Source organism: Electrophorus electricus, chromosome 7 (assembly GCF_013358815.1).
Source record: "Electrophorus electricus isolate fEleEle1 chromosome 7, fEleEle1.pri, whole genome shotgun sequence".
NCBI lineage: Eukaryota > Metazoa > Chordata > Actinopteri > Gymnotiformes > Gymnotidae > Electrophorus > Electrophorus electricus.
The window spans coordinates 24,365,470-24,509,648 of NC_049541.1; the positions used below are offsets into that span (position 1 = coordinate 24,365,470).

Here is a 144,179-nt window from a genome sequence, read left to right on the forward strand (position 1 = left end):
TTGAACCTGTAAAGTAGACTATGCGTAGTGCGTATTTGAATGCAAAAGAGTTCGGTAGTTCACGTTTCCAAATTCATAAGTTTTGGCCTTCTGACACACACATCGAAATAGACACACGCCACCTAATTCCGACATATTTGGGCGGCGCGGGTTTTCGTCTGCATTGTAGCACGCGCGCGACTTCAGAAAAGTTCATCCTCTTTTATACTGAGCAAGATAAACACTTGTTCTGTTTGCTTGAGGAGTCATTAAGCGAGCACTCGAACAACAAGGACGAATAAATATACCAGCGTAAGGACTACAGGGCACTCGTCGCGGCGCGTATGGTTTTGTTGCACAGGGGGGCTGGTAGGCGCATAAAAGCAGTATGGTACACAGTGGACGCCAAAGAGGGCGTTTGTCAGGCACCTCGCAACAAATTACGCTGGTACCTGAGATGCTGACTGGTTGGAGTCTATAAACAATACTTACTCACTCCTATTCAAACAGGGATGGAGGGGGTCATTTTGTTAGAGGAGAGGAGGAGGGGAGGGAGGCCTGGTAAGTGTACGGTTGTTGCGCCCCGCTGCAAGATGCAGCGTGAGGGACAATCCGTGGGAATCGCACCACTTGCGCGCTCTGCTGTCAAAGAGACCCACCGCCGTTAGTGAATAAACAGGACTATTCCGCAGCTTGTGTGCTAGACACGCTTCTGAAATACGCCGTAAAAAGATGTAGATAAATGGGGTTTTTTAATTTAATTTTTTTAAATGTAATTTTAAATTTATTTATTTATTTATTTATTTATTTTTACAATTTTTGATTGAATTTGTTACGATGAACTATAGAACTATAGTGGGTAATATTTTTATATTAGGCCCGAGGGGGGAAAAATCATTAATCTATTTAAAACTAGCAAAATCTAGTTATCCCCGCTGCGTCACGTTGTTAAGACAAAAATATTAAGCTAAATATTTTGAAACTCATTTTAAAGTTAGTTAGATCTGGTCAGAGTAGTCGTATTCGCTCACTCAGGTGCGCAAACACAGCTGCGCGGAGTGTCGCTGGTGGCACCTGAGCGTCGGCCGGTCATTTAGTAGGGCGAGTCATTCACCAATTACACGCAGACAGCACCGTGACCGTCACCTTTGCACAATCAATTAAGCAGTGTCACGCATCTCAGCGGCAGTGACCGCTGCAGCTCGGGGGCCGGCATGGGAATAGCACCACTTGCATTTTTTGAACACACGGTACAATGGTGAATATTATAAATGAGATGTCTGGCTGCGTGGGCCATGACGCATTACAGTCCGTAGTGGCTGGAGCCGGAGGAGGCGATAAAGGCAACAAAAACGTAGTTAGCTTTGAAAATGTTTTATTTGCATTGATAAAGATGTTATAAAATATGTGATGAAAAAGTAAAATGCATTCCCCAAGGGGTTAATCCATCGCCGCGGAGGAACCACTAATCCACGTAATCTCTAGTGTCAAACAGGATTAAGGCGAAGATTAGATTCATCGACAGATTAAGGCTAGGGCGGGGGGGGGGGGGGGGGGGGTCGTTTACTGACAGTAGCCTAATTGAGCAATCTAACAAATAGGGCTTTTAAGTAGGCTAATCTGCGCCGAGGTGTGCGAAGCCTCTTTCGTTCATAATATGGGATGCTGCTGCTGCCAAGACAAACTGTAAAACGACCAAGAAGTTTTGGAGACTGGAAAAAGATCGCACTTGCCGAAGCATTCCCTTGATGATGTAAAACTGAATCATCTTTATCGGACTTTTATTGTTTCGGTCAATGTAAGAGGCACAAAAGGCCCCACGCTTTGGCGTTGTGCCACTTAAGTGGCTTTTTTTTTTGACGCTTCGCGTTTAGTGACCAGGTACCTGAAAAGCTGACGGGTGGAGTCCCATTGACAGCGGGAACCGTGCGAATCCGCGGCTTTCTTGTAGGGGCCAGGATGTCAGCGACGGCTGGAAGCGCAGGCTGCACAACACTAGGGATGCCTGGGAATCCCGCCACATGTGCTACGTCCTCACACAAGCAGCGCGGAGAGCTCGCTCTGCAGATTGCCAAACAAATTAGAAGTGCGGTCATGGGGCGTGGAGAGACACCCTGCATAGACCGGCGAACAAACGAAGTGCTCTTTCTACTATGTCGCATCGGCACTTCTTTTACTTGGACATTGTGTACTAATTTTCCGGTGAGGTAGTGTCCCTATTCCCCAGTACGCTACAGCTGACGCTATTGGAGTGTCTCCAAATGGTCTCCATTAAGGTAGTCTGGTCTACGAGATGGAAAATGTACATTTATATAATAATAATAATAATAATAATAATAATACAAAAGTGGATCTTATTGCATAGCACAAATTAGTATGTCATTTACAGTCAGCACATAAGATTATGTAATTAACATTCTTCAGATTTGTTTGGAGTGAAAACTGTTTCATTATTGTTATCTGTAAACGGGAATGGTGTCAATAACCGGAGATGGATCTGTAATACAAATGTACTCCATCCTCTGGACAGATTATCAGACATAGCCAAATCCTTCTTAAAACTGGAAAACCTTTCCTTTAAAGAGGTGTTTGGGCTATTAATAGGTCTGTTTTCTCAGCGGTTAAAAAGATTAGTGTTTCATCATAACGTAGACTAATTGATTTTCCTCTTAATCTTAGGAATCTGTGGTTGCCCCAGGGTGTTTCGCCGAGAGGGAGATTAGCAACAATTTTCCCTTCGTGGCGTCTATCGCGCAAACTCTAAACAACGCTGCGTCCGCAGATTAGTCGTCATGACGGCACTGGATATTCTGAGCGCAAATCGACACTTTCAGTCTGGAGCGCAATAAGGCTTTTCATGCATTTTCTTATTATTAATAAACTTATAAAGTGCAAAAATCTATAAAAAGATGAAGGGCAGGTCTCTCAGTGACTGTGTGGGGGATAAACTATGAACTAGACCCATCTTGCAACGCAGTACAAGGTTGCACGTTTGTAGTTCTAGATAAACATGGTTTAAGTAAACATGGTTTAACTAAAAGATTTATTTATGAAATTTATGGGCAATAAAATATAATAAAAGTATTACGCTTAGGAGAAACGATTCTTTTAGACTCAGTATATATATATATTTAAACAATTAATTTTTGTTATACTGTTTATGATTAAGACTGCGATTATCCGGTGTCCCCCTTGCGGAAAATAAAATGATTGTCGGTCCGTTGCGATTCACGCATTTTTCCACGCAATTGCGATGTAGTTACAGACATGGACGCCAGCGGGCACATCATAAAATTGGTACGAGATAGTAATGGCTCAGTTATAATGAGCAACTGGGGACATGTTGCCTAACACTTAACAATGTGCAGCGAGCAATACAGTAGACACTGTATTAATATCGTCTACACAGGAAGTTGATCAATTTTTCATAGTTCAGTGTAGATACAACAAACCTAAACAAGAATAATAAACCAGAGACTTACCTGTTTTCGCACCGATTGCCTGGGTTACAGCAGCGTCAGTGGAGTTTCGTCTACCTTATCTGTTTTTCCGTAGGTCACCCACCATTGGATGAAAAATACATGCTGTCAAATGTAAAGTTTAGTTGCTCACAGAAAATACCCCCCCCACCCCCCCAAAAGAACCACTTAAAATACATTGTATTCATATCTGTAGGTTGCGATTATGATCTGAAATATTTACCCATTCAAAACGTTTCGTGATATGCTTCGTTTTGTTTTTTTGCGCACCACCACTTGGGATTTTAAATGACAATATGACGGCAGAACAAGGTAAAGTAAAAAAATATATACCCAAACACATCAGAGAATCCATTTTTAAATTACAGCAAAGTATATATAAAAAATATTAGGACAGAAGTACTGATATTCTGTAAGAATGTTATTTTTGTTGTACACATAATAATGCTTTTGAAAGTGCACCAACCACTTCAGTGATAATTGCATTCAGAACAGCATGTAGTGACATCAGTATGTAAAGAAGTATGTAAATATTCTTTCATATATAGTGCAGATGTTGAAACCAGAAAAAGACTGAAGAATTTATTGTGTTAATCGTATGTATGCACACTTAATGTCTATACATACAATACAACATATTCACAATATGAGGGTAAATCACTGAACAAAATCAAAACCGTACAAAATAAATGAGCAATAAATAAATAGGTAGGTAAATAAATAAACAAATGAATTAAAGTACAAATAAGATATTTTATATTACTGTGTCTGCATGCTTGTCATTGTAGAGTTTCTGTACAAACACTACTGACTAAAATAAAAGGGGGTTGATAATGTGCACAGAAGTTAATGAGGCTACTTCACATAATTCCAACAAAAAGTTCAAAGATTGTGTCAACCAAGCAAGTTAGGAAGCACTTTTAGAGACTTTCACTCACACACACTCTCTGACTCTCTCACACACACACACACAGTTTCACAATAAAAACATATTTCTGTACACACACACACACACACACACACACACACACACACACACACACACACACACACACACACACACACACACACACACAAAAACACAAAAACACCATCATTGGGAGACCCTGATTTTGCTGCGCCCACTGTATCCCCCTATCGTCCTGAGAGTTTAATGCTAAGACCAGCCCAACTGGGAGGATTGGACACACTGAGTCACAGGATCCTCTCAGAGAGCCACTCCCCCATGGGCAAAAATACAGCATACAAAAAAGCCTCTCCCTGTTTCCAAGCATGGCATTATAAGAACAACAAAATTTAAGTCACTGAACTTGCTACTGGAAAGACATTAATTAGTCAACTACAATGAAAAACCTGCATTTTCAGCAGTTTTCATCTCTTGTTTTAGGTTCATGTTTCTTGTTTTTTGGGAGGGATGGCAGGCAGGGGTCACCTGAGTAGCCCCTTACCCTAGATATTGGCAGACCATCCACCCTCTACATCCAAAAGGAAGTTAATTTGTATATTACACAGTAAAGAATGTGATGGAGCTAAACATCTCACATGACTGGAGGGTTTACCATGGAGAACAACCTGGTCAAGAGGGATATCACTTAAAAGCGTTTACAATAGCAAGCATCAGTACAGGAAACAGAAGTGGCTACAGAATACTGAAGGCATCTTCTTCCATTAGCAGTAATCCAACTTTCACAAATAAAAGACCTCCATATCATAGTATTACAGTGTATCGCTGATTGTTCGAATTCAGAACGAATATTGCTTTTATCATAACGTACCCTGTTCTGCTGCCATTTCCTACCCATACGTTACGGTAAAAGAGAGAGACACAGTGAGAGACACACAGAGAGAGAGAGAGAGAGAGAGAGAGAGAGAGAGAGAGAGAGAGAGAGAGAGAGAGAGAGAGAGAGAGAGAGAGAGAGAGAGAGAGAGGGAGCAAGGCCGAGGGAGGCTGATAACTAAAAGTAAAGTGATGTTGCATGGCTGTGTGGCAGACAGAGGTGGTCCGGAAGGCTCAGCAAGGCAGGAAGAGAGGAGGAAGTCGTCCACGCGGTGCCAGACCCACTGGGCTTCACCCACAAGTGCACTGTTGCTGCCAACCAATGGAGCAGTCTGTCTCTGCTGAGGCAGGAGGGGGCGTAGCAACGGGGTAGGCAGGGGCGGGGTCAACGTTGCCAAAGGGTCACTACATCACACTGGTGGACAAGGTGGCACTTTCGAGGGGAGGTCTAGGGCCTAACTTTACATATGGAGTAGAAGGGCTGTAAATATGATCACGGAAGCAGTAGAGAGACCGGAACAATTGTGGAGATTAAAAAAAGAAAAAGAAAAAACAAAAAAAAAAAAACAAGCAAAAAAACCCCAATTAACATCAAAAACCTCCTGTGGATTCCTTGTAGCAGTGAGAATTAACTGTAGATCACAAATATACAAACACCCTGCCAATTTGTTCAGTGCCAGTATATATGCATGTTAGTGTGTGCGTGTTAGCGTTAACTACTTAAGCATGTGTATGATAAAATGTGTGTTCACTTGGTGCAACATAACAAACTAAGAGGTCTGAGCATGAACAATGGGCCTCATTAATCAAAAAAAACCGCATTCAAAATAAATAAATAAATAAAAGCAGCATCGGTCCCGGAGCTAAAGGCAAGATGGGTGTCTACTTCTGTCCACAGGACACGCATCACTGAAGCTCACGCGTTCCACTGCACCACGTGACCATGCATTCATTTGATTGGCTGGCGGGTCACATTGCCCAGCCTCCATAACTGAATCCTGATCTTGCGCGGCCTGCGTTTTTGTGTTAAAAAAAGACCCTCATACTTTTGATTACATTTGATAAATGAGGCGCAGTGTTTCAAAGGCATTTGATGGAATGTTGTATAAATATGACACTCAGCTCACACACATAGATTAGCTGAGACAAAGTGTCTGAACCCTGCCTCGGTATGTATTAAGATGTATGTCAGCAATTGCTTAACCTTGAACTGTGAATATAGAAATACTTAAGTGTTGTTCCCAGCTAGGTTCACAATGTGTGTGTATGTGTGTATCAGTGCACAGTTCTGGCCACCCTTTCATGAAAACAGACCGGCGAGGTGTATCTGTGTGTTTCACCGCCCAGAGAGCGTCCGCATCCCCGCCTGCATGTGAGCACGTGCGTTGTTGTGTGCGCATGTGCACGTGTGCACGTGTGAGCTCTCAGAGTCTGGTCTGGGCTTCGGGGATGTAGATCTCAATGCTATCCGCGCTCTCTGTCGCCGAGTTCTGGCGCACCGACGCCGCCCTCTTGGCCGCCATCAGGCGTCTGCGTGCCTCCTGCCTCTGCTTCTCTGTGCTCTCGAGGGAGCGGTCACGGGTCAGCGGGGGGTGAGCTTTGGGGGGCTTCTTCGGCACGGGTGGGGGGAGCCTCCTCTCCTGCACACAGCACACACAGCCCTTCAGTCTCCACTAGGGGACTCCGCTAAGGGGGGAGAGAGGGCGCTGCCAAACACGACGTCTTAGCAAGTGAGAAACATCCTGAATAGAGGAAATATTATATGTCTACTACTTGTCTGCTTCCCCAAATTAATAACAAAGATTATTCAAACTCTTTTAGAAAATAATTTTAAGTGATCTGACTGCAATTACAGATATCTTTATTTCAAGAAAGAAATGCTTGATGGAAGTAATACTTACCTGACAATGCATATGATAATTTAACTTGGTAAGTCATTTGGTAAGACACTTTAAACTAGTAGCAAAGCAATACTAGAAATAGACTGAATTGATTTTTTTTTTTAGAATGATAACATATTTAGAAATAGTAGAAATATTTACATTCAGGATGTTTTCACTTGTTAAGATTTTTTTCAGTGCAGAGAAAGAGTAAGCAAGACAGATAGTGAGTGAGAGAGAGAGAGAGAGAGCGAGAGAGAGGGAGAGAGAGCGAGAGAGCGAGAGAGAGAAAGAGGGAGAGAGAGAGAGAGAGAGCCGCGAAGATGAAGCACACCTGCGCACACATGGCATGCCACGGCTAGCGCTAGCCCAAGGCCGAGTGTGCGGGAGGGGAGGGTGTGGCCCAGCCCAGCAGGGGTAGGGACGAGGTTGGGGGGGTGGGCGGCACCGCCCACTCCCCCACCCCCCATTGCTGACAGCGAGTACCTGGATGGAATGACGTCTGAAAACTGCTTCACTGTCAATACAAACAAAACACGGAGAGGATGTCAGCAAATCAAGAGTGAGTGAGAAAATGAAGACGAATGAAAAAAACACACACACACACACACACACACACACACACACACACAAACCACAAAAGCCAATTGTAGCCATGAGAACCAGTATGGGCAACAAGACTTTACCAACATCGACAGAACAGATGGGGCACATGGAGTCAACAGCTCAGTCCGGGTCCCGCACGCACGGTTTCACCGCCAGCGTAAGATAGGCCAAGACATGCTAGGTCCTGGAACAGCCACTGCATCAAAGCATGTTAAGAACGTATACACTAGTACATCATATGCAAGTTTAAATGCCCTTGACATTGTAGCAACGGCACTAAAGCATGCTGATGACTAAAGTCATGTGATTTCCCTGAGCATGGCTTTTTCTGGGCCAAGCCCTTACTCACGAGCCCCACGACGCCCCCTGCTGGGGCAAGGCCCCCTCTACCTTTCTCTCGGGGGGCTCGAGGGGTCTCCAGCTGTTGGCCTTGAGCTGGTGCAGCTCATCAAACTTCAGGCTGATGTTCTCGATGGACAGCTGCAGCATATCCCAGAAACCGGCCAGGTCCTGCGCTGCGGGCCGTGCGTGGGCGTTCGGGTTCTAGCGGGTCGGGAGCGGGACACACAGGGAGAGATGGTTAAGCCCAACCCAGAAGATGCAGATCCTGTAGAGCGCGTCAGAGGCCGCGGTGCTGTCCGAGGTCCTGAGGGAGAGCGCTGCGCTCACCAGGTTCTCCTCACAGAGCTCCCGGAACTGCTGGAATTTCTGAGACATCAGCAGCTGCGCACTGCCGACCGCACTCCGGATCTTCCCCAGGACTTCACACACACACGCACACACACACACACACACACACACACACAGGCACGCACGCACATTTTAGCACATTACCCTGGTTTTACGTGCCTTCTTTAAACTCATCTGCAGTGATAGGGAGTATTTGAATTAAACGTATTTGAAATATCTATTTGATTACATATTTCAGCTTTTTTGCAATTGCTGGAGCAGCAGAAAATCAGGACTCGCCAACCCTTTCAGGCGTCAGGGGATGGGACTCACTGCCCCAGGGGGCGGGACTCACTGCCCCAGGGGGCGGGACTCACTGTCGTCGGGCAGCTCGTTCTCCTGCTCGTCCTGCTCCATCTGCCGGCACCAGCCCTCCATGCGCTCGGCCTCGGCCTGCAGCAGCTTGAGGAACCAGCGTCCATCGCGCTGGCACACCGAGTGGCCCACCACCTCCAGCGGGTCCTCGGTCACGCTGTCGATCCAGGGGTCCGGTGGCGGCAGGATGGAGGGGTCAAAGCCCACGTCCTCGTAGTCATCGGACGCACAGGCATGGTAGTGGTTGCCCGAGCCCTGGATGCTGACGGTGGAGGCGGAAGCGTCGCGGGAGTACTGCCGCTGCAGGCAGCCCAGCGGCGGCAGGCTCACGTCCAGGGGCTCGGCCATGGGGTAGTCTGGGCCGTCCAGGTCGGCCTGCACCGCCGTGGTCACGCTGTTGGAGCGCGTGAAGCGCCGGTGGCTGGGGCGACAGGAAAGAGGCAGGAGGTAGGCGGGAGAAAGAGAGAGGAGGAGAGAGAGAGACGCTTGTGGTAGGGCTGCACGGCAAAGCCCTTTCATCCGGCCTGCTCGGCTCTGACAGCAGAACCACGGCTGTTGTCGCGGGTGGTAACGAGCGTGCGAAGCCGGCGCCATGCAAGCGTTAATGCAGCGACAGGAGCGCAGCGGCGCTTCCGTCCCGAACGAGCCTAACGTTGGATACCATCCAACCCCCCAGACGAGCTGGAGAAGAGCGTTATTAAAGAAAATTACAGGGCATTTTTACAGGGCAGGCAGGCATGATGCTCAGTAAGCACACAGACAGGGTGACGAAGTCTCGGTGTATCAGATACTGGAGATACTGGACCACAGAGTGGCAGACTCTGAACTAAATGTAATTAGTGCCTCTTCTGCTGAGGGAGGCCGATCGCTGCACACACCACCTGTGAGTCAGTGCTATGATTCATCACTGGGACATGCATTTAGTGGGGTCACGAATCCAGCACAGACGTGCCCCCCCCCCCCCCCCCCCCCCCCACACACACACACACACACACACACAATACTCTGAAGTCTTTACGGGGAAATGACACAGTCACACAATGAAACACGTAAAACACTGCAGGCTGCTCCTGTGGGTGCCTGGGGCTTACACAGCAGCTGGTCATCAATGATCTAGCTGCTTTATATAGCAAAGACAGGACAGGTACACACACACACAGTGAGCTACCATATAGCAGAACCTGTAAGTACTAATGCATTTTCACTCACTCACACACACACACACACACACACACACACACACACACACACACACACACCTTCTCTCCTCTTCAACTTGGACCCCTACAGACTGGAACTTTGACTGGTCCTCTTCCTGCTGATCCTCCGGGCCGTCCACCTGTACAAACGCATCACACACACAGGTCATCAGTCACACCCACACCCACACACACAAACAGGATAATGCTAGCTCTGAAATTATGCACCGTATCCAGATAGCATCACAGCGAGTAAAACTCCAGGTGTAAGCTGAGGCTTGGTCTATATTTCACCCCGATTCCATCTGTCTAAATTCCGCAAAACCGTCCGGATCTGTCACAGCTTATAACACTGCAAGGCAAGGCACTGATGTTCTGTCACCACTGGAGGTTCGGCATTTGCGTGCTCAGTAAAAGAATAACAAAACATGCACACACACACACACTAACCTGGATGCCAATGGACAGGCACCTGCCCTTCCGCAGTGCCTCCCGGTGTCCATCGTCGAGCGTGGGCATGGGAACAGGCACGGGCAGAGGTAGGGGCAGCATGGGCACCGGCACAGGTATGGGCAGAGGTGTGTGTGTGGGCCCCATGATGCCGGCGCTGCTGTTCACATGCTGGCTGGCGGGGCCGTGCACCTGCGCGTTGGCTGCCTCGATGGCCGCCGTCAGCGCCTTCATGCTGTCGATGCTCTCCGTGGAGTTACTGAGGGCCGAGTGGAGCCCGCTCTCGGCCCGGTGGCCCGGCCCGTCCATGTAGGCGTCCTGCGCCGACTCCGTGCTGCTCTGCGCCGTGATGCTGATGAACGGCTTGGTGGAGGTGCGCGGCGGCACGGGTGGGGGTGTCTTCTTGTACGTGGTGATGCACGACGACACTGGAGCGGGGTCACAGGCAAGAATGGGGGGCGGTAAGTCATGCCACAGGTGCCCCACGGGCTGAAACTGTTCACAATGTTTCGCAGGGTAAATGCTGTGTGGAGTTGGCAAAGGACTCAGATCCAGCAACATTCCACTACAAAGGGAGAGAAGGACCCAGTATCCAATACTAAACATGAGATAATCCACAAGTCTTTACAGTACAAGAGGACTTTGGCATGTGCATGTTTCATTTCATTTCTTGTCCCTATTTGAACATCCACAAGAGGGCAGGAGAGAGCAAACCAGAAAATGGCAACACACTCCCCCCCCTCTCTCTCTCCGTTCACACATGCCTAAATGCCACCATTCCCTCTTGCTGTGCCATGCTGTTGGAACTGGGCCACTACATAAAAGTAGCACCAGGAAGAAAATCACACTCCCGAATCCCAGTGCGAGACAGACTGGCCTAGACCTTCCTTATAGCTCGCAGACACACCAGGGCAAACTAGCCTGTACGCCCTCCCACCCGTGTTCCCATGTCAGAGCGACTTCTTCTTAAACAGCACAGCGAGGCTCGCTCACTTTTCAACTGACAGGGAACAGACCGGGAGACACCTCCTGTCTCCTTTGACAGCTGGCTGTGTGCAGAAAGTTTCAGCCAGCATCTCAGCGAACATCTTCTGCCCTCGGGGTACACTATAATATAAAATACAACCATGTTCATATGCGCACAAGAGCACAGATACATGCATGTGTGCGCAGACGCATGCACACGCGCATACATGCGCAGAGACGCACACATAAAACTGAGCTGTTTGACCGTTGAAATAAGGTCTCGATGTGAGTGTAATGAGGTGAAGGGTGATAAGGGAGGCCCTCTCTCACAGTTCCTGCCCCGTTGCCCCGGAGAGCAGCGGGCTGGTTAACTGATGGAGCTCACTCCTCACTCCAACTCAGCGTGTTCCGGCATGCGCTGCCGAGATAAGGCACTGCCGCAAGCACACTATCAGCCAGAGAGATTTCCGTCGCACAACCTCTCCTGTTCCTCACTCACCCTTCCGTTCCCTTCTCTCTCTCTCTATGCTCATCTCGCCCCCCTCCCTGCAGTCCACTCTTTCTCCCCCCCCCCCCCCCTCCTCTGCTTATCCTCTCCCCCTCTTTAATCAACTCCATTCGCGGTGTACCTGCATCTGCGGCGACGTCACCCATGACGCCGCAATCGGGCGCAGCCCTGGGATCGCTCCCAGACAGCCCGCCGCCGATTGGCCCTTTGTCTTGGCCGGCCGCGGCTGTATCCAGGAAACGGAGAGCCGCGCGAGAGCTCCAGCTTTGTTCGCCTCCTGCTCCCCCGCCAGCTGACGCCCCCGCACCCGCCGGAGAAGAGAGATAATGACAGCCTCGGCCGAGCTGCGGTGACACAGCGAGAAAGCTCGCGTCGGTAAGACCCCGAAAGCGGAGCAGCAGGACACCGGAAGCGGTAGGTGCGGAGGTGTTACGGGGTTGTCGAGTCAGCTCTGTAATGGCGGTGCAGTTCTGAACGCGCCACACTATGATGTAACGAGGCGGCGGCGGCCCAGTGTGGCCAGCGGCTTGCAGGTGCCTTTTTACAAACCCACCCCCTCTTCCTTTTAGAGGGAGAGACAAAGAACCCCCCCCCACCCCACAAAAACACAGCATGAAACCGCAGAAGACTTGGCTTTGGCTAAAAGGTTGAAGTGTAGACATAACGCCGTGCGGTTATCCTACCCATGTGCTGAGTAAACACACCCACGCACCGTGCCGTGACGTGGTTCGACCTGGTCTGCTGCAGTACCACTTGTGCCCACCAGGGGCACCTCGCACTTCTACAGCACAAAGCGCATGACTTAAAATGTCTTGTTCCACAGAGGGGAAGTAATGCGTAATACAGGAAGACATGCTGGCCCCTTCAGAGTTGTAAGTGAAAACATATGCCAAAAGGCTTAGGAATTCTAAGCAAATATGCCAGCGTGATATTAATTAAAGATGAATGACTATTATATGATCCAGAGGAAGTGTGCTAAGTCCAGCATTTGAAGCGTTGCTCAGTTCACTGATTCAACTGCACTGCCACATTTGATTCAGGTTTTTAGCCTGCCACCAGCCAGATGCAGCATACAAGGACTTTATCAATGTTTATCTCTGTCACAAGTTCAAAGGTGAAGAGTCCACTACTGTCCAGAGAGTATTCTTTTGTATTAGCCCATATATGCTTGTCCAGTGGCATGAAGGTTAGCATCAGGTAGGCCCATAAACAGCAGCCGTTCGTGGGGTTCTTAAGTCCTCATCTGGTTCAGCAAATCGACCCCCCCCCCCCATCTGCTAAGCCAGGTCCACACGCAAATGTGCGCGCGCACACACACACACACGCACTCTGACACCATGTCCATCACACCATCCTTTGCCATAAGGGGACAGGCACAGGCTGGCAATGACCTGCGGCGTTTTGGAACAAGCAGAGCGTCACGTATGTGCTCCCGTGATAGCACTGCGCGCTACAGGTCAAAGCTCTCCTTCCAGTGGTCAAGGCCGCACCTGCGTAGGCCACAGTCACAAAGCTCTTTTGTCAGCACGCCCTCTAGCGTCCACGCACGGCAGACGGTTAGACGACTACATAACATGGTAATAAATCCAGGCTGTGTCTGCTATCTGAACAAATACAAACGATTGAATCCAAGTGAAGGCAATCAAAATGCATAAATGAATAAATAAATAAATAAATAAAGAATACCCACGACGGCTCACAAAGATGGTCTAAAAATACCCTCGTTTTGTTGGAAAAGGCTATTTGCGGCATGTCTGTGGAACACCTACATAGCTCTGTGCCTAAGGATATGACTCACTGCGTGTTGGGAGGAGACGAGAGTGATGGCATTATTGCCGTCCGGGCATGAGTCTAATATACTCTTACATAATCTGATCTGTTTTGCCAGTGAGAGGGAGAGGACTTAGTGGGAGTTGATGTAGTTAGCAGTCTGCGTAAAAAAAACCCCCAGACATTCTTTCAAAGTCACTTCAGCTCGAGGAACGGAGACTCTGTTCCACTTTTAGTGCTGTTTGTAGCATGTGTGTCTGTAGAACCTCATTCTCCTTCTACGGCATCAAATCAATGCTAAATGTGACAAACAGCGTTAAAGTGGTGTTAAATCAATGTTAAACCTTAACATCAACGTTAAAACAATGTTAAAGAAAAATCACTCAGGCACGTGACGAAAGTGATTTTTTGAACAACCATGTTCTGGTTTTCAAAAAGAAGCCTTGCCTAGGGGACAAATAACAGGCCTAATAACGAAGATGTGTGAGGGTGAGGAAGAAGAGGACATATGGCCACGCTATAAACCACTCTCGCACGATGAAAACCAGCCTTGCACATAACAAATGTCACACTCGTCTGCTCTTTCTTCTCGCTGTTAAGCATTTGTTCGTGAAACAGATTCAATTAATTATAGTTTTACAATTGTGGGCAAAGCTCATGCGTAAGCAACCGTAACCCGATCTAGGATTGGTTACTCCTGTTTTCTGGAACTCAGTTGTGATTGGCTGTGTCAGTGGTCATCACAGTCCTTGTTCTTGCTGCTTCGCGGCGATACAACATTTAGCCTAGAAATGGGTATCAAGTCATCCTATATGTGGACTATTCAAGTTGTGTACAGCTTCCTTGTCTGCCAAGGAGGGCCTCCACAGCAATAATAATGTCATGTATTTTATTATTATTTATAGCAGGCAGACCATTCTAACCCTTCAGAGATGCGTTGCAGTATATATGCACCTTCTGGTGATATGTCAAAGGGTTCTGGAATGTAACGGTGTGTCCCAATTGCGCACTTAAAACTATTTATTTATTTATTTTTTGAAGTATGTAGTAAAGTCAAAAGTCATAAACTTGAGTATACTCAAAAATATACAATGTATATTTGGAACTGGCCGATTTTGTTTAGTATGGTACCGATGGACACTACTGTCGATGAACACCGGTGTCCCACAATCTAAACAGATACTAAACAGAAAGGAAGGAGCTATGCACATCTGTAAATTATTGGAAAAAATCGTGGGCAGAGGCTCCAGTAGGGCAACAGAGGCATCATTGCTGGTGTATACATGTGAGTGTGCCCGAAATGTCTGGAAAACTAAAGGCAACACCTTGTGACACTTTTAGTAAGATAATTGTCTGAAACATTTGCTGGATGTAAGTAAGCTAGCCACCTAGGCAACCATCATAAGCTAACTATAGCAAGATAACTTTCAGCAGCTAATGTTACTGAATGTTAACATGTGCATAGTAGAATTCAGTGAGAACAATTTTACATTTCAGTTTAAGTCTGAGCCATCGAGGTTATCTCATGGTGTTCCCCAGGTCTCAGTTCTTTGTCCACTAACTTTTATTATTTACATGATTAAACCCAGGCCTGGCTGGAAAAAAATGGATGACTTTAGTTTTTATTAAATAGTGATAAATAAAAGGTCATACTAATTGCCTCTCCAAACACCCTTAATGAAACTGAATAGCACAAACTAAATATCCCAGACTTTACTACTTATTTCTTGGTTCTTGGTACTACTTATTGCTTGGGTTTAGAGTCTTGAAATTATTTTAGATCCCACATTATTATTTATTTGCTACATTAAAAATTCTGTTAAGGCTCCTTTCATTCAGTTTGTGGATTGCATGCCTATCTTTCTCATCCATGTCTTAATTAATTGAATTAGCTGAAATGCCATACTCTACAGCCTCCTTACCTCTGGCTTTGAGTTGCAGAACTCATGTGCGATGTTTCTTTCCCCTATCAGAAAATGGCAAGATATTACTCCCACGCGCATACACTTACGTTGGCTACCTGTTCAGTCTTGCATGCAATATAAGGCCCTGCATGGTTTGGCTGTTCCTTACTTCTTTACCTTCCCTCATCAGTATTCTCTTTGGTGTATTCTCTGTTCTTCTAACACTGCTTTACTCTCTGTTCCTTCTTCTAAGCTCCACACCGCTGGTGATAAGGCTGTTAGAGTAGCTGGTCCTACACTCTGGAGCAGCATTCCTGCTCCTATGTGCTTGTACTTCTCTACTTTCTTTGTCTTTTAGCCTGCCTGCAGCTTAGCAATAGCATATATTGTATCTTGAACAGTGCTTCTAAGTGAAATTGTATTATTATTATTATTATTATAATACTTTTTCCCCTCAAAAAATTGTCCAATTGTTAACAGTTCATCAGCATCTTGACAATGACAATGCTTTCAACTGATTGCATTGATGGTCATTAGTGACAATACATTTGACTGATTTGTGTGCATTTTGAAGCTCTAGCTATTTTTTTTTTTTTTTTTTTTTTTTTTTTAAATTTTAAACATTTAATTAATTTATTATTAATATTATTATTAGTAATAAACTTCATTTCAGAAAATGTGTTTTAGAGGTTGCAAACAAGGCTGAGAAAACTGCCTTGGCCCTGCTATCTCGATAGCTTATCTGCTGCACGGTGTGTGAAAATATTAGTTCACTCTGTACTTTGCAATTATTAGGTATACCCATAGCTAAGACATTACTTCTGTACAAGACGTCCTTTTGATCTCTTGTTTATGCAGATTTCAGCAATCGAGAGGTAGTCACACAACCCCAAGACGTTGATATGTCATTCTTGTTAAGATGTTAATCTTGAGAAAATAAGGCAGTTAACCCTAAAAATACAAGGTTTTTACATGAAGTTGAGTACAGTGTCTAAGAAACCATTATCCTCTTTTACACTGCAAGGCTGAACAGTTATGAGTAAGGCATTTCCACATGAACATGCTTTGGCACAGAATGCTTCCAATCCAAGCTCAGCCCAGTTTTCTCAGCTTGGTTAGATAACTATGCTCAGCACTGCAGAACCATTTGGGTGGCATGGCTTAATGAGAAATGGAAGTAAACCACGTCTCGTTGCCGTTTCTCTATCAGCAACATTTGCCGTTGGTACATGTCCTGTGCTTTTCTGCATGTGTACAAAGTAACAGTCCAGAAATCCCCAAAACTCCATCTGTTCAGACAACCCAGTGGCACACTTATGTGAACAGGCCTCTGCCACATGTATGGCTTCACCCTAATATAAAGCACGGCCCTTGTGGAACAAGAAAACGCCAACCGGTCTGAGGAGTCTGGAATGCTGCGGAATGGCCTTACAAGGTCTTTGTAACTGTTTGGCTCCACAGTGGAAAAGAGGCTATTTAATAATGTCAAAATGTTTACTGATGTACTTCCATGTTACATAATTAGCTGTTGGCTTGCTAATAGCAACTTGTTTTCAAGCCCTGGGGAGCAAAAATACTAGACTAAAAATTCTAGTTTTTTTACACTAGACAAAATGGAACACATTAGATTAATAATAATTTAAGTAATCCTCATTACTTTAACCATTGTCACTAATATTCTACATTACAAGCAGAAAGTCATCTTAAATGTTAACTTAAACTATCTCCAACACAGCCACTAGTTGATGTTAGCGAAAGTAATCATTCTTGGATGTACTCCAAATGTATAGCTAGCTACTTACTTAATTACATGATTAATGAGATAAGAATGACCACTTCTCAGACAACAGTGTGTGTATTGCTGTCTTCAGTACTATTCACTTGTGTGCCCCACTATCTTAGCTGGCTAGCCAGACACAAGCAAGGCTGGACACGTGGCACTAGGGAGTACTCGTGGGGGTACACAGGGAGTACACAGGTGTGGGTCTTAAGTCGGCATGCTCAGAATCTGTAGCTGAATAATACTAACATGGAACAACACAATTTCAGCTGTCCTACCCAAAGCAACCCACAGCCTAGTTCACCAATCAATGCAGAAAATGCATGTGCATCACCAAATCTCCCTGGTGAAACTGAAATGTAGCGAGTTTCCTTGTGCATGCTAGTTTTACAATAGGAGTTGGTAGGGATTTCATTCGTGAGCAAAATTCACATTGAAGAGGTTTTTTTTTTTTAAATGGTAGTTACATCCTGTAACTCAAGTGCATACAGTGAAAAGAAAAAGTGTATTTATATCAGAGATTAGATTTAGATCCACATCTTTCAAATCGTGAAACAATTCCTAAAGCGCTCGTTTTTGGTTAGCTCTGCTGTAAATGGAATCGAGGTTAAACCAAGAGTTAATGCAGACGTCCGAAAAGAATAACCTACTCTATATCCAATAGCTTTGACTCAAATACTTATACAAATACTTTGACTCATCTAATTATGCAGAGATGTTTGACTCAAAGTCATTTGTGCAGATAGGGGATGAGAATGAGATTTTCTTGACTGTCTAAGGATGAGGCCAACACAAAATCGAGTCTCTTGCTGCATGAACACACCAGGGCCGTTGCATCAAAAGTGGCGTAGAGACTGCTAAACTGCTCTGAGGTATATTTTTATTTACATCTTATGACTCAGTGATTTAATGAATAAATGAATGGGTGAATCAGTCATATTTAAATCCTTAGAGGTCCATGACATGAAGAAATACATTTTTGAAGTAGGAGCAACAAATATATATACAAATACACATACCAACAAATACATTTTAGGCTATTATAATGATATTATTTTGTTATATAGCAATAATTGAACATATAGATAACAAACAATTGTAGGTCATATTGTTAATATTAGCAAGCTGGAAAAAACTCTGCCAAAAAATGAAGGGCTATTTAAGAGCTGAAAGGGCTCATGTTGGTATGCTGAGCTAATTGGTATGACTCACTAAAAAGAGTTGAAATGGCCATAGTGTCAGTCAGTGACTCAGGGAACAAAATTGCCTCTTTGAAGCAAAAACTGTAACATGGCCGTGTTAAAATGAGAGTTTTGTATTTCTCTGCTGCCTTTGGCATTTCAGAATCACTGTTTTGCTGTGAAACCATAAGCTTGTGATTTTCTTCACTAAGACTGTATTAACAAAACACCCTGGAAAAAAATTTAATTTAGGTTTTTCCCACCGTGTCATAAAACAAATCAGTTTAATTATGGAAAGTCTGAAAAAAAGCATTAAGAGATGTGCTAAATTTTGGCAAATTTTTTAAAGAAAAATTTTATACAAGCTTATACAAGCTTATAAGGAAGCGTATACAAGAAAATGAAAGTGCATTAGAAAAAAATCGCAGCACTGCTAGACCACTGACAGAGAGAGACCACCGATCACAACCGACGTCCAGAAAACATTTAAAGAAAACTTAACAGCTACCAGCCCAAAAAATGTCAAGAGCAATCCACAGTGTGTGTGGCTGGTGTGTGCCTCACATACCGGAATGTTCTACCAATAGTCCCACCATCCAACTGTCCGGTGCTTTGTTTCCTGCGCAATTCTCTCTACCTCTGAAACAGAAATGTCAGTAATGACATTCCACATGCTGCAATGTCAACTCCGGCTATGCCGTTGAAGCGCAGGTGATGCTGGAGAGCTGCAAAGCTCCACTATCGCTGTGATTAAGCACTCGGAGTAGAAGGGCACGGCAGCAGTGGTTAAATGGGTAAACACATCACAACAAAGTACTCTGGAGAACCTGTCACCGCACACAAACCCATTACACAGGTTCACAGAACATCATGCTGCATTAACCACTTAGTACTTGCAGGTGTCATATAAGACTGTGGTGCATGATTGCATGTGTGTGTGTTTGTGTCTGTGTGTGTGTGTGTGTGTGTGTGTGTATAATTACTGGCTAGCTATATCACGGTGACATTAGTGTTAATGTCCATCTTATGGTCACTTAACCTAAATCAGAATCTTTCTGCATTTGAGAAACCACTTCCTAGCCTAAAGCGAAGAGGTGTAGGGGTGTGTGTGTGTGTGTGTGTGTGTGTGTGTGTGTGTTTGTGAGAGTGAGAGTGAGTGAAAAAGAGAAACCTCAGCCCTCAGTAAATATAGAAGTAGAACAATAGTGCTTTGCAGCCAGGATTTAGGGTGTGTGTGTGTGTGTGTGTTTACAAACTGAACACTCATATTAAAGTATCAGAGGCCAGAACTGTCAGTGTATTCTACTGTGTACGTCCTCACTCATGCACTAAGGAAAAAAAGATTAGTGATATTACTGACATACACAGGGTGGGTGGAGAGGCAGCTGGAAGGGCCTCATGCTGCTGGGCCAGAAGGACGGGGACTAAATCTGCCATACAGCGGGAGAAGCAAAGGGCCACACACACACACACACACACACACACACACACACACACACACACACACACACACACACACACACACACACACACACACACACCTTGCCAATAAGTGCCTTGCCAATAAGTTCCTCTCAGCAACATATACAAGTTTATGTGTGAACATACATGATTTACTGCATAACCATTCTGAATAATTTTCTGTGTATAACTTAAAAAGGCTCACAAGTAATGAAGGAAATGAAGAGATATAACACAACTCGTTCAGGAAAGACAGATAAGAAGCAGGAACAAAGTTGATAAAAATACTTTTCATTCATTTCAGCTAGTACAACTCAAATTGAACTCTCACCTCCCACTGCTCGTGTTTGTATGTGTTCTGTATGCGTGTGTGAGAGCATGTGTGTGACTCAGTCCCAGACAATAGCCCACACTAGCTAAGATGGCTTCTTCGCTCCACCAGCTGTAGCAACATTATTCTTTTTTCTCACATCAGCCGTACTGCCGCCAACCCTACAGTCATTAATTTTCCTCAGGCCTACAACCTTTACTGCCCCTCTGCCCTTCAGACTGCACAGCCTACCAGCTGTAGAAACTGCACCAAGCCCTACAGCCTGCAACCCCTACCAGCCATAGAGGCTGTACTACCCCCAAGCCCTACAGTCGGCAACCCCTGCCAACCAGCCTGAAACTCCCCTCATGCCTGTGGATGGCACTGCAACCCCCCCCCCCCCCCACCCGCTGCTCTCTAAGGGGTGTGGAGTGTGTTTTGGGAACAGAGGAAGCGCCTGCTTCCATCTCCTCAGCCCTGCCTCCTCTCTCCAATGATCAGTCAAGAAGGAGCTGAGAAGATGCAGGACCTCTGCCAGTCTAAGCTCAAACCACACTCCGGCCTCGCGTGAGCAATTTGTGCAGCCAGACATGAAAATAAAATTTGAAAAAATAAATAACTGCGAAGAGCAAAACAAGCGGCACAGTCGTTTGCCTTCTACGCTCACTGCTCCTCTCCTCTCCTCTCTCCTCCCCTCAACAAGTGAGCTACTCCCGCCCTGCTCCTACCCGAGGGACTCCCTTTCATCTCAAAGAACACAGCGTCTCTTGACAAACCGGGCAAAGCCACGCCACTACTGAGTGCCACTCTGCTGGGCCAAGCAGCTGGGTTGTGCGTAGCCACACTCCGGTGCCAACACCAATACACCCCACGCTGTGCCTTCCTCGAAAACTGTACCGCTGAGTGGAGGAATCCTTCATTAAGTTCATTCATAACTCCCCGATTTTGCATCGAGGAGCTCCGAACGGCCTGATGAATATGGATGAGTTTGCTTACAAGGGGTGGAGTCACACCGCCGCTGACCTGATGATTGCACGCCTGTGGCAGAGCGGCAGCACACAAGGCCGCTTACAGGGTGCACTGAAGATAAGCCGCAAACTGGCATGGCGCCACAGACGGCAATCGAGTGCTACCAGCAAACCTCCCGAGTCCAACGCGAAAGGGAAAGCATGTCATTCCTGTCACATCAGCAAGAAAAGGCTGTTTCCACTTTGACCCTCTTCAAAGATCTTCTGCTCCAGTCTGCATGCGGAGCCGCATGCAGGACGCGTGAGCCTGTCAGCAGCACTGGAGGCAGATGGTGCGCCTCTGCCAGTTTGGATACACCGCAGCGTTCTGGAGGAGGAGAGGACGAGGTTTTTCAATGTCAGACGTGACAGCTTCCTCCATCAGTCCCGCTATAATTCATCGGGGTGGGCGGGGGGTTGACATGGTGGGTGGAGAGGCAGCTGGAAGGGCCACACGCTGCCGGCCCAGAAGGACGGGGACTAAATCTGCCACGCAACGGGAGAGGCAAAGGGCCACACACACATAAGACCATACACATGCATATACACACACATGAACAGACAAACAACCATGTACACACAGACGAGCACACATGCACAAACACACAAAACCATGCATGCATGCATGCACGCACACACGCGCACACACACACACACACACACACACAGACAGACATGTACTTACGCATCACTGTCGAGGCACAAGGCACTGCATACACAATGCAGTGACATACACTGTCAAGGTGCAGATCGACCACACACACAAACACACACACACACAAATCTATTATACATATTCCCTCTCATACATTCTCTCTATACAATGTCAATATGATGCCTACAATGTCTCTATAACAGAAAGGCACACACCTGAAATAACTGTCTTCAAAACAATAACAACAGGCAGGGTGGCAGTCTCGTTACTCTCAAAAACCACTCTATCTGCGACATCGCCAAGACTGTATTTTAACCAAAAGAAAACAAGCCCCTATTCACTTCCACTATTTTATCCTGCAAACCTATTAATGTAAAACTTCTGTTATTGAATGTAACGCTAAACCATAACACTACAGCTACAGCTGTAGTAAAGTGTAATGTAATGCTACAGCTACAGCTGTAATGTAACGCTACAGCTACAGCTGTAGTAAAGAACATTACATAAACTGATCAAAATACATTTTTGTAGTTGGTTTCTAAATAAAGGAAACCAGCACACCCCCACATGCCGGACTGTCCCAAATGTAGGTGTCTTGGGAAAGAGAGGGAGAACTTCCTTTTTTCCGAGCTGGACTGGAGCCAGCGGAAAGAGACTGTGTAATCCCACGGTGTCTGGCTCCAGTCCTATTCCTCAGTCTGCACACAGAAGCCAACATGCATGACGGCAGCCTGTAGCTCTGCTCAGCGCACCCGTGTCCCGATGTTCCGATCTGACGAAACTTTTGGGTGATCAGAAGATGCATGAAAGCAGAGGGCATCTCGGAGATCACACGCGAAACCCCAATGCCCTCAAAGGCTGCCGCAGGAACGAGAAGCTTTAGCCAGATTCAGACGTGTCGGTGCTGAAATGCGGGCATTTTATTTGCGAGTTATAATAATAAGCAGAACCCTTTGACCGCTATTGTCCATATAGCATAGGGAATTCATGGTGTCCACATCTTTAGACACGAGTGGCCTCCATTATGGTTTTGAAGGGCTGTGCCACAATGCTCTCTATTTCGAAGGCCTCATCTCGAGAAAGGCCTGCAATTTGAGCAGAAAAAATTCTGTATCTATTATGGAATCTAGCGTCATGCTAATGACATGTTAACGACTACAGCATTCTCAGAGCCTCAGTTGGAACGGCGTGTTCCCGCGTGGGTCTGGAAGGCTGAGAGCGAGATGGAGAACTTGTGTATTCCCAGCAGAACCCGCGAGCGTCTTAAGATTCACGCAGCCTCTACACGCTTCTTCACTCACGCGTTTGTCTTTGCTAGTAAAAGCACCGCTTAGCAGCGCAGATGGGATCTTGCCTGATGGCTTTCTGCGTGTGACCACGGCTGTCATGTCACCGTCGTGTTCACACCGACAGCAGACGCTAACCTACAGTCCCACCCAGCACAACATTTGCACAGCATAAGGGTATTTACCGCACACGGCGCTACCTCACACAGCACGAGGGTATTTACCTCATACGGCACTCAGCACTACCTCACAAAGCATGAGGGCATTTACCCCACACAGCACCTCAGCACAGTGTTCAGAACCTCCTCAGCACACCGTTCAGCACTCGCTCCAGCGCCATTTCAGACTTTTATCGACCCTAACACACTGTTATGACAAATACCACCCTGAGGCAGTATCCGGACCCCTAATACCCCTGGAGCACCGCCCTGACTGCAGCATGTACAGCCATGTTAAAGAACAGGAGCTTCGGATTCCCAAAAGCCGTGCTGAGAGACTCGGAAAACCAATGCAAATTAACTGTGGGCTCTCAGAACCGCCCAGTTAGATGTCTCCTCGACTGCGTTGTTTTTTAAAAACTCTTTCGAAACAAACAAAACTGCAGGATTTGCGTTAGAAGCCAACGGTGGGAAAACCGTGCAAAAACTGCGCCGACTTTTGGTGTGCTTGCGCTGGGGAGAGCTGTGAAGTGCGTGGGCATACATACTGACGTGTGTGTGTGGACCAAGGTCCAAGCTGACCTGTGCTGCTCTGGATGGTCCTGACCGTGGTGGTGGTGCGAGGCGGTGAGGCGGGGAGCAGCGGCCCGTCGTCGTCCTGCGAGCAGCCCTGGTCGATGGCACGCACGTAGCTGTGGCTGCGCATGCGGAAGCAGCCCGGCACGGGCAGGTCCAGGGCATCTACGGCCTGCGACTCCAGCTCGCTGAACACGCTCTCGCACACGGCCTCGATCTGCCCGTTCACCTCCACCTCGCTCACCTTCGGAAGGGAGGGGAGGAGAGGAAGTGTGAGAGTGAAAAAGGGGAAGGAAAGAAAGTAGATCGGAGTGGGTGGACGACCAGGTCAGGGGACAAAGTGGACACCAAAAAATCAGCCAGAGTCCTCAGTCCTGCTAGTGTGTTTTAATCGAAACAGACCTACTTACCTGCTCATGTAGCAATGTGTGTGTGGGGGAGACAGAGAGACAGAGAGAGAGAGAGAGAGAGAGAGAGAGAGAGAGAGAGAGAGAGAGAGAGAGAGAGAGAGAGAGAGAGAGAGAGAGAGAAGCCATGGGGGGACAGTCCATTGGCAAGAGGAAAAAGCATCAAAGAGAAAAAGCAGAGGGTCTGTCATGGGAGCTGCATTCAGAGAATTAAGGTTTATGTGATTCAATACAAAAGAGGCAAGAATGGGAATCTCAAATGGGAATTTCCAGCACAATGCACTGAAAAAGCACCAGCAGGATTCTAGCAGGCTAAAAACGACTTTGCCTCCTAAAATTCTCATTGTTGCACGGCAGAGCGAACGCCGTTTCTATCAGCCTCTCCACCATGTAACAACGATCGCTATCTTCATTTGCGAAACGCAGCCCAGTTGGTGATTCGATTACGTGCGGAAATTAACGGGCTCTATTTGAATTCAGAGAAAAGCGACTGCCAACCCCTACCCACTTCCACTCGGAAAAATCCACATAGCGTATGGGCTTCTTCTGACTCTGCATGGCGCACACCGGTACGCGACTTCTGTTGAACAGCAGCTCTTCAAAGGCATCTCTTGTTAAAAAAAATACTCAACGACAAAACCATTAAGCAGTGTTGGGTTCAAAAGAGAAGTCTGTGTTTCCCCGCAGTGCAGGACACCCAGAAGGAGGCGAGCAGCGAGCAATGGGATTCGAGCGGCGGGATTTGAGCGGCAGGAACTGAGCGGGGTTTTAATCTTCTTGAGACCGGAAGGGAGCCATGCTGGTGGAGGCAGAGAAGGAGAAAGTAGTGCTTGTGGAGGCAGGCATGATCCATAAATGCGGAGTCAGGCTAAGGTCTGCTGTAGCAGATCTCAGCCTGGGGAGCGTTAGAGACTACAACAGCCTTATATGTGTGCCTGTCTCACTTTGGTCTATGGTCCAAATGTACAAGCTGAGGAAGTGTAAGAATTGGGGGGGAGGGCACTAAAGATGCATTACGATGAGTCCAGAAGTTCCTAAAGCAAATGTGTCATTTAAAGTTACTATGAATATTCAATGTCAATTATTTCAATTTACTGGAGTAATTATGGAAATCTTCCCTGAAACGATTTGACAGAAAGTAAGCAAGGTTGCTTTGTGAACAATATCAATCCATCACATGAACCTGGTTGGAATGTCAAAATGGACATATGTATTATTTGGTTAATTACACACAAATGTGAACGTGGTTATGGCGATGGATCAAATTGACCACACCAATGTTGTGTTAACCAATGTTAATATTGTGTGGTTCTGACTGAACTCAACCGTTCTGGACTGAGACGGTCCGCAGTGGCACCAACCTGGCTGATGGTGCTCATAGCCCTCATGTAGCTCTCGTTGCGTGAGCGGTACTGGGGCGAGGCGAGGAGAGCCTTGGGGTCCAGATTCTCCATGCTTCTGTTGATGGAAACCTCACTCACCGCACGCAGATAGCTGTGACTCCGGATCTGTAGTTTTGGAGAATGTTCTGTAGATATGCTGCAGCGGGGGAGCAAGAGAGAGAGAGAGAGAGAGAGAGAGAGAGAGAGAGAGAGAGAGAGAGAGAGAGAGAGAGAGAGAGAGAGAGAGAACACAACACACAGGTGCACTGTCATCTAGGAGAAAAGAGGAACCTCGGAGATGAGACGAACTTCCGTGTGATTGCGAAAAAACCCTTTGGGCATCCTGAAAATCTGAAAATCACCCAACATTCTGCAAAGTGCATGCATAAGGGTACTCAGAGCTGTACTTTCACTCCGTCAAAATCTAAAGCTCTGAAATCAATAGCAGAAGGGGGGGGGGAGTTTGCTGGAAGGCTATGGGGGAGTTTGTCATGTCGAAGTCGCTTCATCGGTCGGCGTGGGGGCCGAGAACACATTCGCACATCGAATGCAAAACACTCCAGACCTGCATCATGTATGGCGGCCTTTAAATAGACAGACAGAGAGGTGGAGAGGGAGAGAGATAGAGAATTATGGCTAGCGACAGCATACAACCATTGCTAAGAAGAAACAGCTAAACTCACTTAAGGCCACCCACACAGCCAAGCTCAACACACACACACGCACACACGCAAACACACACACACACACACACACACACACACATCTCTGACAGGCAGACACTTCACATACAGTCGCAATATCTGCAGCAGAAGGCCAGACATCAGTGGATGACACATATATACACACACACACACACACACGCACATGCGGGCACGCACACACATTCTTAATGAATGCACTGCTGGCCAGTCGGCCCCCACAGTAGCCCTCTTGCTCTCCTCGAGAACATTGTGGTTAAATTCAGAGAACAGTGGAGGACAACACTCCAGAGCCAGAGGGAGGGGCTTAGGGCACCTAGCAAGTCTGATTTCACATAATGTCATTGGTCAGGTGGCATGGCACACACACCCGATTGGCTGGCTCCTGACACTCATGGTACTGCCCTTCCCTGCCACCTACGTCAGCCAAGGATGACACACACTAACAGACACAAAAAAGATGGACCGTATCGTCTGAGGAGCACAATAGATCAACTGCTTCCTCTACACCTTCTGTGTCCCCGAACAGTTACACAGTAATTACTGAGAGTAAATCAAAAGAGAAGTGGTGAGAGAAAGCTAGCTCCCAGCAGTTAACTGTCGGTCCTCTCATAATCGCTGCATTAGTAATGGCAGAGGTATAACGAATGAGTCATTCGTATATAACATCAATTTAAACCAATTAATCAATTAACAGACAAGTTCCCTCTTTCTCCTCGAGAATGAACAAAAAAGAACAAAGATCGATCCCTGCATTTTGCCACCAAATAGTCCCAATATAAAACACAGAAACGCACACACACACGCACACGCACACATGTCCATAATGCCAAAATAATAACATAAATTTGCAAATCCACAACCTTCCGGTCTGCGTCTGCCAGGCCTGGCCAGCATTCACATCACACACCTGCACTGTTCACACTGCCATTAGACTTTACAAACAAGATCTCTAGGTACAGCACAGGTTCCATGAACTACGAGGGAAAAGTTCAACTGATTCTTACTGTGCATATTGAACTTTTTAAAAGATGTTTTTTTATTATTTTAAAAGAAGATTTTTTTATTTGGGGGGGGAGGGGGATCTGTCACTATGGCAACCCCAAATTGTCTAAGCCATGAGTATGGTCTACTGCGGTTAACATAATGTGCACAGGCGCTTGCGTTTTAGCACACTGCACTCATTAAAACAGATCAGTTAATACGCTTCTAAATATAACGACGGTGAGGCAGCAAAAATCGATTTTGCTTCCATCTACTTCTGAGCATTCGCGATGCTTTACCTGCAACCCTAAGTCAAACATGGAAAATGTAGTTTATGATGTCAGTTCAGCACTTTTAAAGAAGTCCCAGGGCTAATTAAGAGTAATTACTTATAGAGTCTACATAACTCTCTTAATTAAAACTGTGCCGGAGCTACTGGCTGGCCTGTATAAAGGACCCGCGTTGCTGTGGAGATTAATTGATATCTGTGCCAAAGGGAAGCGTGTTTACAGAGGCTTCATACACCAGTCATTTTCTGTTGCGCATTTTCGGGTGCGTAACAGGAAAAACGCGGCTTTCACAGATTTCCGTGAAATGCGTGCGCGTGCCTATGTTAATCCCACGATCACAGCAAAGCCTTGTAAACCCTCCGATCACAACAATGCACTCATCCGGCACAGCTCCGCAGCCAGAGTAGCAACGCTAATTTTAGGCTAATTACCCAGCAGCAAGTAAACCTCTGTGACCTACATAAAAGGGACATCACTGCTGGCACGTGTAGGAATGCAAAGCAGCAAACAGTGAAAGAAACTTCAGACCAACTGGTGCCTTCTCATTTCCATAACAGTGCCCTACAAGTTTCATGCACAGTTAACAGTATATCGTCTATAGTTTTGGCTAGTTATTCCTTTAAACTGGGTTCAGCTAAACCTGTGGACCCAAATCTTGACTGACTGACCCAGAGCAAGCGGGCCATCCTAGTCAACAGCAGAGGTTCTCAACCCAGTCCTTGAAGCCCCTCAGTCTTGCTGCTTGCAACAAGCCCATACCAAGCCATTAAAAGCACCCAAGCCTGGTAGAGGCTTAACAGAGGTAGGTTAGAACAGAAATGTGCACTGCATTGAGATGCACATAGATGACTGCAGACTGATAGTGGCATGGACGTACCCCAACAAATAAACACAGTCTAGAACAGGTATCGTGGCAACCATCCACACATATGCAGTACTGACATATTTGAGTTTGAGCTTGATTCCACTTTGGATTAAACCCTTTTGTTTTTGAGTCTTTTTATTTTAAACAGCCAGATCTAGTGGGTCTGTGCGACAGGACATGCTGATAAACAGGTAAATTATCAGGAAAATAGTAATGATAAAAAGAAATGCTGCAAAGACAGAAAGAGGCAGATAAAATCTGTGCATTTATATACATCTAACTGGAACACAATTTCATAAATGCTTCCATTTCTAAATCTGATTGACAGCAGACAAGGAGTGGCTTAGCCTGATCTATTTGCATATTGCTGGATACATTTGCATATTGATTTTTAATTCTGGCTTTCTGGGTGTATATTCCTTACATTTTAAAGTCTGAAGTCTCCCCAAAATCCAGAACACTTGCATCACAGCATAATAAGAAATGCGGTGTAATGCTGGCTGTAGGCTGTGCATGGAAGGCGTGGGAGGGCTCTTACTTCAGCGTGGTCATCTCCGTGAGGGACGGCTGGGTGGCTTTGAGGTAGCTGGCCCGTCGCGCCTGCATCTTGGGCGAGGGCTTTGGGCTCCCGTCTGAGTCGCCGCTATCATCTTCTGCCATGGCCTTGACGTAGCTCCCGCTGCGCATGCGCCTGCATGGAATATCGTCGTCCCTGCCCATCGGGAAACCGCCCCAATCGTCCTGAGGCACCTGCAGGGAGTCAGAGGTGACACGACGTCACGAAGTTTCCAAAGGCGCCCGCGTGCCACCGTGGTTGCCGGCCTTGGCATGCCCCACATTGCAGCTCACAGGCACAGACACAAATATATATGCACAAATACACGCACACACGCACACACACACACACGCGCACACACACACACACGCACACTCAAATGCACATACAGACACAGACACATCACACAAATAAACACACATGCACACACATAGAAACATGCACCACACATGCACACAAACACATACTCTCACACTCTCTTTCTCTCTCTCTCTGTCTCTCTCACACACACACACCTTGTGCCCCTTATACAGCCTCCCACGTTCAGTGCTGGGCATATGTAATCAACAAGACTGCCAGTGTTAGATAGCACGAATAGGCTAATGATGCCTCTCAGATTTGTACATCTGTCTCAGTGCTGTGCTCTCAGGGTTTGCAGCCTCTGAGCATAGCCCTCCCTCTTCCTAACCAGACAGGGCATTTTGAACACAATTTCCACCTAATTGTGGTTTTATATTGCAAGCTTTGAAATAGTCAAAGAGTCTTTCAAAGGTACTCAAGGTACTTTTTTTTTTTTTGCTGTGACAGCAACATCTGGGAGTGTATGTGATTAAGAGAAGCTTCACAAACTGCACTTATCAGATGATTCGCATATCTACCAGGATCAGTACTGAGGACCAAAATTACTATATGCTTGCTAAAAATGATGTTAAATCAGTCATCAATTTATCAAACGTTCAGTGACTTTAGCCACTACAACTAAAATGACAATCCTAGTAAAAACAGGCATAAAAACAGCCTAATTCACATCACGGGCTCCTCTGAAGTCTGAAATCAAGAGTCAAGTGGCCAGGCCCGGCACGTTGGTGTGCCAATGGACACATCCGCTCTCGGCGCCTGGTCCGGACGCTTGCTTACGCAGTCAGCCACGACTCGTACAGCGCACAGCATGGCTGCTCTTTTAGGAGAGACTCTCTCACACGGCGTGCCGCAAAAATCCCACGCCGAAGAATTTCTCCGCCGCTGTGTGAATCACTGCGGAGCTGCCGTTGCCTGGGAAACGGGCTAGCGTGACGTCAGCACGGTATAAAAGGCAGTCAGTGGAGGCTAGATGACACCAGTAGCACCAGCTCAATGCCCACACACACACACACACACACACACACACACACACACATGCATACCCATACACAGATATGCAGAATTTGTCCACATATCCTGCACTATTTGACTTTCCAATCACTACAGGCAAACGGGCGAGGGGTCTGCCCACCGCGTCAAATCCGTGCTGAACTCCCGAGCCAAGCAGGCAGGCAGCAGCTTCTGCATGTAGTAGCCGGAAGCCTGCCAGCTCCTGCGTGTTCCGATTGTTTGCTGTATTTACGGGGGATACAAGACTGTGTCCAACATCACAGCTACCATCAGCTCTCATTATCAGCCCCCTGGCTACGCTTCCGGAGGTTTCTTTGAAAGCTTCTCTTTGGCCTCTTCCGCCACATGTTTTCTAAACAAAGTGCCAGGACAGAACTGTTTTTTAAATTTTTTTTAAATTCCACAGACTGCTGAGGTTTTCAGGCTGACTGTACATCCAGAGCACATCTTCATAATATCAGCCCCACTTAGACTATCGCTTTTTCACACACACACACACACACACACACACACACACACACACACGCACACACACACACACACACATGCATCTAAAGAAGTTTAAAAGTTGCTTTGCGCCATTTCAAACCATCATTCCGGATAATTTGGCAGTGGCGATCATTCAGGCACTTGAAGGGCGATCAGCCACTCGCTCGATATCCAAGTGCCATCCCACAATCATTCATATCCGGAGCCGTTCAGCAAAAGCCCTGTCACTCACGGTTACTATGGCAACTTGGCTCTGAATTTCACACAGAGAAAGAGATGCCATTTATTCTGCATGGACAGAGTGTGAGAGGGTAGACATGAGAGATCCTCTCTGCCTGGTCTAGCCTCTGCCGAGGGTCTGGATGAGTGCGCCGAGTTCCCACGTGTGAACGTCAAACCAGTCAAACGCTCACACTTCATCTGAGTGCTTTTACAAGTCTGACGTGGGTGGTACTGGGCCTATTGGACAATGACCAATACCGGATGAAGTAACAATGCAGTCCTGGAATGCACTGATGGTACTACACAGAAAAGAAGTGGAATTAACTGTTTAAAAAGGAGTGTCATCTTCCTAGTTCTCTCCTTCCCACAACACAGTAGCTGCCACAGATACCTTTAATGTGTTTTTATTACCGTGAATGTTTGTATCTATCGGACTATATTATCTACATTTTAAGAGACCTGTAGCAGCTCACAGTTCTTACACATGCTCGGACTACAACACCACAGTGATTGCCGAGCAACATCGATTGCCAAGCTACAGCACAAAGCGGAAGTTTCTGGATCGCAAAATTTTATTTCTTTTTCTTATGTCCTCTCAATTAGAAAAAAACTCTTCTCTCCACAAACATACTAACAATCGCTACACCTCTTATCCACACACACACACACACACACACACACACACACACACACATACATACACACACACACACACACATACACACACACACACACAAACTGAAAAAAAACATTGGGAAAGATGAAGTTTTAAAGGTTCGGAAGATAATAATAATAATAATAATAATAATAAAATAATACCACATAAAGAGATCAAATGGATCCGATACAGATGCCATCTAAACAGAAAGTAAGGCGGCTAGTGGCGTGCACTTACTTCTCAGCAGAACTCAAATTAAAGCTGGAGGTTTTCTCTCCAGAAGAGAGGAGTGGGAACGTGGTGGTGACGAGGGTGACCGTGTGGGTGGTCAGCTAAGCATGGGAGTGCAGGGGAGGAACTTAAAGAAGGGTGGGGTTGTTTTTTATTTAATTTGATGATTTATTTTGCATACCTGCAAGAAGTGGCATGAGCGCTCCTGCTGATAAGCCTCTGCTTTCACTAGCGCCTTATCTACATTAACAGCAGCCTTCTGGTACACCTGGCGCGCCCTGCTCACCGTGAGAGAGGACGACCAGGAGCTCTTCTTCATGAGTGGTGCCACGTCGGCGCCCAGCGGCACCACGGCGCACGTGGAGCAGCGGGCCACGTCGTTGCTGCTGCGCGAGCTTTTCAACACCTGCTCGCCCGGCGATGTCACCACCGCCGCAGCGGCGGCGTATGCCTCCGGGAAGTACTGCGCCTGCGCCTTGTCTGGGTGGCGGCCCACGGTCATGACGCCCGGCGGGGCATGGCGGAGCAGGCAGGCGTCGCGCTCCGGCTCGTCCGAGCTCCAGTAGCCCGAGGGCGGGGCGCGCTGCTTGGGCTCGGCTGACTTGCAGCGCTCGCGGCTCTTGCTGCGGCGACGTGGGCGGGCGGGCGTGCCCTCGCCGTCCGGGCTGGCCTTGCCGCCATTAGTGCCTTGGGCGCCCTTGCCGTGGTGCGTGGCGTGGTGCGGGCCCTCCAGCGAATGCGACTTGGTGAAGAGCTTCTGCACGGAGTGCACCAGGTGCCGGATCCGCCCGGGGCTGTCGCTGCGCTGCTCCAGGGCGGCGGCCGCCGCAGCCGCCCGCTTGTACTGCAGCGTGTGGTAGCCGTCGCGCGCCATCGGCAGCTGCCGGTCCAGCTGCTCCAGCAGGTTGACGGGGCCACGCGGGCTCTTGGGGCCCCCCATCCCACCGCCCCCGCCCCCCACGTAGGGCACTATGGCCCACTCGTCCTTCGAGTCGTGGCTGGGGATGTAGTGGCGGCGGGGAAAGGTCCCATAAGGCACCACGCAGTCCGGCTGATACGAGCCCCGCGACGAGTAATATGGGTGCTCGGGCGGGGGCGGGGCGTCGATCTGGCCGATGAGGTAGGGCTTGCGCTCGACGTGGTGACCCAGCGGGTCATAGGAGGGGTCGCAGGCCATCACATGGTGATGGCTGCGGCTGCTGGACAGGCCTTTCATCATTGGGACGGGGTCACCCGGCCACGCCCGGGGTCATGCACTCGCTGCACTGCACGGCTCCCAACTTGTCCAGCTTGACCTGCTGAGCACAGATAGAGCATGAACGGCAGTTCTCACACACTCTTTTCTTCTTTTCCCCAAGCTGACACACCCCATTATGTCACTCCTCATTTACTCACATGCACTAGATCATGTTAAATCCATGTGATCAGCTAACCATTGAAGCTGTTATGAGCTGGGTCGAGTGTGTTAGAGCAGGAATCACACAAAAATGTCATGAACACTGGGAAACACTGGTGTATTCTGGGAACAACTAGTGAATGCTGGGAAACATTTTTGCGGGGTGAAAGGAGCCACACTATACAGCGTTTAGCTGGGGTCTGGCTTCCTGTACTCACTTCTGTAGCTGAGTAATAAACACGAATGAAGTGATAGAGCAGCCTTGCAGGATTTCTGTTTTACATGTCTGCTAAACAATCTGGACAGCACATGTCTTGCCTTAGCAGCGTACCCCATTAACAATATTGGAAGAGATTTCTCTTTCTCCTTGGCTTCTTGATCTGCTCTTTCTAACAGCAGTTAAATAGATCCACATGATTTAAATAGATCCAAGTGAGTTTTTGCTCCCTGTGGGTTATGGGGGAACGTCAATTCAGCCATAGACACAGAAAGTGAGGCTGGGCAGAAATCTGAAGTGGGCTGTCAGTTCATGGGCAGGTCCAAGGGTTAGTGGGCCTAACTATTTCACTTTCCTAAAAAAATATAACACGCAAAAAACAACACTGCTCTTTAATGCTCCCATCATTCAGCCAGCTCAAAGAATGACACATTAGACACACCCCACTGTACAAGAGCAGTCCAGACAAGTGAGCATGGAAGCCGAGAGAAAACCTCGGGTTAAGGGTGGGCGGTTGGGGCAGATAAGGGGTGGGGTGGGGGGTGGAAGCATTCCTCCTTTGCTAAAGGCCCCAGAATCAATAAATCCCCCCTTGTGACTCAGACTAGCAGCTCCTGAGCCCTGGATGGGCGTGGCTATTGTTCCTGAGCCCTGGATGGGCGTGGCTGCTGTTCTTGAGCCCTGGATGGGCGTGGCCACTGCCTGGCACTGCCACTGTCACCCTTGCTGGAAGGAGATTGGGCACAAGCCCTGGATGGGCCTGGCACAACTGCTCAGATTCCCGCAGTGGTATGTGCATCCCTGCTGCAAAAGCTGCTGGGAGACCAGCTCCTGGGGTAATCAGAGCCTGCGAAAGTCCAATTCTGGTGGGCTGCACCAAGGTGGTTGGGAGACCCCTGCAATCAATTCCGAGGTTTGATCCTTATTCCCAGTACCTCGGATTTAGCGAGTGGTATGGATACTTTTACTTGCCACCTTCCCTGAGACACCGTCCCAAAACCCTCCCCAACCACACACGCAAACACACGCACAAACACTCGCGCACACACCGCCGAGCCTGGCAATCTCCGTAAGTAACTGCAGAGAAATGAAGATCAGTTTTGCTATTTTGGCACCGGCAGGTTGCCACTCTCGGGGTATATTTAGCCACACTGAGGCGGGAAGCCAGTGGCCCCTGAGAGGAGCCAGCAGGCCCCCGCACCGTGCGGAGGGTTCGGGGAGGGCGGGCAGTTGATCGGCTGAGCACTCGGTGCCCCGGTTCCTCATCGCTGTGCTCCGCCAGTCAGACGGCTGCATCCGTTTCATTCACGCCGCCACTTTGTCGGGCTCAGTCTTGGTAATTGCGGGTGGTGAGCGCCACTCCCTATTCAGCCGCGCTAATTACGTGACGTCGGAGAGGAAGATGCGCCGTTGCTCCAGGAAGAGCACACCGCGGGGGAGAGAGAGAGAGAGAGAGGGAGAGAGAGAGAGCAAGCAAGCAGCATACCCTGTTATTAGAGTGGTTATTATTGGGCCTTGTGACAGTCTAATGACAGAGGGTTGCAGCAGCTTGGAGCACAAAGCCTCTGATCTAACACACACACATACGTGTGTACACACACATACATACACACACACACACACACAAACACGCAGGAAGAATGGTGTTCATTTATAGTAAGCCTTTGTACTGGCAAGCTTAGCGAGGCAGAGTCACACAGGGAGCCACAGGGATCGTAACAGGGAGGATTCTCTTATGCTGAGCAGAGCATGCTTGTGGACACAGCTCTTCAATGCCAATCTCAGAGCCACATATACAGTCCCCCAGAGGAAGCTTGTGCCACCTGAGAGCACCTTAGGAACAACATAATGAAGTGATAGCGCCCTTGACCCCCCCCCCCAAAAAAAAACAAAACAAGAAGATTGGCAAAACAACAGCAGTTTGGGGCACTCAGTTCGCAAAGATGACAACTCGACATATTCACAGGAGGCAGGGGACCCAGAGATCAAGTCAACATTTTATCACAGAAGGAGGGTGTGTGTGTGTGTGTTTGTGTGCATGCGTTTGTGTGTATGTGAGGATACTGAGGGAGGTGGGTGTTGGAGATGTTAAGAAAGTCTCTGTGATGTTTCAGTGTGAGGCATGATGACAGCTACACCAGCACAGCAGTCCCGACGACCTGCATGCACTGACACGGCTGTCCCGCATGGCGTGCTGTTGGGACTGCACACACGCACACGCACACACACACACTCACACACACACACACACGCACACACTGCCCCACTGTCACCTCTCTCACAATCACACACTGCGAGAACGCAATTAGTGTGACTTATGCCGCAACAACCATGCTTCCGTTGTACCACGTCGCCCCCACGTTCTTTACAAGACTGCATCTCGTTACGAGCCAATTACAGCCGTCTCTCTATTGTAACTTCTTACAAAAAAAAAAAAAATAGAAAAGAAAAGAAAGTAAATAGCACGTGGGGCTTTTTCCGACGTTTGCCAGGTTGTGGTGGTGGTGGTGGTGGTGGGGGGGGGTTGGCATACGGGAAGAAGTGGGCAGAGTTTTGATAACCTAATAAGAGGCCCGCTTCCCCCTGGAGCAGGAAAAAGGAGCTGGAAAAAATTCCTTACGATAAGGTTCAGCTCCTGTAAAATGTAGGAAGGATCACTTCATTAGGTTTACCTACGCTACAGCTGGACCTAATGCTTTCATACATTTTACAGTCAAACACTTGGCTGACCGTATACTGTGTATGCTGCATCAACTTTTATTGGCCTCTTCCATGAATGACCAAAGGTCAGATGTTATCTGGATGCTTTCAATACACATTTATAGTCTAAGTGCACTTGTAAATACTGTTTAGGCAAACACTCATGAATACAGCTAAACTGATGCCTTTATGCCTTTATATAATACATTTGCAGGCGTCACCTGCCCTTTTTAAAAAAACAGGGATCAGAGCACAGGTGTATTGAGAAAAGACAAGTTGCAATCAGTCAGTTAAGTTCCGAGTGTTTAAATGTGGAGGCAAAATGACTGGTAGCCAATAGCAACGGCTGTAGAATAGCTAATAAACAACCCAACATACATGGAACCTTTCAGCTCCGCTAAAACTCAGCCCTGATCCACTGTCCACTCCCTTTTTATCTGAAAATGACTGCAGAACCAACTAGCCCGTCGTCACGGGCGATACTCTGACTCCTTCATCAATACCTCTGACTCTGCAGGCAGCAATCCCTGCTAGTTTTATACATGAACTTTTGACATGCTGTCTTTTACCATTTACGTTTGGCAGGCATACCTTAAATACATCACACCTATAATCTATTGTAGGGTCTTTGCTGATTGCTGATTTGAACTAAGTCTGACCCTGTTGCAATTACGCAACAACAAATCTTGTGATTCATTTGATTAACTGAGTCATGTGACCACCAATTATTACTCAAATCTGAAAATGTGAAGTGTTGGAATAATAAGACAATGAATCCTCATGACTTTGATGTTTGATGTTCTGAGTCCAAGAGACTATATTTCTAATTATTGTGCTGAATAGTCTTTTCACCCTCACTGTTTGAAAATCAACTGTCTGTTGATTTCCTGTTGATGAGAGTTTCACAGAGTGAGTGATTAGGGAGGTCAGGATGTACCTCTCGTCAGCAGAACATATGGCGGGGGGGGGGGGGGGGGGGAGGGAGAGAGAGAGAGGGAGAGAGAGAGGGAGAGAGAGAACCAATGGACAGAATGCAATGTGTAAAAAAAAACAAGAGAGCATCCAGCCCTGAGATGTCACAGGTCGCCTAATGAAGTTACAAACCGCATAATTCATTAGAATGTCATTTTTTAGTTATTTTTTATATTCTTACTGCCTAGTCTGTCAGACATGGCGACAAAACTGCTAATATGAAAGTAAGTAAGTTGGGGAGGGCCTTCAGTATAGGAGTGGTATTCAATCATGAAACCTCCTTCATCGATCAAGTAGTGATCACTGCTCTCATTCTTCCCTGTCATAGCACTTTGAACCATCGCCTCGTCACACGGCATCTGAAAGGGTGCGACTTGAAGCGTCGTTCGCCAGCCTGACCTAAGGATCGAATTCATTGTTAAAAACTATATGTCAAAGAAAGTCTAACTAGAAGAATATCGAAAGGATATTAAACAGGATATTAAGCAAAAATTTGAAGAGTTATAAGTGAAACTAAAGAAAATTTTACACTCGCTAACATTGCTAATGAGAATGAACCAATATGTGCCAGATTAATATGATGCAAATGAGTTGATGCTAACTCACCCTCAACTTTCATTCACTGTTAACTTATTAGCATTTTTGATTGACCGTTAAGAGCAGCCATTACGTTTGAGCCATGCTGCTTCAAAACGACAAAGTAAGGACACGTAACGGCTCTCTGTCCTCAAGACCAGAGCAGAAAAAGATATCGATGTCAGCCCTGGACTGCCACTTGCTGCACTCTGATAGCTCTGAGTCACCTCATGGAAGGCTCTGTAATTAACGTATGTGTTGAGACAGGTGTGAGGGGAAAAACCGAACTGTCCACTGCCTGGTTTCCCGCAGCTGTACGGAAACCATACTGGGATGGAGTAATAGAACAGGCAGATGTCACGTCACCCTGTTCACATCGGAGAGGTGGGAACAAGCAACGCTCTTCTCTGGACTATTGTTCCTGAAACTCCAGGGAGACATGCGTGACTGACAGGTGGGCTGGAACGAACCTGCTGCCACCCGTCGTCCCGTTCAGCCGCCATCCCACTACTGCTGCTCCGTCTGCCCCAGTTTGGCTCCCGTTGGGCTCCCCTGTTGAAGCCACAGGACCCCCCCAACACACACACACACACACACACACACACACACACACACACACACACACACACACAGAAAAGACGAAGCTCTATGACCTAAGGGCCTATACTGATGCCTGCATGGAAACGGAATGGAGTGTGATTGATGATATACAAAGGAGAAGGACAAGAAGCTGTAATTTGATTCGTTCCATAGTTTGATAATCACCTGACATTTATTTAGAGCAAACAAGATTATCCTCCAAGAGAAACATTACTTATGATTAGCATGAGTCTTGGGATGGTTAAAACGCTCCTAGTGGCTAATAGGCTAACAAGCGGGACGGCGTCATTCGCACGCGGGTTACTGTGCGAGGGCACTTTCAAGGGCACTTTCAAGCCTTCGTGAGCTCTTGGTCTGTGCCTAGTCCCAGTTCGTGCCTCGATGCTCTTGCAGGAGGGGGTTTGGGGCTTTCATCGGGGCCGACGAGGCCTGGAGGAGGAGGCGGTGCGCGATCGGACGGTGCACGGACGGACGGCGCGCGACTGGCTGGTATGTGACCGGGCTGGTGAGCGAGTGGCTGGCGCACGATTGGCTGGTGTGCAGACACCGCCGCCGGGGCAGCTACTGAATCAATACACGGCCCTATTGTGCGTTTTGGTGACTCGAGAGCTTTTGTTTGCAGACTTCCTGCGAGCCAAAAATAAAACGCAACTTGAATAGATACCCTCTCTTCCCACGCAGACATCAGAGGCTGAGAAACAGTGAGAAAGAGAGACAAAGAGAGTGGATATGAAGGGAGACAGAGTGAGACAAAAAAAGCAGGCTGGGGGGGGTTACAGGGTTAGCTTAGTCAGGCATCACACATACTCGGTACAGAACCCTTAAGACGGTTTGTCTGTCAGCTTGATCTGATTCTCTCGTGCCTTTCTCCCAAAGTAAATTTGTCCTGTGCCACAGTTAAGTATGATTCTGTGTTCTGGGGAACCACTCAAACGGTTCTACAGGGCCAGAGCAGCTCATGCGTACCAGCCAGGTTATTTTTATAGCCTTGCCCCTCCCACTGCAAATAAGCTTCCTTACGTATTCCTCACATCTGCCACAGTGCAGAGTTTTAGTCGGAAGTAAGCGCGATTGCAAGCAGCTCTTATGCAATATACCTGATCCCACTCATTAAGGTTCACAGAAGAATCTCGGGCTTTCTTCTATATTGCCTGTGCGCAGAGACTTGCGTGTGTGTGTGTGTGTGTGTCTCTCTCTCTGTCTGTGTGTGTGTGTGTGTGTGTGTGTGTGTGTGTGTGTGTGTGTGTGTGTGTGCGTGCGTGCGCGCGCATGCGCAAATAAGTTCCATTCCAGAAATATCTCTGAAGACGTGGGGTGAACGTCACCATGGAAACAGATGGCTTTAATACAAATTGCTGCAACCCTTCAACAAAACATTTATGTCCCTCTAAAAACAGCTGCATACGGACCACTCACCGGTACCTAAGGCAGAAGCAAGCCCTCCCACCACCCCTCCCCCAATATACCGTACATGTGTACATATGGTGCAAAGCATAGAAGGTTTTTGCAAGCAGAAAGTCTATAGCCAATTATTGAGCAACTCATTTTCCACTATTAAGATCTCATGTCTTTGTATGGACAATATGTGGAAGTTCTAGTGTGTGAGGGTTCTCTTTGCATTCTCTACCTTCTTTGAAGTCTTTATCTGTATTCTTCCCTCTAACTCCAAGGCCAAACTCTCTGCCTCATGTTCTCTCTCTCTCTCTCTCTCTCTCTCTCTCTCTCTCTCTCTCTCTCTCCTCTCGTACCTTCTTTCTTTTTCATCCCACTCTTTCCCTTTCTCTCTCACTCTGTCTCTCCTCTCTCTCCTCCCTCACCAATCCCACACCTCCTCTTCTGTTACCCCCCCAACGAACAGACAGTGCTGACTAAGTGAGCAGCCAAGCTAACCTTCTAGAAAAAAGGAAGGCATCTTATGAATATTTCAAATGAACGCTAAAGCTGGCCTTGCTAATTTCCCACATGGGAATGTGAGAAAACTGGAGAGGAAATAGCTTGGCAAAAGGCAAAAAAAATATCGAGAAATCAACCAGCAAATACTAACAGCACATATTTCTCACATCTCTTGCTCTGATATGTGGGTTATCCGCCTTCTCAGAGTGAGTCTCTCAGATGTGTATGTCTTAGAGGATGAACACTCAAACAATTAAAGGGATAGTGGTACACGCTTGCGTATGCATGTTTGTGTGTGTCTGTGTGATTGTGTGAGATTAGGGGTTTGCCCTGAGGCAAATGAGACCCCAGATCACCGCAAGCTCTAAAGCGTCCAATATTAGAGCTTGGTTGGTTGACTTATTTCCATGCTTGAAACACAAAGAGCTTAACAAAATACAAAAAAAATGTGCAATGGGAGTTTAGAGAGCTTATCTTACGCCATTTTGCCTCAAGCAAAAAGAGCTTGCTGCCTAGAGAATTTCAAATGCTGCTTTTTGCAATGGAAATGCAGGTTTAAGCCAATAGAACTCATTCTCCAAAAAGCCTCATAGCGTTAAGACTAGCCTAAGACTAACATTCAGGGAGAGTTTTCAAAGTGACACTCATGCTAGTCAGAGGTAATATTCATGCGCAGCTTGTCCCGGGTCACTCTTCTGACCATGCACAGGAGTACGCACAGGTGGCATCTGTTCCTGTGCGGGGTTGTGCGAGCCTTCGATTGCTCGCACATCGCCAGAATCTCCACGTTGCCTGTGGGACAGGTGTTTTTGTTTTGAGTCTGGCTTCTGATTAGGGCCAGGCCTGCAATGCCAGGGGGACCCCAGTGTGCTTGGCTGTGTCCAATCAGACACCACGACCAATCATTTAAAGACTGGAGAACAGCAATCAAAGCCATGCACAAGTGTAAACAGGAACCATCAGAGAGTGTTAAAAGAATAAATAAAAATGATGGAGATGTTTTTGACATCAGTCACATGTCAACTTCAGGATGTGCACACAAAACTGGTGTCTATAGACATATTATAACTATAACTCAACTATAGACACATTAGAACTATATCTATACAGACACATTTTTGAAACTCCTTCACAAATAGGTAAATACAGGTTCTGTAAAACTGAGCAGGGTGGAGATGCTGGAGCAGATTTTCATGAGCACTACAGGTTGAAAGGAGTGGTTAAGAGAAACAACGAGGCTGAAGTTTCCAGCTGTTTCCTGCCAGTCTGTTATTGCTGTGTGTCTTCACATACACCCACAGTAATACCAAAATATTAAAGACTGGGGAAAAGGTATACACACATACATGCTCTCTCTTTCACACACACACACACACACACACACACACACACACACACACACACACACACACACGCAGAGTGGTGATAAAAGGGAGAGGGTGATGTGATGGGGACTGTCACTTCAGGCAGGTTAAAGGGGTGCTTTGGCTGCTGGCTCTCTGGTCTGGTGTTTAGGGCACATTTGTATTAGTGGTGGAACCTGGGTGGGGTTGTTGCACTCTCCCTTTCCCACACCCACAACAATTCACCATTGGAAGCAGAAATTGGGGCTGGTTTTAGTGAGAAATGATTGAATCCAGTCTCAAGTGAAAAGGGGACATCTTCAATGCAAGTGTTTGGGTCTGTTTTTAATAGAAGTATAAAGCTTTCATGTGATATTTGTGTAAACAGAGTTTTCCCTTTAGTACACTCCTGCAGGGAAACGAGCATAAAGCTTCTAATCTGGGTGGGCGATATGGCAGAGAAGTATTATTGCGATAATTTCTAATGACAACCAGTATTTTACAATATGTAGAATACTATGATGTATGAATACTATGAATAAGTAAAACACTACGAAAAGAGCCAGTATTGAAACATGAGAGCTGAGTAGCATATGAGCAACTGACACAGAATTTGCATAAACAGTCATTTATGATTGCGTTTTAATCTCACTGCGAGATGTAAAAACAGACCTAGGGCCTGGCTAACAGTTACAAAATCTGGGTCAGTATGAAGCAGTCACTGGCTTTGCTTCAGGGCCTTCCAGACCTTTACAGAAGACATATAACAATTCAAACCAACAACAAATCCTTTGCAGTAATATTACTATATAAAGTTATTCTTAGAATGTAAGGCTTCATAGGTTTAATTATATGGCTTAGCTGGGATGACATGCATGGTTAAAGTTAATTATATAAGATGGCTGATGAAGGAACATGGAGGGTCACTCTCTTGACCTATTAAGTTGTGGATCCTTCATACGGCCACACAAATTGCATTCGACAGGTCATGATTGTGAATGACATGATTGCGTTCCAATTAGCACAGAGTATGGAATGCATTCCTGGCATGCTGCCAAGTTTTTGGCAGATCTAGACCAGAGGCAATCCTGTCTGGCTGATAAGAGCTACAAGAGGAGAGTCCATTCTACCCAACCAGGCCATTAATGACACAGCATAAAAGTGCTGATCAAAAAACAGCCACTCATTATATTTTAGAATTTATTAGAAATTATCAAAATCTTTTGTTTTTGTATTTACTTACCCATATCTGGTTTACCTACAACCAACTCTGGAAATAGGTGCAGATGAAGATTTAATGCATGTAAAACTTAATAAATGTAACTGACTCGAAATGTGTCTGTTGATTTAGCAAAACACCCATAATAACCAGTTATAACTTACTAATTTAGCCTGACTCTGTATGACTCCTGAGATGGCGTGAGACAGAAAATGTGTTTGCTCCTTTAATGACCAGCGTCAAAAAGCATATACATTTCTGAGAAAAACCCCCATCCATTTTTTATTGGAGTGTAGCAAATTCTGAGAAGTTACTGAAGTACAAACACTCCCTGCAAAAGATTCTAGACATATATTAATGAGGTGATACAAATAATACAGTAAATGACAGATGCACAGCATAGATAATACCACCTTGAGTCTACCTGAGAGAGAGATCGCGATCTTGCTAGAGGGAAAAGAACAAGGGAGCAAGACCAAGGAGAGATTTGTCCAAACCCAACGCCTCAGTCCTCCAGCTCTGCCTTCACTCTGAGTTGTGATGCATTTGCCCTCATTTCTAGGAATTTCTTGTGATGCATTTGCCCTAATTTCTATGATGTTGTTAGAAGTGGGGGTATACTATTAAAAAATATGCAAACCTGAATTTGGCTTACATTTTCAGTCTGATTCCAGAGATGCTAATATGAAAGACCATCTGGGGGTTAATGTATCCATAAAAAAGCCAGAACAAAAGTATTAGCCTTCATCAAAACATCAGCATTTCCTCCTAAAACACTAAATGGATTGTTACTTGCAGTTTGCACCACTCATGTACCTGCACCGTAGAAATGTCACTTGCTTACAGTCAGTGGCTGATTTTATGGTGTCTTTACCACTCTGCCACCTCTTCCCCCAGTTGGGGTGGGTGTTTCTCTGAAAAAGCATGTGCTATGTACACTCAACTGGCAGGAAGAGCTTCAAAAACGCCAGCAGGCACATGTGAATCTGTAACCCACCACTGGGAAACAAAGCAGTGAGGAAGGAGAAGATCACAGTCTAGATGAGGCCAGTCCCTTCCAAATTGGGGTTCGTCAAAAGAGTGTGAGCTGCTGTGTTTGGGATAAAGCACAAGTTACAGGCCTGCTTACAGGAAACAGCTTCATTGGTAGAGGGAACTGGTTAAACATAATTTCAAGCCCTGTCCAAAGCATTATGGGCAAAATTGTTTGTCAGGGTTGTAATGGTCTGGGCATTTGCTGATTAATTGGCAGCCTCATTTGGTTAGTATAGAGAAGGGGTTAGCAATGCTGCTACTCCCATGGGTGGACTGTGGTTCAAACACCATGCAGATAAGTGCTTTAGGTTACACCAATAAGAGTCCTTGGGTAAGACTCCTTCCACTCCACTCACCTCCCTCTTTAACATGCTTGAAATTGTAAATTGCTCAGGATAAGAGCATCTGCTTAATATGTAAAGGTGAAATTTACCTTTTGCTATATATACGTATTCACATCTAAAAACCAGGTTCAAAAATTCCTTGATGCCTTTTATAATTATCTGCTACATACTGGCATACAAGAGAGATCAATGAAATACTGAAAATTACTCAATCACGCCAGCCAATCATCCTCTCATCAGGCAAGCCAATAATCCATAAATTATGGCACTGTGCTTGCCAAACACCTCTCCACTGAGTTTTACACTCTGTGCTTAGCAGACACGCATCTTGATGTCCATCAGAATCTAAACTCCTCTACCAGAAACAAAACCCAAGAAATTGGCAAATTTGTGATCCTCCAAAGACAGAAAATTTCTCCAGAAGCACAGAATATGTGAACCCAACCTGGAAGAGAGAAGGAGCTGTGTAGGTACTGCAGGCTAATGGCGATGGAACATGAAACACATTTTCTCCTCCACTGCGCAAAATATATCAATGAGAGACATTCTTTGAAAAACTTTGAAAGTGTTAACAATGCATCCCCCTTTCTTTCTGGTTTTGAAAACGCATTATACTTGAAAAAGAAGTTGAAATGCCAGCTTTGGTAGATAAATTTGTCTCCCCATTTTCTAGAAATAGTTTATATCAGTACATAAGAGACTGCTACTATCTTACCTCACCCAAGTTACCTGAATTTTTGGAGGTCTTTATATATATATATATATATATATATATATATATATATATATATGAAAAATCATTATTTGCATTTATGATGCAAAACTGTAAACTCACAGCCAAGCTAATAAAGGATTATAAATTAAATTATATGTCAGACTGTGTATATGTGTGATGTGTCTGTGTGTATGTACGTGTTTCTGCATGCATGTGTGTGTGTGTGTGTGTGTGTGTGTGTGTTTGAGTCTATGCATATTTGAGAGTAAAGGAGCACATTTGCCGCCCACTCAGCCCCATGATTCAACTTATCCTGCACTAAGCGTGGGCTAGAGAGAGAGAGCGAGAGAGAGAGAGAGAGAAAAGAAAGGGAGACAGACAAAGAGCCAGGGAATGTGTGAGAGACAGAGACAAAAACCAAAAGAGATTAAAAAAAGAAAGCCCCCCCCCCCACTTCTTCCAATTCGGTTCAGAACTGGGATGCAGTGACTCTTGCTTCCTGCGATGTAGCGGCGTGAGACATGGCCCGGGGTAGACGACGGAGCGACGGTGTGGGTGGTGCGGCTCCTGACAGGAACCAGCAGCTGGAGCGTCACGCTGCCGTCACAAATGAAGACGTTCGTTACCAGAAAGCAGTCATTTCCACTGGAGAGGTCCCTTATTGCTGCTTACTCTACTGCCTGTATTCATGACCAACAAACGAGTGCTTGTTGGCTGCCGCTAAAGGCAATTTTGAGCACTTATGTGACTTTTATCTCAGCATTCTACTTACAGATGGTAACAATGGGATATATGGGCAGCGCAGTGTTTTATAAGGTTTCATAAACAAACTGGGATCAGCTGATGTTCTCATGAACTTGGATCATCCTCACAGGCTCTTTTTTGTTGGATTTTATGTGCTGGACTTTAGCCATTTAAACGCAAGCCTTTATTTGCTTCCTTTATATAACACCCTGCCAACCAAACGGCACTCTTTGTAAAAGCCTGTGACTTTGTACCAAAGCAAAGCAATTTATGTAGAGGCTGTGTAAAGTGCTGTGAAGATGGACGGGGGTTACGCCAGCCGTCAGAAAATCCTGGCCGAGGGTTTGGTCCTGAGGCTCTTCGTGCAAAACTCCTCAAGGGAGAAAAGCAAAAGCTGCTTTGTAGAAAAGCACGCATATGCTAACATATGGAATACTGAAATATCTTTGGCATCCTCACAGTCACTGCCATGTTAGTAGTGGTTAAACATGTCATGGGGTTGTGATTCAAATCTTGCGTGTGAAGTAGTGAAAAACACTTGTAAACCACTGAAAAGAGTCCTGGGTGTTACGAAAACTTGGCAAATAATCCAACAGGAAAACAAGTTGGATTCCTTAAGTAAGGTCAGGCAGCATGACAACATCGGTGAATGATTGGCAAGTATCATCAAGAGCTACAAGCTGAAAATAATGTGCTTACCAAAAAAAAGTTTATATCAGAAATCATCAGCTAAATAATTGTATTGATTGGCTCACCTACCTCTATACATGCCAATTGCAAATGTCCTACATGATAGGACAGATATGGTGCCCATATCTGGTCTTGGTGATCAAACCACTCTGGAGAGTTTAGGGCCGACCCTGTTCTAACAGACCTGATCCAGTTAATCGCGTCCTTCAAAAGCATCTTAATATCAGGGTTTATTGTCATTAGGGGTGGAACTAAATTTTTGAATAAATTCTCCAGGACCAGATTTGGGCACCCCTGCCCTATGCTGAGGGAGTGCCCAATGAGGCTGCTGCTAAGATGTTTGGCTACACAGGTGTTATGAAAATAGGCCCTATGATACATCAGGTTAGGTGAGTAGGTAAATAAGAGCCTGATCGTACTGCTTTGGGGGGTGGGGGGTGGGGGTCTGGCAGCTCTCCAACACAACGTGCCAGAGAGATCAGTTACTTGTGTTCCTCATGAAACACTTTCCCCAGGCCAAAACAGATTCATTAATGTGCTACACTTCTCTCTATAGCTCTCTCTCTCTTTCTCTCTCACGCACAGACACACGCACACACACCCTCAGACACATGCACAAGCGCACAGATATCAAGCGGCTGCACTTTTCGCGTTCTCCCAAAGCAAATGCATTCTCTTAAATGTTGACTGCCTTGGTTCAGATGACTGGAAGGAATGGAGGGTTTGTGTGATTAGCATAAATAATGTTTCAGATGCAAACTAAACTGTTACAGGCTAAATTCAGTCCCCTAGGACAGTTGTTACAGGAACTCACAGAGTCACAGCACACTTATTAAACAAAGTCTCATTAAAAAACAAAATTTTACTAAGTTTTACCACTGAAATGTGCAGACAGTTTTGGCAAACCATTTCCTGTTGCACTGGGGACTCTTCAAAACACGTGCAGCTTCCAGTGTAGCATGCCACATACACACATTGTCATATACATGCAATATGTATAAAGCTACACTTCATTCCAGGCCTCCGAATACACTGGCATCCTTCAGGGAGTCAGTTTATCAACCCTCTGTTCTAAAAAGTATATAAGCATCCACTCATAGTAACTGAAAAGACTCACAAAGCTCTTCACCCTGCCAAGAACACTTCTCCACTACTGGCTTAGTGCAGCTATGAAGGAATGTGGTAACTGAAGGAGACCAGACTAAACTAAGCACATAGGGTACCAGCATGATTCACACAGGAATGCACACACACACACACACACACACACACACATACACAGGCACACATGCACGCACGCACACACATATGCATTTGTAGGTCAGAAGGAATGATGGAGAAGACAACAGTTTCCACACTCAGAGTGCAGCTCATCTGCCTTTTAAAAGACTGGTGCACTCTAGTGCATCTGAAGATTATATGTATTTTTTGACACCATGCGGTGAAAGCAACCCGGTGCAGCAAAAGATCTGACGCGAGACACTTCAAATAAACGCCAGAGGCTAATAAAATACAGAATATTAAGTTAAAAACTTGGGCAGTTGATGCATAAATGTAAATGTGTTGACAGTAAAGGGAAATGCCTTGTGCTAATTAAAATGTCTTCTGAGAAGGGAAATTAATCTTACGGCATAAATCATCTACTGAGAGAATGAGACGTGAAGGAAACAAAATGGAGACCATTTTATGTAAAATACACGCTGCTCTTAGAATGTATTGAATTATGTATGTCTGTGGGAGCCTGGAAACCATGTTACACATTTCTAAAGGTGCGCTATTCTGATAGGCTGTAAAGGAAAGACTAACCACCTCCCAGCACATTTCAATGAGACCCAACTGCCGCAGAAACAGGAAATGCTGCACATCGAGGCAGAAAGAGCCGTGGTGGTGGTGTGTGTGTGTGTGTGTATGCACATATGTGCATATATGCGTTTGTGCAAGGGGTTAAGACGTGAAGGAGATGGAATAAATTGAAAGGGGAAGAGGGCCCAATGGTCTTTATGTTCACGTGAGCATTTCACTAAATCCTGCCTGGAAGGTCATTGCCTGGTAATTAACAGAGGGAGATATATGGAGGTACTGTAGCTGTTTCTCAACACACACACACACACACACACACACACACACACACACACACACACACACACACACACACACACACACACACACACACACACACACACACACACACACACACACACACACACACACACACACACACACACCATCTTCCAGAGAAGGCAACCCCTGGACTCGTGACTGGTTTGTAAACTCCGCTATCTCTTCCCTGCAGCATGGCCAAGCCATCGCTGTCTTACCCATGATGCCCTGCTCGGCTCCACCCCCTTTTGCTCCAAATACGACCAACAGTACATGTGCTTACGTATTCATCTCAGCAGCACGGGGTGGGATGTTTTCAGATGGATGTGATTTTGATTAATTCCAGCACTTACCAGAGCTGGGAAGGTTAATCAATCTTGAATTGCCCCGTTGTTACCTTCAGCTTTAATGGGTTTTTCAGGCTCTCATTACAGACACAAGCGGCTCGAGTTCTGTTCCTCAGTCTCAGCCAGTCAGCACGTACCAGAAGGCGGAGCTACCCAAAGCTCAACATTCTGTGCGATGGTAACATCGCCGAAGCTGATTGGCTTAGAGGCTTCCGTTGGACAAGCAGCCCAATCCGCATCGTTTCTTCTATATAAGGGCAACATTTCTGTTCTTGGCCTCCATCCAAAAAGCATTTACTGACGACAACAAACAGGTTGTTTTAAAATGCGTTTTTGGCCCAGATTATTGAGGCTGCCATATCTCAGGGTTTGTTGACGGTTTGTCAGGACACACACAGCTGATCTGGAAAAAAATCACCTTGTTAAACAAGGCACCGGCCCCTGTGCTGGCCCTAGGTCAGTTTAAGCAGCATGTCCTCTAGCAGCACATGGTCTTGTCACCCCTGAGCCTGCTCTATTCACACTGGAGGATCAAAAAAGAGTCACAGACAGGCCCAGTTAAAGACAGGCCCCCAAAATTGCCTGCTGTAGTCTTCTATAGGGCATAATGCCAGGGCAGGATTTTTGCATTGTCTGCGGCTCTAAATTCAAATATTTGTTAATACATTTTCTGAAAAAAAATTAACTACCCTGATAGATAAATAAAATGTTTTCTGAACTATAATGTTCAGAAATGGAGAATTCGTTTAACTTAATTTGCTGTGATAGTGAGATTACAGAGCAAGCCTGATAGCTCATCACCTCAGACTCGGCGTGGGTGGGGGTGGGGTGGTCACAACCAGATGAGGTGGGCAATCACCGCAGAGAACTCTGCATACATAGCCATGGGCCCACGGAGGTAATTACACGCATGCAGTTATGTAAAATGCAATCCAAAAGGTGGAAATGATGCTAGTAAAACAGGAAAGTAACTCACGACAACCTCATCCAGGAATGCTCCAGAGTCTCATGAAGAATCAGGCTAGGTGTTCCTCACTGTCTTTCCTCTAGCCATGCTAGCATTTTTACGGTTGTTTTCCTTTAATACTTCTGTAGAACAATGCAGTTTTTAGAGTTACTATATAAAGGGACATTTATATATACATGTACATATACATTTATATTTGTGGAATCTGGTACTTCTAGTTTCTCATGTAGATGTTTCTTCTACCAGTTATTTATTCAGGCTACCATTTATTTATTTAGACTTTTGTTTAGTTTTTCATAACATAAACAGGCCGGCAATCCTGTTTCCCAGGGTGGTAGTGTAGCTCTGCAAAGTAGAATCATTTCTTTAGGCGTCTGCTAAATTGCCTGTGCCAATATTTTCTGAGTGGAATTTCGCACTTTAAAATGAAGCAATATGTAATATCACATTTTGAAAATAACTTCCCCAAGACCTGAAAGGTGTACACTTCATTCAGATACTTATTTTCAACTCAGTGCGGCATCTTCATAGCAGTTCATTTGAATAGAGGAACGCGCTGAATACAGGAACATGCCGACTTCCTAGTACCATCAATAGGCAATAAGCAGCAACACTGGAGTGAAAGTGTAAACTACTGCATTGTCTGCAGTGATGGCTAGATTACAGAGCAAGTCTCAGATCTCATCACCTCCTTTCCAGCAAAGACATAAGACCTAAAGCGATGAAACATGCCCTAAGATCTCAGATAAAAGACCCGACGGGCACTTTCCCTCACATCACGACATGACTTATGCATGCCATGATTCCGTCAAGATAAGAAAAAAAGAAACTAACTCATTATGGGAGCACTGATTGGCACGGCAGCAAAACACACCCACAGGATGTCGGTCCAGGGATGCCCACTGCTGTCACCACCGTTCAAGGTTAACGTGCTACGTGTGACCTCAAACGTTCTCCAAATAAGAGTTTGTTTTTTTTTAAATGATGGAAGCAAAGGGAAAACGAGAAATTTTAGGAATTTGATTTCAGGCCATAGACACGTGGCGTGGCAGTACCAAATGAGTGAGTTCTCACCATGCACCATCCTCTGTTACCCTCTGGGAGGAGAAAAGTTAACAAAACACAATATAAAAAAAACAATGTGTACTATTTCCAGTGTTTTCCCCCTCAAACCAAAGAAACTCTAATGTACAAAAAGCATTTTCCTGTCTGGTTCAGTGGACAGCGCTAAGCTTCAATGGTTCATGCATTGTATGCCAGAACACAAAACATCAATTCATCAGCTAATCGCAAAGCCCCTCAGGTGGGTGGCATCAGACACCGCCAGTCTGGGCAAGCGAGAAATGTCAGGCGCGCGGAAAACGAACACCTCTGCTGTGGGGCATCTGCCGCCAAAGTTTGCAGTCCAGTTATAAAAATCTTGCAGCAATTGGTGTTCCAATAACTAAGACCCTTGGTCAGTTCAAGGGCCCTTTGTGAATACCCCTTCTTTTGTTTTATGAGGACCGGCCACTAGAGGTACAGTGATATGCAGCTAGCTTTCTCAGTGATGCCAGTGGAGGCAATATAGCAGGAAACATTTCCTTTGTCAAAATGGAAAGGTTAACTAGAACCTCTGTAGAAGGTTTGTAGAAGAGTGGGGTTAAGTTCTTTGATCATCACTGGTAGAGACTACTGTGGTCTTCAAACGGAATACAGAATGCTGCCTAGATTTGTGCAGCATCACATACGGCAAGTGTATTTTTGTCTTCTTCTCCCTGCTACAGTAATTTTGGCCAAGGATGATGAGAAAAGGCTTTTTCTAAGTCCAAAACAAGCAACTTTAATACCCAAAGGTCTGTAGCTGGTTTTATAATACAGATTAAGATAGCTTTTGTTGTTTGTTTGTTCCATGCTACGATATTGCGATATTGCAAACTGTGTCTGAGTAGATGGCCACATTATAAAGATTTACAAATAGCATATGCTATTTGTGTTGGTGTAGGTTTTATGACTTTGATTTCAAGATCTTGAAATCCATATTTGAAAATCAAATAACTATCATCAAGTAGTTCTGAAGTGTAAAAATCCTATAGAACATCTAAACCCTCAGACCCCCCCAACACACACTTTTTCCACATTGTGTTAAGAAACCTTAAGACATGCGTCGTCTCCTGAAGTATCACGGTAATAAAGTCAGGCAACGAAATGTCATTTTCGACATCAGTAATTGCTGCTTCATACAAGTGAGGTCGCTAATGGTTTGTCAGCCTTCTCATGCAGACCTGGCCTTTATAAAGTGTCAGAAAAAGAATGTGGTGCTGTGGGTAACTCAGCTCCTGACAGGCACCTGCCTTTTGTCAGATCTCATTCCTGCCCTAGTCTTAAGACTCAGTCACACAAATAGTCCGAAGCTTTTTCATCTGGAAAGTCACAGTCATCTTAAGACGCTCTTACTATGTTACAGGCAGAGCTGCATTAACTGACTGGAAAAGAACTGCTTGGAAAAGCAGTTTAATGAAAAACATGTCAAACCCCCTTTAGTATTTCAAAGCTGAGGCAACGTTATCAGATAGAGGCTGTCAAAGCACTGACTTGGTGAAACACAGTCACAAGCTAGGCCTCTTAACGTGTCATAACTGCCTGATAACTTAAGATAATGACCGAGTTATCAATGATTCATGATTTAGTTTTGCCTGTTCAGTAATGGTTATGGGAAAGGGCCTTTTAGCTATGCAGTTTAATTTCAATTAGTTCCATGCGTTTTGTTTGCTTTGATGATCCTACTGTATGGAAAGGAAATCTGGCTAATAAAAAACATACTGTAATTAAAACAATTATATGAATATGAAAACCCACACTCTAAACAGCGTTTTGTCATTTCACGGAGACCATCCAAGGTAGGTAGCATGCTAACGTTTGAGCTAAAAAGATATATCTCACTCATTCACTTGGCGATTTGATAGCTATCATAACATTGATGTCACAGTATTTAGCAAACTGAAATAGCAAACTGAAGATCTGATTTTGATTTAATTTCAATTCTGTCCATTAAATACGGCGATAATGAAGAAAATGACTAAAAGCTGTCTTTTTTTCCAATTTGTTACACATGACTGTTGCATATCACTGAACCGACAGAGTGATATAACGGTCTTCACACAGAGTCGCTGTGGGCTAATGCCTGGAGCTTCAGGATGTGGTGCTGTAATCGGGGTGGTGATGATGTCTGGGGTGGAGTTGGTGGGAAATCTGACTAGCATATCTAGCTGCAGAGGATAAATGCCAAAAGCAACAACAGATATATGCTTCTACACGTCCGTAATCTTGTCAACGGTTGCGTGTCAACTCCAGTCAGGGCGTTTTTCCTTGCCACTCTCACCACTGGCTTCCAAATTAGGGATCTGGACCTATACAATTGTAAAGCTGCTTTATGTCAATGTGTGCTGTAAAAAGCACTATATAAATAAATTAGATTTGTGTGTGCGTGCATGGCTATGTGATGCTTCATATCGGAGAAAACTAAGCTTAAATGTGGATTGAACATGGTAGATATCCTGGCACAGCCATGAAGTCACATTATAAGCAGGATCATACAGAAAGCTTATCCAAACATACGAAGCAGCAGTCCCAGGCCAGACTGGAGGGACTCCTATCAAGCTCGCACGGCGCCGCACAAACTGAGGGTAATGCATGCAATCATACTGACTCTCAGCAGATCCTCATTTTAGGCTTGTGTACACCAGTCACTGGAATCCCTCTGACCAAACTCCTCAAACTCCTCCTTGAGCTTCACTAGAGATAGAGAGGTAGAGAGAGAGAGAGAGAGAGAGAGAGAGAGAGAGAGAAAAAAGATGGGGTGGGAGGAGAGCACAAACAGAAACAAGCCTATTACATTTTGCTAGCACACCAAAAAGGATATGTTTTGCAACACAAACATACTGCTTCCTAATTTGATGAAGAGAAGTAATCGTGAAAGAGGTGGTTTATAACCCTCATTAGCAGAAGCAGTGTGTTCATCGCAAAGAGAGAACACCCAGCAAAGACAGGCAAAGCTCCCAGTGTGCAGAAACATCAAAACAGAACAGAGAAATTATTCATACTGACAATATTTTTTAAATATACACACACACACACACACACACACACACACACACACACACACACACACACAAATCACCTTATGTCAGTGTACATTTAACCTCTTTCCCATCTATTGCCACATGCGAATCTGTATTAGCTATCCTCTAGGCCTACATCAGTATTCAGTTTATGGATACTGCTGTGTTGAGAATGGTTCACCAAATATGGTGTGGTGAGCAACTGACCATTGATGAATGGAGTACAGGGCGGCTGATAAACCGTGCATGGAAACCATACAAAGCAGTCTGTAATTGTATGTCTATAAAGTGTGTCTTAAGGATGAAATGAAGTCAACAGAGACTGCAGGTGCATGCTGGGTGTTCTAAAGGAGCTGGTGAAGGTATTCAAAAGGGCCATGGATGAGCGCTGCTCATTACAGAACTACTGTGACAGGCATTTACCCTAGTTAGCGACCTTATGTTTATTATTAAATGATACATAAAGGAATGAAATATAAGGGTACAGTTAACAAATCTGTGGCTACAGATTATGATATTTTTTTCTCAAAGATAAAAAATTAAATGCAGTTGTCCCTGGGGAGTTCCGTAAAAAATTACCAGCATGCCTTCAAATAAAACAACAAGGCGCTAATTTCCTTTTGTGCCGAGGAGTACAGATCAAGTAGAACAATAAAACTGAGTAAGGAATAAAAAAAATAAATAAGAAAGTAACTAAACCAAAACATGAGCATTTGGTTGAAGTCTGGGTGTGGTATTACAAGAGGTTTTGCCACCACTCAAGTTCAATCATCATGGCTGATAAACAGACCCAGACCAAATCTATGCTGGCAGAACTCTGATGGAATTCCGAGTTCAGGGTTGTAAAATCATTCACAAGGGCTACATTCACACAGCAAGTAGCCCAAATCCAATTTTCTGACCATATCCAATTTTTTTTGTGTTAGGCTGTTCACAATACTTTTTTTTAATGTAACCTACATTCAACATTGGTCTGAACAGATCATGCTCCTAAACTGATTCACATGTCCAAAAGCACAATGCTTCTTGTGGCATGTGGCATCCAGAGGTAAACAAGTTTTTCTTTAAACCTTGCTTTCAGATTTTAACTTTTCTTTGACACTGCAGCCAAGATCTCCTATGGCAGCGTTCAGCCATTTCTTCTGAAATATCTATGAACACAGGCTTTTATGTCCATCCGGCACAACCTTTGTCACAATGTAGCACTGCTGGTAAGAAAGATGGACGACAAGAGTGAGGGACGATTTCAGTGGCGAGATAGTGAGGTAACAGACCCCGCAAACAATGACGTGCAGTGGCTGCTATCTCCACAGAGACCCTTCATTAAAAGCTTGGCTGTGTTTCGCCTCTTCGCACTCATGCTCTTTTTTTCCCAGAATTTGCATCCAGTCTCCACTGCAGATTAACACGAGCATTATCTTTATTCTAGTGGCTGTTACTGGAGTCTCAATTTAATAATATTGTCTACCTCTGGTCGAGCGTGCTGCATCAAGCAACAAAAATATCAGATTTGGGCTGATAATTGGATTTGGGTCACTTTTACCAGGAAAAACTGTATGTCAGTTAAGGCTCCTCTTCATTTCATGGGCTTGAACATTAACACAAATGCTTCATTCCCACACACAGGGATTAATCTTGCTTTCAGTACCTAAATCTGGGTTGCAAAACAAGTGCAGCATGGTTGCATTTGTTCATTTTTATTCTGAAACTCTGGCAGCTGCTCTGAACACTGACTATGCTTTGTGAGACAGGATCCACAATTTCCAAGTTATCTGGATAATTTAAGCCTAAATGAGGACTGTCTGATAGAAGATACTTCGCCTCCAGTATTGACTTCTGGCTCAAGTTATCTTGGCAAAATCTTGCTTTGTGAAATACCTCACGGATAACTGCCCATATTAGTGACATCTTCAAACGTCCAATTTGAGATTTGTGATAGCCTCGTGTGCGTGTACCTAATTTGCACGGTTATTTGATAAAAATGCATTTGGTAGAATAACCTTTTATCCCAGGCTTTTTCTTTATTATCCAGCACAATCCAGGACTTGGACTATGACCTCCTTCTCCAAGACCCTATCAACAGAGGAGAATAAGGAGCTTGTGCTAGATTTTACCAGTGCTTTTATTCCACTGTAGAAAGCCCCCAAGCTGGCTTTGTTTTTGCAGAAATACTGCAAACAGGGAGACTCCATTCCAGCTCCATCTTCATTCTGACTACCTGCCACAACTGTTCCCTCAGCATGTGGAGGACATCAAGTGTGTAGTAGATGGGGAAGCCCAGCTGTGTTGTTTTAGATGAGACAACAGATGCTTGTGGCTGCTGTGTCCTTGCCAGTCTTCTGCAACTTGTTGGAAAGCCATCTCTGGCAGCAGATGCTGTTTTCCTTGAAAAAAGTTAACTTTGCCACAGTGTCTCATTCGGTTATACCATGCCTTAACAATTACAACATCAATTTTAGTGATGTGTGGGCTTTTTATCACAGACAGTAAGCTATATAAAAAACCTTCAACACCATTCTTCATGGCCCGTTTCCCAACTCCAAGCACGTTTGGCTCATCTCCTTAGTTTAGTGCTGGAGGCTTTCCCAGTCACCTTTGAGAACCTCACCAGGGTTTGTGGCCTGATAAAAAGGACGTTCTGCAGGGTGCTGCTTGGAGTTGTGGGACTATGTGCAGGCTTTTAACTTGTCTCCTGTCAGTGTTTGCAGTCCTGACCAGATGAGCTTCATGGATTGAGGCTGTCCAGTACATTGTAGAGTAAACCGATGTTTTATATGACACACCAGACCTACCACTGTCCACCAATGCTGTTCGGGAACTGAGAGAGCTGAGAAAGATGAGAAGCTGAGAAAAATGTGCTTGATGCCCAGGTCAGAGATCCTGACTACTTTAATCAAACTGGAAAATATAGCCAACCCATCGACTCTCACCATTCATAGTGAATTAGGTGACCTCTAGATGATGAGTATGGCCACACGGCAGGTGCTGAGGACTGGCATTCGGGGACCAGAGAGAAGCTGAGGGAGCTGAATGAGGAAGAGAAGCTTGACTGCTCTCAACTCTACCAGGAAGCCATGGCTGACTGTTGAGCAAGGTTGCAGCAGATGCACCCCTACATGCAGCTCTTCAAAACCCTTCCAGTGATTGATTCATCCAAGGTGGCTGGTGTAAGAAAGAAGACTCAGGCCTGCGTCCAAGCCTCGCCTGCCCTTAGCCCAGCGTCAGCTGAGTAATGGCACCATTACATTCACACGGATAAAAGTGAGCATGGAGAGGTTGGGGCTCCCAGGACAGACAGAATGCCCATGCATACATTTTCATCTTCCTTCTACCTCAGTGGATGCAGAGAGACTTTTTACACATGTCACTACACTGCTTATACAGTACAGATGGAGCCAGATTGAAAACAACATTAAAATGATGCTTAGTACTAAATTTAACTCTAGTCAGCAGGACTAAACCCCCACTATGTAACCCAAAACACATAGTCACACATACACAAACATTTAAGCTTTAATGCTCATTTTATTTTTGGGGTATTACCGTACCTCATTACCTTACCTTATATATATTTTGTAATGGAATTTGCATATTACTATTCATGCTAAAATTAGTTCTTTCACAATAAAAAAATAAATATTAAGAGCTACAAATTACATTAAGTACATTAAGTTCTTTAAACAGAAAAAAAACTTTTATCAGCTATCTTAGTTTGTATTAAGAGTATGTATGTATGTATGTATGTATGTATGTATGTAGGTATTAATTAATTAATTGCAATTAATTCATTAATTAAATTCCACAGATTTTTGTTCTGAATCGCTGCATAAAACCTTCAAAAACTGCAGTTTCCCACTGGGTTTACTGATGAGCTATTAGATCATCCTTCACGGTATATAAAATCCATAACCTCACTTCCAATTCATCACTGCCTATTGTAATTCAAGGGAGACCTCCACTCGTCTTTCACGGTCTGTGCAGAGATGGATATCAAATCAATATTCAGATTTAACCCAACATTTGCATATCAAGCTCCGTGTCAACGACGCCGCGTGAGCGGATATCGACGGCGCTAAGATGACTGCTAGGGAGTCGCGTGCGGATGTGGCGCGAGACAAAACTTTTGCTAGGCTCGCGGAATCAAATGAATGCGCTTGATTGGGCGGCCTCTTCCCGAACCTCAGGACGCGGGCCGGGGATGAGCTGTTTCCGCGGCATCGTTATTCAAACAGACAAGCATCATTGGCTTTGATCATTAGATCTCATCTTTGATGAGGCTCCATAACCCAAACGGCTAAACTGCCGCTGGTGAGGGTGATGTAATGGCTTGAGCTGATTTCCCAGAAGGGCTGAACTGATGGGCTGTTCTGTCTTTATACTCACTATAGTCCCTTAGGACATGGCAAATTGTCATGGTACAGAGAGTAAGAGGAGATTCTACCCAAAATCCATTGTAAAGGCCCACTGCACGTGATGCACTGACACATTCATAAATGTCTTTCAGTAGAAATTGTCATGGTATTCCAGGAAGATTTTAGTAGTAGGCGCATTCAGTTCTCACAAATGTTTAAATGAGAATGGTTTACCTGGCTCTATGCAGGTAAACACACTGATTCAGTCACACAGGCTTCCACTCGGTTGACATCAAGCTGTGTGTGTGTGTGTGTGTGTGTGAACGCATATATGTGTGAATAAGCTTTGTTGCCATTAAATGAGTACAGAGATATATTTGAAGAAACCACAATTCAGTGAACTGCATAGTGCTCAGGTACCTGCAAGCAATCTAAAATAGCAATACACCGTAAACAGTATTCTACACACAGAAACAGTAAACACACCCACCGACCCATCCGTGTGTGTGTGTGTGTGTGTGTGTGTGTGTGTGTGTGTGTGCGCGCGTGTGTGTGTTTGCGTTTGTGTATGCATCCACACACACAATCTTCTCTCTTTGTGCTTAGTGATGTAGAGCTAAAACAAGTTGAAATGCGCAATCTCAGATCTGGTTTTGAGATCCACCAAATCCACATGAATCTTTTCTTGTCTTATCTTATATTCTGGGAACATGCTGATCCTTTTCACATGAACTTTTTAAACTCACTATTAAAGGGAAACGCAGGCCCCTCCCTGCCTGCCAATCATTTTTTGACGGGCGGCGTAGGAAGCTTAGGCTAATTCAGCAGTTAGATATTTGCATATTTCTACCTAGAGAAAAGTCAGAGGGAGGGAGGGAGATAGAGAGAGTGTGTAATTCACAAAGTTAATGTATTCTGGCACATCTGTTACCTAATTCGTGCTGGGTTGTGTAGCATGGAGCACATTACTAAAGCCAGATGTAGGAAGGAGATGAGATGCAGAGGAGACACAGGAACTATACACAAGATACTATAACAGCTCATTTATAGATAGGGGAAGACATGTATACCGTTATAATGCCGTCAGCTCACTGCCTTAGCTAACTAGCTAACTGTACTGATATGTTAACCCTCTTCACTGTGAAACACTCCTGGTGCTTGGTGATCTTATAAAAGAAAAAGATTTATGACTCTTTTTCTGCACCCCTTAGGTAACATTTTCAAAAATTCAAAGACAAAAGTGTTTGTGTTTTTAAAGCCAGTGGGGAGCATTAATTACCGTCAACAAAATTGTAACCCTCAACTAACGTTGCGGACGCCTCTGGCTATTCTAGAGGAAAAACACTTCGTGGCCTGGCTCAAACCATTTGGGGCTCAAGCCCCAAATAAACAAAAAAGCCTTTGGCCCTCGCAAGTACTGTCCTTCCATCGCCAATGAGGTCGGTTATAATTATGAATGTGTCATATTAAAACAGGCTCATCTAAATGTGACATTATTCTTTATATTTGAAATAGTCCCTTGTTTTTAATAATGTAACATTTCTGTAATACGCATGAATATGTTTACATTTCACAGCATGAACCCATGATCTTGTTGCTAGCATTTTGTTCTACCTACTCTACCCGGTAAGTTAAAGGAGCACTGCTGGAGGAGGCTATGGCATAGGAAAAATAGCATTTTATTCTTGCATTCTTGTTGTCATGCCACCTTTATCCCATGACATCCCATGTTTATCCCATGACAATCAACCAGCCCCTGACCCACTCAGGCCTATAACTAGGAACGGTGAGTCTAGACATCAGCTTCCCCACACAATACTGCACTGGGTACCCACTTTTAAATTTAGGCTACTGTAATTTATTAGGCAGCTGTACACTGTATTTAAATACAAAGCACAGACCTTAAATAAGGTTAACATGCATGGAGTGTGATTGTAATTTGGCCACAGAGTAGATGCTGCTTCTCATCTAAGATATGGACACAGAGATATCAGGAAGGCCAAAACCACTACCATGAAAACTAACTTATTATATTCAGTGATTATATAAACATTACCTCTTCTTTTTAACCTCTGTTGTATTTTTATATAACATTGCATTACTGTATCACCACACAGTATGGCATTTTATATAAACATTGCATTTCTTATGTACCTGAAACAATGCTAAAGGTTTGTATCACTGTAAAAGCATAAGCAGAAATAGCATTTATTAGCAAAATGCTGAGCACGGGCTTATTTTAGCGCCTACTTTACTGACAGAAAGCGAGACAGTGCAAGACTACGGGGGTAAGAGACACAGAAAGAGTAAGAGAGAGAAAGAAAGAGAGGGAGAGTGAGCGCAAGAGAGATACACTGTGGTAAGACATACACAACCAAGAAATGGACATGGAAACGGACATGCTGTAATTAAAATACGAATGGAGAAATAAAATGAAATAAAAAGCTATAATAATCATCACAATCATCAAATGTAATGTATATAATTCAGTCTTGTATATAATTCAGACATTCAGTGAATAAAGCAAAACCTGCACTTCATACATTTTCTCATTACAGAATAAAAAGACAGACATCTACGTTCAGACAGAATGAGGTCTTTTTGCATATGTTTACAGAATATTCAAGGTTTAAAGGAGCAATAAGTCAGGATTCCAATGTCTCTTCTTCACATTATGAAACAACCATTATAGTGACCCCTAGTGGATGTTTTGGTGATCCTGTACTAAATCTATTTTAATCTTGCTGCCTCCATGTGGGGGACCTGCTCTATGGAGCATAAACTTGTTCACTGGAGGATTGCAAAGTAATTTGATTCTCCATCTCATATGACCTGCACTGTGTAGAAAAAATGTAAAAATAATTTTAAAAATTGTGTGCACTTTTTGGTGGTTTGCATATAAATGATTTATTGGTTCTTTAAACTCTGTGTTCAGTTTGAAAAGTTTAATTTTATCTATCTATCTATCTATCTATCTATCTCTCTCTATCTATATATCTATATCTATATATCTATATATATATATATATATCTATTTATCTATCTATCTATCTATCTATATATATATATACACACACACACACACACACATACATACATATATATATATATATATATATATATATATATATATATATATATATATATAGAGAGAGAGAGAGAGAGAGAGAGAGAGAGAGAGAGAGAGAGAGAGAGAGAGAGAGAGAGAGAGAATGTGTGGCTTGTAAGGTGAACATAACCTCAGAGAGACGTTGATGTCTTGATTTTGCAGGAAACATGGGCTACGTTTATGTTACAATTTGGTACAAATGCCTAACTGAGACAGTGCATACAGAATTCTGTAGAGGTATCCTCAGGGTACAGAGGAAAACACCAAATAATGTATGCCATGCTGATTTAAAACTCAATCAATCTACTACGAAAGATTAAAAAAAGAGCACCAAAATTTTGGTAATGTAAAATTTAGTTACTCAGTCCATTATAGAACGCTGGCCAGCTGGCCCTGAGTCTCAGTAAACTGAAAACCGCTGATATTACAAACACCAAACAGCCTCAGGACAACTTCCTACTTCCCCCAAAAATCAGACCTGACCAAAGCGTAACCAGTGAAAAACAAAAATACATCACATATTGGAAAGAATCCAGAGAAGCACAACACAAACTTTATTTGGCCCTAAATCAAGACTATATATTGGCAACTTAACTGACCTAAAGACAAAAAACCTAATGAAAATATTGACAATGTACTAACTCAGTGAGCACAGCCAGGCCACTGAAACTGGCGGTCGTGGACAGACCTGCATGCCCAGAGAGGACAGGATGTGTTCCCAGTGTCATCCAGGAGTGGTGGAGACAGAGCTACATTTACTAATTTTCAACTATTAAGCATTTACTGCCATTCTTGCTCTATAAGAACATATGCAGCATCCACCCTGAATTTCTAGATTGCAGTAATAAAGAACAACTGGCCTGTATCTTGGGAGAGAAGAGTGGGCTGATTATGCAAGCAACAAAACTGGTAGCAATTTGTTACATCCTAAGGGACATCAAGTAATTTATTTTTTTTCTCACTTGGTTGGTAATGTTGATGATTAAAGACTGGAATTCATTTATTTTGTAGATAATGCATGTTCGTTTGTTTTTTCCCTACCTATTTCCCCTTTCTTGTTTATGTTAATTTGCTTTGGCAATAACGTAACTTGTAACATTCATGCCAATAAAGCTTGAGAGAATGAGGGAGAGAGAATGAGAGAGAGAGAGGGCCACTGAGAGGTGTGAAGTCAGCCAGTCCAGGAGCGTCCCCGCTGGAAGCAGTCTAAACAATTCCGATATCAATAGACTTCTCACTCCCTTGACTCCAACCACGAGGAGAAAATGGGTCGAATGCTCCATCCTCTCCGCCAGCTCCAGGTCTCTTTCGGGGTTGCCCTGTGCTTCACCTTGTGTGGGCTCAGAGAAAGCAACCTCTGGCTACAGGGTCAGAGGTCAGCTACAGCAGCGTGAGCCGAGGAAGGGGTCGCTAGTCAGACAGAGCTCTGAAAGCTTCCTCTTGGGTATCAACCCGAGACAGAGAAACGGGGACTGTTTATAGCCGGCCATTTCTGACGTGTCCAGCAAACGAATGGATGCTAGAGTGGAGTGATGTTTGGCTTGTGTAACGGTGAGACAAAAAAGAAAAAAAAAGGTCCCATGAATAGCTGGTGCCTCTGAATGAGCTCTCATCTCCACACACACACACACACACACGCGCGCACTCACACGCACACACGCAGGCACGCATGCGCACGCACTCACTCACATGCACACACTCGCACACTCACGCACACATGCACGCGCACACACACGCATGCACTCACGCACACGTGCACGCACTCACACACTCACACGCACGGCCGCACACACGAACATTCACACTCGCACACACGCACGCGCACATGCACACACACTCACGCACATGCACACACACTCACACACACACACATTGGTGCCGTACCACTGAGAGATGGCACAGAGTAGGCAGGAAGACTGGCACCTTGCTGACGCCAGTCTCCCAGAACACCCTTATCCTCAGTACAGACACACACACACACACACACCCACCCCCCCCACCCCCCCACACACACATGGCTGGATCACCGCCAGAGTGGCCTCACAGACTTCACAACTGTAATAGACATGAAGCCCAGGGCTGGTGTAGTTCTGGGATACTGTGACAATCACTGAGAATCAAATTTAATGTACAGTGACATCTGTATATTTTGGGACAGTGTGTAAGTACTTGGACAGTTATGATTTACGCTGGAACTGAAATGTAGCAATGATGATGAAGTGCACAGCTGTCAGATTTAACGCAAAGGGATGTACTCTCTTATTTCATGTGTATAAGGGTGCCAAAAGTAATTGGACATATTAATATTAGCTATTAATATAATGAAAATGATCGTGTTAAGAACTTGGTTGTAGATCCTTTGGAATTCATGTTTTTGCTGTCATGTCACTGTAATTAACCATGAGTTTCAAGCCATAGGTTCAGCTGAAAATGGAATTAGCATTTGCATTTTGTTCTCCTCTGTCATAACTAAGACAGGCATTTTCTTTTAAAGCTTAAAAAACTAAAATTAGGATCTAAGGCTGTCTGAGTGCAGTCAAACAATTAAATATGATATAGTAAACCATACACTCAAGTATAGTGCATTGAATTTTATTATAAAAAATGATGCTGAGAACAATAACACATGCTTACAGGAGAGCTCACCTGCGTCTCTCTCTCTCTCTCTCTCTCTCTCTCTCTCTCTCTCTCTCTCTCACACACACACACACACACACACACACACACACACACACAAAATCCCACCTAATCACATTTAAAGACATTATCTGCCCCGTGCCTCAGTAATGACGTGGATGCATTAACCCTAAAGCCTGGAGCTTTGCCCCGGTGGGGTGCTCATTCTGCCCGACTGCTGTTGGTATGAGTCAGCTGGGCCTTCTCTGCTCCCACTATGCATCACAGTAATTACAGCCCCTAATCAAGCCTTACAAGAGGAAGCCGGAAGCCCCAGGAGACAGGGGATGTGGAGGGCGGTGGCTTTCTTTAGGTGCACCATGTGTTGAAACTCCCTGCATGGTGACTCACAGCCAAACAGGATGCTGATATTGGTACACTCCCAGGACGGGCGGTGGGGGGGGGGGCAAATCGAATGTACAGTGGGCCAAGCCAGCTGCCGGGTGTTGGGGTACACTCATTACAATCACACCGTGCTGCTTCCGCATACACATGCCACAGGAGGGCTGTTCTCTAGCAAAAGGAGAAAAAAACAACAAAAAACAGCTCAACGCGGATACATGATTTTAGGATTATAGGAAAGCTGTGTAATTCTGCAACTCCTGATGGGTGCATCACATTCAGTTTATATACTGGATCATAGCAGGCCAAATGTGATTTAAATTATTTAAATATATATATTTGCTCCATCTTTGTGTAGTCATCATCTCCAGTGTTGTGTAATTAGACAAAACGTCAGTGCTAAAGCACTGCGCCAGTCCTATTGACAGTCAGATTAAATAATACATTTCTCTCTCTCTCTCTCTCTCTCTCTCTCTCTCTCTCTCTCTCTCTCTCGCCCCCCCCCCCCCCCCCCCCCTCTCCCTTTATGGTCATCATGAAGGACTTGACAAAGTTTCATTGTTCCTCTATGACTCCGTATAAAGGTCAATATGAATGTGTAAATAATAAAAGGGGGCTTGTTCCACCAGCTCATCGCGATCTGACCCTGTTGCCAGTGCAGTGACTGCACAGCATTATAGTGAGTCTTTTGCTATTAGGTCATGTTAGCATATACACGGGCAAATAGAATTAAACAGCGATGACAGCAGCAGCACAAACAACACCAAAGCTGAACAAATAAATAAACAAACACCAGAATCTAGCAAGGCTCTTCAACAGTTCTGGAGTCCGTCTCCCATCCACCCAGCTATAGTGTCCATAGGTCACTCCACCTTTGATGTTCCACGCCTGCCACGCACCGCCGAGGTATATGCTAACATGACCCAACATGCCGCACGCGTCTGCTTTATTCAGACGAGATGACAAAGATGCTCTTGGCCCAGAGTGAGAGAACTGCTGATTGGGTTTGAGAGAAGCAAATCAAAAAATGTTCAAAGCTAACACAGAGGCATACATGCCCGAGTGGCTGGAGTAGAACAGCGCCAGGAACATTAGTATCTTAATGCCTTTTTTGTACGTCTGAGAACGAGGCAATCAAAAATCTTCTATGACTGCTCCAACCTCCTTTGAATTTATGACACTGTGATAAAGTACATTTAATGCTCAAGTGACCTAGATTATGATTAAATTGTGTCCAAAATCCGTCACGGACCTAAGACTTAGAACCTAGACCTAGAGCACAGACAGTTACGCTAGAGGACCACGGTGCCTCTCTTTGCCGTTACACACCTGAGAGAGGAGAGACAAGGTTTGGTAATTAGCTGTCAGTCCTAGGCTCCTGATTTAGATAAACCTGCCCCAGGATCTGATTCTGCAGAGAGCGGGATCACAGTATGTAATGAGGCTCCTCCCTCCATACACACTGTGGGGCTGACAGGAGTCACTTTAGTGTAATGCAGGAAGCGAAGTTTGAAGTTCAAAATGGGCAGTTTTTCCGAAATTCAGTACATCAGGCAGCCATGTTGACAACGCAGCCTCTCGACATCACTTGCTAATGTGATGAGAAGCTTGTCAGTTCGTCTGGGCCAACCAATCCCACGTGTCTTGTTCTGCTTTCCCTTCCCCAGTCTGCACATGGCACAGGGACCTCTCCTCTTGGCTCATGGCCATCTCACCGCCTCCTCAAATTCACCAGTCTGACTATAACTGGCTAAATATATATATAAATAAATCCAAAATCCATTTTTGTGGCTGAACAGTGAGGAACTAACTGTTCTGCCAGCATGTGGAAGACTCCGTGTCCGAATCTGATGTCGCAGCCCACTGTCATGTAGAAGTGTGTGTGACACGGTGGTATTTCGCAAGTGTGTGTGACATGGTGGTATTCCTTCCATCTTTTCCTCTCCTTTCCTCAGATCTTTGCTTTTGTGATTGCACCTGGCTGTCGCCCTTGCCGGCCCCTGGCCCCAGCTGACCCTTCAAGAGTGTCTGCTCCAACCCCATACATCTGAGGGACAGTCCTCTGTATCCCTGGTGTGGTCAGGTGGGGTGACTGCCCCATATCGCTCACACGTATCCCCAAGGACTGCTCGGACCTCCAGTGTGGACATCCAAGAAGGTTTATAAAGAACTGACTGAAAAAATGACTCACTTCTGCCCTTTATTGATTTTTAGCTCCGTGTCAAATACCGCACAGTAAGTCAAAGAAGTCTGACACAGATAGTTTTATAATAGCTCTTGTATGTTATGCTATGTTAAAATGCTAAGGACCTCAGGTGGTATGCTTTGTGGAGAGAAGGCTCATAAGGAAAGAAAGGAAAAAAATACATCCAATCCATAAATGGAACACCCTCAAGGATTACAGTATAAACACACACACACACACACACACACACACACAGGTTTCAGCTATAATAACACATAACCAAAAGGTGATAGCTCAGGATGGGGGAAATCCCTGCAGGTACTGTCTGCACTCTAGACCCTCAGCTCCAAAAAAAGGTGGCACATAAATATACAGTCAGAATCAGCAATATGCTAGTTCAGTCTTCTCTATGCAAACCCTTCACAATTAACAGCCAAAGACCAGAAAACAGAGCTTACAAATAAATCTCGTAACAGAACTTCTAGAAACAACTTCAATCCTCCAATCTAACTTCATGGTTATAAAGTTGTCACTTGTTTTATGATCATTCTATGATTTTTGGGTGGAATGCCATGTGAATTCTAGTGATTCTGTGTATGTGCAGTGATACCAGTGCTTGAATGCTCAGGATCAGCCAGTCACTACAAATACCCTCCACTCAGGACCATGTGTGACTCCTCCTGTGTTTAATTTGCTGCAACAAAGACAATTGTAACTCCATTAGCTCCAAAACTCATGTTAGGAATGAGCAATGTTCCCCTTCAACAATGACATGCGACTGAATCATTAATAGCATTACATTAACAACGTGTGTCACTGTGCAACAAGTATTTCTAATTCCAAAGCGATGACACAGCTGCAGCATTTGTGTGGGTGCAAGACTTTTAAAATGTTCTGTAGGGCAGTGAATTGCTCCGTTGACTTCATTAACATTCTGCGATGAACACCCTGTCATTTCTAATATTCCCGCCCACGGCTGGACGACACGAGGCAAGGCGTTCAGGCGGAATGGCATAAGCAGTCCTCTCAAGTCCAGGCATCATGGCCCACGGCGAGCTCCAGTCGGCACTGAAGGGAGAATCTGCTCTGTGGTTTTTAAAAGGTGGGATGGGTGGGGTGTATTTATTTGTTTTCCCAATTTTGTCTCATGAAAGATTTGCTGATACAGAGGATGGAAGAAAGTACACCTGGCATCTGGAGTTAGATAATGTTTCTATGGGCAGTCAAATCTGTTATTGTGGAAACACAGTGTGGGTCTTCCAGTGTATGAGAAGTCTGTTGATTCCGTTTATTGGCAAGAATTTTATATGATTAAAGAGATGAAAGCTCTTTCACTGGCACATACAACAAATGACCTTAAAACATTTTTCATACTGTCCTTTAAAACAAATGGAATCTTTTAAAGACCAACCATCAACTACAGGATGAAAATGTCTCTCATGAGGCCAATGAACATTTATAGTTGTATTTTATTAATATCTCTGCTCAATTGAAAATGATGTGTTACTCTTGAATAGAGGAGATCGGACTGACAAAGGCTTTAGTTTACCATCTATTTACACAAATCAGTGAGGGGCAGAAGCTTCCCTTGGTTGTAAAAGGTGCCACAGAATGCATTTATTTGGTATTTTCAATTGTTTTCTCATGTCCACATAGAAGGTATGTGACTTTGGCCGAGGCAAAAAATGCCTATATCCAGTTTTATACACTCATGTACAAGCCTGTATTTTGGCCCTAGAATGAAACAAGCTCTTTTACCTTTTTTAGTAAGCTCATGAATAATTTTGTGAGTCTTGCTCTGATTGGCTGGTTTGCAGCTAGGCAACATGCTGGCTTACACAGAATCAGCATGTCAGAATAAATGGCTACAACTGTGAGAGTTGAACCATGAAGCATTTAGGCATCCAGTATTTTCGAGGATAGCTGTGCTCCCTAGGATGCCCCACCAGGCACACTGGTTTGGCAGCCTACATGAAACGTTCAGTTTAAGATGATCTGGCTTCAACAGGCAAAAAGTGGATAAAATTACGCAGCATGGCTAGCTACTTATGGGTTGCGATTGTGTTTGTGATGCCAATAAAGTTGGAACTGCCCCTCTCTTCAGTGCTAGGCGAAGCCGTAATGATATTATCCAAGGTTTAAGAAACAGAGCAAAGCAGATGAATTAAAGTTATCTGTGATCCTGTTAAATATGAATGTCAACAGTTCGTTTCCTGGGGCAAGGGATGAAAAGTATTGACATCCCCTTCACAGCCAGGAAGGGTACATTTCTGTATATAGTCTGCAATTTTCCATGCTCTTGCTCCACTGTCATTGTTGCATTCACCATAATACCTGCAGAACTGTTGAAGTTTTGGCTGTGCAGATCCATATTAATATTGCCAGGGCTAGAACGTGGGCTGGTGTATGTAACTTTTGGGTGCATAAATATTAATGAGTCGAGGCTGTTACAAAATGATTAAGGATGTTGGAATTGACCTTCTTTTCCTTTTTATTTGCATTGGAAGGAGGATACGAGAAGCATGTCATTCCATTTAAGTACATTTTCATTATTCAAATATGCCAAGAAAAACAGAGTTTGCCATTCTATGGCACCTTTAAAGAAATGATGCTCTGTCCATGGTGCTGAAACCATCCTGGTGTTGTCATGCTGTAGTACAATGAGTAGATACTGTACAGATCATCATGTCTGGCACACGCTTACACACAGGTTCGGTACAGTATATTGCTGCACTCATTTATCTGTATACTTTCACATGTATTGTGTGTTACATATGTTTACCCATATTATTTTAGTCAACTGGCATTTAAATGATTGTAGAGTTTTATTCTTTACTGTTTCACCCTAATTTGTCATCTGCATACGGTGATCTAAATTGTACTTCACATATGAAAGGTACTGTACATGCCAGGGTTATCTGTCTACTGTTTTTTTATTTGTTGTTAATCGTGTTTATTATTGCATGCAAGTTCATGAATATAGGTGACTTGAGCTCAGAACCGATGCAGGTTTTGCAGGCTGAAAGCTGAAGTCTTTATGTAATACTAAGGGGTGTTTAACACGAGCATTGCTCATGGGGCCTGATGATAAATGAATAAAAGAGACAACACCCATTTTTCCTACACATGGCAACCCAGATCCAGAGCCACACTCTAGCCAGCGCTTGGGAACAGCCGACAAAGTATGTCATTGTAGCAGAGCCTGGAGCAGGGGTCATTTATCTCACCACATGTCTCATTAAGAACCACGAGCAAAGCTGTGGGTGACATCTATAAGGAATACTGTTATAGGCCTATGACATTAAATACCATAGGCTGGAGACAGAGGCTGCTCGATGTGCTCGATTAGAACATAGTTCAATGAAATTGCCTTGAAATAGTTAAGTAAAAGAACTTTGGAAGATGAAGGTAATTTATGATAAGGACGTCTAGACTTTCTCAACTGAGGAGACACAGTCACTTTCTGACTCGCTCACTCCATAGTGACCACTCAAAACCCCAAAGCTCTGTTAACTAGAATATTTCTTCACTGCTACTCCCTTTCTAAATGTCTATAAACTGTAGATCTATGTTTCATTTTAGTGATCTGGCTCACTATTATGGCAGTAACAAGTTAAACACTGGTCATGTTAGTTCAAATGATTTCCATTTTCACATGCTATAAAAAACAGGATAAAAAATACATTAAAGTAATAACTGTCCCATAAATATGTAATATGTAATGTAGTCAGACTCTGCATCTGTGTGAAAAACAAACATTCCAATTGGTTTACTTGCATGAGTACAACAATGTTGTCTTGAAAAAATATTAAAACTGAAACTCTGCAGCAGTGCTGGATTGAGAAATGACCAGGCTAAACCTTGAGGGATCGTTATCACTAATCTATCACTAATCCCTTCACATTAAAATCTATTTGCAACAAAAGTCAATCAAGAACATTGTTAGTGTACATGCGAACACTGTATTTATTACAGCTTAACCTCAAAAGAGGTTTCATGCATGATAGCGTAAGCAACTAAAATGATTAAACGGTTTAATCCTCAACTCTCCAGCTCATGATGTGGTAAGCAGAGTACTAAAAAATAATTATATAGATCAGAATTTCCAGGGATGAAAGCAAAACTCTGGGATACCATGATAGCAGAGAACGAAGACTGTCACTCCTCACGAGTGACATCACACACCAGCATAATGGAATTGTCAACCTTTCCCGTTTCTATGTTTGCGAGTGACCTTTCCTGTAATGTATCAATGTATACAGGCCAACAAAATTAAATTCTTATTGTTAGCAAGCGTTCTTTGTTTATGCGTTTGGAGTTTATGGATAACTATTTGTACCAACAAAGTTTCAGATTTTATACCATTATGGTATAAGATGCGTTAGGTGATGTTTGTGGTCACACTGTAATTTTACTTTGTGATGCATAAAATGGGGAAAGGATCTATGTTACATCAGTTTTACACGCTATTGTACCTTACATTTTCTTATTTAAAGGAACTTGATCCTTGCTGGGCTTTAAATGCACTGTTTACAACTGTTTTTTTAAAGGCATATCAACTTCTCTTGAGGTGAAACTCTGAAAGGCAAAAAAAGGATAATACGAACCATTTCTTAACTTACTTTAAAATGTAGCAAAAAGAAGACTCATATTCTACCACGGATACACTCAGGGATAATTAAAGTGCTCAAATCAAAGGAGTCTGGAGATCTTAATGTGGACAGGTTCCCTGCTGTTGCTTCTGCCCGTTGTCCTCTATGTTGTGCTGTGCACACTAATTACTGCTCCCAGGGTGGCCCTGCATAAACTTGTTACGAAGCAGAGAGAAAGAACAGCCAAAGCCGCAACCGGCACACCCAGTTCACGGGTACCCGGCTGCTGATGCATGCAAGGCATGAAGGGCTCTCTGGTCAACAGACTTCAGTCCCCTGATGGATAGAAATATAATGCACTTTGTCTTATCAACATCGCCAGGCGAGGATAGCAATGGCATTGCTTGCCAATTAAATAATTAGCCACAGATGCTCCAGTGTAGAAAGAAGAGTGAAGACTGCTAAGACTTGGGATTTGACAAGCTGCAACACAATTAATTAAAGCATGTGTACAACTGCTTTAATGAGATTCTTGCCCTTTAAAAGAGTGTGCCTTCTAATAATCAAGTGTGGGATTAAAAAAAATATATATTGTTAGTTCCTTGACTTTTGCACAGTGTTCTTTTGAAGATACAGAAAGGAAGGCTGGGAAGCTAGAGAAAATGTTAATATGACATTACTGCATCTCTGAAAATAGCCAGAATACTCACCCACTCTTTAACCCTGCCAGAGAAAGCTAACTATCTCACACAGTAGTTAAACAGAGGCGCTCAAAACCTGCAGGACCAATTTCCTCTAAAGGACAAAGCAGTCTGTTTTCCTTCTCTAAAAGCACATGAAATTGCACTGATCCTTCAAGATAGTGAAAGGCAGGAAGTCTCTCTGCACAAATTTGTTCATCTGGAGAGTTCATTCTCTCTCCTGGTTAGATATTCCCCCTCGGGCGAGCACGTCGACTGGTTTCACACTACCATTCAGACGCAGCAGCTTGCAAATAAAAGAGTCCCTGCACTGCACTGAGCCCAGATCCTCAACACGCTGGCCAGGAACAGCCTCTTCCACTGTATCTCTGCAGCCACGTCCAGTGGGTCATGATTTCCAGCGTGTGCTTTGACACAGATGTCCAACAGTGGCAGAATAAACCCACTTCATGTGGGCCAGGAAAGGCTTCTAACTTTGTGCTCCAACCAAGAAGAAAAAAAAAAAGTATCCAAGAGTGACCAAAGAGATGTCTTGAAAAAATGTTTAGCTGCAAAGGAAAATGCCAAAGCAAAACCATTTTGGCACATTTGCAATTCTGCACAAGATCCCCCTATCACTGTCATGGAAGACTGGCATGTCTAATAATGTGCTATTTTATTTGCATCTTATTATCGACTTTGTTCTGCAGACACACAGACACACACTTTGCATGCACAAATTTGATGAAGGACTGTCTGAAATGTTCTGTTTCTTTGGAAGCCTTGAGTAGTACACTGAAATTTCTACTACTTCTACATTTTTCACTATAATGCATTGAGGTTACTCCTTGAAATCTTCTTTAATGTATTCAACTCCTGCGCTGTAAAGCTCCAGGTTTATACATCTGAAAGATACTGCCCTAACATGGACACCGCTGGCCCACATCTGACCTGTGAATCACTTTAAAAGTTCACTTTTTTTAGATAAAACACCACCTTAACGCAGGTACTGCTCAGAGTTTGAATCTGAAGGAAAGGTGTGAAAATAAACATCAAAGAGCATTCTAAGAAGAAAGTTATAGACATGCACAAGATACAGAAGGCTACAAAATAACATCCAAAGTGTTTGGATATCTTAGTGAGCGCTGCTGGATCAGCTGTGAGGAAATGGAAGCTACATCATTCCACCCAGGCCCTGTCTAGACAAGGGCATCCCCCAAAACTTAGAGGAAGATGGGGACTTGTGAGGGAAGCCACAAAGAGGCCAATACCTTTGGAGAAGCTACAGAGATCAGTGGCTCAAACTGGAGTTAATCTGCGCTAGTCAGCAATATCAAGACTTCTGCATGCAAGTGTAGGGTAGCTAGAAAGAAGCCAACAGTGAAGAAAAATCACAACAAAGCAAGGTTGGAGCTGGCTAGACAGTATGAGAGGTGCTGTGGTCAAATGAGACCAAAATGAAGGTTTCTGGCCAAAATTCTAAATGCTCTAAACATCTCAGTGTGGTGGTGGCATCATCACGTTGTGGGGATGCATTTACACATTAGAACCACTTTTGGCTGCAATAACAGCCTTAAGTCTGCTGGGGTACGTTCGTACCAGCTTTGCACAACGTTTGAGACTGAGTTTGTTCAGTTTTTTCCAAACGGTACCACAGATTCTTGACCATGCCTGTGTTGATTTTCCTTGTGCTTGTGATTAATATCCTGTAGAAAGGTGAAGTTTTTTTTACAGCACATGCTTTAGTTTTTTAACAGACTAAAGCAGGTTGTCTTGCAGTATGTCCCTGCACTATATGACCAACTGCATGTCTTTCAGTATTAATACAATTCCCAGGCCCTGCCGATGGCTAATCTAAAAGGGTGGAATTATAATGCAAGCAGCATTTTTTCAGCTATTAATAAAAAAAAAAAAAAAAAACCCAATAAGTAAATACAAATCTGCTGACAAATAATCAACTTTGACTTTGAACATTTGAGCATACTGATTTGCAAAAAAAGCTAGCTTATTTGTACTCGAGACAAATCTGAATACTTTTAAGGGAGCTGAAATCCTTTGCAAGGCCAAAGTGAAAAAGTTGAGATGTAAGAAAAAGTAGCTAACGTCAGCCACACTGGGAACATGATTTCATGTAAATAAAATACGTAATGGTCAAGATTCAGCAAGTAGCCATATAGCTACAAACGCAACCAAGTCACGGTACAAGCTCAAACCCATTCACTTGATTTAAAGTATTACTCCAAATGCATCGCTATCTGCAAACGATGCTTTCGTCGGTTAATTTTGATTGGTTGGTGAGCTAACGTTGGCGTTATGCCATGTTTAATGCTACGTTTGGCCGCATTCATCCCCATTCGCTGAGGCTTTGCTCGCTGGCTCCCTCTAGTGTTCCGCAGTCATATTTGCAGTAACTGGAGGAACAGCGGCCAGGCTGGTGTGAAGTTAACACGCCAGTGTACCTATAAATCAATATCTTCAAGATCTTCTGACGAATAGCTCATTTAGCTAGCAAGATAAGTGTAGAACATAACTCATTCTCGAAAGTAACCAATATAATAATCGAAATAAATACAATTAACGTGTAGCTAGAAATACATCCGTGCCCCAACACATTTACGTATTGATAAAACTTACAATATTACAATAATAATTTGAAGCAGGCTGGATCTACATGAAATGACATATTTGGCTAACGTAGGCTGCCTCTCTTCTCTACAAACTGAACGCAGCATGCAAGTCCCTGGAAGCTTGCTAGCTACATTTCATTGAAATGTGCTAGGCGGTGAAACGAAACAGCTGTATAAAAAGATATCGTTTCAAGACATATATACATATTTATAAGATATTTCAGAATATCTTAATGGCCTAGCCCTGTCATATCTTGCGGACAGACCACCTAAGTTGAAGCTGAGTTGTTTTCTCCATAAAATCACATACAATTTATAGAAATGTTTCTTATTAATGAATTTATTTATTATGAAATATTAGAACAGTTCTAAGACTTACCCCATCCAACAGAGCAATAAGGAAGACCTATAGGTCAGAAGCCTTACCATTGCCCTCAGTGAAAAGAAAGATAATGAGACAAGCTCCACACAAACAGGTGTCTTCCTGATACCGCCTTGATGCCACAAGCGATCAAATGTAAGTTAATGGAATGGGGTTTCATCTCCTAAAATAGCCAGTGGTGAAAAATAAATAAACAATAACCGAGACACCTCATGGAGAAAGGCAAGCTGGCAGTCAACCAGAGAGCGGGCGAAGACGCACCTCTGACAACGGGCCAGGGCTCTTCTTAACAGCAAGGCTCTCCAGACACTTTCCAGCAGGACTGATGGATGGTGTGAGGAGTGGGGAGGAAGAAAGCACCACCTCTATATTGCCAAGCCCATGGCCGGGTGGCAGAGTTGAAGGAACAGTTTGACCACAAATAGTAACAGCGAGCAAAGACTCCCAGTCATTACCACTATAATTAACAGCCCTTAGCTTTTTTAGTTGTGCACAGTAGTACAAAGGCCTTTTTTAAACATTCACTTACAAACATTTCACTCTCAGAGTGAAAGTACTTATATATTCAGTATGTGTTCCCCCTGGGAAATGAACCCCCTTGATATTTCTAGCACCTCACACTAAAAGCTGAGCTACAGGAGTTATACATGATAGTGCCGCCTAGTCTTTTGTATAGCCGGTTATTGAGGTTGGGCCAATATGTGAAGGCATTGTGCAGGTTTTACTATAGGTTCATTTAGATTTTGAACCAGCAGCTGAATTTCAAATCTGAACCATTTTTGCACTGCACCTCTCATCCATGAAATGTGAGTACTACCACTGACCTTGGATCAGTCTGCTTTCCTAGGTTTAACTCACCTGTTTTTTTTCGCTTCTTTGTGAGTCAGCCCAAATGCATGCACACCAGCTACTTATAAATAAAACACCTAGTTAAGCTTTGTGATCTCAGCACGTGGTAGCAAAAAAACTAAATCTTATCTTTTATAAAATTATTATTAATAAAGATTCATGATTAGCAAAGCACACTACCCTGCAGATTTGAAGGTGCTGGTGATTAATTCTGTAATAGGGTTGTTTCCAGGCAACAGTCCATCAGCATGACTTCTGTACTGGCCAGGCTGTGCTGCTCCTGGGCTTGTTTTTGTTTTTTTTTTTCTTTCTACATCTTAGTACAATTATTTACTTCAAAATAAGAATTCTCCCAATAGAGCTTTAAGGAATCCTGAAGCGAAACTGAATCATGGCTGGTATGGGATCTGCCTAGTGAAAGCTGATGATGGCATCTTGTCTGCAGATGTGATGGCAATGCTTGCAGGTGGTACTGGTGGCTAGGACTGACTTCTGTTTTTTTGTCTAGTGGCTGTCCATGTGATGAGCTGGATATAGGACACTTACAACTGAAAATCTAAAAAAATATTAATGAAATGCATATTGTACAATTTTACAGAAAAGTGTGGAGTGTGCATAAACTTGTACCAACACAGTATTTAATCACCCATAAGCACTCTGCATGTATGATCTAAGACATGTGTTTCAAATGAAAGTTATTCTTCAGGTTAGACAGTTGCTTTGACACTGTGGTGTGGTTACCAGTCAGATAGCCGGTGTGTGTATGTCTGTTTCATCTTACACCCACAGTCTCGAAACTAATCACAAGTCAAAAGGATTAGGTTTCATGTTCCTAGAAATATGGAACATGTTTGCATATTGTGTGATTCAAAAAGATGGCTGAAGTGTGGTTCTCTCCTCTAGATACATTATAGAAACCCTTATCTCTTCAGCAAGAGATCTCTCTGGCCAAGAAGCACCTTCCTCACAAAGACAGTCGCCCTCGTAAAATCAGGGCAATATTAAGGCAATCTCTCAGGCTTTCCGGCCAGCTTTCAGTTTCTCACAGGGAGAAAAACTGTGCGAGCTGTTCTGTTGGTGCCACCCACCGTCATTTCTGCTGTAAGCGTGTGGGCCCGTAGCTGTGGCAACAGGACATCCCCCCCCCCCCCCCAACTCTGTCGGTAATAAAGGCGTGGGGTTGTCAGTTGAGCCAAGTCGCTTGGTGCGTTGTGCGACGCAAGCAGACCTGGCACAGAGAGAATCGTAATTTCTCACCGCACGGCTTCGCTCAACCATGAAACGCACTGCAGCCGATGCAGGAAGCATGTGTGGAGCTCCTGTAATTAGAGGCTGGGTGCTGTCTCTGAGGTCTCTGCCTCTTTAGCAGTGTTTTGGAGTGTGTGGACATTAGCCTTTCTTGCCTGGGGGTCACTCTGAGCTATGATTCTGGTAGGTGTAGCAGGCTGTTTGGGGAAGGTAAAAGTACAGGTGTGGTAATGGCAGCCCAAGCATATCTGGGCAGAGCGCTGGAGACCAAGGGGCTGACGAATGTGGTAGACGAACATTTCTCTAAATCAAATCAAGGGTAATGCACAGCCATCCCAGATCCAACTAATGCTGCCATCATGGAGTTAGAATGTCACCTTCCTCTAGATCAAACATCTAGCAGAAGTTCTATTTTTGAGACATTTGTTTGTCAAATGAAAGAACTGCTTTGTTGAAGCTCTCTGTGGCATCCTTAGACTGCATCACTGGCTGCACTGAGAAGTGAAAACAGTTGGAGGGCTATAAAACAGAGCAAAAGCAATTACATCATGCTTGCAACTCTCTGGCTACAGCCTTGGGAGGTACATATATACTGCTGTCTGGGTGGCAGTAGCACTATAGATGCAGGGCTGTTGCCATTTGAGGCTTGTTGACCTGTTGGTGATTTGGGAGGCTTAGAGAGCAGATCAATGAAATGCATGAGTCTGTGTGTGTGTGTGTGTGTGTGTGTGTGTGTGTGTGTGTGTGTGTGTGTGTGTGTGTGTGTGTGTGCGTGTTTAAGAGAGAGAAAGAGAGACCAGGAAAAAACCTGTGGGGGGCCCTGCTGGAGGCTTTATCAGTAGAGTGGATATCACTTAGGTGGAGGTCCCCTGTGTTGATAGGCCAGACTATTAGCTCCGTGTCATTTCGTCCAGTGTCTTTTTGCAACATCCCACTTACTCGAGCACAGTTCTAGTACCAAATAGACTATAGTGTCTCAAAACATATTACCAACATATTACCAATGTGGCAAACCAAAAGGACTTTATAATCCCATACTTTGCCTTGTATAGTCAGCTCTGATACACAGATCAGTTGAGCTAGCTGCGGTGAATCATGGGTGCTTTCATGATGCAACCACTGCTATACCGAGAGCAGCATTTTTTTTTTTTGTGAATCATCCTCCCACCTTGAGTAGCATAAATACCACCTGTTCCCCAGAGACAGGCAGGACTTCTGCAAAGGCTCACGAAGATGCACATATATGGAGCCCTTCACTGGCATGCATGCCCCCCACTATTACCTGTTCCAGGTGCATCTACAGGCAGGACTAACACCAACCTCATACACCTAAGGACCGTTAGTACTTTAAATGACTAAACTTTTTTAAAAGAAAAAAAAATTAGATTACCAGCAGAATCAAACTGTGAGAGCACTGCCATTAATAGACAACGGGATTTGATATAATTTGACATTAATTCCATCACAGATTGCTGTGAAGCAGGGCTCTTAATTCAAGTGTATAAGTAACATGCAAGAGGACTGTCCATTGAGCCATTTTGATACTCCTCTTGCAATATGGCCCAGACAGAAATTTGTTCTTGTTAAAAACATGAGTAAAGGTGTGTGTATGCGGTAAAAGCTTGCGGGGCATTTAAATTGCTCTGAAGAGGTCGCAAGTCATAATAGAGAGGGGCCTCTTCGGTCCACATGACAGTAATGCGCTATGAAAGTGTGTCATCTCCGTTGAGTCATGAGAACGGAGCTGACCAAATCGACAGTCAGATAGCATTAAACTGACTGGCTTGGAGCATCGCTCTGTCACACACATGCTGGCTGTGTCCCTGGTCATCCCACCTCTCACATCCTTCCATTTTTGCATGACTAAATAGTTTTTAATGGATTCAAACTCAAGCTATGAAATTCAAAGAAGCTTCATAAAAACGAGGTTGGACTTTGCATCAACAAAGAGGTCATGGTCAGGGGATCCTAGCTGCCCCAAGGTATATTTTATTAAACTGGTTATTGTCTTTAATTGAGCTTTATAGAACATAATGGGATCATTTAATTCCTAATGGAATCATTTCATTCCTAATGGGATAATTTCATTTGTAGTTCCAAGTAATGCAGCAGATGTGGTGCTGGAAAGGGATACAGCCAAGCTCGGTAGTTGCTCTCTGCTAGTTTCTCCAGGTTGCTGTGCCTGGCTGAAACAAACAGCTATCTGTATACTGCACAGCTGAGCTTGCCCGATAGATCACTTTATGGAGACATCAGGACTGATACTGGTATTGGACTGTGGTATCAGTTTACACTGCATATGAGCTTATCCTTTTTGACAAGGTCCTTTTTCACAGCTTATACTTCTTCCAATTTTAGTGACTCGTGTTTAAACCACAGATACATTGGTTCATGATGCCTTAATTTCAACATTCAAAACTGAAGAGATAGCAGAAGACTCTAGACAACACTCTGAAGTTTTCTCTCCCTCATCTTATCTCTCTTTCCTTCTGTCCTTCACTCAACTCTGAACAATTCTCTCCCAATGTATGCCATTGCTAGTTACTACCTACTACCCACAATCTCCTCTGTCCTCTGATAGCTACCATGGATATAGGGTGTGGCTAAAGCATGCCTCCTCCTTGATGTGTATATCCAATAACTATATCTTTTCACACTGCCCCTTGCACTGTACTGTAGGACAGCTAAATGTGCCTAAACGAAACACATGGCCAGGATTGGTTGTATCACTCTATTTAAGAGGAGGTAAACCATCTTCCCCCAGTCCCAGAGCAAGGCATGGAAAGCTTGTCAGGTCTCTATCACAACAAGCACAGGGCCTGGAGCGATACACTGACAAGGTGCTTTTCTGTACTGGGAAACAGGTTATAATAATAATAATAATAATAGTTATGCCATTTCTTTTGGCTACCACTGCTTTATGAGTCTATTACCAGCACTGGCAGATACTCTTATCCAGAGCAACTAACATATTTATGAGTATGACAGGAAGTGCACTTCCCCCATGACTTTGGTGTTGCTGGCACCTTGGGGTGTTTGATGCACCAGCTGAGCTACAGGAACACATCACAGTTGCATTGGTACATGTTCTTCTGCAGAGTGGCTTGCGTATATTTCTCAGAATGACGGCATGCATACCCCTTGGAAATGAAACCCACGATCTTGCTGCTGCAACCACCTTGCGCACCTGCCTTACCAGGTGGGTGCTCTCGCATGCATCCTGAAGCCCAGAGAGAGCTTTTATACTGTAGGAAAATTAAAAGAACTGCACTGTACAGAAAGAGCAATTACTACGATTCAGTCCGAACTGGGTGGTGAGGCTTCTCCTCATACGGTTGTGGTGAACCCCAAGAGGACAGAAATGTCACCAGGTCGCGACCATGGAAACAGGTTGTGATGACTGATGACAAGAAATTAAAGTGGGTCCCTGTCACCCTCCACCAAGTCTGATATCAGACTGGACTTCGTGTACTTTCTTGTTTCTGTATACACAGACAAACAAATTCTGAAAGGACAGCAACTCATGCAATAATGGAGACACGTATACACAGACAAACAAATTCTGAAAGGACAGCAACTCATGCAATAATGGAGACACTTTTTCGGGGTAGAAAGAGATATAAGCACGTGCGCATCTTGCGAATGCGCACAGGGATTGATCTCACCAGACGGAAAGTCACGTATAGTAAGTAGGATACATTGGAATTCAGTCATGAATCCCAGTGAGATATAGGCTACCGGGTATCAGCAGAAGCACGGACGTATAAGCCACATAATTCTCCTGGAAACAACCAATAAACCAAGAGACCAGTGCGCTGGGGTAAAGGGCTTCCAGTTTTAATTCATTAGACTGATAGATGCCTATTACTGCCTGCATATTCCCGTTTCACACTGTGGCGTAGGTGGTGCGACTCTATTGATTCTGATAAGCTCAATAAGATAAATTTGATTATCGTTTAATGCGCAGGTTTACATCACTGGCAGCACGAAAGTCGATACAAATTGCTAGCAAGCCGGTCTTTGTTATACGTCAGGCGTAATGTACCAGCCTGGCGATAAAGAGGCAGTGCTGACGGAACGCGATGTCATAACATTTAAGTCTTGACCAATGTAAAACATCGATCGGGAGACAGTACAGATGCATTTTCTAGTCAATGTGGTCTTCTCGTATCTGAAAGAATTCAGTGCAATATGAATGGCGCGGTTTTGCCTCAGCAATTAAGGTAATTTGCAATATAGACCCATATAGAACCATTCTGTGCTATTGTGGATCAACTGCAAAAGCTCAGAGGAAGAATAAAGGCTTACCTCGGATTCGGTATTAATCACAGTTCATATTCCTGAAATAGTGAGCAGTACCGACCAGAACAAGAAAAGCGCTGTGGACGGAGGAGGGCTGCTTGAGATACGAGAGTCGAGCCGTTCCCCTGCGCACCTGACAGCGCGCTGTTGCTGCAGCGGAGATACGAATATGGTCCTCGGTTCAGAATAGCGTGTCGGAAAACGCGGAGCGGATCGGACGTCGGAGTGAATGGAGCGGCCGTTTAACCTCAACGAATGCATCCTAAGATGAAAAATGACTTATGGTCTGTGTAAACGGGGCTCATAGGTTAAGGCTTCTGGAGGAATTTCTGTAAAAGGCGTATCAAAAATAATATATCTGAAGGCTGGTCTTTAAACTTAAGATACACAGTTAAGATACACACGGTGACACAGAGGCAATAGTTTTAAACTCAAAACAACTTTAAAACACAAACGTTTCCTTAAATCATTACGTTCCTACAGCCAAACACTCTTAATGGGACACTCTACGCGCTAAACATGTATCCGTTATATTTAACGATTACTTAACCATTTAATTGTTGAAGCCGTTTAATTGCACGTTCGCGCACTCCGAGGTCAGGTCTCGCGTCACACCACAGGATATGTTCGTCACCCCTAAACTACAGTTGCTCAATCTACAGTAAAACGGAGACCATTACAAAAATAATAATTCTATCTAGCTAGTAGCAAAAACATTTGGAAATATATGTTCATTTGTTTATTACTTTGCAATCGGAGGGATTTTTGGAGCTATGTCGCCCCTCTTTGGTTTAAGTTCGACAAGGTCCGTTCTTATCGTTGAGCTTCAGAGGCGGCGACGGCAATAAATCATTGTAAAAGATTTAAAAGTTTGTAAAATCTCTGTCAAAGAAAGTGACGCTTTTCCCTCCACATGAAGAGGGGTGATTCTCTTTCAGGTGTGCAATTCGTCCGGGTTGTACATTTGTTTTACCTATTTCTACAGGACGTAGGACAACTTTGAATTTCCAAAAAAGTAGACTACTTTGGCTCTCACAATGGACAGAATAACCTAGGTCTTGCTTATGAGAAAATATCTCTGTGCTTGAAAAACGTTACCCTTTAGATAAATTTATTATTTCATACAAAGTTCTTGTTTGGTCGGCATGCCTAATCCGTGCCAGGTTTTGGACGATGCCACATAGACTAACGTTAAACATGGAGAACAGAAAAGTAAAACGATTATGAATGGATCATTTTCATGTATTGATTGATGACAAATGCATGAGCGGGGCAATTTTCAGTGTTGCTTTGACAACCTACAACCTTTTTGTGTTATTCCACAGCGAGGACATTATTTTATGTCTAGAGTAAGTTTAAGTCTATTCCATTACTCTTCACTGGATTACTCGAATCATTCAGTTTTGAAGGATAGTGACACCTACGGCAAACGGGAGGATGAAAAAAAGACTTCTAAGGACAGGATCCGCTTTCTTTTTTCTCCTTTACCTTTAAGAAGAATTTCGATAAATGTAATTAGAAAATATTCTTACCATAATTTTCTTGTTTGATGTCTTGTATGTATCCCAGTATTCGCCGCAGGCCAAGAGGCACTTTGAAAGGACTCTGTTTTGAGCTTTGTGTATTTCAGCGACATCGGTGGAGTACCATTCAGTGTCTCTGTACCACCCTTTCACTGAGGAACCAGGGCTTTAGTAAAACCCAGAGGCACTGGGAGAGGAGAGGGAGAAAAATAGCACTTACTGCTAGCCTTATGCCACGTTTTAACCACAGACTTGTCGTGAGAGCAACTTCACCTTTGGAGAGACCAGGCCTGTCATTTAGAAGGGCCAGAAAGGACAGGAAGCAGCCTCTATTCAGCTGTGATTGGTGGAACAAAGCGGGCGGTTCTCTCTCTGTCACTCATCTTTGCGAATCCATGCCAAGGATCGGTAGTTGGTCAGCGCCGGATTCCATGGTTCCGGGCTCTGTGACCTCCCCTCCTTCGCTGTGGGTGACTGTGCACAGGCAGAAAGGAAACGACAACGTAGTTACTCTGTGGGACATTTGAGGTAATGCCGCGGTACAGTGGGGACACTGCATTACTTTAAGGACTCTGTATTCTCCAGTAAAGGGACAATAGTAGATGATGTATGGAGCAAACATGCTGTCATTGCCTTGGCTGCTGCGACACCAGGTGAGGATGTGCACACTGTGTGCCAGAGTGTTTGCAGAGATGTCAACCCTCATTACATCAGAACACAAACAACTGCAGCTTTGATTCTGCATTTTATTGTGCATGTTTTACTATACAGATGCCTTTGAATTTATAGGAAACACCAAAAATACTATATATATATATATATATATATATATATATATATATATATATATATATATATATATATATATGTGTGTGTGTGTGTGTGTGTGTGTGTGAGAGAGAGAGAGAGAGGGTGTGTGTGTGCAGCAGAAATAGCACAAATTACAGCCTGAAATTTACATAGAGGTACAGACATTTAACAAGAACAGACCATGAAAACAGAAGCCAAGCATACAGGACCAGTCATGAAACTGATAGTATAGCGTGAGTAAGACATTTATGTAACAGGGTTCATAAAGGCTATGGTCACTGTAATCATACTTTCCCTTAAAAATGAGCTTGGGTAGACACCAATTAGACCACAACATCAGGTGTTAAAGAGGCTCAGAGGGCAGCATAATGGGTAATCGGCGGGCAATGACGCAGCCGGCCGAATCTGCAGAGCACCCACCCCCAGACACCACCCGATGCCACCATCTGTACAGCATCCACCCCACACCACCTCACCACAGTCTAATCACACAGTTGAATGAGGAGCAAATGAAAGTTCTCCCATTCTCCACTGCCATTACTGCAGCACACAGAGGCTTGGATGGAGAATGGGTGGGATGCACAAGGATTTTTCTCCTTTTCACAGATCTAGATTTGTAGTGCGGTCGCCCATGATTAGCCATAATAAGAAATGGAAAGAAGCACCAGAGTTTGTTGCTTCAATCATTGGGAATCGGCATTACCTTTTTTTAAGGAGGTGGCTGGGATCTCAGAAGCTAGACAATTCTTACAGTGAGACTGTACTGGGTTTTACAGCTGTGCTGATATTAGACAACAAATAAAATAAATAATACACTACATGTCAAAGGTTTTGGGTCACGCAGAAAATGTAACATTTTCCCTGACAACTCAAACTTTTTATTATTAAACGAGTTGCAAGGTGAACAGAAAACATTGATAATCTTAGAAATAAACAATATTTGATTGAAATAATAATTTTATCATTAAAACTTTGATTTCGTCAAAGAATCTGACGTTGGTATCAGTTATGGCCCTGCAGAGTTTTGCCATTCTGTAACTCTGTTGATGTTGTTGTGTATACAAATTAGTATATTGCCATGAGGTTCTAAACAGAGGTCACAAAACTGTGTGCATACCATTTACTGAATTCATGGTGTAACCATATGATCCAAATAATCCAATGATCCAAATCAGCATATTCATGACAGTAAAGCCATATTCTTGTCAGTCCTCTTGCTCACAATAGGTTGCAAGTGTTCTCAGCATGTATCCGTAAAGCACAGAAAAAAACTAAAGTATAAAAATATTCTTTAATTTAAAAATCTCCATCCTCTGTAGAGCTCTCAAGAGGCTAAGCAAGAACTGTATTTTGGTTTTGTGTGCGCAACGTTCTAAATGGTGAATATGAATTAGTTTGACGTGGCAACAAGAAACTACATAGAGATGAAGCAGCACTGTGCCCACTGTGCAAGCACTGAAGGCTAGTGAGCAGTGCACTGATTAAATGTACTGACTTTAAGTGTGATTTTCGACACAGGCGCAATACAATACACAATCGAGTTTGATTTATTAAATTCATTGTAATAAATAACTAAACATTTTAGGTTTCTGAAAAGTGGTTCACAAACAGGTGCAAAGATAGCACTTATAAGAAATGACCCTCATCATCATGCTGGAATAACCACATGAACCAACAGCAATCTGTGAAGTCTCTGTGTTTCACCATCCAGTGTCCAACACTTTTGCCAAATGTTTTTGTCAAAAAAAGAGGTCAACTTGTATCAAGATCAAGATATTGTTAATGCTTATAATTTATTTGAAATATTTTAAAATACTGATATCTGGTTTTGAGTACAGCATGATCTTCTAATCTATAGTTAAAATTCACATCCCATAACGTAGAAGTAACTATATAAGTGCTTTTTAATGACTCAGTGCTGAACAAATCAGAATTATACAGGCCCATAATGAGGAACTATCCTCCAAGTGGTGCTCAGCTCTTGTGTGATTTGGTGAAATAAAGCAAAACTATTTTATTCATTCAAGTACTCAACATACAAAAAAATGAATGCACAAGTAAATTACATTGTGTGCGCAACTTGCGATTACAGGATCTCTATTTAGTATTTAGTTGGCACTGTAAACTAATTTGTACGCACAATGAACACAATTTAATACATCATGCACATGAAGAAAAAAAGATTCCTATTGTGGCCTTTTCAGGACTCTGTTCAAGCTACTCGCACAACAGCTCAACAGGATTCACTGTAAAACCTGATGTTGGTCTTTACTATACCAATGCAATAATCGGTAATCTCATCAAAACTTGGAAATCAAAGTTGCTTTCACGACTTTGGCTGCAAATGTAAACTGTCTGTTAGTTTTAAGTTATAATTACAAGATTCTGTTTCAAGTTCAGAGTTTGATATTAGCTATACTTGTAATTTGATCTGTTACATTTGAGTAAACATTCAGATATTCCATGACCTTCCACATGCTATTTATGTTCTTTATGGACTCATTTATGTATTGCATAATACGTATTTGAGTTCATACAACACATAATTGCAGTCTTCAGGACATGTTTAGGTGTAAAAGAATTCGAATGGGCATGAGCGTGTGATCAAGCTATATAAAGCTATTGTCAGCATACTGATTAATAAACAAATTCATATATTTGAAATATTGTGTTGTTTAGTTACATAAAATAGAATATTCAACGAATAAAACCTCAATAAATCCATCAGTCAAGTATAATCAACTTCATAAATGAAATCAACTAGTCTTAAATTATCAATTTGAATAACGTCAACTTGTGATTAATTCTCATGTTCCGCATTATTATTTTCTAAGTGTAGTGACCCCAACCATGAACCTCAGCTATGTGAGTTATGAGGCTCAATTTTTGAGGCAACACGTTGCCTCAGTTCTTTTGGAGTAAATTGAGCGTTTTCGGCTGTTGTAGGATAAAATTGGCTCCGGTCTAGTGCCGTCCAGAGGGTGAGACATGGCGCTGCAAAATTGCAGAGTGGCCTCTTTGTTCATGATCCCTTTTACTCACCACTTCACCCCATCAGGCTTGGCGGATGGCATCGCTCACTCCTCCAGCATCTGTACATCTTTTCTGCGTCTCAATTTGTTTTCCATGTGATCCAAATCCCTCAAACTTAGATTTGTCTCTCCGTAAAACTTTCCCCTAATATTTCTCCGTCTAGTGTCTGTGTTCTTTTGCCCATCTCAATCTTTTCCTTTTATTATCCAGTCTCAGATATGATTTATCTGTTAATATTGAGAATGGTGATTTTTCTGTCAATGGTGTTTTGCATGTAGCACTTTAATGTAAACTAGTGTTTTGATGACTAATGTTTTGCATGTAGCATATAACGAAGCTGCTGTTTCAGGACCTGTATGGCTTCTGTTTCTCAAACTCTCAGTCTTGGATGTTCTTTTCCTCTTCCATAGTTGTGCACTGGGGCCTCCCACTTCTCTTTCTAGCATTCTAGAGCCAGTTTGCCCACTTCTGCAAAAGTGGTAATACATACCACCTTATCAGTATTTTGGCAGTTTCTTATACTGAATAGCCCTCATTTCTTAGAACAGGAATAGTTTGTAAGGTTTCAGAAGAATTTTCTTTAATCTGCATTATGTTCGCTGTGCTAACATAAGTGTAAAAGTGTTTTCTCATGAACAATTAGCCTGTTCACTAAACTCAGATTAACAAGCACAATGTGCTACTAGAAACAAGACGGATGGAAGCTGAAAGCTGAGTTGGAAGCTGGGCCTCTGTAAGCCAGTGTGGATATTCCATTGAAAAATTTAATATTCCACACATTTCTGGACAAACTGTTAATCATACACAATATTATCAATATTTCTGGTCAATTTAATGCTCATTCTTTTAATGTTCATTAATCAGTTTAATGTTATTTTCTTTTTGCCCAGTTGTAAATTCACTTAAATACCTCGTCTGTTGTCTGTGTTATGCTCATTGGCACATTTAATAAGTTTATGCAACAAGGGTAAATGTGGAAATTGTTCATTTGTTTCCCTTCCTTTCGTAAACAGTGTTCAGCATGTGCACATTTAATACTGCGTTAACCAAATTTATAGGTACTTTACTAGACTGTTTACGTTTTTGGATGTATTTCACCAGAAACAAACATCTTAGATTTTTGCTTTCCAATATCAGTTTGTTAAGGAGTTTTAGCTGAGACAATTGTTTTTTCTTTTAATTAAATGTCAAGGAATCTTTCATTTTCTTAAAAGTGAATAAACTGACAAAGTTCTTCCATAGGTTATTGTTTATGTCCACTGCAACTTTTCACTTCCGACGGCAGCCCCCAGAATAATGGTTTTGTTCTGCCACCTAGTGGCTCAAAATATAATTTACTTAGAACATATATTATTAACTCACTTATTTTATAAATATAGGAAAAACAAGAAAGAGACAGGGCATTAATAGGGTAAATGATTCTATAAAAAGAAATTGACATCAATTGACTGAGAATGATCTTTTCCTTTCCCCAAGCTGGACTACCTAGCCACCTTGACTTGCATAACCTGAACCTGCACTTCCTGCTCTCCTCTTTCAGGAACATAGATGACTACCTGGCCACCCAGACTCACCTGACTTATTACTTAATTGCTTTTGTACATTTTCTATCCAGTATGATCCACTGTCACCAAGTGGAGGATTTGTTACCTTTTGAGTCTGGTTCTCCCAAGGTTTCTTCCTTCAACCAAGGTTGTTTTTTCTTTGCTACAGTTGCCTCTGGCTTGCTCTTTAGGGGCCTTTACACTTTGTTCTTGTAAAGATGCTTTGAAATAAAAAGAAAGTCTAGGTACTGTATTGAGTTCCACAGAATAAATCCCTGCTCCAGTGAAGTTCATTCACTCAAAACTGCACTTTAGTCGACCCCGCCTTCTTACTAATTCAAATAAAGTCAAATAAGTACGAAATATGAAAAAAGGGTATGTGTATTAGCATATGTGTATTAGCTGCCTGAGAAAACCTATTTGAAGAACTGACCGGAGTCCTGCCTGTGTTTAACCTCCTGTCAGTCACTTCATGAGACGCTCCTCAACGTCCCATTACTCCACCACCACCTCCGTCAGTTTTGGCGGCATCTGTTAAGTGCACAGGGTCGCCATTTGAGCAATGGGGCAAAAAAAAACAAAAAACAAAAAATAACCCACGCTGTACAAACAAACAAACAAACAAAATAAAACAAAACAAAAACAAAGACAAAAAACGTGTTAAAGGAAGAGTTGTTAACACTGGAGTGCTTTCTCAATTGAAATGCGAAAAGCAAGAAATTAGCGACGTTCCTCCTGGACAAGACTGGATAGCTGGATAGGTTAGTTATGTAAACGCAATCTGTATACGTTTAACTGTTTGACTGAAAGACTTTATATATCGAATAGAGTAGATAAATCTTTACCACCGAGAGAGCTATGTAAAGCAATGTTTTGGTTGAACCAGCTCCTATCTTCCTATCTAATGATTAACAGTCTCCCTAGCAGCTAACGATGCTAACAAGCTAATACAGGTAGTGACTGATAAACTCATAGGATATCATTAAAATAAATATTGTAATATATTGCATAGTGTATACCACAATATCATACATTTATCATCTATATTGAAATAACTAAGCATTATTAATAAACACCCTGCATTGTCTCTCGAACGTGAAGTCATGACAACTTAAGCTGTGTTCGTGGACGGGGTGGAAAAGGCGGATCCAAAGAGTAAACAAATCGTTCCTATTTGTTACTTTACTGCCATTTGTATTGTTTAAAATTATATAGGTTAAATAAATGCGTTATCAAAAATGTTTACCTAAAACCCTTTTTCCCCCAATCACAGTTACGTTGGCATTTTCATTTGTGATTTATTTGGCTGGGCGTTTTTTCATGAGTTAGCCAAACGAGGGCAGCAAATTATTTTATATGGGAGTATAATACATTTTGTGCACAACTAGTTCATTACACGAGACTCTCTCTCTCTCTCTCTCTCTCTCTCTCTCTCTCTCTCTCTCTCTCTCTCTATATATATATATATATATATATATATATATATATATATATATATATATATATATATATATATAGCTGTATAAGATAAACAATCAACACGTCAACACCGCGCAAATGAATATTATCACTCCAACACGAAACACATAAGCAGTTTAATCTCTCCTGTTGCATTTTAGTACGCTGTCGTAACGCTCGTAACTATCCTACAAGTCTACTGGTCCCTTTAAATGTGCGCCGGGCAGGGTGTCGGTTACGGGAGGACGGGAGTATGTGTCAGAATACGGATTACAGAATGTTCACAGGCACCATAGGCATAACGCCTCCTTCTTTCTGTCCCAGTGCAGTCCGATTTCTCTCAGTGTGTGAGACATCGCAATAACGTATTGGCGCTCGGAGGGAAATGGCATGACGGTGGGATCAGACTCCAGGCATTCATGCAGAAAAATCTAGCCCGAAAACTGGCAAATGCGCTGGCACGGTAGTGTTCGTCTATCGGAATGCAGACTAACTTCCATAGCCTTCTCCACAAAGCACCTTAGATGTCGCCGGAGCGAGCATCGCAATGGTTTTGGGACGAGACAGTATGGAGAAGTGCATCGGGAGGGGGACGTGCACCGATTCTTTACACAGACTCCAATTAAGTCCTCCTGGGGTGTCTGACGTGCCCTGAGCTTATGTTGCCAAGCCCACTGATTTGAGATAAGGCTTTTGCGCCAGTCGATGGGACGCTTATATAAAGGCTGCCATTTGACAGGACGCCCTGGCAGTCACCGGCTTGTCTTCAGCATCTACAGTGTGAGGTAGACAATACACGAACTTCAGTTTCCCGAAAAGTCTTAACAGGAACCATGTCACACGACTGGGGATATGGAGATGATAATGGTAAACCTATTTCTTCTGCTAATCCATAAACTATCACACTGATCATAAACTAGACCGGTTGTGTTTTATTTTCGATTTTTTCTTATTGCTTTCATATTGCATTTATTTCACTCCCGTCCAATAGGTTTTTTTTAAACATTTTTTTTTACTGCCAATAAAGTGATCTTTCTTGTTACATTTGTACAAGTAGCAGTTCCTATAGAAAGTACTTATTAAAGAAATGTATATGTTGGTCAATTGTAAAAAACAATTGCTTAACAGTGCAGATGAATATCAAGTTTTTTTTGGAAGAATATGAAATCTTTCTCAAGCACAATCACTTATAGCTACAATTACATATAATGATTTCTTCCCCACAAGTGCATGGTGGCAAAAAAATTTGTTGATTGCAAATTTTATTTGAATTGAATTTTATTTAATTTTACAGGGCCAGCTCACTGGGGCGAGATGTACCCAGTTGCTAATGGAACCCGACAGTCTCCTATTGAGATTATACCAAGCCAAGCACAATATGATCCCACTCTCAAACATCTTAAACTGAAGTACGAGCCCTCCACTGCTACTGAAATTATCAACAATGGCCATTCCTTCCAAGTGGGTTTTGCTGACGATACCAACAAATCAAGTGAGTGCATTTATCACTTGGTCACCCTGTAGGTTTTCAGATGGCTCCTTGTTAATATGTATGCAAACATAAATTGTCTGAGCATCAGTGACAATGATGAGAGACAAATGAGAGATTGTATTCATTCTTGTGGCAAAAAGGGTTCTTGCACACAGGTTGCCACAACCAATAACACATGGGCACAGTGAACAAGTCACCCAGGAGCTCGCAGCGAGAATATGGCACTCAAAGGAAAAGTAATGATTTAGTCTCAAATACACCTCCTTTCAACTGTCGGAGAAGAGTCATGAGTGATGATTGTAATGGCCATGTTTTTACCTGCTCCACTACATTATCTCAATGAAACAATACACAGGATAGATGATGCCATAGGTTGGTTATGGGCATTAGGTCATTAGGTTTTGCTACAAAATGAAGTGATACAGGTAGAGTGCTTATGACCTTTTGGTACTGGTATTTTTTCAGTATATATTTTATTTATTTTTTCATTTTCAAAAATAAACTGCCATTTCTTTAAATACATCCTCATTGCTGTTTTGTGACTCTTTTTTAAAAATCTTTTTGAAAGTTATTAGCTGCAGAGGACTTTGCTTGGATGATATTCCACTAGCAGATGTGCCCCCTGCTAGCCAAAACAACATGCTTTGTTTTCAGTCCTGCTTCGTAAACACGCTTTGTGGAGTCTGATTTCAGTCGGCTCACTCTAATTTCCTTCTACCACTTCTGAAATAAGAGCGTCCAATAAGAGCGCTCCGTTTCCCATGGCTAGAGCCATCAGCCGCTCCACTATGCTTTATGTACACTTCAGTCCTAATGTATTCTATTATGGGCAGTAGAATGGAGTCAGATCCCCCCTGCCCGCTTGGACTGACAAGGAGAGTTTTTTTCAGCAGGATTTTTAAGTCGAAGGAGAACAAACATACATTCTACACTTGTGCGCTAAAGGAAAAATGCTAGCGATAAAGGGGAGGCAAGAGGAAGCAGTTAGCGTCCCGAAAATGTAATCTTTGGACGTCATTACTTCCATCTCAATACTCTGGCTGTGTGCGCAGATGTTCAGTATAGGGTCACCGCATGGAAACAGTGATACTGAAGAATGAGAAACACTTGCCATTTTCAGTGAAACTCAAGATGAATATTATACTGACTTTGCCTATGGACAAATAATTATTGGACAAATAATTATTATATAAATCTTTATGGCATGCTTTTGCTGTTCACATTCAGAGTTTTTGATCATAGGGGCTGTAATTATTTCTTTTTTTTCTTGTGACTTTAAAAGAATATCCCATCCAGAATGCTACTGTGACTGAAAAAAAAGTAAACAAAGGGACCAGTTAGCATTATGAAAATGACATTATCCACAATAGTTTCCACTAGTTTTCATCAATCGCCTGGTTTGAAATCATTCTTGAACTATTTCTTTAATACTCTGCATACGAGCACATAGCAGAGTGCAAAGACTGCATTTTTTAGCAGATTATTGACACGATGCATCATTTGTTTATACTGTATAATGCAGTTGCTTGACTAACTGGTGTTTGTGTGTGTGTGCGTGTGTGTGTGTAGCTCTCAGTGGAGGGCCTGTCACTGGCACGTACAGGCTGAAGCAGTTCCACTTCCACTGGGGGAGCAGAGATGACCATGGATCTGAGCACACCATCGGGGGCATCCCGTTCCCCTGCGAGGTAGAGTCCGGCACTCCCTGGTGACACTTCAGACAGACTCTCTGTCATCTCCGTTCCTGTCTGGAGTGTGTTTGTGCTTCATGCTAAACTAAAAGACACTGCGTGGGGAGACGCTACCATAAAACTGCAGTAGTTGGTGTTCAACTGGATTACAGTTCTAGTTGTTCAGAATACACCATGCTCTAAAAGGCTCCCAGAAACAGATCAGACTGGCGTATAAGGTGGTCTCACAGCTGCACATGAGGAATCTGTGCACATAAAATAACAGTAGAAACACTGATGCATAAATGGCAACTGAAATGCCTCGTCTTCCCTATCTCCTTCTTCTCTGTATTATGCCTCAGTCTTGTAGTGCAGGCAGCGTTGAATCTGCCCATAAACCCTGATAATGTGACCTTGTTGGCTAATAGAGACTCCCATGGTCTTGTGTCATGCCTGTCTGTTCAGTGCATGCTGTGATGCCATGGTTTGGTTTAAATGCTTCCTTTCGTCTCCAGCTTCACCTGGTGCACTGGAACACCAAGTACCCGAGTTTTAGCGAGGCCTCAGACAAGCCCGACGGGCTGGCTGTTGTTGGCGTTTTCCTCAAGGTTATGCCAAACTTCACTCCTTAAATTCACTCCATGGGATGTATGGAATCAGTTTCATTCAATGTGTCAAATTTGTTCAATGTGTCAATCTTTTTTCTTTTTGACCCCTTTAGCTTGGTAGTGCCAATCCAAGTCTGCAGAAAGTGCTAGATAAACTCAGTGCCATCCAGTCAAAGGTGAGAGGGTCTTTTGCCTCAGAATTTTTATTTACTTAATTATCTGTCCATTCATTCATAAAAGTAACATTTGATCCCCCCCCCCCCCATTCCAGGGCAAGCAAGCCGAATTTACAAACTTTGACCCAAAAACCCTGCTGCCACATCATCTGCACTACTGGACTTATGAAGGCTCTCTAACCACACCCCCTCTGTGTGAAAGTGTCACCTGGATCGTGCTGAAGGATGCAGTCAGTGTCAGCCATGCCCAGGTATGCTGTTCCATCATCAAATGAGGATTTGCCATATGTGGAAATGCCCAGTGCACGGCTAGCAGAAAAGGTGACCCGTTACTGTAAACCCATCGGCTCACAATCCTAACTGTCCTATTCTAGCCATCATACTTTGGAATATTTAAGAACGGACCGGTGAGGAGGTAATATAGTTTGATGACATTTTTTTCCCCCCAGCTACACAGCTAGTAGAATAATACCTGCTGTATAAATCTGTGCAGTAAAGCCAGGCTTCTATGATGGAAGTCAAATAATGGTTATAAGTGTTGTAAGTATAAGCATCGTAGCAGCTGTGTAGTGCACATGCTGTCTCACTCATTTTCAGGATTTGTGCTCTAGATGAAGCATGAACTGTTCAGTAACATGAAACTGATTAGTTAAAAGTTATTCAGTATGAACTTATTTATTTACCTACTCCGGACACGTGGCATGTGTCCTTACTGCAATTAGCAGACGTGAGTGCTTGAAAAAACAGGGAGGACATATTTAAGTTTACCTCCTGTTTAGACAGATTACATTATCTCGATGCTCCTCGATGCCAAAGGGGTGGGAGTGCAGTAGTGTTTGCTAGGGTGTGGTATCTCCCACCCGTTGTTTGGAAGAGGGTGAAGGATGTTTTCCTCATTCAAGTACCAAACTCTAGACAATCCTGCTCTGTCATGTCATAATTATCTGGATATCTCACATGCCTTTTGTCACAGACACTCCCCCACCCACGCCAACGCGAATAAACACCACCCAGCCAGCAACACTGGTTTGACAGCAACGTTCCTACTTGCTGCCAAAGTACTAGGATGTTCCTAAGCCTTTTTAAGGGTTTGGTTCACATTTATGGTGACTGCTGTTTAAAAAGAAGCACAAGTGACCAGTCTGATAATTCTGCAAGTTGAAATAATTCAGTGATTCAGTGTGGTCTGCTGCTCCGTGAGCTGCCGTTTTTGACACGGCAAGGTCTAAATCCTAACTGTGTTCCCGCCATGGCTGAGAGAAATCATGGTGGTGCACTTGGCGCTGGCAGAGGAAGTGAGCGTTGCTCGGGGCAAGCGTCCTCTGCATTTAGTTCAAGACGAGGGAAATAGTTGCAGACCACAGGACACAGTGCGTGGCAGAGGACTCAGAAAGGTGGTGGAAGGTTAGCTAAAAACGTGGGGGGACTAGAACCCTGGCACTGAAACAAAAGGAACTAACACTACATAATTTTCTTTGAGTGTATTGATATTCAAACAAATGTGCCAGCATTGTATTGCATGTAGACAACAGCTGTTATTGGACACTCAGCCTTAAAATGATCTGAGAAGGACACACAGCCCAGCGTAATGCGTAGTCCGCCTCTGCATTTCCTCCAAAAAACAGTGAAATAGAAATGAATGAACTCTCTAATTCACTCTGTCTCTTTCTCCTTGCCCCTAGATGACTATATTCCGTAGTTTGCTGTTCTCCACAGAAGAAGAGGCTCCTAAACATATGCAGGACAACTTCAGGCCCCCCCAGCCTCTCAAAGGACGCGTAGTCCGTTGCAACTTCAAGTAAACTGCAGTGGCCAGCTCCATGACCACGTCTCAACTGTACTAGTCCTCTAGTCACAGTGCTCCTTCTGCTGACAGCAACACAGTCGATATGATTGTTTATATTATTTTATTTTACTTGAAAATAAACACTTGATTTGCAAGCTTCTTTAAATGTCTACTTTCACAGTGCCTGCAACATATTAAATTACATGTGCTATATCTAACAGCTATTACCTTTAGAACAAGTGAACACAATGAGACAAAGTGCTGAAAGGACATATTGCACAGTAGACATGCATTTGGAAATGTACAGATCTACATGTCCATCATGAATAAACCAAGTGCATTAAAGTACTTCTATTCCAGTTAATCGTTTAATTGCAGGCACAACACAATACACAGCACTTCATATTATTCCACAACCCCCAGCTATGTTATTGTGCCATTTTAGCTGTGCAAACCCACCTCCTTCTGGTTGAGAGAAAAATACTTTGTTATTATGTATATTGGATTTTGTTTAGGGTTTTTTTCCCCATAGAAATCATGGTTATTCCAGGTGTACTACGGCATGAGATGAAGTGTGTGTGAGAGATAGTGGCACTTAGGTATAAAGTGTGTTGTCAGAGTGTCATCTGAAAGGCTGAGCAGAAGCCCAGTATGTGCCAATGAAGCCCTTGTTGATGTTGTATAGCTCCCTCCCGTTCTGAGGAGCGGGAAAATGGTGCAATGCCAAAAAGACACTTCAGCATGTGTTAGTAATATTTGAAATAGAAATGTTTGACTATAAAATCCTCCACTATGTACTATTATATTTAATCTCGAAGAGTAATATGAATAATGTCATTAGGCTAATGTTTGACATTTGATGAATGAACATTTATGAACAATAAATGAGTATATTTTAAGATTATCAGTGACTGATGTTGATTTTGTCTGAAAGCCAAGCGGTGCTGGACGCGGTGAGCTGTGATGCTGGGATACAATGATGACGGTTCATAAACGTCGCCATTTGGACTTGAGAGCCCCAGGATACAACAATCTGGGCTTTATCTCTTAAAGGCACAGCCTGGAGTAGTTTCAAATGTTTCCTTCAGTCATTCAGGTCTCGGGTTACTGGGTTGTTCCTGCTGCATGACCTGAAGGGTTTGCTGTTACACACACTGCAGCCTCCCAGACCCAGGCATTCAGGTTTTAAGTACAAGGCTGTCTCAGTTTGTCATGTGTCCCCGCACATATAATATATGTTACATCTACTAATTCATTTTATCTTTTATATATATTTGTGAATTATATATATATATATATATATATATATATATATATATATATATATATATATATATATATATATATAATGTCATGGGACCCAGAGCACAACATGCAAATCGAAGAGGGTAATTAATTATTTTATTTATTTTTTGTTGTTTCTTGTTTACAATGGACACCACCACAAAAGCAGTTGTAAACATAGGTTTGGCTCCATTACCCATGTACTGAATAACACTGAAATGTTGCAATGCTGCATGCGCCTCTAACGCACAAATTCACGCTAGACACGTTAGCTTTGTTTTTTCCAACTGTGAGGACACAGTCAATCCATTACCCACTCACTAGTACAAGAGAGGTTGTGAAAGATGCTTTATTTGTATGTTGGCACACTGTTGGAGATGTGGACAATTCTGGACGCCAGTCTTGTTCCCGATACCGCCTTGAGACATGGCTGATGGCTCTTTGTGGGTATCATGCTTACGTAATCTGCATGTGATTGTGTGTTAGCGCACTAGTTCTCTCTCCTCACATTGTCCCTTCCGGACTAACATTCTCAGTGAGCACGTGTCTGGGTGCTATAAAAGACGTGACACCACACCCTGTTTCCCAGAAAAAAAAAACTGATTTCTAGGCACATTTCTGGAGGCCATGTGCTTGCCCAGAGATCTGTCTGTAGTCTTTCATCCATACCTTAAAGAACCAAGCTGAAAAAAAGACCGTAATTACAGTCTACCTACAGTTTGGTCTTTTGCAATGAGTCTAAATCTATCCGTCTGATTGGTGCAGTCTGGTCACAGTTGAAGCATTCCGAAGTTTGGGTAATTACAGGAAGGGTCCACACGGACATGGAAAGGAGGGGGAGAGATGATGACTAGAGATGGATCTGGACAGAACGGTGGGGGGGGCATAGGCGAGCATACGCATCATGCTAAAATTGTGGGAAGGTTGTAGACTCCTGTTTTATCCTCTGTAAATTAATAATTCCCCTTCTTGGTTTACACTAGTAGCTTTTAGACAAATCAAGCAATTCCTTCTGATCTACAAAATTCAGCTTTATTACTTTATACAGATTAAAGTGGAAAGGGAGAATTTCATTGATTTGACTGTGCAAAGGCACTGAACAATGGATGAATCAGTGCTAGCCCTTTCAAGGCTTGTTAGCTCCATGACCAAGAACTCAGACAAGGGCAGCAGCCTTTGTCTAACACAAGTACACCTGAAAGAAAGTTTGTGAACACTTCAGGATGATGTGGGTAGCTGTAGGAAAGGCACCTAAAATGCAATCTGGTTTTCATCTTAAGATGAATGAATTGTTTAATGAAAGTAAGAACAATTTATAGCACTGAATCTTTAGTGATCAAATGTTTGAAATTATTAAGGCTGTTGATAAAAATGCATATAAACACTATGGATAATGACTTCTTGAAAAGTGTTCGAATCAGACATTTGGGTGCAGGTTTGACCTTCTCTGATAAAAAAAAAAAAACATGCAATTTTGTTTATCTCCTGATCAGAACCAAATTTAGTTTAAGTGCAAGATAGCCCAATCACATTGTTCTCACAGCTTTATATCTCATTTTGCTAGCTAATCGCCAATCCAGGCCAACATGCTTGCTGGGCATCATCAGTGGGTTTACGTACATATATGGAATGCGGTGTCATCACTCTGGCTGACAGCTCCTTTGCACTGCCGAGGAGCTCTCTGGAATAAAAGCTCACACAACAACACTACTGTACCTGGAAAACCAGATCAGTTTCATTTCAGTGCTCTTGAATGGCTGTAGGAGTTGCTGGAGGATTTGAGTTTAAAAAGCCCGGCTAATACCATAATCACACTGTTGGTACACTGCCAAGTCCGAAGAGTGGATTAGCGCCTAAACAACTGGAAAACGACAGCAAGTCACTTGCAAAATTGGAATTCTTATGGTTACTTAAATGTGTATGCATAAGTTGAAGTGTCTTAAAATAGGTAGGGCACCCCACCCTCCCTGCCAGCAAAACCGAGCTGCAGCAACACAGGGTTGCTCTTTGGCAGTATTCATAAGGCTGAGGGGTGTAATGCACTCTGATCCCTTGATCAACAAGATTACACGGCGGCATTAGCTTTTGTGACACTTGATGTGTTAAAAGACTCGAGCCAAAATCCTGATTGTTACAATAAGTAAAACACAACCATTATGCTGGAATGCTTGTTTTGGGGAGAGGGATGTTAAGCCTCTGTCTTGGATTTGGAACAGTGCCGCTCTCCTATGAGCTTGGCTCTAGACTCTAGGATTTCCAGTGCAGAGTCAGTAACATTAAGCCTAATTATTTTAGGCCTAAAGATTTGTCAGCCAAACAATGTCAACATAGCAGTGAATGATTATATGGTGGTAAAAGGTGGCATGGTCTCCTGTTAACTAGGACTAAAAATCTACAAATTCATTGCTGGCTTTTGGCTTCTAAATGTTGGGTTTAATCACACCTTTAACCTGTGCCTGGGAAAACCTATTGTGCATACAGCCGGTGATAATGTTTACCCGATGGTGATTGTTACACAGGAGCTAGTGTAGGCTTGTGTGAACGGGAGAACTGGGTGAGCCAGCATCAGGAGGCGGAGCCAGGGAACCTTAGTTTCAAGGCTGGGGGAGAAAGATAAGGAATGGAGACTGGCTGATAAGAAGTGGGAGGGTGGCATGGAGTATGCACTTATGCAACAGTACGTCTACAAATGCACAACAGAATGTATTTGTGTCACAATACAGTTTGTGTTACAATGCGCACAATGGTTAAAGACCAGGAAGGCCCACAGTGTAAGAGCTGATCTTGTATAAACATCAAGGCCAAATCCATTTTCTAATATATTTAATTAGGATTAGTTTAATTGTACATCCGGTGAAATGGTTACAGCGTTCATGCTAAGTGAAAAATCATACCAGTTCTATATGTTAATGCTCATAAATAACCTCACCCACTCTCCCACCCCATTAGCTGGGAAAAAAAATTACCTGCGAGCTCATTGGCTGCAGAGAAAAGGCTGTAGAAAGTGTATAAAGCCTGTTGCTCGTTGCCTATCTGAAAATATATATTCCATTCAAAAGGGCTTGCTGCACCAGGAGTTGTAGGACACCTCTAACAGTTCCCACCTCTGAGAGAATATTCTGTTGTGGTTTTTGCTGTTTACTTAATTATTTGTATGAAATTCTGGAGTTTTTCATGATTTCAGAATTTGGTTATTAACGATTGTAGAGGTTACTAGATACAATAATTGCGCCATAAAAAGAATGATCAGTCTTGTGACATTCCAGGTGTCACGCCACATTTGTTAATCAGCTGAAGATCCACCATTCGCACCTCATGATCACTCTCACATTCACAGCAGTTTATTTAATTCCCTGCACCTGGTCCTCATCTTACTTCCCTATTTAAGTTCCACAGGTGCCTCTCTGTGCTGCATTGTGTTTGAGCTGCATGGTTGACTGCCAAAGTTTGTCTGTGCCATGTTTGTACTGCTGGTGCTGTGTTACTTTCTTTGCTTTTCATTTAAAACCCCTTTTTTGTGTTTTGTTCACTCCATCTTGTTCTGTGTCTACATGTTACAACAGGGTTAAACCCACTGAGTTATTGATCAGTAAAGACTGAGACTTGCACTGCCACTTTCAAAAGCTGATCCACTCAGCTATATGGTACAGCTTTGAAAAACAAAGTTGTTCACAGACACATTAGAACATACAAGCCTGAACCAAAATGCTTGGACTCCCCAAATTGTATACCTTATGTGGTGTACACACACACTTCCCAAATTGAATACCTTTAATATCTTTTCATATTTTTCATAAAACCACTAACCCATATAATAATAATAATTATTATTGTGTGTACATACAAAATGAATAAGATCTATAAATGCCCTGGCACCCAATGTCCCTCTTTTATCATGGTGGCCCAGACCTTGCTGCCCAGACTTGATAAATTGACTTGGGGTGTGCCTTTCCTAACTAACAAACCTGTCAGTATTTGTTATCATTTCCACTAAAACTTGCTGTCAGCCTAGGGCTCCCACAGTCCCCACGTGTCATTTTTGCCATAAATTCATCTGGCTAACGTCTGACAGCATTTCTGACATTTTTCAACATGTGGCAACATGATGTGTGACTCTTATGTGTGCTACCTGCAGCTCACATTGCCTGCACTTCAAACGCATGTTGCAGGTCGAGTCAGTTGAGGCAACAGCCCGAGCGCACAGTGTCTCAGTGTGATCGTTTGTTTGCTACGCGTGTTGCTTCCTTTCAGGGTTTTGGAGTTCTGGTTAGGATCATTAGGCCTCATGTTTTCACTCATATTACAGGAATCAACGCATGTTCAATTAACGTGCTACTCTCAGAGTGCTTGCGCATTAGTTAGTCTGCTGTCATTCGACAGGCTGGCCTTTGCGGGAATTTGACGTTTAGTAAGTCAAGCGTGAAATAAACAAGTTCTTTTCAGGCATACAGCATAAGAAAGGTAAGACCTTAGCTTCATGGTAAAGAGACATGCAAGAAAGCACTTTTTTCCACCTTGACCTTGGCCAACTGTTGGTCAGTCGCATACGCTCATTGCTAACATGCCCTGTGATCTATTGGACATTCTATGGTTCACTTAGACTGGTATAAAGCTAACTCTGCACTGTTGCTAACACAAAATGGCACATTCATCTTTCACCCTTCACCTATGGCCAGAAATTCCAGATTACATTAAACCACACTGCAGAGAAAGCCAACGAGAACTCCAAATGAACTAGATGACTAGAAACCCTTGCAGGGCCACTGACAGTCCTAAGAACATCAAAAGCATTCTCTACATCTTATTAAAAACAGACAAGCAGTGTTGGATGTTCTCAAATGTTGACTTCCTGTAACTGCTCATCATTAACCAAATGTAATTATTTTTTATTTCCTTTAAATGACATCACAACATGACATTAAGCCTTACTGTTAATTACATTACATTACATTTACGAGAAAGGCGCCATAGTCCAACATGCAGAAATGTCGAAGGTCGGTGTTTACTTAAATAGGGCAAACACAGCTATGTTATTCTTGCGTTAGCTTGGAGCTCCAGTAGATGTTCAGAAGCACCCAGTGTGCGTGCGAATGATTTAATACGTTTTGTCAAAAGACGTGCGTCAGCACCTTCTCAGATATCCAGCTCAGTGGGAGGTGGAGCGGGTTATCACATAAATCACATCAGTCAGGTCAAGTGAGCCGAACAGCAGAGGTACATCGAGCCATGTTATTGTGTTATTGATGAACGTGACCAACAAGGTTCTGTTCTAGTGGTATGCTGAAACACTCTGATGCCCTTTACCTTACCTCAAGATAGCTAGGCTCTAAGCTAGGAAGCCATGAGATTGATTTCACCTGAAAGGTACTGCCACCTTTGCACCGGCAGTGTGTGTGTGTGTGTGTGTGTGTGTGTGCGAGAGAGAGAGTCTATGTTGGGAGGAGTATTATTTTTTTAATTTTGCCAGGCAACAGCTTGTACACTTTCAACAAACGTCATACATGCAGCATGTTCTTTATCTTTATCTTTATCTTGCTCTCTCACACACACACACACACACACACACACACACACACACACGCATGCACGCACACACACACACACACACACACACACACACACATTTGCAAAAGGAGGGTTGTCACATTAAACATGAAAGCACAAATAGAATAGTCATTTAAACTCCTGTAACTGACCTCCATATGCCTGAATAACATTTTTCCTTTTAGTAGAACAAGCCTAACATTCTCTAGCAGCCTGTATGTTGTGACCTTGGCTCACAGCACATAGGTTAGTCACTCGTCATTAAACCTGCTATTGACTGACCTGAAGCCAAGATATTACTGGGTGACTCGTCCCTGATTAAACATACTATTAAATTGATTTTCCTCCCTTGGAAAAGCATAATGGTTCAATTCAAAGCAGCTTTCAGCAATGCTGAAAAAAGCACCAAATCCTGGGGTGAGTGGAAGATAATAGTATTAAACATGACAAGCAGAAATACTCCTGGAAAAAAGGCAATATACAGGTATGGTAAATTGCTCAGTAAATCATTTTAAAAATCAGTACTTCTCATTTCCAAGGCATCAGCCAATGAAAGATTTACAGGGAGCTTATCAATTAAGCTTGTAGCTTAGTCACAATATCAATTTAAAACACCAGCTCACAGCACATTGCGGGGAATTGCACTGAGATACAGTGCTCAAGTTGGATAAAAACAGATTTACAACCAAAGTTCAGGTTCAGTGCAGCTCATTGCCACCTTAAGGCCTGGCTTCCTGGACTTGCCTACGGGAAATTCCCGTGGAAAATACTCTTAAGTATAGGTTTAAGCTTATTGTGCGTCTTGGAAACAGATCCTGAATGATCTTGCTGGCTGATATATCCAGCTCTTGCTATCAGCCAGATCCTGACGGCTGGTGCAGCAGAGCTGGAGTGTGTTTATGGCAGCAGGGTGAAGAGAGGGTGCGAAGATGACCCCTGCGAGCATTTGGCCACACTGCGAGAGGCTTGTCAGGAGCACTGAGTCGATTAGCGTAGCGAGGGAGAGGCCTCAGCATGACAGTTACTGCAGCCCTCTTCAAACGGAGAGTGTGGGGGGAACTGAGAGTGCCCGCATGCGTGCTGAGGGAGAGTAGCCCTCATTAAAGTCCCTCTCTCTCTTTCTGTGTGTATGTGTGTGTGTGTGTGTGTGTGTGTGTGTGTGTGTGTGTGTGTGTGTTTGTTTGTGTCTTTGTAAACAGATAAAAGCTGCATTGATAGTGTGTGTCATTACAAAGCTCTAACAAAGCACAGGCTCAGGGATGTCGAGAGAGGGAGTGAAAGAGACTTCGCAGAGTAATGCTACAGCATCTCTCTCTCACTCTCTCTCAGTCTCACTCTGAAACACAGACACACGCACATAATAATATTGTGTCACAATGTAATATAATACATATGTTCTTTCATTATCACTTTTGTGTGGTTTTATGTTATTTATATGAGAGAAAGGATGGCATTTTAGAATATAAAAAGAAAATGTTTAAATAACAAGTGAGAACCTTGGAAAGAGTGTTAGAAATGTCAGAAGTTTGAAAAACACATCCAATAATATTACCTGATTTATAGTAAGTAAGTCTATGCTTAACATCACTTATGTAACATGGTATCCCCTACACTAACACACACACACACACACACACACACACACACACACGCACTCTGTTCATCATCATCATCCTCGTTCCTTTTCATCTTCTCCCTCTCTTTTGTGAAGGCTAACTGGAAACGGTAGCTATAGCAACTGTAGTCTCATGCCTGGTCATGAAATGGAAATGACAGTGCACTGCTATGCAGAAGGGTAGGATGATTAGGACCATCTTTCGACAGCCCCGAAAGATTAGAAACGTGGCCCTGTGTTTCCTCTTTATTTTCATAATCGCTTCCAGCACCGGTGCACATCTTCAGGCTATAGAATATTCATCTGTCAGCAAGTCAGCATACAAATGATATCACTCCACACTTCCATGACTTATCTATCGACTAAACACATTTCATATCAGCATGTAGAATGAAAACTGCAGTATATCATTAAATCACATAATGCAATGAATAATACATAATCATTATATATGCTGTGCATGATTTAAATGTCTCACGCCTCTGCTCTTGCCATAAAGTTCTTTTTAATAAACTCTAGCAGTTTTCATTGTAAGGTGGTAGCGGTGTTTCCTCAAAGCCTGTGTTAAGCCATGCCTCCATCCCGGGTGGGCCCTGCAGCTTGAGATCAAAAAACAAAACAAAACAATAAAGGAGAAGTTTCAGTACATGAAGTTGAATTGAGCTTTAAATTAAAAAATAGGAATTGTGTGACAGCTTTGAGATGAACTGGGAGTGCACACACACACACACACACACACACACACACACACACACACACACACACACACACACACTCATGTACACAGAGTGTGTTAGCACCATTCAAAGAACAGACCACCACTGGATTTGTAAACCACTCCTGAATGAAAATGAGAGGCAGGAGGTGGCTCGTGGTGGCCGTCTCGCGGCACCCCTGCTTTATACAGCTTGCCTCTTTTAACACTTCATGCTGACGGTACCGAATCGGGTGTGTTGGACCATGAGATGCACAGGAAGGCGGCTGTAGCCCAAACAGCAGGTCCTGGGCTGGTTAACACATGTTAACAGGTGGTGAAACGGCTTTGCCTGAAAAACAAAAAAAAGGCAGCAAGTTCACAGAGCTGACCACCTCCTGCCACCCGCGCCCTCCCCATGGTTGCAGAACTCACCTCCACATGCATAAGCCCTGGCCTTTGCACAGCTGACCCTTCTAGCATGATTGTCATGCCAACCAGCTGAACATTATGCAAGCCCTGATGTGACATCGAGCTCCAGGTGCCATGGCTGCCTTCCACGTCCCTTCTTTACTCTCCCTGAACCAGAGACACGCTACATATGAGCTGGATCTTTTCTGTCCCAACACAAGCAGTCCATTACGATCGATCTCAATGTCCCATTTTCTATGTTGCATCCAAAAATCTATGTTGGATTGTCACAATCGCCACTCCCTGGTGTCACAGTTCCCATGGCAACTCCGGCCTTGCATCTGTTTGTTTACTTCCTGCTTTTTTCCATGTGCCTTTTTGTTTTTGTTCTGTTAATTCTGCACTTTGTTTAGTTCTCTAATATATATATATATATATATATATATATATATATATATATATATATATATATATATATGTATGTATATATATATATATATATATATGTGTGTGTGTGTGTGTGTGTGTGTGTGTGTGTGTGTGTGTGTGTGTGTGTGTGTGTGTGTGTGTGTATTTATTTTATTTAAAAGTATATTTTACATCAATGTATAACACATAGTATCCATGTCACAAACTGCTCCTCTTTTCACTGGCCACGTGATTTGGCCCGCCGCATGCAGTGGGAAATCACTGTAATGGTTTTGTTTGTAGCCATGCCCCAGATGTCTGCGCACACCTGCAGATGGTTTAGTGTATATTGTCTGTGTGTATTTAAACCGACATTGGTGTGCGCTGTGTTGTCAGTCAACCTAAAGGTACGTGTATCGTTGCTAGTTAGTGTTTGTGTTTCACGATGTTTCATGTACTACGTTTACACCATTTATGTGAGTGCCCTTGTCTTCTGTTTCACAATAAACATCTATTACCGTTGAGGGAGTCTGAACGTCCTGCTCCTTGCCCTGCGGCTCTCGGGCCGTCACAATCCATGTACACCAAGGTCCAAGATTCACCCAATTTAGTTCACCTGTGTGAAAATATGACTGAATAAGTCTGAATAAAAGTGATAAAAGTGATACGAGTGATAAAAAGTAAACATTTTATGGCCCGTTGAAAGACATGAAAAAGTCACCTGATTTATAAAGGGCACTTTGTTCTAATTAGATACAATAAATAAAGTCCGACCAAGGGCGTTATTTATCCTAGCCATTGCATGCACCAAAGATCATGTCCCTGAAACAAGAAATGAAGGTTATGGTAGTGGAAGGCTCCATAATTTTACAAGAGTACATTTGGCTTCTGTAAAAGCAGTTGATAAGGTCATTCTGTTGTAGTTTTCTAGGGATGTGATAGTAATCCAATAAAAGGAAGGTCACTAAATTCTACTGCAGATTAGGATTGGGTTTACTAGGGAGAGTATCCTGACCAGAGGCCTAGAATGAGCTCACGGTGGTCATTCTTGATCCAGGTGCATAGAGAGTGCACTCACAGGACAGGATGAGGATTAGGAAGACTATACAGATACAGGAGAAGATCTTATTTCTTCATGATCTTCCATCTCCAAGATCTTTATGGCATGGACTTCACATGGAAGACATTTGTTGATATGATGACATCATGTGACTTGTCAGGTGCATATTTTTACTCTGCTGTGATGGCCCGAGTGCCGCAGGGGAAGGAGCAGATGCAGAAGCGTCTCGTGACATAGACAGTTTATTCACCCGAAACACAAACGATAGACGATAATGACACTCACACATGACAAACCAGTGCAGCGCGAAATAAACAATGAAAAATCACAAGGACATAAACACGAGCATGAAACGTTGTACAATAAACATAAACTTACACAGGAACCGTCATCACAAACACAAGCACTGACTGGTGGCAATGACCCAACAACTCACTCTACAAACTGAGGGGTTTATAAACATACACAAATGACGTGCGTAACTATGTGCAGGGGACTGGACTCAAAGAGACTAGATTCATTGGAATAGTCATGGAACCAGTTTGAGATGACTTGAGCTTTGTGACATGACACATTATCATGCTGACAATGAGCTTTATATTATGTTTAACTTGTGGTCATAAAGGCACAAAATGCTCAGAAACGCTGTGAGATTCGAGTAACACTTGATTGCTATCACGGTGTGTGCTGTGTGCCAGCAAAACATTCATCACCACCAGGGTGAACACCAGCAACACCAACCAGAGCTGCTGACCCAAGGCTGGCTGGGTCCATGGGTTCACACTGTGTGCAGCAAATTGTGACCCTACCATCTGCTTCTTGCAGCAGAAATTGAAAATCATCAGGCTGAAGAACATTCAGGTGCTTCGTTGCTCACAGTTGTCACTGGGAGAGTTACTGTAGCTTCACAGTCAGCTTGAACTAATCTTTCCATTCTCCTCTGATGTCTCTCATCAATAAGGCATTTCCATTTACAGAAGTGCCTTTCACAGGATGTATTTTGTGGTTTATTTCCACTATTCTGTGTAAATGCCAGCAGCTATTGGGAAACCTCAGGAAATCAGTGATATCTAAAACACTTAACCCAGCAATTCTGGCACCCACAACCATCCTAGAGTCAAAGATACTAAAATCAGAGTTTTATCACATTCTGATGTGACTGAAGCTTTTGATCCACATCTGCATGAGTGTACTCACTGCACCGTTGCAACAGGATTAGCTGATTGGTTAATTAGCTGAGTGAACAGATGTTTTGGTGTTCCTAATAAAATGCCTAGTGAGTGTAAGTGGCACCTGCTCATCATTACATCAATGACAGGATCCTCTCTGTATTATGCCTATTAAAAAATTATCATATGTCAAAATAGGTGACATTAAATAGTAATAATAAATTATATATTATAAAATTATATTAAAAAATTATACATTATAAAACAGTTAACCCTATTCATGAGTATAATACATTATTTATTGAGTAGTGAATGGCTTCTACTAGGTGGCTGGTGCTCAGAAATGCTTTTGAGGTTAGATTTTATCAGGCCATGACGGTGCAGTCTCGTGATACCTGATGAATTGGACTGACACCACCATCCTAACAGGAGATAAGAGCACAGCAGCTGTAGCCTCAGGGCCTTGCACTGCGGTACTGACAGCCATCGCTATACCACCCACAGAGACTGTATCTGCAGCTCCTGTGTTTGTTATAGCAGACAAATTTGAATACAAAAAAAACAACAGCACAGGTCATGTTTGATAGAGTTCCTTGGAGGGCTGTCGGGTGGGGGCATCCTATCATGAGTTACCCAGCACGAGTTTATAACCGTTTAGTAGTCCGGTCCATCCACCAGCACTCTGCGTGCCACCGTATGTGCACAGCAGGATCTGTGTTGGGGTTTTGATCATTTTGTTGTTTCATCCATCAGTAACTCTGAGTGCTGTGCTGTCCAGACCTGCTAGCATTCAACAGGTAAATCGGGGTTAGGAGTGAGGGGTGTTAAACATCAGAGCATAGAGCCCTAGAACTCCTCAAGCCTTGTGCCCTGCAAGCCCTTCTGAAATTACCATGATAAGAGAACGCTTGTTACAAGGGCTTATAAATCGCACCGGATGCTTGCACACGAGGACATGATGTTCAGGAATGGAAGAACTGGGGCCATACTTAGGCCCATCGCTCCAGTCTGGGTGGTGAAGCTGGTGTGGGTGCCTTGTAAATGGGTAGCTCAGGACTTCAGTGCATCATCAGAGGGGTGAACAGAGAAAACATCTGTGGTTTTTTGAGCTGGCGTTTATTGGGTTTTTAGAGTGCAGATTGGGATATTGTTGCCTAAGTGGCTTCAGAAACTCAAAAGGACCATAATGCATGAAAAAGCCTGGTAGTTACAAGCTTGCCACATCCCCATGGAACAATTAATGGGTCATTGAGGAAACTCTGCCAGAGTGTTGTCTAAGTACTCTGAATGGCTCTAACCCTAAATGATTTGCAATTGAATATGGTGGCATTTATTGAACTGCCAATATAGATTCCGCTTGGCTTCTTGTACTTCTTGATCTTTGTGGATTCACTAAGTGTCAAATTGCAACACAGGAAGAGAAGTAATGAGTACACATGTCTTCTTGCCTTTAAATCAACTTCACAAATACTACCAAAAAAGAGCAATTGAGATGCTAGAAGAAAAAGATCATTCTTATTGATTCAACTTACATAAGAAATGATGCTAATCCATTCTTTGCCCAAGTGGTTAGTAATTTTACTTAATGGAAACTGACTAATTATTTTTGGCCTCTTGAGAAGGTTGGCAAGCAGAAATGATGGTTTGGCATTTCTTTTGGTGAAATCACAAAGTTTCAGTTATCCATTTATGAAGCACGGGGGTGGGGGAGAAGAAGAACATGAATGTTTACATATTAGTCACATTAGTCACATAGAAGGGGATGGTGCATGGATGCATGATTCAAAAGCATACATTTAGAAAATTAGAAATATTATATTAATATACACTTTAATATGCAATTTAAACAGAAACTGAAACCATAAAAATTTAAATAATTTTAAACCTTGTATATGAGATAAAAAAAAAAAAAAACGTGAGAGAGTTACTTAACTGATTTACAAATCTGTGTTGTTGTTTTTTCTTTTTACATCTACAACCTGACACTGGGTACAGTGTCACAAACCAGACAGGAAATATAATACAACATAATACAACCCCCCCACCCCATGTCCTCCGCTGGCTAGTTAGGGTATTGCAGGGCCAGGGGTAGGGCTCTGGTTATGTGCTGCACCAGTTGGGTGTGCAGTTAGGAACAGGTCTCTGAGAGAGGGGAAGCATTGGACTGTGTGGGGTTCTTAAGCCAATGTCTGTTTCTCTCTTTCCAGTATTTCCCATGCTGGAACCAAGCATGCTGTGCGGTTTATGGCGTACTGTTTGGATCTTACTTTCATCTCCATTCAGGACTTAATTTGACCTTTTGCACTGGACACTTTTTCCTTTATCTTAAATACTTCAGTTTAAATAAACTTTATAGTTTTTCATTAAGCTGTGGTTGTCTGGCCATAACAGCGTATAATAGGAGGAACAGATAAAACTCCAGGCTCATAATCAGGATATTGATATGAATTATGAAAAGCACAAGGAAATAAAAGTTAATAGTACAGCTGAACATGTTGTGATGGAAAAGAAGACTAGATGCAGTTTATGTGAGAATGGAATAAGGAGGGAAGAAAACCCCAGTAATCCTAAGGCGACCCAGATATTTTCAACATTCTTGTTTTCAGAGGTTCCCATTCAATAGTGAGCAAATAAGGGGTCTTAATGAATAACCAGCATCTACAATTACTCTGGCATTCACAGACCCTATTTATTATTTTCCCCAGCCAGGCTGCAGGCCCTGGAAATGGTACCTGTGCAGGTTTGCATCTCTGTAACAGACCTGAGACTGAACACTGCACCAATTCAGCACTGCAGGTCAACTTTCCCCCTTGATTTCCTAGAAGGATCTGTTTACTAACCTATGAGTTCACAAAGATGACACTGAGTTCACTGATGCAGTAGGCAGTATTAATGACAGATTCCATGCTTCTTTTGCAAAATGAATCATACACATATTCATCCTGAGATAAAAATGCCATCATATGAAATGTTTGATGATCTTATGAATTATTATGAGTATTTAACCATAAAATGCATATGTTGTTATTGTCTCTCACAGGACAAATTAGTGAAAGTGTTTACAATATCTTAGACCAAAGCCCCACCCTTCCTCTTGAAACATGAGATCCACATTTACAAATAATGATTAGTTAACATGCACAAATCACTAATCCAGGATTTATGGATTATAAATGCTTAACACAGCAAAAAAAAAGATACTGCAGAACATTCCAGTTAAGTGTCTAAACATGCCAAGCCCTTGAAATATAGGCCGCTAAAATGATAGTATAGTAACACTAGAAGGGCTGTTACTATCAATGCAAGTCGAGATTTGTCCTTAACTCTCAAGCTGTTGCTCTAAGATCTGGAACTGAATAACAAAACAATTTTTTTTAATGTACCCACATAAATATGGGTATGTTTTGATTAAAACAAGCTATGCTTTCTTTTATTTATTAGCAATCGTAGATAGTTCTCAGAGAAGCAGGTCTTTCATATCACATGACTGCAACACAAGAGGGAAGAAAATAACTTGCACCACCCTGTGCTTATCAAGCTCTTTCCCCAATGAATTCTTCTTTCTAACTATTTCTTGCATTACTCCAATAAATAACCAGTAATAACTTTCTAAAAGATATCAAATGTGGGTTCTCTCTTTGTTCTTTGTGATTGGTAATTACTGTGCAGACAGCCTTTCATAATCTTATGGCATATTACTGAGATTTGCCTTGCATGGACTTTTCTATTGTATGCAAAATTATAGTCAGCTGTGAAGATAGTATATAATAGTATATAATATCATAATATATGTATTCTTTAGTCAGCTGTGAACATAAAATGGCAAACGGGGTGTAGTTTCTTACAGGTCATGTTCATCTACTCAATGTGTCATGCTTTGCTCTTTCTCTCGCAGCAATACACAAGTTCACTTATAACCGATGGCTTCATTGGCAGAATGTTTTGCATGATTGCATATATTTGGAAGTAGTGGCTGGCAGGTGGACAGTCTGACCACAAATTGCAGGGCTGTGGTTCAGTCTGAACATCCTCATAATGCAGATATGGCTATTTGCATGGCACCTACATTCCACACGGCTCCACTAGGTCAGGCCCTGGAATTGAAAGAAGCTAAATGACTTGTTCTGCAATAAATACCTTTAAAAATGTCATGCAGTTATTTTGCCCTACACTGAGGCAAAATGAGCAAATGTTGTCGTTAGCATTCTTTAGCTTTTTGAAGTTTTATTTTTAATGTATGGCTGTAACTTGTAACTGGAATGGTAAATTTGCTATGTGGCTAACCGAGCTGCTGGTAAAGCTACTTTATCAGAAAAACCTGAAGTATGCAAAGAAGGATTTGTATAGCACTGCTATAAAACTGGGCTGCTAAACTGGTACCAAGAACCTGTCACTGACTTTATGTTCATCAAAGCAGGGCTGGGCAAAGGTCATCTGTGTGTTTCGGACAACTAAAAACATCAGCTGGATATGTACATCCACTGAAAAAGCAGATACTTACAAACTGCAAATTAATTCTGAGTGTAATATTCTGATTATATGACACATCAGATGAACTGAAATGGATTTAAATCAAACAAGACATTTAAACATTAATTCAAGAAAGGACATGTTGAGGTATGTTGAACTACTAATCACAACCACAAACATATACTATCTAATTAACCAACTAAATAGAAAGAATGTAAAACAGCAGACTCCACATTAGCTAATTATCTTTGGTATAACATTGTAGCTATTGAAATATCTGCCCTTACTTAAATGTTGTATTGTATGTTCATCAAAGCAGGGTTGGGCAAAGGTCACCTGTGTGTGACTCCGACAACTACAAACATATGTACATCCACTGAAAAAGCAGATACTTAAAAACTGCAAATTAATTTATAAGAGTAGAACATGGAAGGACATGAGTCAGTGTCATTGCTGAAGCAAAGTTTGCTTTGGTTCAAGGAAGATTTATTCTGCATTTGGAGCAGAAAACTTGCAAAATCCCATAAACCAACTGCTTTAGGTTGATAGCAAAGCCAGAAGACAGTGTAAAAGGGATAAAATGTCGGACGAAACAGGACAAGTCGAATGAAGACATAACTAATCCAAACTTTGTGATAACATTTTTGCTCTGTACTTGGAAGAATAGACAGATGCTCTTTATACATTTTAGAGGGAAACACATAAATCTTTGATCTGAATTAGTAAGACTTGATCCTCAGTATAATATTCTAGTTATATGATACATCAGATTAACTGAAATGGATTTAAATCAAACAAGACGTTTTAATCATTATTTCAAGAGATATAACATTGTAGCTATTGAAATATCTGCACTTACTGAAATATTGTATTCTCTAGTCAGCTGTGAAGATAGTTTGAAACATAAAATAGCACATGGGATGTAGTTTCCTGGGATGGTAACTAATTCGCTATGTGGCTAACTGAGTGTTTTTGGAAAGCTGCTTTACCAGAAAAACCCGATCACTATCATGTAAGTATACAAATAAGGATTTTTATAGCGCTGCTATAAAACTGGGCTGCTAAATTGGTACCAAGAACCTGTCACTGACTTTATATTCATCAAAGCAGGGCTGGGCAAAGGTCACCTGTGTGTATTTTGGACAACTAAAAACATCAGCTGGATATGTACATCCACTGAAAAAGCAGATACTTACAAACTGAGTGTAATATTCTGATTATATGACACATCAGATGAACTGAAATGGATTTAAATCAAACAAGACATTTAAACATTAATTCAAGAGAGGACATGTTGAGGTATGCTGAACTATTAATCAAAACCACAAACATATACTATCTAATTAACCAACTAAATAGAAAGAATGTGGAACAGCAGACTCCAAATTAGTTAATTATCTTTGGTATAACATTGTAGCTATTGAAATATCTGCCCTTACTTAAATATTGTATTCTCTTGTAACATGCGGAACTGTACTACTATTGATTGATTGATTGATTAATTGAACCCTCTTGGCACTTATTGTTTGATATTACACCAAGACTTCATCGCTAGGTTTCAGAGGTTCCTCTCCTGTGGGTTTCACTTCTGGATCTTGGTTTGGATCTTGTACCTGTAAGACACTTGAGGCAAAAGCTTAAAACTTTCAGTGAGAGAAATAAACAGTTTGTAGATGTATCATCCAGACTTCGCCTGTAACTTGGCCAGCTGTTCTTGTGGCTTTTTTTCAGGCTCCAATTTGCCTTCTCATCTAGGCCTTCTGTTTGATTCACACTCTTGGCATACTGTTCTTATAACTCCCTCTAAAATGTGTGTCCCCTATAATGTTGACTGGCATGGTAAATAGCATGGAGAGCCTCATTTTGGGATTATTTCTGTCAATAACTACATCAGTGCCACAGCTAGTTAGAAGCACATCCAGCACTTTGCTTAGATGTCTATCATTAGTGGGACATATTTCTTCCTGCCGCAGTTAAATACTGGATGTGTGAAATTTGCTGGTAACTGCATGGGTCTAGGTTGCTGTCTCGTTCTCACACTAATAGCTCAGTCCAGGGTTACATCAGGCTGCATGTTAGTGTTCAGCTTCCATTTGGAATCTGTCCTGACCTGCAAGGTGACACACATGACTCATAATTCCGATTAACAATCTTATCAGAAATTCCCTCTGGGCTTCAATCAAATGTTTACTACCATCATTCACGTGTAACCAGTTTGTGAGCTCGGTCTTGCTATAAACTTATCAGGTAAATATTCCCATTTTGAAATGTATTTTGTAAAGTCCACAAATTAACATTTAAGTTATCTTAATGCCAGAAGGGAAATAATGGCTAGGTTTTGTCCCATGTGTGCTGGCCAAAACGTGATTGCCAGCTATGTGTGTACATAGCAGTGCGATGTACAGGATGTGCCATCTACATGTGATTAGCATGCCCCAGCAAGAGAGAGTGTAAGGAATGAAGGTTTAGCAATTTCTGGTGCAAAATGTAGAAAACCCTGGTACTGAACCATGGATCCAGAATAATGCGAGAATGTGGTTGTGTACTGGCTCAGAATAATGCACTCTTTGCTTTGTGGGGGCATGTAAAATGAATTCAGATGTATGGCACCTCTGAATGCTGTTGAGGGAAACTTTTAATAGGTTTCATAATATACCTATCTCGATATAAACCAAACCAAACAGGAGTATCGTGTCAGGACTTACGCCAACATAAACAAAACATAACTAACTCCAACTGACCACTAACTTCCCTAAAAAAAGGAAAACAAAATACATCACTTCTTCTCCAACTCCCTGATACAAAAAGCAGGATAGAAAGAGCAAAAGAAACATGGTACCCCTCACGTTACAACCCCAAACAAAGACAGAAACATTTACAATACACAAGTCATAAGTAGAACCTGTAATCTCGTTACTCTCATTGCAGAGGCTTAGCCTCTGCTATCTATAATCTGGTATAAGTACCTTTAAATGCCATCACGAGACCTCATAAAAAAACCTCCAAACGGCCAAGTACACATTCATAAGGTCCCATCTGAAGAACCTACGAAATATTACGTGAGACATAAACTCAGAAGTACACGCTCAGAAGGCCCTTTCCGTGAAGACCTGAAATGGACAGTGAAGTAAGAACTCATAAGACCCTGTTTAAAGAACCTATTACAGAGGGTATTGATTACAAACTCAGAGCCCTACAAAGCAGCGTCTACTGTGGCTGCATGTCGACCACTGATCAAGACACCACAGGGCGCCATCACACGAGCAACGTAGCTATTTAAAGAGTAGTTGGATCAGACCATCTGTATGATGAGTCACATCTTCACTCTCTCGTGGGCTCCTCTTAGAGCGCCCTTGTGTGGATGACTTGTAAAAACAAACCTCCCAGCACAACAGCACAATCAACTATCTCACAACACCCAAGGATGTAACACTGACCAATTGACTGACATGATCACCACACCTATCTAGCCTACTCTCATGTATACCCTTCACCCAAACATGCTCCCTCTTTCACTCACCAGTGACATGCCAATAATAGTGTATTCCTCCATAGCATGTGTGTGTGTGGGAGAGTGGAAGTACTTAACACCGTGGTGCATTCTAAAAACAGCAGTAATACTTTTCTTTTCATGCTAGACTCCTCAAGCTGCTCACTGTGTACCTGCTAGAATAATAAAAACAGCAATGAATCAGAACATTAACCCTTAGCTTTATGTCTCTGTTCATATCCCAAGACTGCTGTCAAGTGTCCTCCATTTATATCTACATTCAGTGTGAATGGCAGGAGGTATGCTGTTAGCCAGACACTGAAGAACTATTTCTGAATCTATATCTCAAGATCCGTAGAAGAGATGGACAGATCAACTATATATTGGACAATAAGTCATTATACCTCAGGGAGACCTGCTAAAATATCTGCTAGAGAATGATGACAAAGAATCGGTGAGTTGTGGGATCTCTGACTTAATCTGACCTAATCTAAGGAATGTGTACGGTAGACATGCATACAAATTACCACAGAGGCGTGTGCAATAAGGTTGAGAGCATATACTCGTCAACTTAAATGTGAACACCGTATATAGCATGCTTCAGCTCTCAGAGGAGAGCTTTTGTTGATGCTGCATTGCGGCCTTACGGGTCAGGCTCATCATCCCATCGTAATATAGCGAAAGAATCTAAGACACCATAGAAGCATTACTGATATTTGTCAGCGCTATACATGCAAACATTACACCAGCTAGACAGAAGCACAGGAAAGACAAGCATCAGTATGGTGAGCATACACTAATGGCAAAGTGGTAATATGTTTCACAGGAGATACCTGGAGTGAAGGTGAGTCTCTTAAGTTTAACAGGGACCACAGATGTGCCAACATGTCTATACCCATTATAGTCCCCTCTGTTTGGTCTTTACAGTAATACAGTCTGCAAACCCAGAACTTTGGATTCAGAGAAGACTGGCTTTGTTAAATACGCTGACACATGTGCCCTGTCTAAACCTTTAAAATTGATTGTCTTTCTAGCACTCAGTTTAGTGCCCTTGTTGTTTCATGACAATATTCTCAGATGTGTTTGCATGCTTCCTTCATTTGCATTACTATTTTAACTTAATAATGTATGCAGGATGACAAACATTAGCTTTTGGTCGAAGCCTTTCACAGCAATTTTTTTATACAAATGCAAACTGCCATTTAACACCCGCATGACATCGGTTGACATGCAGACAACTGGCATGCAGATGGAGACATATACTTTACCAACAGTTACCACAGCAACAGGAGAACTCAGTGGAGCACAAACCAAAGATTCCCAAACCCAAGATTTATATTATTAGAAAATTATTGTACAGCCTCTGTCTTAAAGGTTAGAGTCAAAATTAGTTTTCCATGACATCTATAATTGCAATAGTCTAGATGTAGGCCTACATGCACTAACTACTATGTGTTTCTGTGAGTATATATTGTCTGACTTAGAAATAATGGTTAGAGAAAATAAATAACTGCCATTGACGTTAGTTAGGAAACATACCAAGACCTGGATCAAACCCAACATTAGGGCTTATGGATGCAAATGCAGCAATAAATTCCTAACAACTAGCTGCAAAAAAGTGGTGTGAATTCTGTTGTTTTTTGTTTGTTTGTTTTTGAAAGAGAACACACTCCAGGCATATTCTATTAGCAGCCCAGCACCATTTCAATGGTATAAATAAATCAGCAATCTAGACCCAAAGGTCTAGAGCAGACGCTACAGCACAATCATCCAGCCCAGCTCATTCATATTGGTTTACGAGCGTATGCTGGGAGTAAATATTTCTAATGCTTAACAGTACAGTTCTTATCCATGTTAGAACCTTTTTTTTGTTTTTTGACATGATATATTTTCTGGAAAAAAATACTTTGATTTACATGCATTTGGTTTGAAACGGCAAAGAAACAATTATGCAAATGATAACGATTAAACACTAAGAATTAAACTGAGGAAATGTGGGTAAACTGAAAAGCAGTCATGAAACAATCACTGGTGCCCATCTGAGCAATCCACATCAACTTAATTAAAGAAACTAGAGTCTTGATTGCTGGGGCTAATTTGCAGTAAACTGCCAGGGGCCGGGTGGGGGAGTTAGGGTTATTTCAAAAGTCTGTGAGTGACAGGGGCCCTGAAACATTATTAGAACATTAGGTCATTTTTTTCATTAGGGCCCGTGTGGCATCTTTTCATTGGGCACAAAATGGCTGGTGGCACCCCTGCTGCCAGTGCTCCCACTGCATGAATTAACAAATTAATGATGGCTTTAATACTTCATAAAAAGTTCACTGTCATTCTCTGTTCTTTTCTGACAATGGTGAAGACAAAAGAACCAAAAAAGCGAAAAAAGGTTTATCACTAAAGGGGTGTGATGTCATCTCCAGAGATCTCTGTGACCGTGTTTTCATTTGTGGCTCACGGAACTGTCAAGAATCTTCCAGGACACAGTAGGAAAAGAAAAGCTGACCGGGAGTGGTCTGGTGGAATGGTTGCAGCCAGTACCATACACACAGAACACCACTGCACAGAAGGGCTTCCTGGGAGAAGCCCAAGGCTATTGAATGAGCAACATAAAAAGGCACAACAAATATTTGCCCAAATGGACCCAGAGAAACCCCGGTTCTTCTGGGAAAGTCTTTTGTGGTCTGATGAAACAGAACAGAACTCTGACAGTGCAGATCAGCCCTGTGTTTATTGGCGAGAAAATGCAGCGTACAGGCAAATGGACAGTTAATTGTAGGTTTGTTTTAAATGAATTAATCACCAGAGTGTGTGGGAGTGACATGTTTTTTTATAAACATTACAATAGGGAGATATTACTAAGAAAACTCTAGAGTTGTAATAATGTGATTCAGCAGTGAGACCAGTGATCTATAGACGAAGCTTTAAAGCTGTTAATATGTAAATTGTGAATCATAATGTAAGCACTGTAAAGATGTAAATTAGGATATTTTGTAATAAGAGGAATGTACTCATAAAATTATGGTGGAGATATCTGATATTGATGTATATATAAGAATTTGCAAATCTTTACCATGATATTGGCCTGTGAAGTGTGTGAACGTGTGTGGAGTTAGACAGAGAGTGAGAGAGTGGGATGTTTATAAATGTGGCTAGTCTGTATCCAGAGTGAGTGAGAGAGTGGGGTGTTTATAAATGTGGCTAGTCTGTATCCAGAGTGAGTGGGAGAGTGGGGTGTTTATAAATGTGGCTAGTCTGTATCCAGAGTGAGTGGGAGAGTGGGGTGTTTATAAATGTGGCTAGTCTGTATCCAGAGTGAGTGAGAGAGTGGGGTGTTTATAAATGTGGCTAGTCTGTATCCAGAGTGAGTGAGAGAGTGGGGTGTTTATAAATGTGGCTAGTCTGTATCCAGAGTGAGTGAGAGAGTGGGGTGTTTATAAATGTGGCTAGTCTGTATCCAGAGTGAGTGGGAGAGTGGAGATTAATCCTCTTTTTCTGGGGGAATGGTCATTTTCTTCAGCCCACCCCCCTTTGTCTTTCTATCGCTCTCTTTTTGCTCCTCGCTCCCCCTCCCCCCTCGTTCTCTCTCTCTGTCTTTGTGCCCTCTCTTTGTTTGGACTCAGTCAGCTCTTTCACCCGACGTGCCCCAGTGCCCACGCAGTACTGGGACGGAAAATGTCTCTGTAGCTCTCCAGCCAGCCCAGCTTCCCCCTGATCAGGTCAGGAACTGCAGCGGTGCTCTATCACCAAAGCAGTGGGACGGTCAGCTGGGTGAACGACCGGGGGAACGTCTGATGATCTGGCACAAGTAAAATGAGAATCTGGGCCACATGGGCATACAAGAGGAGTCCCATATTGGCAATCATTTTTCATTCTAGCAATTATTTTTTGCAAATGAAAGTTTGGTTATTGGAGTGACTGGTGAGGCTCTATGCATGTGATGCCCAGATGAACTTTCGCAAGCTTACACACAACTGTCACACAACTGGAGCTAGCCTCAGAAGCACATTACAATATAAACAGGAACCGTAGAACAGCAGGGTTGGAGGCTCCTCCCACTTTACCTAGCAACCACAGGCAAGCGCGGCCGTGCTCACCTGTGATTCGCCAGTGCACCGGTCCCCTCTGGGGTCTCTCGAGCCTTCTGATCATTCACAAAGCAAATACGTTTTGTGAGTGATCAAACAAACATTGATAGCATCAAAGATGTCACCAAGATGATTATGCAAATAGATGACAGATAAAACCGATTTCCAGGGAAAATATTTAAATGGTGACCTGTCTGTTGGCTGCATGTCTATGACAAAACTGGTACCGATTGGTATATGTGGTATGAATTTTTGAAGACGTATTTATTGTGCTTACTTCACAAAGTGTGTTGCACAAAGTTGACACAGCATGCAGAACTGCAGCATGGATAACTGTGTAATGCCATGACTACTAAGATTTTTAAGTTGACTAAAACATGACTAAAATAGCCTTTAAAACAGGGTGCTTGTTGGAGCTTTACCTTGGAACAACATAATTGTGTTACAGTGTCTGACTGCTCTCTGACTGTTGTTTAGAGACCGTACCATTGTTGAGATTCAGATATACCAGCACGTAACCAGAGACTGCCATTAGATGATGAGTCGAACCTCAGACCTGGACAAAGGACAAATGGTTGGAAACCATGCAACAGAATGTGACTTGCCTCAACTTTGCAACAAATAAAACAAACAAACAAAAAAATTTAGCAGTAGATGTTTATGAAATCTGAATATAAAACAAAAGATTGCAAACAAATCTGAAACAGAAGACAAACAAGTGTTTTACAGAAGTAACAGCCACTCTGACCTTTAAGTGGAGATTTGAAATAAAGGAAACAAGTTTGTGGAGTAAAGTTATACATATCAGCATGTTAGCTTTGCAATGTATGATCTTGTAAATAGGTCAATCTTTGGGTATTAATGACGAGTTTTGTTAGTATTTAAAACACAACAATACCATCAATCAGCCTGGTAATTCAGATTGCATTGGACACTCTATGTAAAATAAAGCATCTTAAAAATATGAAAATCTAATATTTAAACTACAAATAAGATATAATAGACATGGACCACAAGGTCATTTCACTTCAGTGTACTGGATTACCATCAACAAAAGGATATTACAGTGACCTCTGGTGGTCACTGTATTACAATGTGATTTTTAAACTTTTTTTCATTGGCCTTTCCACAGTGTCAGCTCGAACCTCCAGAGAAATGGCATTTCCATTTTCTCCTCCACTGAATAATGTGTTCCTCTCATGTCCATATAATATCATTATGCGCATGAATGGATGACTTCGACCACAAATGCGTCCATGGAGGAAACAAAATGCTCTGCTTGTTCACAAGTGAAAACTTGGAGTAAGCCAGACTGGCAGTTAAATTAGATCTTTTTCTGTCCCACTTGGCCAAGATGCGTCTTGTGTTTTCTTCCAAGTATAATGGCTTTGAAGCTGATGTTTCTATTTGCAAGTCCAATTCTTTTTACGTGGTTTCCGACAAGAAATTACAAGCTGGCGAACACACAAACTTGCTTGGGTTAAAGAGATCTAACAGCTAAAAGGAACACTGAAACTTGAGGTAAATACCGCCACTGGCACCCCTTTGAAAATGATGTCCCTAACCTATTGGTCAGCAATATGGACACACATTTATGTATACTTGTGGGTAATTTTATGTGTGCGTGTGTGTGTGTGTGTGTGTGTGTATGTAGTTTGAAAGTGGGACTTTGTCCAAGGACAGAATTCTTACTTTGCAAGGTCTGATAATCTCAGCATTAAACCCATCTGCACAGCACCTTCATGCCTTTATCTTGATAGTTATTAATCATTACTTGTCGAGGTGTCATTATTGCTGAGTTTAGCCATATTTGCGACAAGGCAACATTCCAAACATGGAATTTGTAGAAACTAATATAGGGAGTGATCTGTATGTAATTGGACAGTGCCACTTGTAAACTGCACTGTTTGTGTGTGTGCGGGTGTGTGTGTGTGTGTGTGTGTGTGTGTGTGTGTGTGTGTGTGTGTGTGTGTATGTGCATGTGCATATGTGTGTGTGTGTGTACACCTTGGAACAGGGTTGTCATTTTGATGCCCCTAGCCCATTCATCCTTAGAAGCTACTATCAACCTCTAGGCCATTTGTACCAAATACAGACTTTGGAGAAAAGACTTTCATGGAGTGTAAGGTACTACCCAGACCAAAGCCTAAACCCACACATGGCCCCCACCTGTGTGCCTACTTGCACCCCCACATGCACAGGCTGCACCTCCCACATAAGATACAAAGCCAAAAAGCAAGGCATGCTCAATGCAAATTAAACTTCTGGACAACTATTACTTACACTTATTAGGAGTTATTCACTCTCAACTGTGCAAGATCACTTGTTAGGCAGGATTAGGATTAAGCAACTTTGCAGGCTTTAGGATTAGGCAACTCTGCAGGCTCCCATCCTAGCGGAATACCATCCCCACCCCCAATTTAAACTGGGGATTGAAGAAATATACATTTTATTATGCTGACACTGACAATCTGTCTCTCTGTCCATCCTGTTTGGAACCTGAGGACTCAAACACGCTGCTCTAAATCTATATCTCCACTTTATTAATCACTGGCACTTCAAGATCAGGTCGACACATCACTAGTTTACAGACATCTCTGACAACACTGCAGGATAACGTATGATAAGAATGCTAACACGCCGTTATTCACTTGCATTGTGAAATTCCATCTCAAGAAAACAGTCAACTGCACTTTCTGCTGCCAGACACCAGGGGGCAGATGTGGCAAGTGAAACGTTAAGACGGTACACGAGTCTGGAATATGGGATTGCAGGGTCTCTTCCCCATATTGAGAGGTGTTTTGTAATCTCTCATAATAAGGGGAAGATTAATCTTATTTTAAGTGAGGCAGTGATGATATGTTTAGACAAAAGGCAGGTAAAATCTGTGCAAAGGCTAGTGTGTCCTGCTCTTACCCGCTGTGCTCACGAGCTATGTGAGGTGATATATATGCAACAGCCCGATGACTATCTTCCACCAATCAGAAAGCCGAATGACTAACTTCAGCGTAAGGTAACATTTGCAGACCAACTGCCATAGTGACAACTCAGAAAGTCATACCTTAAAATCAGTACACGCAATCTGCATGTAGTCCTTACAATAGCACTACCATGATTTTATGACATGACTGGCCACTAAAGGTTATGTGCTGGTCTGTAGGAGGGGATCGTTATCCTGCAGCTCTGAGCCCTGCCCATGAGCCATGCTCGTGCCTGCTGAGAAGGGGCCCAGTTCCTGCAGCTATCGGACTGCGCAGTTGAGGCGACGCTCTATTCACCAAAATGTTGGTACCAAGCGCCCCTTTTCACCCACGAATTATCCGTCGTACTTCTGAGCATGTCAGAATAAAAGGCATAAATATGTGATTGTTGGCGCCTTCTCATTTAGCAAAGATTTCTCACGAGACGATTCTGGAGTTTACTGGGACGAGATCAAAGGACAATCTCACAGCAGTAGAATAATAATGTTCTAAAATCAGTTTCATCGAACAACATATGCAGAGTACAGCTCGTAAATGGGGCTTTCCTAAATATTGTAAGCGAAACATCGAAAATAGAAATACAGAAGTTAATCTATAGATGCTAATAGCTCTATCATGGCACCGTCAGAGATGATCAAATATTTCATTTAGTAACTCGGTTTATTACACAAGTTGTTGTTTTTTGTGGCAGAATTGATTTTGAGGGCATAGTGATCTAGGTTTGCATAAACAGACCATTTAACTTAGAGAAAAACATACTAGCGTTTGAACGGGGCTTCCAAACCAATCCATCCTGGAGATAGAATCAGAGATCGAATCAGGCAGTGAGACTCGGCTCTGCCCTGCTCTGTCCAGTGTTTCACCTCATCCAGGGCTGTTACTGAGGTGATGAGCTGAATCAGGTATTGATTGGTCAAATCTTCAGAGAGAACCGCGGAGGCGGCCGAGCTGTGGCTCCGAGGATGTCTTCGCCGGACTGGAGAAAGTTGTTGTCTATTCAGAACAAACCGGCAAATGAAAAGGCCTTCCTACGCAAACGCGAGTAATGATTACGATGCATGGATAATGCTGCCCTTTTGATGTCTGGGTTTTTTTCTTCTTTTTTTTTGCTTCGTTCCCGGGAAAGACAAGACCAGGGGGTGCAGGTGGTAAAAGCGTCTCGGCTCGGACTCATCGATGAAAAGACGGAGTGGTCTCTAAATGTGGCCTCTCCCTTTGGCCCCGCGCTGACAACCACCCAGTGGTCTCTGTCACTCATGGCAAAGCCAATGACTGCATATCCTTCTTGAACATAATCAATTCTCCATTTACATGTTAGAGGCTGACTGTCACACACTACGGGACAAACCTTTATATATATATATATATATATATATATATATATATATATATACATATATATACATATATACACACACACACACACACACACCCCTATATATCTATATCTATCTATCTATCTATCTATCTATCTATCTATCTATCTATCTATCTATCTATCTATCTATCTATCTATCTATCTATCTATATATATATATATATATATATATATATATATATATATATATATATATATTCACACACACACACACACACACACACACACACACACACACACACCTATATATTTATCCAATAGTCTCCACAACCTGCCCTGTTTGAGCTTCTACTAGCTGTTGAACTACTCTCCCAGTCTGGAAAAGATGTTCCAAACTTCAAATTTGCTGACATGCTATGTTGCCTGGTAAAGTGTCTTCCTTACCACAAAAAAGGTTCCCAGTTATCATTAAGGCTAACAGGGCACGTAATTAGTAATTACAAAAAAGACAGATAAGTGTGTGATGATAGTCTCATTTCTCCATCTGAAAGTCAACCCTAGAATTTAATTATTAATACATGAGGTTTAATTGAGCTTCTGTCTGTGCACATGCTCGGAGTAATTAAAATGTGACTGAGATACGCTTGGAAAGTTAATCAGGGAATCGGGGCTCTATTTAAGACATTTCATAAAAAACTGAGAAGGCCTGATAGCGAGGGCCATTACACTGGTGAAGGAAACGTGGTCGCGGTTGTCTGTGAACCTTGGGTATCCAATATCTGTGTGAAAGCCATCTATCCACTTTCCCCTGGCAAACATTATATTTCCCGCGGTACTGCACATCCATTTAGTGGATAATTAAAACAGAATTTTATTAAACACTAGATCAGAGGTCCTCTGTCCAGTCCCCGAGAAGGCCAGGGCCAAGCAACATTTATTATAGTTACAGCATCCAGCGTGTAACTCAGATGGCTGGGAGCTGGGGCAGAGCTGGTAGTAGGCAGCAAGCCTTCATTAATGCTAACTGGATAATCTCGGATCCTTGTGGCAAGCTCTGAAAACTCTCCCAGAAACAGAACAAGGCAAACAACCAAACAACAGCAAACAGTGATGGATTTCCAGATTAACTTATGCATACTTAAAAATATATGGGAGAAATATGGCATAGTAAATGGTAGTGTGAAAATAACAAGCATTAATTGCATTTGATCATTGATATTTTATCAAGAGCAGAGCAGTTAGGATACACTCAGGGCACAGATGCTTTTGTATTCTCTCATTACTTCCCCAGTGTGAGTGCCTTCAGCTCATCCCTGGCTGTAATATAGTTCCCTCCTGCATACATCTCTCTGCATGGTTTAACTGTAAGAATGTGGGGGGTGTGGTGATAGAGGGCCCCTCCCTTTACAGAGGGTGGAGGCAGGGATGGTAGGGGATATCGGTATGCTAAGCACACCCTGGCTCTGCCCTCCCCACGGGGCAGGTGTTGTGCTTTGCGGCCTCTGAATCTGTAAGCATCTGTATTGATCTGCGGAGGAAATTAGGATTCAGGTCTGAGAAGGCTGTAGCTCTCTGGAGCCGTGCGCCACTCCGGCGCCTTCCATATGGTCTGCGGGGGGCCACCCGTCTGCACGGCTCCCCGGGCTGAGACAGAGGCACTTCCAGACGAAGAGAAAAGGAGGGGTCACGGCCCATCCCCCCTGGGCAAGCCAAGGGGTCACCTTTCCTTTGCTCCTGCTGCCATTGTTTCAGGAAATATCAGAGCTGAGTGGGGTGGTGTGGGGTGGGGTGAGGTGGGGTGGAAAGCACAGAGCAAACAGGTCTTCCTTGTCCATTCTGAACTTCTGAAAATCCATAGACGTGATCCGTAGATCAGTGTGGTTTGGCTCTCCCGCAGAGCGGTGACCTTTCCTTCGGTCGGGGGGTGGCTGCGAGTCTGATCAAATACCCCATGGACACCTCTCAACCAGACAGGCCTGGGAGAAGTGGATAGTGGAGATATCAGAGGGAGATTAGATACAAAACAGTAGAAACCAGCAATTTCAGGTGGATCTGACGGATTAAACCCTGCACATCACACCACATGGAGTTGATAATTGGCTTCATGTTAAATTTTGGCCACTGGCCCATTAGGGTTTACTTTTTATTTGACTCCTTCTGTGTTCATGCTAATTGGCTGAAGAAACTTGTTTATGAAGTTCAGAGAAATCAGTAAAATATATTCTTTTCACTGTGACGAGCCAGACTATTTTTTTCAACTGTGGTTGACACATATACACAATATTATATAAAGCAATTGAATAAGGAGCTGTACAGGGTATAGCTACAAAATAATTAGGGCTGAAACTTGTTTGCATTATGATATTTAAATTCATACCAATATCCAGACTGAAAATATATTGGATCTGCCTATTCAATTATTAATTTACCTTAGCAAGAAACCACTTCTTCTTCAGGAATTCTTTTTCAGACACCCAGGTCTGATTCTTGGCTTAGCTGGGGGAAGGACTCAGTATAGCTGGTTTACTTTCACACCGAAGAATTCAGTCCAAACTGTGGCACGACTGCGAAATTCTGTATGTCGCTTTTCTGTGCACAGGTTTGCAAAATGGTACGCAGAAATGAGTCAAGCCGACCAGTACCAGTCCGCGTTACAGGCACGTCACTGCTCCGTATCCGCCCATACAGTGGATATAAGGCACCTGAGGGGAAAAAGCAACCCGTAGCATGACAGGTTTCTTGACTTTTATCTCTGAGACAGAGCAGATCTGTATGTGCATCTGTCCCCTGGGATGCTCTCTTTGATTTAGAAGTGACATTCAAGCCTCTGCCTTTCCGATTTGGGATTCAGCAGTGACCCAGAGCATGCCAAAGACTTGCTTCGAAGCGAATGGCATTTAATGCTTTTATCCACACAGTGCAGTGCATCTCTCCAAATATCAGCACCCCTCCGCACCTCCTTCCCACATCTGAAGGAAAGTAAATTTGCATTCACTCCGCATGCATGACCAAGGCAGGGCTTGGGAGAGTTTTCAACAATTTGCACGTACCCAAAATGTTTGCTGCAGCAAATGACGAAGTGTAAAATACCACTGAATGGACTGAGTACGTGTTTACATACATATGAAGTGTGTATTTTAGTCTCCACCCTAATTGTACTTGTTTAGTGTGTTAAGTGCTTCTCGCCTCACTCTGTTTTCACTGATGGTGTCACCAGGCACTATAATTACTCTCTTATAGAGCTAAAAATGTAGACCATGCAACATGTAAAGTAAAGAGGAGACATTGAGGAGGGACATCTGTGACACCACACCGAACACTGCATGATATCTGTTTACTTCTTCCGCTCCGGTTACAGAACCCGCGACTCTCGTTGTCTTGTTTCGGAGGAGCTGACGCATGTAAAGTTAGACCCATGGCAGCACGGAGATGTGCATTTAACAAGGGCCGTACTCGAGTTAAGAGCAACGGGTGGCATGTTACCACGACCCCTGCCCCTCCCCGAGCCTCGCGCCCATCATTATCCATAGCTTCTGCTCGTTCTACCGAGTCACGTTCGCAAAACGACCCGAGACGAGATGCCAGTAATGGGGTGAATGGAACGGAGCGGGTGCGTGCGATCGATAACGCCGCCGGCGTCTGTGCCGTGGTTTTATTACAAACGAGAAAAGCGAACCCTCCCCGCTTCTACACGGACATAAACGAGTGCTACACGGGACTGTTAGAGACAGTAGATTAACGTCGGTTAGAGCCACAGGCCGTGCTGTGTGTTTTTCTCCTTCTACAGCCATGATTAAGAGCCCTGATGTTATTAGGGAGCTGTTCTCTCTCGCTTACATAGCAACTTTATAGAGGGGAGGCATAAACCTCCGTCCTTTCCCTTGTGTTGATGTGCATGCGGAAAAACTGCAGTGTGAAACACAAATGCTTGAACAGCGGCTGTATATATGCCACTTGCACCATGCTATTGTGGCAGATTTAACATGTGGATTTCTTTATTCTTCTTACTTAACCTCCATCCTCTCCTACTAAGTCAATCCCATACTCCAGTAGTTTTATATCTGCATTTATACTGTGCCTGTTTGTGTGCCCTTCTGCTTTCTGAAGATCTATCTATCTATCTATCTATCTATCTATCTATCTATCTATCTATCTATCTATCTATCTATCTATCTATCTATCTATCTATCTATCTATCTATCTATCTATCTATCTATCTATCTATCTATCTATGATACAGCTAGACTAATTCAAGCTATAGGAAACTACTGACTCCGTGGGCCCAATTTCTGCGGACACAGCGCAAGCGCAGAGACAAGGCATCACACCTGGATGCAGGTACATGTGGGCAGAACTGTTGCTCTCTATTTCCCCCGAATGGGGCAGAGGCACCAATACGGCGCACAGCGACACAATCACACAAAAAGAACATTTTCTTAGACTGAACACATGAACCGCGGGTGTGCTAAGGCGTATCTGACTCCCTTTAAAAGTGTCTTTAAAAATTCACCGATGAAGAAAACAGGCATACTTGTCTTGAAGGAACAGAAGCCATGCCAAATATATATGGCACTTGATGATAACACATATTGTTATTATTATTATTATTATTATTTTTATTATTATTATTATTATTGGATTCATATTTAGTAATCACAGTAGAAGTGTTTCTCTCTACGAAAAAAAAGTCAGTTGTGTTTAGTTGGGAGATATATATTTTTGATGAGATGACGCTCATGATAAAAATCCCTAGAAAATGGAAGCGTTTTTTTGTGCCTGATTGAAATGAGGAAAACGCTATGTTGCACTTGAGATAGCGATAAGAGCAGATCCGAAGTAAGCCAAAACAGGATCAAAACTAATGTTGCACCGGCGGATTTTTTTTTTTATGTCACAACCTATGTTTCGCCAGTCCAGCCAAGTAGTCACAGGCACCAGTTAATAAATGGCTACGAATTCTTGTGCGTCTTACAAAATTAGTAAAATGCGTTAAGCGGCTTTAATGTGCCTAGTTGCTTTTCTGTAACCTCGCAGTTCACATACAGGAATAAGTGTTTTCTTCTTCTAAACCAACTCCTGTGCATGTTCCTCCTTAATCCTCGACTTTCTAATGTATCAAAAAAATGACGCAAAACAAAAGTGGCTATAGATGGCTACTTGGTGGTCGGTCAAAGTGTTCGCTTTTAAACTTCAGATCACATGCAGAGAGCATCTTGGTGGTCTCCACATGTCTGGATGGGAAGAATGACTCTTGAAAGCCCACCTGATGCGCATTTGATACAGTCAAGGACAAAATTGTTCCGTGTTAATGGAAACATTTTGATCCAAATGTTAATCATCTACAAAAGTGGTCCACTCTCTGAAATGTCATTTGCCACCCTCTCCATCTCCTTCCTATAATTAAGAACCTGTTATGGACTTCGTTTTGCCTTTTTGTTCTGAACATCCAGAGCCCTTGTGATTTAGTGATTTTTACAGGACTGAACATTTCATTATTTGGACCCCTGAGTCGCTGCGAATGGCACACCGTCTCTGTGAATAACACCCCTTCTCTAATCTTGCACCCTCGCTTCCCCTTAACACAAAATTTGCTTGAATTCATCATAAATCGTCATGCGGTCCATTATTCAACAGGAAACCATATCAAACATGCACAGCCTGCACAAAAACACAAAGGCGGCTGCCAGGATGGAACAGGCTACCAGGGATATTAATGACTTATCACAGAGAAAATTATATTTACAGCAAATACATTAAACAGGAAATGCATTATACAGACTCTATATTTTTGTGCCTCATAAAAATAAGATAAATTAGCCCACATCTTAGCTGGATTTACTAAATAAAAAGGTCATTTACATCTGAGCAGGGTAGCTATAAAGCTAATAAAAGACAAATAATAGACAGAAAAACAGAATTTTCATAGGCAGCATCATCTGTGTCGTCTCTTTCCTACCATGCAGCACGCTCTGCAGTGTTAGAACATTTCATAAAGAACAGGGCGAAGACAAAAGAAGCTCCAAGCTATTTTGCATTGTAGGCCCACCGCGGCAGCGCTTTGTAAAAGCTTCCACCATGTCTTACATGGCCCCATAATGTATAGCCAGGGACTCCTGAAGAAAGAGGTAGGACCGAAATTCCTGGGTGATCTTTTATTTCTGCACGGTGGAGCGAGAACCAGCAGCCGTGACCTTTTTGAGTCGGCCTATGGAAACAGTGCCGCAGAAGCACCTAACAAGTGGACAAATGCACGTCCTTGTGCCAGTATCGCGCGACGGCTTTAATTTGACTGATTTTTAAAAAGTAAACAGCAGATGCAGTCGAGAATGCATCCAAGCAGAACAAGCAACAGCTCACACTGGAATCACACTAGAAATGCAGACACAACATGCTCACCACTGTAACTATATGCAGCCATTGTAAGGGCCTGAAAAAAATGTGTGATCTCCTTATTTGACAAGTCAGTGGTCAGGTACTGGATACTTGTTATCTGTCTGGAACTATTAACCATGTTAACGATCTAAATAAGAAGAAGAACGATACTGCATTGTGTTGTAACTACTAGATGTTTTTGATTGGTTCAATCAGTAAACTGGTTAGCAGATAAGGCTTGGTGCTCAGCTTCCATCTTATGCACCAATGCTTCCTACACTCCAGTTCAGTCAATCAACAAGTAGAATGGATGGAGTAGAGCTAGGAATATTAAATACATTTACCATTTGCTAAGTCCCCCCACTTTGGTTTCAGTTGCTACGCTTGTCAAGCTTTCGCATCCGCCTTGATAATAAAACATTTCTGGAATAATATATCCGAAATATAGGAGAAAAGCAGCCAGAAAATGACTATAATATGCATTTGAGAGCTATATTCACAATATAATTTGTCGGCAGAGTAGGCCCATTGTGAATGAAGAGGACATTAAAATTGACTGAAAAGATCACCGATCCCAGTAGTAGTTATAATGAAATGCTAGCTGACTTTTCAAATATGAATAATACAGGTACTTTGATTTGTCTACTGTAGTTAATTCTGAACTACTAAGTTCTGATTTGCACGTCAACCTTTTTGTTGGAGATTTACGACAGCATTTCGAAACTTTGAGGCGATATCTGCTTTCTGACTTGCACACATTTTCATCTTTTTCTATTGTTCTGAAAGTTTGACAGGGCTGCCAGGCCTAGTGAACTAACTAGGTTAGCTCTCTAACGTTAGACAGTGGCTGATCTATGGACTGTTCTATTTACAATACTTCAGAGATGATATCTTGAGTGCTTTACACTATTTCCAAGTTAAGCATGTTGAAAGGAAATCAGCAAAAGAAGCTTTTGTATGTCCACATACAAAAACTCCCAGTCGCAATGCGCAAAATCCTGAGGTTTAACACAGGTTTCATTAAATAAAGTTATTAAATACAATCAAATGTAATTAAAGTCTTTATGTTACACACTGTTGACCCAGACTCTGCATTAGTTACAATTCCAGCATTCACCAACTGTTTCTTGTAATCCATCTTCTGACTCAATGAAATCTTTCTTTAAAAAAATGTACTAGGCCTTTATAAGTCACAGTTTGAGAATATAAGGCTTGTTTATATTCATGACTCACAGCCATCACCTTATATCAAATCAGTGGTCAAAACCCAATCATATCTGTGCTGTGGGCCCTCCTCGGGGACCAGCGTAGGGTGCAAGTCAGTGCATAAACTGGGTAGAAAGAAACACATTGTTGCCACACACAATCCTCAGAAACAGCGATGCAAAACAATAGGCTTGCTTATGGGACACTGATTACCATATTCCCAGTCATTATGCAGGAACCTTGCGCTTTGTAAGGGAATAAAGGTGAATAAATATGACAAAAGCTACTGTACAGCTCCATACTTTGAATAGAGAGGTGAATGCTAAGTCTTTGTTGAAGATGGAATATGGAGTCTCTCTATAATGTTCTATGGTCTAAGTAAAAGCAATTGTTGGCTTTTATTATAATGTATAAATACATAAGGTATTATACTAATAAAACTGTTTTATTAAATTAATGCATTACTGAAGCCTGGCATTCAAGTCTGGTTATGTCTTTCTTACAATAAACACCTACACACGCACACATGCACACACACACACGTACACACACACACAGACACAGACACAACGCACACACTTATCTGTGCAATTTATTCCGTCCCTCCCTCCAGACTCCTCAACAAGGCTGCAGTCAGTCCTACCGTGATGCTTCCTCCAACCAGATGGGCCACGCAGCTGGAGTCTCCTGTCTCTCTGCCCTCCATCATAGTTATTTCTGACATATGCGGATGGACAAAGACAAGGTGGAGTGAAAGGAGGAAGGCTTTGCTGTGACATGTCTGCAGTCTCAAACGCTGACATGAAACCCAATGAGTTCTGGATGTTCATTACAGAGACAAGTGTCTTTTGGTTTTGGCCAGATACCACCATGGTAATAATCCCTAGTCGAACGTAAACAGAAATACACTGGAATACCAGTGGAGTCTGGATTTATAAACAGTCATACATGTATAGGTCTATTTTTTTGTGAAGTTACATTCAGTTATGCCACATTGTTTCTGTATACATGGTCAGTCCTACTGAAGAGAACAATTGATTGAAAAATTCAGAATGTATGCACCTGACTGTGATGCCATTCAATGAACCCCCCCGCCCACTATTTGGCTCGAGGAGCTGGTGTCATTTTGCTATGTTACAAGAAATATGAAAGTGGTAAACACCAGGGAGGACCAGACAAACGCGCAGTCCAAAACTGTGTAAATGCTGTACAAAATCACCCAAAGATGGTCACTAAAAGTCATTAAAAGACTCAAACCAAACACAGCTAACAGTGAAGGCTTTGTTTGCCCAGCACCCTGGGAATCAATGTGTTTAGCACAGGCATGCATGCTTTCAGCATGCAGCATTCCACCCACACACAGGCTGAGGGCCCGAGGTAAGGCTTAGACAGACACACAAGTCTGAGGCCCCCCCACCACACACACCCACACGTGTGTGCACGCACAGTGTGAATCACACGTGGTCTGAATGTTCTCCTTAAAACCACGCATAAAACACAAATGCAGCAAAAGACGTCATAACAAACCGTGTTTTCTGAAAAGCTCCCACGTGCAGAGCTGTGCATTCTCACTTAATACCCTGTCTAATTGCTGGCTAATTGCAACAGGCTGCAGTCTGTGTGACTATTAGCAACAAACTTGGGACCGGGCACTTCAGAACCGTAGTCAGGGATACGAGCAGCTGTTGCATCACTGCTACCGACTTTGGGAAATGGAGGAGGTGTGTTTCGAATACAAATCAGACACTTTTGTCGAAGAAGTCAAATAGTTGGGGTGATGTAAAGAGGTGGGACTCACTGGCTTGATTTGATGTGAGCAAACACCAAGGTTGAGCCCTCACAGCTTAACAGTGGTACTCAGAGGAGTCCCGATGGAACTGAGGTACTCATGATAACTCACTTCACTGAGGTTATTGCACAAACCTCTTACTACAAAGGGTTGTAACTGTATATTACTGCACACTGCACTTACTGGGGGGGGGGGGGGGGGGGGGGGTGTAACAATATATTGATTGTGATTGATGCTTCCATGGTCAAGGACATGCCAATGTAAATTCATGAAAACCTTGTGACCTGTTTCAGAGGTTATTAAAAAGTTTTGTTTTTTGCCTTGTTTTGTGGTCAAAGTTGAAAGGTGAAAGTCATTTTTGGTTGCTCATTCAAGCAGAGTTTAATAAATGTTTATTGTTAACCTGACGTTGATGGAACTGATTGTAAATGTAAATTTGCAATAAATTTCCCAATTGTCTTGATCATATTGATTATATATTACTGCAAGACATGTATTACATCTCATTGTAACATTGTAACATTGAAAATGCTGCTGTCAAACAGAAACAGTATAGCAATGACAAGAAATTGGGAACTGTTCTTGTTCTTGCGTTCGGGAAGCCTAGAAGGTTGCTCATGCGAAATATTTGTGAAGAGGAATAGAAAGGTTCCAGAGAATATTGCATACAGTGGTGAATAGTGAGATATAGTGTTGGGGAAAAGGTGCTCAATATTCTGCTGAGGGGCAGTGAGGTGGAGCAGGTGCGGAGAAGGGGCCATGTAACATTCACAAAAATAATGGATGGCTCCAACAATCATGTGAACTGCTTATAGATGCAGCTTTGGTTTGCAGCGGTGCATCAAACTGTTGGGGAGAAGGACATAAGCAAAATCAACTTTGCCGAGTTATTAATGTGACATTACTACGTACAATGTGGTTCCATACAACCTCTTGGGTTTGTGTGTTATCTGCTGCCAAACAGGCTCTTTCCATAATACCAAGGTCCAAGCTCTGCTATTCATTAAAAAGTAATTGTTTTCCTTTACCGACCTGTCCTAGTGGCTTTGGCTTTACGTGTGGTCAATTTGTCTAAAAAAATGGTTCCTCGTCGAGTTGGACTGGAATATGTTCTGGAGGAAGGGAATGGTCTTGTAGATGCCTGGAGAGCCTGCATGTGGTGACCCAAATGTGTCACATCAACTACTGCCCTGTCCAGACTGACAGCTGGTCACTGGAGAACAGAAGCGGGATGGAGATGGACCTCCTCTTGTGCAAGCTGTTCTACCTCCTGCTCCTAAAGCTCGCCTGTAGACCCGGTTATTGCCAGTGCAGAAAATGAGCCTGTCTCTCTGCCGCTGTCTTTCTCACTCTCTCATGTGTCTCTCTCTTTCCCCCATCTCTCTCTCTCAATATCGCAGCCTATCACAATTACGTGCGCACACATGCTTATGGCGTGTGAAAAAGTTCAATGTAATGTGCAGTTACATCCGGCTGAAACAGATCATGCATGACTGGCACATTTGTTTTCATGCAGCCCTGTCTCTCAGACATGTCAAAAGCTGCTGCTTTTTCATCAAGTCATTCCTGCATTCATTTATAAATGTTTTTTTTTGACATTACAGAGATACGTATAGGATGATATCCAAAGTGCCTTGCATCATCTTGAGAAACATGGATTAGTGTGGCAACCATGGCAACCAAACATCTTTTTAGCAATTCTAACAAAACTACAGGTATGATTTTAATTCTACTAATAGCAGCCATTTCCTGTCCTGTGGCAAAAAGGTAAATTCAAGAAATTTGGATACATGCAACTGAAAACATGCATCCTACATTACTACTGCCAAAATATATTTATCCTTTCTTCCTCTTAGCAAAACTGCTAGCATTCATCAAATATTTGCCAGATCTAAAGCGCTTGTTAACTGAAGATCACACACTATACCACTTGCCACTGGACAGTTAAGTGTTGAAATTTTTACATCAACAAAAAGTAAGAACTGTACACCTGAATCATGATGGCTGTTCTTAAAGGTCCTTCACAGGCGGACTTTACAGTACCTACGTTTCTGACTATGTGAAGGTATTTCCTCTGGCAAAACAGCTGCGTCCTTGACCTGAATTCTCTGTGATGATATTTCTTGTGACTTATTTCTTGTGTACAAGTGGCTTGACCTTGAGACTTTTGTGTCATGGAGCTGACCATGGTGCTGAACAGAACAGTTCTATAGACTTGTATGTACTATAGTTATATATGCTGAAGTTTGGTGTGGGTTTTAAGTCATGGTTATAGAGGCTGTCTGGTGTGTGAAATATCTTTTGATTTGAAATAAAGGAAATATCACTTTGTGCTGGATGGTTGGAGATGAGTGCCTGTTTAATAACTGACAGTGGGCCAGAACAACAGACCATGGAGTATTTAAAAGATCTTGTCAGCACTTACTAATTCAATTCTTCTTCTTGTAACCACCTATGACTGTCAGTTTCTGCAATATACTGTCCATTTGTTGCAAAAAAGTTCAAGTGCTCTTTCAAACATGAAGTGAAATATTTTCAAGAGCACCACAATATAGTGTAGGATGGCAAGTATTTACACTAATGTTGACCAGCTGGATTCCTATGGAAAAAAACAAACCCAGCATGCGTTTCGTACACCCTGATTTACAGCACACCTCAACACGGGCGTCATCATTTACAAAGGATGTTTACAAAGCTACTAATTGCCACTGCACCAAAGTCTTTCAGCTGCAAACACAAGAACAGCTCAGTCACCTGAATTGTAGCTGGGTGGAGTGGAGAGAAAATGATTCCCTTTTATGTTACCTCTCAACAAGAGGGTACACTACAACGTGCACGTCGTATATCAATCACGTAGCTCCATTAGGGCTCAGGCTTCCTCTGTGAATCGATTCTATTGCCAATTCTCTTTGAAGTCTCTGTTGCTTGGTGTCCAGTGCCACTGTGCTATTTGCCCTTCACTCCACTGAAGTGGGTATGTGAGAGAATGCATGAGGGAAGATGCATGACTGAAAATAAATAACAACTAATAAATATTACAACGGCGAAAGTAAGGGGAACTACCTGAAGAGTACAATAAGGTCTCTGAAGGTCTTTTTACTTTTTTTTTCTTTTTTTTTTTTTTTTGGTTTTGTAAGTTTCCATCTTCTCATTTATAAACTTGGAAAATCCCCAAACGAGATTGTATTAAAAATGTCATCAAAACCCTATGGCTGTCATTCGAATAACAGTCGGTTTCAATGTATTGCCACAACTCTGCTTAAAGGAATGTGCACCATTATTTCAAAGATCACAGGCAAGCTTGTGCATTTTCTTCAAAGTGTTTAAAAAAAATTCACCACTGACACTCTTCTCGTCTTTTCCATTTCCATTACATAGCGACCCTTTCATTTTCTTTTCTGTGCAGTATGCAAGAACAGCCAGGCCTGCGCACTTCCCTCATGGTACAGTGTGCGAAACGTTCCTTTCATTGCATTTACTGTGATTTCATATACCGCTGCGCAGTGCGATAAACTCCCCCATGCCCCTGCCGGCACCTACAGGCTTCGGCAATACATCAGTTTGCCTTGCCTCTCCAGTGTCATCCATCACTCGACAGCAGCAATCAAGGCGTGTCTACGGGAAAACGCCTTCCAAGGCACAAAACCGCAATGAGCCCGGTGCTGAAAATAATCTGCATGCAAACTTTAACAACTGAATTGAAAAAAAGGGGGAAATGGAACAGATGAGCAGAAAACATGTTTGCATGTTTATTCTCAGCATGGGAACCATCACCAATAGGTCCTGCTTGGGGTGACCATATTAAAGAACTAATTAATAATGTCCGAAACGTACAGTGGACCCAGCAAAGCCATGGGTCTGCGTGTACCCGTGGGTACTCCACCTGAATCTGAATAATTCATCGTGTGACTCAACCGGCACAGGCTTTTAGGCCTTGACCGAAATTGGTCAAGGAAGTGTCCTCGCCGTGCGATGTCCATGTGGACTGACTTTAGATCCTCTCTGATCTACCTTGCCTTTAGCCCCCTCCTCCCCCACTTGCCCACTTTATCTCTTGTCAGGCAGCAGAGTAATCCCTCTTCCTCTCTCCCGAGAGCGTGAGAATACACCTGGGTCTGCAGTCTGCAGAAGCGACCGGATGCCGGTACATCCACATCAAGGGGTGGACTCTCAGCTGTGCCTGTTCTTCCAACGTGAGCCTGCTGTCCCAGGCTGGAGACGTGGCAGGCTACAGTCACACAGTTTATTGGCTATTTGGATAAACTTGGAGTCATGCCACTCCACTCCAGCTTAGCCACAGAGAACAGCTCAATAGAGCGCTCACTCGGGACTCTGCATGTGATTGCTTTTCTGATATTAGTAAACACCTAAAGGTACAAGGTCGTTTGTGTTAATTTTGTGAATATTGGTGTTTGCTCATGTGCCAAGATGCTTGTGAGATATTAATCAATAGTCATCACTTCTGTCATTTTCCCATCTACCCCATACACTGACAAGCATCTCCTAACCTCTTTATTGACCTTTCAACCACATACTTGTACTGAACTCTTCCAGCATGCCCTTATATCAGTAGTTTGTCCCGACCTTTTAATAGCCTCTTAAGATTGGCCGTGGGCTTGTCTGAAAAAATCTTTCCACTGCGTGATGGTTCCTCTGTTTTAAACTTATTGATGTCAGTTTCCTGTCCTGGAGGACAAGCTGCCCACAGTGGTTATTCTCCACGCCACCTGCAGGAGTTTTTCATTGCCACTACTGCCCTTGTCGTGCTCATTAGGACACTCATTAGAGAGCTGGGACAAGGTTTCTGTAAATCTGCTCTGCGACAACGTCTACTGTAAAAAAGTGCCTGAAATGAAATGAAGTACAAAGGCCAAAAAGGGAACAAAGGGCCTGATTATCTCACACATCAGGCTGCAGCTCGGCGCTCAGACACTTCATTAGTGTTAACCTCTTAAACTCCAGTCCTATTGTAGACTTATTAATATTAATGCATTATGCATTAATAACAACTGAACTACTTTCGGTTATTTAGCGATTACAATGAAATTAATATAAAAAGGTTTTTAGTTACAGCGCAGAATGGGATTTGGGACCCATTGGTGGGAGTGTAAGGGGTTAACTACTAAATTCTCTATCAGAATTTAAATGAGTAACCAAGTAAAACAGCGACAAATGAATCAAGCCTGTTAGCGCAGATAACCTCTGGAGCTCTGGGTCACATTTGCTCAAGCGAACCAACGGGCACACGGGTATCGGGGTGAATGACAGCAAGGAGCTGGGACAAGCAGATGGCATTTCCCAAGAGAGCTCAGAGGGAATCCGGGTGTCAGGTATTATCGGGTCAGGTGCGAGCGAACAAGGCGCTTAACGTCCATGTGCGTCGAGGGTCTCCAACCTCTCCGCTCCCCCTTTGACCTGCAAGCTGCGCTCATAGCGGCGCACGCATGCAAGGCCCACACAAGCACAGAAGGCCCAGAGAGAAGGTGACAGGCTTTATAGGAATATTGTTCCGAAAGTGAATTGTTAATCGTTAATGGGTTAACCTGCTTGACTCTTCACATATGTAGCTCAAAGAGCAGACCCGGAGAAGTAAGAACTTTGACTGCTGCCGCTGCTGTAGCTTTATCGCACATGCACGCCATCAGGTCTGCTTTCACTGGTTTTCATTATGTCGCTGTTCAAAACGGAACATCTCATTTGACTAAAAGCTTTAATTTACTGTGCTTCACAACTGATTCCACGCACTTCTGCCTAAGGTCATTGCGCTAAAAAAGAGTTAACAAAACTGCCAGGCTTACTATGGGTTTCCGGAGAGTTAATTGCACATTTCGTTACAAAAGGAAAGATAACATTTGCTAATTTGGAATTCAAACCAGTTTGTCTTCGTGTCACATCGCGGCAAAGCGTCCAGAATTTCCACTGCTGGAATCAAATGGATTAACACAGAGGAGATCAGACTATATTAGTGGTAAAAAATTGCTTGTACACTCAACAATCAGCACATTATTACTTTGAAAAAAAGGACTAACGTTTTTTACATAGACATGTGAAAATGTGTTTGGACTCATCACACAGAAATGTATATTGCTCAGCAAAAGTAGAACTCCTGACACTTTTTTTTTTTTGGTAGCAAAACCACTGGCATTTCTGTCCTCGACATAATCATTGTCAATTACTTTGGCACAGACACTGGCACGTTTCACAGCCGCGATGCAGGCAGGTTGTCGTATCTCCTCTGCAGTGTAGGTCATGCTAATTTGAAATGGGCAGGCAAAGCAATCAGCTTGAAAACCTGTCATAGCTAGATGCTTCATTCGTTACGTGCAAGTAGAAAGGACGCCGATAAATTCATTACACTGGAAAACCTCTCTGTTTCAAAACATATCACATATCACTCTAACGAGATGTGAATCTTTTCACTGGATGGTCATTGTATACAAGCTGCGAAAATGTTGTGTATGACATCTTGTTAAACAACAAATAAATAAATAAAGGAAAAATGGCATTGCACTTTATGATCCAGTGAACCTGAACGACATTTTTCCTTTATCCTTTAACCATAGCCATTTAGACCTGTTCTCCCTCGTGCATACATGTGTTCTTAGTTGGTCAAAGTCTGTTTGCTCTTGAACATGTGAAGGCCAGTGCTGAGGGTTTGACTCATTCACACGACCCTCACTCCTCGGGGAGGTGGAGAGAAATGGCTGTCTGTCCTTCTTGGTGAGAAAGTGATAACGATCCTACAGGCAAAGAGCACACTAGGGAATCTGGGACGCAGCCCTGGATTCTGGCATGAGGGCTTGCCACTACACTGCTAATCGCCGCTTTAACAGTGGGGGCTGCAGAAAATAAGGCCAGGGAGAGCGACTCCACATCCGCAGTGCATGGAGATGTTGCGGCATCTGTGCGAAACAGGCCCCAAATAACCCAATAACCATGGCAGAGTGGTGGGGGAGAGAGAGAGACAGAGAGAGAGAGAGAGAGAGAGAGAACAACAAATCCACAACAAACAAAGTGAACATGACATACAGCCCAGACGTCATCAGCATGGTAGCTGTAAGTGTGTGCTGTGGAATTCCCTTGACGGTGAAGAGGGAGGCACTGGCTACTACAAAGCCCAGGTGTCTCCACTGCCTTCAGCTGAACCAGCTTCCATATGGAGAGATCGCACATACACTGGCACGCACACACGCACACACGCACACACAAACACACACACACACACACACCCAGCCAAGCATATCATGTCTATTGTGCATCTTCCAGGAGATGAACACAGCCTTCTACCTCGTCACCCAGCACTTCATTCTCCCACAGAGACAATCTCATAGCCTCCTAATGCAGTGCCTGAGGAAAGAGACAAAAAAACCCCCACAGGTACCTTAACACTCGCGAGTGTCTGTAAGGGAGTCAGGTAACCCACCCAGCACACGCTGGAGAACTCATTGTTAATTTAGTTCTTCTGGTGGGCTCGGCTGGGCGGAATATTCATCACGTGCTGCATTTTTGCTTTTCTCCAGCTCAGGCAGTTACAGATGTCCACAACTTTGTTCTGCCAGTGGATACGGTTGTGCCTAATTCAAGAGGTCATTTAAAGGTTTTTCTAGCCAAAGCAAAGAAAGAGCACCTAAAAAATAAAACAGCCTCAGCCTGCTTAAAATCAAAAGCAACACCAAAATCTATTCAAAACATATTCTTACCATTCCAGACATTCCAGACTGAACTGAATCCAAATCCAACGGTTCCACTATAGTATTTATGTCCCTGCGTAACACAGCAGTTTCAGTTCAGCTACCACTGACTGTTTACAGTACCAGAAACAGGAGTCCAGTGGACGGCTGTAGCTGTTTTGTTATACTGTATGTAATGTGTCATGTGTCTTGTATGGATTGCGATTGACCTCTGTGATCGCAGTCACCCATGGACGGGCAGTGAAAATGGGTCTAGGGTGTTGTTGCATGGCAGCAGCAAGTGAACGTCCAGGCAGTGCACCCAGGTGAACCTGCAAATCCACCACTCACATGCCCTAGAGAATAGGGCTGGAGAGAGAGAGAGAGAGAGAGAGAGAGAGAGAGAGAGAGAGAGAGAGAGAGAGAGAGAAAGAGAGAGAGAGAGAGACGACCTGCTGTTGGCCTGATGCACTTCATATATCTACAGTCATTATATAAGAAGTAAAGCAGTGTAGTTTTCTTTACTTTAAAGGCAATATGGATAACTGTGTGAGACAGCTACAGTTGACAATCATCGTTCAACAGAAAGCTGTACAGGGGTGTAAATCAATAACTAGGACTATGACAAAAAATGATTTACATTCAATTTTTTACTTATCCAGCATGTATGAAGATTAGTGCTGAATAAATATTTGTGAAACATTTGATTTATTAAGGAAGCTTATATAAACCCAATATAATTACATTTGTTCCTTTTTTTGATGCTTGCTGCTAACATAATTAAGGCATGTTCCATTAAACCTGTTATCCACAGAGGCATAATCAGAGATTTTAGAAAGTGCCTGAACCAACTTTAAAAAAAAGAAGGCAAATTTCTGCCCCAAATTAAAATACAAGCCATGCTAAGAAATCCAGAACCAACTAACAATGACCCGAAATAACAACATTCTGGGTTCCTTAAATGCTCTCTAAAAACTTCACGAATGCTATTGATGGGGTATAAAGCCTTTCGATTTTGGTTCGAGATATCAAATCATTATCAGTTCAGCATAGTGTTACTGTTAACCAACAATGAGATGTGTAATTTCTGTTGTGCTAATTATTGGTCACCCCACAGTGTCAATCTGGGAGAGTGAAGGAGAGTGTGTTCCTCTTTTGGGGGTATGTGAAGCTAGCCAGCACCACCTTCAGAGCCGCTGCTTTTGTGATATTATTTGGTAGATGAAGGCACCTGGAGGGAGCTGGCAGACTTCCAGGAATGCTGGCACATGTCCAGGAGAGCTGGCAGACATCCAGAAGTGCCAAGCACCACTGTGAGAGACAACTTCCAAACAGGTATTTCCACTGTTTAATGTTTATCTGCATTACTCTCAGTGGTATATATCCAGACCTTGCCACCATCATGTATTACACTGGGCAAACCTTTTTTTGTTTGTTTCATACACTAAAATATGTGGACCATATAGTACTTTTTAATGCTAAATAAAAAACTGTTTTAAGAATTTTTCTATCATGTATGGTTTTTAAGTGACAGGACAATTAAATTTTATATTGATTATATATTGTTTATTAAATAAGACTGTCACTACACTTATATACAAGCTTACTTGCATGTCTTTCACCTATATTTGGCCTCAGGAACATCCCTCTTCTGTGTCCAGCAGTTGTCTGGCAACACAGAGGAGACTTCTTTTTCATACTATACATACAGAGTACGCTGTGACGTCTCAGAGGCTCCCTGAGACATCAGCGTCCCTCTGCTCTGCTGTCACCAAACCTGTGTAATGGTATAACAGCACCAACATACTCCATGTCCACCGGCCCAGAGCTTCTGCATCACTCATCTACACAGGAAAAGTCATTTCCAAAAGCTTGACGAAATGAGCACGTCTTCAGACTAGACGTAAAAACCGAGACGGTGTTTGAAACCAGAACGCTGATTGTATTCTAAAAGCTCTGTGTGGAACTGCTCTTCTCCCCGCTGTAACATAATTCCAGGTACTAATAGATAACCAGCACCCTGTGGTCCAAGTCAATGTGATAATAATAGGAAATAATAGGACATCATTTAACTTAGGTACTAAGGAGCAAGGCCATTCAGAGCTTTGTATTTGAGTTACAAAATTTCACAGGCAGACAGTGTAATGTAATAATATCAGACTAATATGGTCAAATGTTCTGGTTCTTGTAAGGAGTCTAGCTGCTCAATTCTGGACTATCTTGGTACCGCCTTTCCAGATTATGACTTAATGCCATACAAGTGTACTGGAACCAAAAAATATTGGTTATTGGGAAATTCTGGACCTATTTGGATTTAGCCTGCAAAAATACATAATAAACCCATATTTTATTTGGAAGCAAAATCATTGTTGACTAGTGTAATCAGTTACTATTTACTTATTGTCCATGTCTTATGTAATCACATAATACACATTGTACACATACATGCAGAGGATATGATAATAATGTGGACATTGATTTTGACATTGACTACAGAAAAAGCTCCATTAATTCATTATACTATCAACAGCAATGAATATAAGGAATACTGCTTGAAGAAAATTACAGCCTAAGGTGTAGCGTTCATCACACTTGCATCATCAGTAGATGCCAACACATGACACGTCTTGGTTTGAATTGTGAGAAGGGAAGCCTGCAGTGGTGCTCTCTGTCATTCTGCGCGTGGCCAAGGTGCGCAGGGCCCAGAGCCCCTCCCGATGAGCCATGCTGAGCAAGGCGTCTGAGCTCAGCTAGGCCGCCTCGGGCAGGCCGGGGCCGACGCTCTGGCGTGGCAGTGGCGAGGGTACGAGCGACCCCGCCGCATTAACATCTCCGCGGGGGACTGTCCCTGCCACCAGCCGTCATCTGCAGAGTCATGCAGGAGGTGTCATATCTACGAACTGGCCTTGAGCAACGCCTGGAGGCACAGGATACGGGTGCGCATACACACGCACACATACACACATACACATTCACACACACACACACACACACACACACACACACACACACACACACACACGCACACAGTGCACACAATGCAAAAAAACACATCTGATGCTGCACACCTCTGGCAGCC

At 43.1% G+C, this 144,179-nt stretch overlaps 2 protein-coding genes and 1 long non-coding RNA gene across 4 annotated transcripts; 1 reads left to right on the forward strand and 2 right to left on the reverse strand.

Moving 5' to 3' along the window:
- Window positions 1–4,485: 4,485 nt before the first annotated feature.
- dlgap1a (discs, large (Drosophila) homolog-associated protein 1a) lies at window positions 4,486–83,330 on the reverse strand. Of its 2 annotated transcripts, none has more exons than XM_035528572.1 (12): window positions 82,967–83,330; window positions 53,679–53,764; window positions 32,314–33,427; window positions 29,144–29,355; window positions 25,745–25,922; window positions 23,983–24,220; window positions 10,415–10,842; window positions 10,025–10,104; window positions 8,768–9,186; window positions 8,391–8,482; window positions 8,112–8,264; window positions 4,486–6,875 (listed from the first exon to the last, which is right to left on the reverse strand). In XM_035528572.1, exons 3-12 carry the CDS (start codon window positions 33,349–33,351, stop codon window positions 6,660–6,662), a joined length of 3,054 nt encoding a protein of 1,017 aa, XP_035384465.1. In that variant the 5' UTR covers window positions 33,352–33,427; window positions 53,679–53,764; window positions 82,967–83,330; the 3' UTR covers window positions 4,486–6,659. The 2 variants fall into 2 exon arrangements, with proteins under 2 accessions (XP_035384465.1, XP_026857070.2); XM_027001269.2 differs by lacking the exon at window positions 82,967–83,330 and adding an exon at window positions 81,441–81,558 and having other exon boundaries at window positions 32,419–33,427.
- A 6,831-nt stretch (window positions 83,331–90,161) lies between these two features.
- cahz (carbonic anhydrase) lies at window positions 90,162–95,693 on the forward strand. The gene is made up of 7 exons (XM_035528653.1): window positions 90,162–90,669; window positions 91,097–91,294; window positions 92,864–92,982; window positions 93,480–93,572; window positions 93,686–93,748; window positions 93,844–93,999; window positions 95,431–95,693. The coding sequence occupies exons 1-7, from the start codon at window positions 90,636–90,638 to the stop codon at window positions 95,548–95,550; spliced, it is 783 nt and encodes a 260-aa protein (XP_035384546.1). The 5' UTR covers window positions 90,162–90,635; the 3' UTR covers window positions 95,551–95,693.
- Window positions 95,694–104,529: 8,836 nt separating this feature from the next.
- Window positions 104,530–105,123, reverse strand: LOC118241758. Its single transcript, XR_004776347.1, has 3 exons — window positions 105,107–105,123; window positions 104,918–105,023; window positions 104,530–104,576 (listed from the first exon to the last, which is right to left on the reverse strand). It is a non-coding gene; the product is annotated as an uncharacterized LOC118241758 (long non-coding RNA).
- Between the last annotated feature and the right edge of the window lie 39,056 nt (window positions 105,124–144,179).

What these genes read in the sequence shown, in the direction of transcription:
- dlgap1a (XM_035528572.1), bottom strand. Translation starts at nt 33,351, where the DNA reads ATGATGAAAGGCCTGTCCAGCAGCCGCAGCCATCACCATGTGATGGCC. An exon ending in CTATGAGCACCATCAGCCAG is followed by an intron (nt 24,221 to 25,744) that starts GTTGGTGCCACT and finishes TCCCTTCCGAAG; the next exon opens with GTGAGCGAGGTGGAGGTGAA. An exon ending in GACCATCCAGAGCAGCACAG is followed by an intron (nt 10,843 to 23,982) that starts GTCAGCTTGGAC and finishes ACCCCGCTCCAG; the next exon opens with TGTCGTCGTGCATCACCACG.
- cahz (XM_035528653.1), top strand. Translation starts at nt 90,636, where the DNA reads ATGTCACACGACTGGGGATATGGAGATGATAATG. An exon ending in GCATCCCGTTCCCCTGCGAG is followed by an intron (nt 92,983 to 93,479) that starts GTAGAGTCCGGC and finishes TTTCGTCTCCAG; the next exon opens with CTTCACCTGGTGCACTGGAA. An exon ending in TCAGTGCCATCCAGTCAAAG is followed by an intron (nt 93,749 to 93,843) that starts GTGAGAGGGTCT and finishes CCCCCATTCCAG; the next exon opens with GGCAAGCAAGCCGAATTTAC.